A 140,661-nucleotide genomic window follows, 5' to 3' on the forward strand; every position below is an offset into this window, starting at 1 on the left:
AAAAAGATATGAATTCCAAATAGCAAAATTTGATTTTGCAATTTTCTATAAGGGACACCGTTTTCCTATGCCATTGTATTGAATGGGACTTGAGCATCCATTGATTTTGGTATCCATGGTGGGTCCTGGAACCAAACCCCAGGGGATACTAGGGGCCCACTGCAATAATAGTAATAATAATAATACTCGTTGTATATAAATGGGATTTTTGTATCCATGGGAAGTCCTAGAACCAAACCCCAGTGGATAACAAAGCCTCATTGTAGTAGTAGTAGTAGTAGTAGTAGTAATACTCAATTGTATTTAATGGGACTTGAGCATCCACAGATTTTGGTACCCAAGAGCCCTCTGTGTATATAAAAGCAGTTGTGATATTTTATTTCCAGTTCTTTTCCTAGTTAGCTCCAAGGTGGAATATTTCTTCTTTTTAAAAAAGAAACCTAGGTTGATATTTGCATCATGTTGTGTATGCCTTTGCCCATTTCCCCATATGTGCCACCCACCGCTGATGTCCAGATGAAGCGACTGAGCAATGCAGAGGCCATTTTGTGGATTGTCATTTGTGTGTAAGAGGATGAGTGTCGGTGGCAACAATCCCAACACAAATGACGTCTTCTGCTTTGCAAACTACAGCTGGGATTTGTTTTGTTTCTCCCCCTCTGTCCCATTGAAGTCCCTTTTCCCCTCATCTCACCCGCTCTGCTAGAAAGATGGCTAAAAATCCAATAACCTACACCTGACGTCACTTGCCACTAAAAAAACCCCCAATCCTTTCTGATAATTGTTTGGAAGCAGCAGCACTTGGGGATTATATCTGATGTCAAAACAGCCTGTTAATCTCGCATTTCGGGATCTGCTATCACTGACTCCTTTAATATAAGAGCCACATGGTGTCCTTTGGAGACAAATGAGAAAACACAGAAAAGCCCAGGATGGGATGGATGGTTTAGTCATTGCAGGGAGGCCATTTAATCATCCCGATCCAGCAAAAAGGCCCCATTAGTTTCACCTCCATTGACTTCTTATTCTTTTTGGTGCCCATGCTGTCCTTCACATGGTTTGCCTTTTGGCCTTTGCACTCATCTTCTTAGCATCGTTTCCACATCTTCAGCAAGTTACTTTGGGACTATGCACCAAGGGTCACCAAGCTGCTACAGCCACTGGCCATGTAGTCTGAGGGTTGTGGGCATTGTTGCACAGGTTGAGTCTCTGTTATCCAAAATGCTTGGGACCAAAAGTGTTTGGGATTTTGGATTTATTTATTTGTTTTTGGATTTTGGAATCCAATGAGCCTTTGGTATCCACTGGGGGTTGATTCCAAGACCCCTCATGGATACCAAAATCCATGGATGCTCAAGACCCATTAGATACAACGGCTTAATAAAATGGTGTCCCTTACATAAAATGGCAAAATCAAGGTTCGCTTTTTGGAATTCTTTTGGGGTGAATATTTTCAAACCATGTTCGGTTGAATCCATGGATTCAGAATCCTTGATTGTACTGGGCTGATTGTACCTGTGTTCATGTACATAAACTTGGCAATGGGACTCAACTCTAAACAAAACATTCATTTACGTTTGACGTACGCCTCATGCGCAGCGCTTGATGGTAGCTTTATACAATACGCTAAACAATTTTCATGCCTGAACCAAAGTTTGCTCACTGAACCATCAGAAAACAAAAGTGTCCATATCTCAGCCACCCATGAAAATATACATTTGATTTTTGGATTATTTTGGCATTCCAGGTAGGGAAGCATCAACCTGTAGTCCAAGAAAATGAGTTTTCCATGCTCGCCAATCTCAACTGAAAATATCACCCCTTAAACTTCTTGGGAAAGTAACAAGCATAGTATGAAAGCCACTAGATCAAAATTGCAGCTGTTTAGATGGACAAGGGGTTGGTCCACATGCCCTTGTGGTACCCCCCATTTTAAAAGATAATTTTCTTGCTCTGAAGGGGTGCAACCAGGATATAAGATGGGAAGGCAACCACATACTTTGATCACAGGGTGTCCCTTCGCTTTCAAACAACTGGCCTCCTCCAGGGATGCCATTAAGATAGAAGAAGGTAGCTATGGCTTCCCTTGGGTTCTGCAATGTTTTGTTAGGGGAGATGTTGTGATGGAGACGTGTTCCCCTTGCAAAGCATCTTAATCCTGGAGCTTTGTGTCTCCAAAACCAGAGGCCCTTAGGAGAGATTGGGAGCAGAGGAAAACAAAGGGTGCAGACTCCTTTTTGCTCTCTCTTTCAGCTTATCTCAAGTCTGAACCATTAACCAGAGCACAGAGGGTGCGTTGTGTTTTTTTCATCTCTCTCTCTCTCGCTCGCTCTCATTATCCCTGGTGAATTTTTTTTCCTATTTGAAGGCAGCTGGACAGGCATTACATTAATAGATTACATTCAGGATTTCAGATTGTTAACAGCAACAAGGGCTGCGGCTTGGAGACATCCAAAGAGAAAGCCCTGGCGGTCGACACGTCGCTCTTTGGTGGAGAAAAGCCCAACTTTTCCAAACAGAGGCACAACTTTTCGGGGGTCCAAAGCAACACCTCTTTTTCTACTTCTTCTTCCAAGGTAGGTTCTTGCTATCTTGATTTACTTAATGCAAATATACTGAAACCCAAACTGGGCAGGACCATCTGACTCGATGCAAAACAGGTTTAGAATATTAAAAAAGAAGAAGCTGGCAGTTCATGGGAAGCATCCTGTTCAGTGAATTTTCTAATCACGCCAGTTGCATTATATATATAAAATCGTAAAAGAGTTAAGTCAAATTCTACAATAAATAAAGGGTGGACCGATGACCCCAAATGACTTAGTGAGAGAAACAGGACCAAGGACAGCAGCCTACAGATCTGCAAATACAACCTTGTGACTGCTTTGCGAATTTGCATCTTTGGCCCAAGAAGGTCCCATTTCTGTTAATAGCTGTAAAGGACAAAAATAATTTTAGGATTTGGGCATATGCAAACATAGCAGTGGGATCTTGAGGGATTTAATTTCCAGGAAAATGCCTTCATGCATGTTATAGAAGGGTTTTTCACCCCTTTAGTGAAAGAAAAGAAAAGGGAGGTTATGTAAGAAGTAACTCTTGCAATTTGTCTGTATTTAATTCCCTATGTCTGTGGATCTGAAGATCCACTTTCTGGTGAAAGCTCAGTCAAGAGGTGGCTTTGCTAAATAGAGCTTGCAGCACCTGAGATTCATTGGTGGTCTCCCATCCAAGGACTGCCCAGGGCTGACCCTCCTTAGCCTCCAAGATCAATGTGTGTATGTGTTTGTGTGTCTGCACCTCTATGTTGCCTGTTGACATATGGTGACACCATGATTTCCATAGGGTTTTCTTAGGCAAAGAATCCTCAGAGCTGGTTTGGCCACTTCCTTCCTCTGAAATAGAGCTTATAGCACCTGGGATTCATTGGTGGTCTCCCATCCAAGGACTAACCAGGGCTGACCCAGCTTGGCTTCCAAGATCAGGCAGAATCTAGAGCCCTGCTAGCATCTTGCAAAATCCAGTAACGGATCTTGGAAACTCTTGCTGCACACAGGACAATATAGGAAGCATTCCTTGCAAGAAAGGCACCGTCTTGGGTGCATTTATTGCATTTGTAGATGCTGCTTGTTTTCAGCTATGCTTTTTCTCAGAAGGAAAGTAGGCACAATGAATGAGAGTTGTCTGAGATCTGATTTTCTGAAGTGAGAGATGCATTAGGAGATGCATTGGTCAGTTCTCCTCCTTTTTATTTATATCCTGCCTTATCATGAAACTGGGACTCAGATAGTTTGTGACAGTGGAAGCAAGATTTAAAAATTCACAGCATATAAAAGTTAAAAAGCAGTTGTGTTGTTGATGTGTGCTTTCAAATCACTTCTGAGTTATGGCGACCCTAAGGCAAACCTATCATGGGGTTTTCTTGGCAAGATTTGTTCCGAGGATGCTTGCCATTGCTTTTCCCTGAGGCTGAGAGAGTGTGACTTGCCTAAGGTCACCCAATGGGTTTCATGGCCAAGCTGGGGATCAAACCCTGGTCTCCAGAGTCGTAGTCCAACACTTAAACCGATACACCACACTGGCCTAAAATTTGAAACCAGTTTAAAGAAATCAAAACAATAACGAAAAGTTCATCGCATTATACAAAGCTTGCTTCCTCTGAAAAATTGACTCTCAGAGGCTTGCTGGAATCAAAAGGTTTTTACCTGTTTGCAGAATTGCAGGGCCTGGGACCAAACAGCTTCCTCCTATTTTCCCGACAAATGTGTATCTCTGCTCAGATTTTAGGCAGAGTCTTGTCTTCAGATTGGGAGCAACATCCATCTGCAAAGGATGCCAAGAAACATAGGAATAAGACCATTTCAAAAACATTATGAGAAGATCTGCCTTAGTTTCACCCCATCTCTAGCAACAGAGAGCCAGATCCACCTGGATTTCCTCCAACTTGACCACAAAGGTTCAACCTTGTTGTTTGCTACCCATCCACTGACTTTCAGAGATGGCTCCATTCAGAGCTTGGAATAATGTTGGTTTACTACAGCTCCCACAATCCCCCAGAGAGCATGGCCCCTGGGAGATTTGGGGAGATTTTGTAACTCTTCCAAGCTCTAATGGACCTTGATAGGCATCCTTCATTTCCTCCCCAATGACTTTTGTCCCATGGTCATTGCCAGATTGAGTGGTTCTCAATTTCATAAGCTAATTGTGTATTGCGCAAAGCGACTGTCCTGATAATATGACCCATCAACTTAATTATTAAGTGGCCTCGTTCTGGAGAAGGCAATGAAGCCCAGGGTACCTGGCCCAGAAAAGGATAAAAATTAAGATTGTGGGACGGGAAGAATAGTATGCAGATATAGGAAAGGATATTAGGAAAAGACATGGAAGTTAGTTAGTTTCATATTCTTTGAGCCCAAGTAACTCTAATCAGGTGCAAAAAGCAGCATCCAAAACATTGCCAGTTATGTATGGTGCATGTTAATCATTTTAAATATATAATATAATATAATATAATATAATATAATATAATATAATATAATTAATATATATTTTAATGCAGGGTTGTTGTTGTTCTTGTTGTTGTGTGCCTTCAAGTTGTTTCTGACATGTGGTGACCCTAAGGCAAACCTATCACTATTTATTTATTTATTTATTTATTTATTTATTTATTTATTGGCACTTTCTTTCAGAGGTGGTTTGCTTTTGGCATCCTCTGAAGCTGAGAGAGTGTGACTTGCCCAAGGCCAACCAATAGGTTTACATGACTGAGCCAGGATTTGAACCCAAGTGTGCGTCAGTTAATCATTTTAACTAATATATATATATATATGTGTGTGTGAGTGTGTGTGTGTGTGTATATATATGTATGTATATATATATATATATATATATATATATATATATATATATAATTCATTACACACACACACACACACACACATATATATGCAGGGTAAGTATACTGAAATGGCTTGTACTACTATGCCACACTGACCCTGGGGAAAAAAACTGGATTCTGCCAAAAGTAGTGAAAGCAAAACTTTAATTTTTAAATTGGATGTGTGTGTGTGTGTGTGTGTGTGTGTGTCTGTCTGTCTGTCTGACTGATAAGGCATCCTCAATGTGGCCCCAGGCATCTAGTTTGAAACAAGCTGTGGGTCGATTCCCATTTGTCTCCAATGCAAGAGGGCCATCCAATTCCTGATCCCACTTGCGTCAGTGTTAATCAGGTGTAAGCCCTCGGTGTCTTTATGGATTAATATTGGAAGAACAGCCATTATTGGAAATGGTCAGTTCCGCTAGCCTTTGGGGCAAGAAAGAGCACATTTGGTCTTAAAATGACCCTGAATGGTTCAGAGGTGAGTGGAAGACAGAGCCTGCCCTGAATGGGCCTCGGCTTGTATGGTTTTGTGTTCATCATTAACCATGGTTGTGGCATTGAGGAGGGTTGTTGATGTTGTTGTGTGCCCTCGTTTCTGATTTACGGCTGCTGAAAGGTGAACCTGTCACAGAGTTTCTTTGGCCAGAGTTGTTCAGAGGGGGTTTCCCAAGATAACCCTATGATAGGGTCACCTTAGGGTAGCCCTAAGTTGGAGATGATGTGAAGGCACACAACAACAACAACAACAACAACAACAACAACAACAACAACAAGGTCATCCCTCTGAGGATGAGAGAGCATGGCTTGCCTAAAGTCTCTTTGTGGGTTCCATGGCCATGCAGGAATTTGAACCGTAGTCTCCACGGGATCATAGTCCCATGTTCAAACCACTATGCCACACTGGTTTTCAAGCTGGATCAGCCTCCTCCTAAATGCCCATCCTCATTCTGTCCTAGATTGCACCTTCCCCATAAGCAAATGTTATGCTACACCTCTCTCCACCCAGATAACTTCTTTAACCCCATTCAAATTGAAATCAAATCAGACCCTGATATTGGACAGCCGAAGGCTTGTGTCTGGCATAGATGCAAAAGAGCTCTCTTTCAGAAGAGGGCTGCCCTGTGCTAGGTTTTCCCTAAAGTTGGACAGCTAAGGTAAGTGGTTTATCTCTCTTGCTCCGAAGGGCTCCAAGCCTAGCTAAGGACAGAAACTAGCTGGTAACTAGTTACTTCCAAGCAACTTCCATTTAACTCCTCCGACTGCTCTTCTTAGGTTGTCAGGTTAAAGTCAAGGAAGAGAAGGGCAAGGTTTTGCTGGGCTGAGAACCAGCATGGCATAGCGGGTTGAGTGTTGGATTAGGACTCTGGAGACCAGGGTTCAAATCCCTCCTCAGCCATGGAAACCCCTGGCTGGCTTTGGGTAAGGCACATGCTCTCAGCCTCGGAGGAAGGCAAGGGCAAACCTCCTCTGAACAAACCTTGGTTTGGGACTAGTGCACCAATGGATTGCAATGGCAGCAGGTGGAATTTTGTTGGAAATTTCCACCAGCGACATGTCGCTTCCAGCAAGTTTTGAGTCCAATCTTTTCCCTCAAATATCTTTTACTATACTTGCATCTAAACTTTCCAAAAGCCTGCTTGGTACCATCCCATGAAACTGTTCCAAAGAGTCTTCCCCAAAGTTTGAAAACAAGTAAGAATTTCCCTTGGTAAAGATAATTCTTTCAAAACATGGCAGAAGGAATCCATTGATGCAACTTTAATGTTTTCTTTTTCATAGTCTGTTGTTGTTTGGGGTGCAAAACACTTTTTGTTACTGTAAATTAAAGCATCCCTATTGAATATTAAACTGGCATATTTGTCTATTTACCAAGCCAAGACTCTGTCCAACAGTTGTGCAATGTAAATGTATGCTATAGTTACACTATGCCAGAGTTGTGTTGGATCGCACCATTGTACGCACAACCATTTGCACAATGTTGGCAACGTCTCATGTTCACCTGGTGAGTAGTAGTACTAGAGTACCCCCCTTATGCAGAATCCTACAAAGTGTAACCTCTTAGTTGTTGTTGTTGTTGTGTGTCTTCAAGTTGTTTCCAACTTATGGTGACCGAAAGGCAACCTTATCATGGGGTTTTCTTGGAAGGATTTGTTCAGAGGAGGCTGTGCCTTCAAATTCCTCTAAGGTTGAGAGAGTGTAACTTGCACAGGATAGGTTCACCTTAGGAAGTTGGAAACAACTTGAATGCACACAACAACAACAACAACAATGGTAGTGCACCAACAGCATTGCGGCCTCTAGTTTTGAGAAAGGGAGAGCATTGATGCTTTTGGTGCCTTTCACAGCCACCTGGGCTTCAGCCATGCAACACAATCTTGTCAAAACATCTATTTGCATCCGGATTATATCTTCCATTTCCATCAGGTCAGCAACAGCTGCTGGCTTTCCCTCCCTGCCCAGCGCCCTCCTTCTCTCCCCTGGCATTTAGGAGGATTTGTTAGCCAAATGCTAATGCTGTCAGATCAACTATGCAAACTGTAGGACAAGAGAGAGCATTGCTTGTGCCTAAGCCAAACCATGTGGCCTGTCTGAACCTTTGCAAAAAAAGCAGATTGGACAAAAGGTGCATGCTGAGGTTGGAGGAATGACAGAGGTCCAATAAAATCCATTAAAATACATCATCTCAACAATAATACAGTAATATCAGTTAAGACTAGTTTGTCATAGTACAGGAGTTTTATAATCCATGGCACTTGAGCATCCCTGGATTTTGTTATTTGTGGAGGATCCTGGAACCAGAAACCAAGGACCTAATGTGCATCAAATGGTTTTATTTGGGGGTCCCTTTTTGGGGAGAAAGGTGGCATAGAAATGAAATAATTAAAAATAATGAATTAAAAACATTAACCAAATAGTTTCAAAAGCACTGCATCGCCACGGTTAGAAACATGTTAAAACGTAAGAAAAAAGATAAAAAACACAGAGCATACCTTGTTAAAAAGAACTTTCTGCCCCAGTAACATAAAAACCTATATGGAAAAAGGTCCTTTTTTTTTGCCTGTTGGTGGAAGGGCCAAATAGGAAGGAAAGCCAGAATTTTGGAGCAGCCACCAAAAAGGCTCTGCTCAATAGACACAGCTGTTCCAAGTATATATATAGAGAGACATTCAATGGAGGAGAGATAGAAATGTTAATTCCACATTAACCATCGGCAGCTGATGGTTCCTGGGCTTGTCAAGTGGTAAATCCGTTTTGGGATTTAGTCCAGATTTTAAAGGGTTGATCCAAGCTGGGGTTAAGGCCAAGAAGCCAAATGCTGGCGATCTTTGGCTCTAATGTAGAAATTCCTTGCAATATTTTTATTTGCATTATGCTGTATTTATGTTTGTATCTTTTTTGCAAAAGAGAAAATGGAGAGTAATTGCTTGAATAGACCATGGATAAAGTGAGGGATGACATATAAATCTAATAAACGACACAGGTGGACCTTTAAAAGGATTAACCTTAAGGCGTTAAGCCTCTTTTCGGTCGGCTACGTTCAACAGCCTTTGGCCCTAAGGTGGCAGACAGATGCCAAGCCAACTTTGGAGGAATGGCTGCACAAAAGGCCAAATGGAGACCCAGTTAAAAGATGGTGGCAGCTGTGTGCCTTTTAAGTCATTTACAACTTATGGCGGACCTCTATATTGGGGTTTTCTTGGCAAGATTTCATTGCCTTGCAATTGCCTTCTTCTGAGGCTGAGAGAGTGTGACTTGCCCAATGGATTTGCATGGTGGTAACCACCCGTTTCTTTGGGTTTTCAGCCTAGGTTGACCTCCTCCTTTGCTTGACAAGAAAGCCGCACCAAGAAGTCTCCATGGATGAATGGGATCCTCCGCAGTGGAAGAAAGAAGTTGAAAGCCTTAAGTACCAGCTGGCTTACAAGCGGGAGATGTCCTCCAAAACAATTCCCGAGTGAGTCCACAATGCGAATCCTTCTCCTTCATGGCCGGTGGTATTTCCTTCACCTTTTCCTTTTGACACACCATCAAAACTTGGTGCAATTTTGCAAACTAAGACCCCTCCAGCACAACATGGGTCTTCCTTATCCAAAATCATTGGGATTTTGGATTAGATTTTGGTATACCTGTATTTGCATATATGTACATAATTGAGACATCTTGAAGATTCAACCCAAGTAGAAAGACAACATCCATGTATGTTTCATATGCACCTTATATGCATAGCCTGAAGGTAATTTTAGGCACAATATTTTTAATCACTGAATGCAAAGCAAGTTAAAAATATTTGCAATTGCCATTGGCCAAAATCAATCGATTGATGATAAAGTTAAAAATATGAAATGAAGAAAACACATACAACAGAGATAACAAACAGAAAACCCAGCAGTTTTCTACAGTAAAGCCTATCCCGTCTAAACAATCTACCGTTGGATTTCCAATGGAGTAACTTTCCTTTATATAGGTAAAATTTGCTTCTGGAAGACTGGTACCTTGACTTCAGTATATCTCTATTTAAGGGACCTTGGGAACTGTAGTTCAGGGGAAGGCGCTATAACTCCCTCATCAAAATATATATCCCCGGATTCCACCAAAATGAGCTAAGACACCATCTTTATCAATGACTTGGATGACAGAATTGGGGGCATACTTAATCAAATTTGCAGATGACACCAAATTAAGAGGAGTAGCTAACACACCACAGGACAGGATTAAAATTCAAAATAATAATAATAATAATAATAATAATAATAATAAGTTTTATTTATAGACCGCTATTCTGCAATGATCATATGACCTGAATAGATTAGAAAGCTGGGCCACAGCTAACAAAATGAACTTCAACAGGGAGAAATGTAAGGTACTGCACTTAGGGCAGAAAAATGAAATGCATAGATATAGGATGGGGGACACCTGGCTGAACGAAACTACATGTGAAAGGAATCTGGGAGTCCAAGTAGACCACAAGATGTACATGAGTCAACAGTGCGATGTGGCAGCTAACAAGGCCAATGCGATTTTAGGCTGCATCAAAAGAAGTATAGTGTCTAGATCAAGTAATAGTGCCACTCTATTCTGCTCTGGAATATTGTGTCCAGGACATTTGAGGAACTGGAGCCATGTGTCCAAAGGAAGGTGACTAAAATGGTGAAGGGTCTGGAAACCATGAATCCCTATGAGGAAGGACTTAGGAAGTGGGGATGTTTAGCCTGGAGGAGAGAAGGTTAAGAGGTGATATGATGATAGTCCTGTTTAAGTATTTCAAGGGATGTCATATTGAGGAGGGAGCAAGCTTGTTTTTTGCTGCTCCAGAGACTAGGACCCAGAGCAATGGATGCAAGCTCCAGGAAAAGAGATTCCACCTCAACATTCGGAGGACCTTCCTGAGAGTAAGGGCTGTTCAACAGTGGGGCACACTCCTTCCTTGGAGATTTGAGTGGAGTCTCCTTCCTTAGGCCTTTTAAAGAGGCTGGATGGCCATCTGTCAATGGGGATGCTTTGATTTGGATTTCCTGCATGGCAGAATGGGGTTGGACTGGATGGCCCTTGCGGTCTCTTCCAACTCTATGATTCTATGTGCTATCTAACGGGTATAACTGTGTAGTGCAGACACACACTCCAAGGCAGAGAAATCCCACTGCCTTCAAACATTGTATTTCTGAGGGTGTATCTACACTGTAGAAATAATGCATTTTGACACAGTTTTTCCATTCCAACAGAATGGCATTTGTAGTTTGGTGAACTGGCACTCTTTGGCAAAGGCCTTGCAAAACTACACATCCCAGGATTTCACAGGACGGAGCAACAGCACATAAAGTGGTGTCAAACTGCATTATTTCTTCCCATATAGACGCATCCCTATATTTCCTTGCACACAAGTCTATTTAAAATTATGCACTGGAGAACTAAAGTCCCAAGATATTGAGGCCTCCACTTTTAAAGGTGTTTAGCTTCACAAATGTAGAAATGTGCAACCTTGACTTGATATGGAAGCAAGCACAGACATTTTTGGTTCGTCTTCCCTATTAGGTTTCTGAAGTGGATAGAAGACGGGATCCCAGAAGATCCATTTCTCAACCCAGAGCTGATGAAGAACAACCCATGGGTGGAGAAAGGAAAGTGTGTCATCCTCTAACCCATGGCCAACATCGACCATGGCGGAGAAAATGGCTTCCTTATTCCAAAAAATATTATTTTTGAGCTAATTCCAATAACTCAAAAAAAAAGTTGCATGAGATCAGAACGTATCAAGTTTTTACTAGCTTTCCACTAAGGCTAAATTCACTTCCACGCCCCTCTTTTTCTTAGCGCAGCGGGTTTTCAATAGTGGCTCAATTGGAAACGTTTCCAAATTTTGGGAAGCGCAGGGTCTTTCTCCCTTTGGATGGGCGATAGCATTTCATTCTTGAATGAAGAACAAAACGTGTATGTACATATCTATATATATATATATAGATGAGATAGTCTTGTGCCCTCTAGAGCAGAATTGAGTTTTCTGGGATCCCTCCATATTACCATCTTTGGGAACAATGCCAGCATCTGTATATTTTCCCAAGTGGTGAGAAAATCCACGCTGAACAAGGCATTGCTATTCCCAATTGGCACTTTTCTGGGCACATCTATTGCAGTGGCTTTGTAATTATTTCAAAATGCCCTCTTCCCTTGTAAGATGCTTTTTGCCCTGGTCCACCATTTGGAAATAAAAGGCACAGTGGGATAAATGATCCACTATTTTGGGTAAGAAAATATTAGTAAGAGAATATTTGAGTAAGAGAACCAAGCAGGGAAAGTTACTTGCAAGAGAGGAAGACAAGAAGCAGGAACATTTATTTACAAGGCCTGTAGTTTCTCTTTCCTATAGATATATAACCCTTTGTCTTTTTTCTTCTCTTTTTTTGGACTTGTAAAGGAACATGCGAGTTTTATAAACCAATTTTCAATCATTTTAAATACTTTTCTTTTTTGTATCTTGTAGGCTACAGTTTTGCAGTAAAACACACACACAGACGCATCTAAGCCATGCAAATGTGACAAGGGTTGATAAATGCAATAAAGAAAGCAGCACTGCGTGTGTCTCAAATGTATTTATTTACAAAATCCCTATTCATCCAAAATATAATATCTTGTCTAAATAGTCTGGTGCAGGATCCAAATGCCTTCTCTTTGGTGTGTTCCCTGTCCACAATTCATTTTAAGATGATATTCAGCCCTAGAATAAATCTTTAATATAAATATTTCTCCGGACGGCGTTGGAAACACCTTCGTTGAATCGGAACCAAATATCACTTTGTCCCACGGCTTTCCCAATCTGTTTTTCTATCGTGTTTTTTTCAGGGACCTGATCAGCTGAGTTTAGGGAAGGAAAATAAAAGTATTTTATTTGGATAGATAAATATAAAGAATGAAGGAACTGTCCCAAGTGCAGGTTGTGAACAAATGAATTGGAAGGTGAGAGATGTCTAAAACAAACATTCACAGAGCAGGTTGTGCACAATGGGATTAAAGAACAACAGAGATTTCTTGCAAACTTTTCAAAATGTGTCTAAATGTCTAAGCTCTCAATTTAAACCCATTTTCAAATAAAAGTCTTTGGAAGGAGAGAGCTGTCTAAAACAATCTGCAGCACTTGCAATTCTGCAAAGGGAGTCCAGTGGTATTTTTGGCTGAGAAGGTTGCAAAAACGCCCAGGAAAAAACACCCAGTGGTCATTCATATTAGGCAAATATACTACTATAACTCCCCTTTAAGTGCCATGGCGGTATCCTATGGAATCTTGGGACTTGTAGTTTGCTGAGCCACTAGAACTCTCTGGTTGGAAATCCTAAATGTCCCCCACAAACTGCAAATCCCAAGATTTCATAGTCTTGATTTTTAATATGGAATTATGATACTATAATTGGGAGGTGTGAAAGAAAGGAATCCCAGCCCGATCGATAAGGTTATTTCTTTTTCTCGGTTTATATCTCAAATGGCAGCAAAGCTAAACTTCATTGTTAAAAACTCCCTCCCTCCCAACTAACAGAAGACTTCTTTTCACCCCAACACTTACCTGCTGAAGCAGATACCTTTTTCTTGATGATTATACGGCCAAAGAAATCGGTTTCCGGCTGTGAAAAGGAACATAAGCCATGAAAGAATGATGTCTTCCCTAACTACCTACCCAGAATTTGAGAATATCTGCCCATCCTGGGTCACTCCTAATGCTAATTCCAACTTGGCTCTCTGACTAATCCATAGCAGACCCATTGGCTGTGGATTTAGGCTCCATTTACACTGCAGAATTAATGTAGTTTGACACCACTTTAATGGCCATGGTTTCATCCTATGGGATGCTGAGATTTGTAGCTTGGTGGCGTACCAGAGCTCTCTGGCTAAATCTCACCAAATGACAAGTCCCAGGATTCCATAGCACTGAGTGAAAGCAGTGTCAAACTGCATTCAATCTGCAGTCCAGACACAGCCTGAGTTCTACAAGATCTTCATCAATGAGCCCTGAGGTTGACAGTGGGTGAAATGTGGCCTTTCAGATGTTGTTGGATTACCACTCCCAGCAGCCCCAACAGGGAGGTATGCTGGGAATTGCAATCCAGCAATGTCTGAATGTAGGGTCGCCACAGGAGCTGAGAGCATGTGATCATCCAGTGGGTTTCCATGGCCAAGCTTGGACTTGAACCCTAATCTCCAGAGTCGTAGTCCATTGCTCAAACCACTACACCACTGCATGAGACAGCATGCAGCCAGGAAAATCACAACATTGTGATCCAGGAAACAATGTTGTGGATTTCAACACCAGGGGTGAGGTGAGGGACACCTTCCCAAACTTGCTGGGTTTATTCATCACCTTTTCATTGAACATGGCTCTCTTCACAATCTGGTCCAGCCGCTGCTCATGGTTTTGGACCCTGGATTTGGGCTGGCTGAGCCCAGGGGTTCCTTTCTGGTCTCCATCTTCTTGGAGTGAATTCATCCTTGGGTCCTGATGGAAGAAAAGAAAGACCCCAGAGAGAGGGAAAGGGAAAGAGAGAGGAATGTATTAATGGAAGGGGTGTGGAGAAGGGAAGCCAGAAAAGGCACACATGTATGTATATTTGGGCAGAGGAATATTTATTTGTGATATTTATTTATTTTTATTTATTTCATTTATATCCCACCTTTCTCCCCGGAGTGACGCAAAGCAGCTCACAGTTAAAACATTTAAAATTGCAACAGAATTCAAATAATTAATATTCAGAAGCTTGCATTTCAAAAAACCAGTTGGTCCAGGAGAAGGAACTGCTGTTTGGGTTCTTGTTCCCTTTGGAGATGGAGTTTTGCAAAACCACAACTCTGTTCCCATTGTCTGCAAGCCACTTTAGAGTTCCAACTTGGAAAAAAAGCAGGGTATAAATATAATAATAATAATAATAATAATAATAATAATGCTCTCATGGAACCCACTGAGCCAAGTGTGGATTCAAGAAGGGACTTGGTCTTCAGCAGAGCAACACTGAGCTCTAGTGGACAACAGCTGTTAATACTTTCTCCTCATCTCTTCCAGAGAAGTTTCCCAACTCAGGGTGACCAAACATCTTCCATTTCCAGGGCATGTCCTATATTCCCACCTTCTCTCCAGGTGGAATTCCAAAATGTCATCCATTCTGAGCATGACTAAAAAGCCCATTGAATAGCGACACGGTTGATCTTCCCATCCAAGAGATGCATCAATCCTGTACTTCCTGGGATAGGATGGAGCCTTCTAAATTCTTTTTTCTTAGGAGTAGCAGCAGACAAGATTCAAACCCAGAGCTTTGAGCATCTTTATTTCTAGGAGGGGTTAGGCAGTGGGTTCCCTTGAGGACACAATGCAACTGGAAAGGGTGTCCCAAGCTTAATTTCAACACAATGGACAAACAAAAGGAATAATTTAAAGATAGATTCAGTCAAGGGTTTGTCGCTAGTAAAGTACATTTCCAGCAATATGATTCTAGGAGTCCTTTCATGAGCAAGTGACAATTAGAAAAGCAAGACCCCCACTGCAATTCTTCATGGCACCTTTGATGGCTTTTAGGGTGACATTACTTAGTTACAAAGACATAACTATGTAGTCCATGCAGAATATTGGCAACTGCAAATAAGTTAACAAAAATAATCGGTGGTCAACCTGCTCACCAAATTGCTGTTCCTTGCTTGCAAGGTGGCTTCTGTTCGCCGCATTTTTTCCAGCTCGATTTCTCTTGCGATGAGTTGCTTGGCCTGGTAGGACAGCGGTTTCCGAATCGGGAGATCCGGGAACCTACACACTTCTTCCATATTTCTAGAATGTTTTTAAGGGGATGAAATCAGGGTAGGAGTTACAGAAAAAGAAAAAATGAACTAAAGATTAACCTAATTCTCATGCAATATGAGAGTATGAATACAATATGGTTTTCTTTCCCAAAATGAATGCAAGTGTGTATGTGTCCATCTGCGCAGTCTTGTCTAAACCAAGCTTGATGTTACAAAATATGGCTGAGCTGGCATTGTGGTTTGAGTGTTAAACTATGACTCTGGGGACCAGGGTTTGAATCCCGGCTTGGCCACGAAACGCATTGGGTGAGCTTGGGCAAGGCACACTCTCTCAGCCTCAGAGGAAGGCAATGGCAAACCTCTTGTGAAGAAATCTTGCCAAGCAACCACCATAATCGGTTTACGTTGGTGTCGCCATAATGGAAATGACTTGAAGACACACAAGAGCAACCGGAAATGCCAAAATAAGATACTAGGCTGAGGAAAGCAAAGCAAAAGGATGCTAATCAGTTCATGATTGATTGAATTAACTTACACAGACCAGGCGCTTTGGCTGAACAGGCAGGTTTATTGATCTTCAATAATTTTGAGTAGACATTTGTAAAGCAACCATTTTAAATACAGCAAACAGAAATAATGAGGACACAACTCCTGGGAGGTCATCCCTTCTGGAGCACACTAAACAACCCAGAAGGAAATCTAGTAACAGATCCCATCATCCTGACCTCAATACTTTGCTCAATACTCACGTGACAGGGCTCTGAATATGAAATACTAATATCAGGTATCTGGAAGCATAAGTGGATCTGATCCATATAATACATTCATTTTATAACTTCACTCTTTATATTCTAAATTTAGGATCCCTACAAGACTTCTGTAGCAATGTTTCCAACTCTGACAGACTTAACAGCTTGCTTTGCAATGGATCAAGGTCAAGAAAATTTCTTTAATGTTTTAAAAATTAATACGAAGAGGGAAAAAAAACCAACCAACAGGCCACTATTATACCGTGTGTTGTTGAAGGATTAAAGCATCCAAAGTTACATATATTTTATGTTTCTAGGCAGAAACCTTTCAGGAAATCTACACAAACAAAGACACACAGAAAGAGTCATATACATAACATCTGAATGATGGATGCCAGTGTGGTGTGGTGCTCTGAATGTTGGATAAGACACTGGGAGATCAGAGTTCGAATCCCCATTCAGCCATGGAAACCCACAGCAAGTCATACTCTCTGCCTCAGAGGCATACAAGGGAAGAAAACACTGTGATAAGGTTGCTGTAAGTCACAAATGACTTGAAGGACTTACAACAACAACAAATAACAAGAACACTGGGTAGCTGCACAATGGCTGGAGAGGAACTGTTTGAACATGAAATTCACACGGAATATTGCATTATTTGAATCCATATAAATGAGTGGAAATGCAGCATGCGCAGTCCAAGATGCAGGTTAATGTAAGAAGATGGGTTTATTGGATGGCAGCCTTAGAATGGCCATCTTGGGCAAAAAAGGTTGTAGGGCCTTGTGCCATATCAGCAGCTATCATGCACAGGATGCAAATAGTTCAGGGGTGCCCAGTGGGTCCAGAATGGTGGGGCAGTGCCTCCGCCTTTAGTTTTAATAGCAATCACAGAATCCACAAGGGTCATCCAGTCCAACACTCGCCATGCAAAAATACACATCTAACACACTCCCAAAAGATGCCATCCAACTTGTGTTTAGAGACACCCCCCCCCCCCGCCTCACCAAAAGAGTTCACCATCCTCTGAGGCAGTCTATTCCAAGTTAAACAGCTCCTACAATAAAGAAATTCTTCCCAATGTTTAAGTGAAACCTCTTTTCCTATCATTTGAATTGTGTCCCAGTCTCTGGGACATATTGATCCATCCTCAATACGACATCCCTTCAGGCATTTCAAGAAAGCTACCTTTTCACCTCTCTTCTCTTTACCAAGAGAAGACCCCTCCAATAACCGAACCACTGGTTGCACTTAGAACAAATATTGTCAATTGAAGTTCAGGTTCCTTGAGCCCAAATCCAGCCCATTAAGTCTTTCCATCAGGATCCTGGCATCTCCCCAAGACTCTACAACACTTAGTTCTCCTTCACTTCTAGGCCATTTTTTCTCATTTCTTTCTTTAATTCTTTCTCCTCCCGTATGATCAGTGCCTTCATGAGTCATGACAAAGGAAAGCAAGAGCCTGCACCAGAGGCGCTGGAAAGGAAAGACTTTGCCAGGTTCTGTTCATCCTGGGAGCAATATTTGCAGATTCCTAAACACGCTTATGGGTACCTTTCTATGCTTCCTCAGTTCAAAATGCGCCCCTGGTTAAGTCTTAGCGGCTGGCCAGGGCTGTGCACTCAGGAGCAAGGATGTTTGTTTGGAAAGGAAGGGTTTTCTAGGCTTTAGACTCGCACTCAGAGCCATCCCCACATTACAGTCTTCAGCCACAGACGGCCCTGTCTACTAAGAAATCTGGCAAACCTATAGCTCAGTTTTGGGATCTTCTATCAGCATTGCAGACAACTGCACTAAAGAATTCTTAAAAACTGAGCCAATGGGTTTCCTGCATGTTGCAAATGACAAAAACAGCTACAGTCTGAAGTGACACATCTAATAAACTTAAGTGTGCTTAACTCTGAATTTCATTTCTTTTAAAGAGGGGAAAGCAGGGTCTAAAGAGTTCCATTTCTAATAAGGAAAAAAAAGAAAGCCAACTGTAGTTATATGGGAAACATTTGCCCTAACCGGCGGAGAGCTGACAGACCCACCCAAAACTTACAGCAAACTTTAGTCATAGCTGCACATTGGCAAGACGAAACTTTTTTTAGCTTCAAGGAATATATGCAAAGCACAACTTGCATTCATCTATATAGAGAAATCCCAAGATAGAGTACAAGAGATCTTGCTTTGTTGTCATATGCCTCCCAGAGAAGAGAGAGTCAAATGCTCCTCCAAAGGCTGGTCTTCAGGTTATGATTGGTTCTCACCACAAAACCAACCCAAGTGTGATTGTATCACAGAATAAACTCACAGGACTGTTCCAACAAAGACGTGACACAGGACTAGTCCCATACGGGATCTTCAGGGAAGTAACCAAATGCTGCACTTCCTGAGACAGTTCATTCAGCCTTTTTGTAGGGGTTAAGCTCTCCAAAACAGAACACAGCGAGGCACACAATACCCTCAGCCCTCCATATCCACAGATTCCTTATCCTTGGATTCTATCATCCAGAGTTTAAAAATATTAAAATATATGTATCAATTCCCAACAGCAAACCTTGATTTTTGCCATTTTATATAAGCGGCTCCACTTTACTGTGCCATTGTCTTTAATGGGGCTTGAGCATCCACGGATTTTGGTATCCATGGGGGGGTCCTGGAACCAAACCCCAGCAGATACCAAGGGCTCACAGTGTTGCCCTGAAATCAGCCAACTGGATGAGGCAACTGGAGATCTTCTTCAGCAATGCATTCAAAATGTGTTCGCTCTTCAAAAATGGTGGTCCATGAGCTCCCTCGGACACCATTTCTCTTTCTGAGTTAAAGGTTTCGTGGCTGCCTTTGTGTCCATCTCTCCCATCTTCTCAAAATCAAATGGCACTTGTTGTGCAACGATGGATGCGTTTCTGGTGAAACTCCAGCAATTTCAAGACAAGGGGGGGCAACACCCGGGAGACCCTCACTGTTTGACGAAACCCATGCTGCTGTATCCAAGTTTGTCGGTCAAATTCCTCAAGACGTCGTCGGCAGAGGATTGATGGAGGCTGGCCGGCAGGTAAATGAAGAGATAGATCAAACCCAAGAGAAGAAGGGCGATCACCAGAGGCACCCCCCAGTCAGTAATGAACAAAGTTTCCTGGCAGCGAGCTTGAAACATAGGAGCAGCAAAAGGTTTAGCATGCTAGCTGCTTACTGGTGAAAGGAAAACGGGAGGCATCCAGAAGGCAGCTGTTTCCCTTCCTCTAATCCGATTACGGCCAATGGTCTTGGTCCAGAAATAAGTCGGCTAAAGGAGTCCAGCCTGGCGGAGAGGTTTCTGATGAGACTCACGGTCAGTGACAGGATGAGACAGAGACCCAAAAGTCTTTCCAAAAAATAAAATGAATTCTCACGACACACAGAGGAGGAAATAAGTCTGTCTTATTGACATGCACCCAGAGAGAATAAGAATCAGAAAGGATGGGGATTTCCAAAATTGTAATATATTCCTGGAAAAAGGCAACTCCACAATATCAGACAGATCTGGCTAGAGGAACCAAACTCAAAGAACTGAGACAGAGAGAGAGAGAGACCAATACACACTCATACACACACATGCGTGCAGCAAGCCATTAAGCCCTTTGAATGAATATAAGGGATTTGGAGCAAAATAACATTTCCGGCAGAATGGGTGAGATTTTGCAGAATTGACAACTGTGTTTCTTCCTTTAAAAAGAAAAGAAGATTGTTCCAGGCTGAGCTCAGGCCACCAAAGCCAGACAAACGCCTGGGTTCAAGGGCATATTTGCATCAACCACAGCGGACAAATGAGAATGCCACCGTCTTTGGGAGGGACAGAGAGCGATCAGGAAAATGAAAATAGGGCAAATCCTAGTATTCATTAGGGAACTGGCTTAAGGTCTGTTACACAATGGCAAATAAAACACTCCACTGGGCTGGAGACCAAGGGTTCAGAATTACCTTAAAGCAACAAGACTTTTGTACCTAAGAAGGTGGTTGTTGTTGTTTCTGACTTATAGCGACCCTAATGTGAACCAATCCTGGGTTTTTCTGGGGCTGAGAGTGTGTGATTTGCCCACATTCACCCAGAGGGTTTCCATGGCTAAGTGGGGAATTGTACCCTGGCCTTCAGAGTCATAGTCCAACACTTAAACCACTACACTGTGAACAGACTCACAGAACCCATTACTGAATAGGAAGTCAACATAAGCAGAGCCAAAATGGGGCAGTGGCTTGGCTAGGATTCTATGGGATGGAGATACAGAACTTAAAAGTGATGCTAACCTGCATAATTTTTACAGTGCAGATGCACCCTAAAAAGACTCCTTTATCTCCATCACCATACTGTCAGGCCAGCTTCATGAATGGGCCTGCAAAAGTTGCTAGTCCCCAAATCATGTTATCATCACTGTTGTTATTTATCCACTGATATCCCATGTTTTCCCCAAATACTTGACTCAAGGTGGTTTACAGAAATTAAAACAAGTACAGGTAACATGCAGGATACAGATGTTTTGCTATGTTCCCTGCACTTCAGTGACTATCAACTGATGTCTGGAAAATAGCTGGCCACACTTCTGCCCAAAGTTGCCTAAAGGCGATTGCCAATATCAGCTACAGCTACATAGTTATACAAGATGAGTCTCTCTTACCTGGAATGCCAAAATATTCCAAAAACCAGAACTTTTTTCATTCAAATGAAAATTTATTCAAATGAATTTTGTGTTTACAGTTGTTTACAGGTACAGTCGGCCCTCCACTTTTGCGGCTTTGACATTCGCAGATTTGATTCTCTCTAGGAATCTCTTACGTTTTGCAGCATGACACTACGGTCAATGGCTGGTGGAAATTGACCACAGGATTGCGCTAGAGAATATAGAGATTTCTAGAGAGGTTCTCTTTCAGGTAAAAAATAATAATGTTTATTTTTTAAACTTGCGTTTTCCCCACTTTCACAGGGATTCTCCACCTGTAACCCCAGCAAAGGTGAAGGGCCCATTGTACACGAAACATAAATTATTTTTTTTTGTTTAGACTTAGGTCCCAACTCCAAGATAACTCATTATCTAACCCCAGAAAATGCAGAGCGTCCACTATTCCAAAATCCAATACACAGTCAGCCCTCCACATTTGCGGCTTTGACTTTTGCGCCGTTGATTAATAGGTTCTCTCCAGGAAACGCTAGATCCTCCAGAGACATTTTGCAGGAAAATGACCATAGAATTGCACTGGAGGACCCTAAGATTCCTAGAGAAGACACTTCTCTAGGTATTTGTAAGTCTTCCAGCATGATTCTATGGTCAAATTCTAGCAGATGTTGACCACAGTGTTCTGCTGGAGGACCTAAAGATTCCTACAGAGATGTTCTCTCTGGTTTAGAAAGTATAGTAGTGTTTTTTCCACTCCCCCCCCCACTATATGTAAAAGGAAGGGCAAAGGATCTTAGGATTCCAACACAGTCCCCCCATAACTACCTCTGAGTTGCATACAAAGAATGAACACCAACACATGTGTGCATTTGCGTGCCAGCATCCTTAGAAAAAGACTAGACATTCAGGGAAAAGTCAAAGAGGATCAAGCCCGATTAAGTGAATGGGGAGGAAGTTATGGGGGCAGGATGACGGGAAAGGGAGAAGTGATGTGTTTAAAGTCGAGGAACTGGAGGGGATATATTTTTTGGCCATCTGCTCAGAGTTGACCAAAAAATAACCACCACCCCCCCCCCCCCCCAAATTCAGCACGTGCTGCATTTCCAGATATTTTGGCCAAGAGATAAGAGAGCTTAGGCTGAAGCCTTGAGAGCCTTGAGTTTCCCTGATGTTATGGTTTATCTCATGTCACATGGGGTGACTAAATGCCAACCGTCCCTAGTGGGGTATTTGATCATTTCTGAAAAGTCAACCTAATAATTAAGAAAAAGTAAAGATAAAAAAAGAGGAAAGACATGAACTCTCAGCATGGGTTCGATCCTTTTTTTTGGTGCTAATTTCAGAGGCATCCAAGGTCAAAAAAGCAGAAGGAGATTAAGTGCTGCATCTCAGCAATTTCTACAAAACCCGCTAATCTCTTAGAATCGGTAATGAGATTTTGGCTTAGAAATACAGCTCCTGCCCATAAAACAGCAGAACATATCTGGCAACTAGCAGCATTATTTGTCACAACTCTACATGAAGGCAGAAAAGGTGAGGAATATAATTCTGAGCACAGAATTCAGCTTTCAGGAACCTTGATAGTCATTACTTTTTAAGAAGTTACTTAGCCCTCATAGCTGATTCCATGAAAAGTACACACACTGAGAGGGAAGAATCATAAGGCCAGCCATGCTATATTTTCCCTTTTGAAATTTTACTCATTCTTGCTGAGTTTTGGTGGCTAGAAAAGATTTGAAGATCTACTGAAAATCAAAGTCTACCAAAAGATCCCAATCGGTCCACTCCTTCCCGTGCCACAAAACTAAACAATAACCACAAAATTCAACTTGAGGACGGAGACATTAAAACCAACTGAGCTCTGATTTGAAAAAATGTCCAACAAAACAAACTGTGGGTTGTTTGCTTTGAACAAGTGGAACATCACACAAGAATACTTGTTTTGGGTATATCTACACTGCACAATTATAACAGTTTGATGGCTCTTTAACTGCCATGGCTCCATCCAATGGAATCCTGGGATTTGTAATATAGTAAGATACTATGCTTATGTATTTTATTTAGTTTGTTTGCATGCTGCCTTTCTCCAAGGACGAGACCCAAGCGGCTTCCACAACAACAAACAGAAGTAGAAGGTTCACCTGTGTTAACAGCAACCTTTTTTCTGAGGGCAGGTATAGCTACCTGGCTGCCACACAGCAGGTGAAATTGCTTTCCAGGACTGTTAAAGGTTTGGCTGACAGGTAGAAGGGAATGAAGTGGTACTCACGGGTCAAGTTTATAGACGTACTGCCCGTCAGGCATCCGCTCCTGGTGGTAGTTCAAGTTGTATGCCAGCATGGTGCTGATAAGCTGTGCCAACTGTTGCTTCTCTTTCTGACTGTACAGCTGGGTGTTCACCTGAAGAACAAACACAATGCAAAGACAACACATATGAATTTTCTCTTTATTAGTCCTTCAAGACCTCAGGGTAACACATCACAGCCACCTGGGAGACCTGGACTTGCCTCTGTGGGCATGAAACCTCTTGGCAAGGTGGCCTTTCTGTATGGTCTCACGATAACAAAATATAATACAGCGCGCCTGAGTCATACAGGGGCGCGAGGAGGAAGGGGTGTTGCGTCCCATAGGGATAAATGGGGCGTGTGCCTGTAGTGCACGCGCGCTGCTGCGTGCACAAGCCCCTTTCATTTAAATGCGGCTCGAGCATATGCATTATTTGTTTTACGCGAGGGAGTCCAGAATGGATCCCCCGCGTAAAGAAAGGGCGCACTGTATAATATAATATAATGGAATAGAATAACTATGAGTGGGCAACTGTCAGAGGCTAACATAAGCATCTGAGGATACCTTTGAAAACCATCCAGCTCTCTGTAAGAAAAGTATCAGCAACTAACCCAGCTAAAGAGTACTGTATGTCAACACCTGAAGAGTTTCAGGTTGTTTTAATAAAGGGGACACAGGGGTGAGAAGGAAAGTATATCTGTGGGCTTATATTTTGAACTCACAAAATCATCCATGGGAAGAGGCATGTAAATAATAATAATAATAATAATAATAATAATAATACCATCTTCCCGCCCTTCCATCGCAGTCTTCCAGGATGCTGCACTCCTGCCAGGGCAGTTTGCATAACTATTCCATTCGTGAACTTCTCATGCAGGAAGGTCGTCCGAGGCAAAGCTCAGACAAAGGGACCAGAATGGGACATGGCCAGCTGTCCAGGGAGGGTGCCATTCCCTCCCAGGGTCAGACAATCCACAAGGGGCAAGCAAAAGCAGATAGACAACTGACATACAAACGAGGGTGCATTTTTGAAGGTTTGCACTCAAAGTCATGGAGGTTTCAGCAACTGTCTGCACTGCACTGAGGAAAAAATACTCACCCTGGGTATCCTGCCCTGCCATTCCCACAATACCTCCATTTTATTCTATGTTCCTTCTCAAAATGGGTGATAGCATGTGGTGCAACGTATACAATTTCCTGCCACCCAATTAGACCTGATGCTGCTCACACAACAAATTCACCCCAGCTGGTCACCCATTGAAATCCCACCCAAGGGAAAAACCTAAGACCTTCATATCCCAACAAGAAAGCTTCCTTACCGGTCTCAGTTTTGGCGAGATGATTTCCAAGAGAAAGCAAAGGGCTTCGAGGACGAGAGACTGGGGCCCAGTGCGGCTGCGTGAATTTGGTGCAATCCCAGATGTCATGGAAGCAACGAGGTTCTGCATCTGGGTCAGTTTTGCCAGGGCCTGGATAAAAAAGAAAAGCAGGCAGAAACCAATGAGCTGTACAGATCTGGAAAATAATCTTATCATCACACTACAGAATGCTAACAGACAATGCAACCTCTGTGAGCAATGTGAGGGGTCAGCTGAGTGAGCAACTCCATGGCTGAAATCCTAGTCCCAGCTAAAGCGGATCCACTGAATTGTTGCAAACTGAGCTAACATCTATGTAAAGCCAACTGATTCAATAGTCAAAACTAATAATGGGATCTAAGCCCACATGACCACAGTTATATGTAAGTCTTCTTACACAACTATAAACTCAATATGGCTGTTGCTCAGTGGCCCAAAAAAGTATAACCAGGTGTGTAAGGGAACTCAGACTGCTGTGTAACATCAACAGGGTTCTAGGCAATGCCTTCAGAAAGCCACTTCAAGCCTCACATGCGGGACCACAAAGGGAGACAACTGATCCTGGACATGGTGCCCCTTCTGATCCATCTTTTCCTCCTAATACCAACCTCTTGTTGGCTGTTGGGATAGACCAGCCTGGGAACATTGGATGCAGCAAAGAGCAGGTGGAAAGAGACTGGGAGGAAAGGCAAATATCGCATGAGTTGGAAGTTCTGGCCATGGAGGACTCCTTGGTTGACCAGATCAGAGAAGCCCAGCCACTCCAAGGCCAGGCAGATGGTGCCCAAGCTGGAGTCCTTCACCTTCATGTTGAGGAAGTTATCATACAAACCCTGCAAAGGAAAGAGCAATCTAGTTTCCATCTGACCTCTTTGGTCCAAATATATCTTCCTACAGCAGCCCTGCTCACAGATGTTCTCAGGGGCTGCCCCACCAGAAGAAGCTTTTGTAAGCTAAGAGGTCTACTAAAGTCCACAAGGAGAGGCTTGCATAGAATGGCCAAAAGGAAACTTGTCCTTGTGGATAGGAGGTGGAAAAGAGGGTGAATATGACCCTAAGATTGATACAATTTAAACCATAGGGGTCATCATATTCATCCTCTTTTTCACCTCTTTCTACCCATGGAGACAAGTCCCCTTTTGGTCTTTCATTTTAATGGATCCTCCTGGCTTTAAAAAACTTTAGCCAGAAATATAACTGATGATGATTTACAGAGTTCAAATCCCCAAAAGAGTCCCTGTCCCCAAGGATCCTACATCGGCCCACCAACTCATTATACCCCAGTAGTTTTTTGTTTGTTTTGTTTAACTCAATACTGAAACAATGACAACATCATCCTAGACTGAGTACCTGGCTGAGTTTTTCATGCTCTCCGGAGGATGTGCTGAGATGCAGGATGTGGTGAAAGCGTTGGGCAACTGCATTCATGACCGTTCTGCCAGATGCCGTCCCAAACAGGTCTTCATTTCCACTAGCAAGGAAGTGGGATGGAAGCGAAGAGTCTGTCCCTATCCTTTGCCTTGGGACAGGAGGAAAAGGAAGTATCTGGATAAGAAGAGGGCATATAATACAGGCCACTGGGCATGGTTAGGACAAGCCCAAGGCAAGACAAAGGGAAAAACCATGATGGGAATTGTTCCAGAAGAAAATGGATATGGTGTGGGTGGGAATGGATTGAGGGATGTAGTTTAAGGGGGAACTCCTTCTAAATCAAATATAAATATTAACTAAGTATATATAGTGCCCCCAGAAAGAGGTTTAGGGTGATTAGCCCCTTCTGAATGCCCCAGGATTCGTAAGGCTAAGAAGTTCTGGAGACTCTTGTGCAATCTCCAGACAGATGACCCTTTGGTACCTTCCGTCGGAAGTATTTTGACACAGAGGCTCTTGGAGGATTTGCTTTGATTAAAGGATGCCCCAAAATGTCACTTGGTCAGAGTCCGCAGGCGATTAATTTCCCTCCGCTTGGAAAGGATTTACTCAGCTAGATTAAAAAACAATGACACACAACCCTCTTTTTCCTCTCACCTCTGCATCCTTGGGAGCTGGAAGATCTCCTGCCAGATGGAAAAAAGCCCTTTGTTCTGGTCTTTTAAGCCAACCTTGGCAGTCTGCACAGTCCTCACAGTCAGCTCTTTCTTGCCTCGGCTGTATAGGAACTTGGAACAAAAGCACAGATAGATTTGAACCCGTGGGAAGGAACAGAAGGTGGTGGGATTCAGAAAGTTACCCCTTATTCCAGGACTGGGGATAGACATCCAAATTCCGTAGCAGGCACAGGGTGCAGAATATTATTTAAATATCCTCTCTTGTGCATAAAATAAATGTCAAAAATGGAGTGCATTTTGGGGCATTAAAAAAAATCCTGCAAAGGGATCAGGAGTGCAATCCTCCAATGTCTCTTAGGGATTTAAGGTGATCTCAAGTCCCCCATAAATGACCACTCCAACATATAGGGTCTCTCTGTGTGTGTTATTTTGTGGGGATCAGTAAAAGTCCCCTTTGTGACATACCTGCAAGGTATTAATGCAAGAACGAATGTCATTCTCTGTCTTTTCACACAGCGCCATCAGCGCCCCCGTGTCAGCTTTCATGCCTTGCCGGATGGTAATCTGCAACCCCCAAAATCTGAAAATTAGTGGCTGTTGCACTGATAGGTTGCAAGTGTGTTAGCAAAAGTTACTAGCCAAGATGCCTCATCACAGAAAGGAGAAAGAAAGAAAAATATCTTCCTAACTGTTCAAGTGAAAGGCGCACAAGATCAGCAGTATTTATACTTGGTGAAATCACCAACTGTGAATGGGCTAAGTCTGAGGTGCCCAAACCTTTCACCTTTGGGAACCTATCTGCACATGGACATCACAACCCTCACACCCGACACAGAATATGTTTAAACATATTTTGTTTATTTAGTGTGTATATTTACATTTGCAAATTCATGTATATTCATATTTTGCTTTTTTAGTGACCTTCCTTCAAGTCCTGTCTCAAGCATCTGGAAGGCTATATGATCCCCACCTCTGGATCTACCTGCTCAAAAGATGGTCGGGCACAGCAGGGGAAAAAGTAACTTTTGGGGCATCTGAGCCTACCTCATGCAGCCTCTGGACAAGTCTTGACTGTGATGTTGTGGGAAAGTTGAGAAGAAAAGCCTGTTGCCTCAGAAGCCTCAGAGAAGGGACGTACCTGGAAAAGAAAAGGTTGAAATATATGTAACAAGGCAACATAGAAGCCCTTCCCTGAAGTGAACAAGAAAAAGTGGTCTGGAAGACAGAAATAATGCAGTTTGACACTACTTTAAGTGCTGAAGCTCCATCCTATGGAATCCTGGGATCTGTAGTTTTGCAAGGCGTTTAGCCTTCCCTGCCAAATAATGTCTCACCAAACAACAAATCCAAGGATATTTTTTTTTAGCATGGAGCCTTGGCACTTGAAATGGTGTCAAACCATATTATTTCCGCAGTGTAGATGCACCCAATGCCAGGCCTCAGATTCATCAGGCATTGTAGTCTCACAAATGCTAAGGCAAGTATCACATTATTTTCTATGGAAGTGAATGTTCTTACTGGTCATTGCAAATGCAGATGATCGGCCGTAGGAGGAGGCCACCCTCCTTCCTCTTCTTTGACCCACTCGCCCTGCCAGTGCTGGGTTCCAATTCCGCCTCCCCGGCCTTACGGTTGATGATGCCCAGCAGCACATTGATTGATGCCTGAAGAGCAGAACAGGGCAGTCAGTACAACAGATAGCAAGGGATGCAACACAAAAACCTCTGAGAAGAAAACTAAGAAGAGACCTACAGGTTGAGTCTCCCTTATTATCCAAAATGCTCAGGACCAGCCTTTTGAATTTCAGAGTATTTCGGATTTTGGAAAATGTGCAAATACATAATGAGATACCTTGGAAATGGGACTCAACTGTTTACATGAAATTCATTTATGTTTCATAGATATTTTATGCATATAGCCTTGTGTGTGTTTATCCACATAGCATTATATAACTTTATATACAATATTTTTCATAATTTTGGGCATGAAATGAAGTTTGCGTACACTAAATGTGCATGTATGCGTGCGTGCACACACACAGAAATAGTTTGAGGTCAAAAACAGAAGACTCATACTGCTGGAGACACAGATCTCTAGTTTTAGTAAATCCCCTCCATAAAAGGAAAATAATTTTTGTATAGTAGAAAGAGTACTGAAAAGCACATATATACAAGCAGAAAATAGAGAGGAGACAAGCTCCACATGCTATTAGATGGCCAACTGTTTATTCTTTTAAAAAGCCCTACAGTTTTCTTATTATATGGAAGCAGGACTTTTTCAGACGCAATAACAAAAACCACTGGAGTTATCAACAAAACGTTTCAAAACGGCTGGACCATAACATATTTTAAAATTAGACACCGTCTTCTAGTCATTTTGAGGGTCTGGTGCAGCCCAAGCAGAGATATAAGGCCAGTAAAATGGCTGCTGGACCACGTAAAAAAGCGGAGAGAGTCCCTTACTGTTGGGGCGCCGTCGATCTCGTCGATGATCAGGCAGTTGGGCTTCTCATTGGCTCCCAGGACGGACTTCATTTGGGTGGCGGCCTCGATCCGCGTTTTGAAGACTTCCGGGCTGCGGTCATCGCTGAAAGAAAAATCCAGGGCTAAGAAGAGGGAGAGTGGGGAAGCTTTCTGGAGCATTGCATTGCGTTTACATCTACACTGTCAAAATGATGCTGTCGTTCCATTCTATGGGATCCTGGGATTTGTTGTTTGGTCTTTAGCTTTCTCTGCCGAAGAGCATTGGACTATGGCTCTGGAGACCAAGGTTCAAATCCCTGCTTGGCCATGGAAAGTCCCATTCTCTCAGCCTCAGAGGAAAGCCTCCGAAGAAATCTTGCCAAAGAAAACGCCATGATAGGGTTGCTTTAAGTCAGAAGTGATTTGAAGGCACACAAAACACCCTCCTGACAGATCACTTAGTGTGTCACATTTACTATATTTCACACACATAACCACAGTTTACCTTAATTTCTCAAATAGAGCGAACAACCTTTCTCCCCCTAAAAGTCCAGCCCTAGGAAAGGAGCAGCTCACCTGGCGTTCATCTCCACAGCATTATAGCCGGCATGCTTCACGATAACATGGGCCAAGGTGGTCTTTCCCAGGCCAGGTGGGCCACACAGAAGGGCAACCTGCAGGCCAGAGAAAGAGGAGAGGGCTGACCAGATAGCCAAAATCCAGGGCACTTCAGAGGCTGCAAAAAGAGGAATGGGGACCACACTTTTCCTACCCCAGTGAAGAAATAAATCCCACAAACTTGAGTATCAGTTTACAGTTGGCCCTCTACATATGCGGCTTTGACTTTTACGGATCTGATTATTTGTGGGGTTTTATTTTATTTTCATTAACGTTTACTGATTAAAAAGACATACAGCATAAAAGACACAACATAAACAAATACATATAAACCCGTATCTATAAACGAGATACATACATTAATATCTAAAAACAAGACACATGTCAAAGTCAGTAACAAAAGCAATAAAACTACACAATCAAATCTCCCGAACATCTTATATTAATACATACCAATCCTTTACCTATCTGTTTTCTATTCTGTCCATTCAACCTTTCACCTTCTCCAATCTCACACCATTACCTTTCCTTACGAACTTTAAAAATATTTTTTTCTTCTCTTGAACCTCATCATTAAACTTTACCTCCTTTACTCATAAACTTTTGATTTGCGGTTTTGATTAATACGTTCTCTCTGGGAATCTCTAGGTCCTCCAGTGCAACTCTGCCAGAAGTTGACCATAGAGCTGTGCAGGAGAACCTAGAAATTCCTAGAGAAAACACTTCTCTAGGCGTTTGTAGGTCCTCCAGCATGATTCTATGACCAGCTTCTGGCAGATGTTGTATTGTTCTTGTAGACTGTAAGTCGCTTGGAGTCCCAGTTTTGGAGGAAAAGCAGAATTACAATAATAATACATTGTGGATAGTAAAAATGTATAACAGCCTTGGTCGTTCTGACCGTCTCTCCCCTCACCTTGTGTTTGGGCCGGTTGTGTTGGTCCAGCTCAGCATCCAGAGCATCCTCCGTCACTTGGGCCTTGGTCTTCCATTTGCTCGGTTGATCTTTGAATTGCCGGAAGGCTGAGTGGCCATCGGCGCTCAGGTTGGCCTTCTTCAGGGGCTTCTCCCTCCCAAAGACAACCACGTCCCACAACTTCAGCCACTTCAAGAGGCAGCGATTCGTGTACTGAAAGTGGAGCGGACATTGATCAGGAGGTTTTTAAAAACACCCACCCATCTGCACAACATCAGATACGGGGATAGAAACCGCTCTATAAAAAGACAAGGGGGATTGCAAGATTTAGACTGGGTTAATAGAACCCTCTTGTTTTTTTTAAGAAGTGCACGCAGGTGTCGAAAACAATGTGGATCATTTCCGAAGGCTGCTGCCACACTGCGTAATTCATGTAGTTTGACACTGGGTTAACTGTCATGGCTCCATCTTATGGAAATGTTTATGAAGCACTTAAAATGACTGTTTGAAGACTAAGGGTGCATCAACACTGTAGAAATAATTTTGTTTGGCACCACTTTTACTGCCATGGCTTCATTCTTCAGAATCCTGGGATCTGTGGTTTTACAAGGTCTTTAGCCTTCTCTGCCAAAGAGTGCTGGTCCCTCAGAAAACTACAAATCCTAGGATTCGATAAAATGGGGCTTCACCAAATTATTATCATTCATATAGTGCCATCAATGTACACTTAAGCTATGGCCATCCGATAAAACCTCATTTTCCTCCATCCCTGCTTTTGAAGTGTCAGAGGTCATGCCAACAAGCTTGAGCTTTTCTTGACCGTCATAAGGACCAGAAACCTTCACTAGAGTTCCCTATAAATGTCTTGTCTTCAATAGCAATGGCTGCTTGTTGTATGACAGGCAGAAAGATGCATCCATCAGCTCCCAGGAGAGATTCTCACATCATCGCTGAGCAATTCCAGGTAGTGCCTGGGAGTGAACCGGTCAACCCAAAGGGAATGCTGAGTTGACCCATCCTCTTCCGATTCACCATTTAGTTCTTCTTCCTCCTTGGAAGCTACAGTCTCCATTGAGGGATCTTCATCATCAAGGCAGCTGCAAGAAGCAAGGTTGAAGAGCTGAGTGTGAATCCTGCCTATTATATTCAGTGGAGAAGCAAACTTTGGTGGAACCAGCACCAGTGGGGCTATGAACCCACTCCAGGCTTTAGCTGAGACTCAAAACTAAGGTGATGAATTTTTTAAAAAATTAAAAATACTTTTATTAAGAAACAATTCTAAAAGCATAACACTACATTTGTGGCTTGTTGCTGTGTGCCTTCAAGTTTTTTCTGACTTACGGCAACGCTAAGGGGAACCTATCAAGGGGTTTTCTTGGCAAGATTTGTTCCAAGGGGAATTTGCCATTGACTTTCCCTGAGGCTGACAGAGCAGAACACAAAAGCCGTTTTATGTTTCGTATACACATAGCCTGAAGGTAATTTTATACACAATATTTTAAAAATAATTTTGTGCATGAAACGAAGTTTGGGTACACTGAACCATCAGGAAGCAAAAGTGTCACTATCTCAGCCACTGAGATGATTTTGGAGTATTTCGGATTTTGGAATCCCAGATAAGGGAGACTCAGGCCTGTTACAGACTGCCAAAATAAAGCTGCTTCGGGTCTCTTTGGAGGTATGCTGTTTAAATGCTGCATGCATCCTAAGAATCCGGAAGCTGCACCAAAGCTGCACTCCAGTGCTTAGGAATGGAGTGTGGCTTTGGCGTGACCTCCGGACTCTTAGGACCCATGCATCATTTAAATTGCATACCTCCAAAGAGACTCGAAGCAGCTTTATTTTCGCAGTCTGTAACAGGCCTCAGTTAAGTATTTAACAAGCTAAGGGGATGAATCTTGTGCCCCAATTTGATCCAGCAGACAGCTCTGAACCTCCTATAGGTTTGATCATATAGGAGTCTTGCCCCAAATCCTAAAAATCCCTCGGAAGACTTGCTGGACCCACCTGTTCAGAATCTCTGTCAGCAGCTTTGTAGATTTGAGCATCTGCTTCCGGCGCTGAAAATAAAATAAAAAGTTAAATCCAAGAGCGATATGGATTCACAAGACATGGTGGCATTTGAGGAGAGAAGGAGACTTAGGCCGGAGGAGAGATGATCGATACCATGGCCATCTTCAAGTGTCACTCCATGTAGAAGAGGAGTGGCTGAATTTTCAGCTGCCCCACCGCAGGACCCAAACCACTGGATTCAAAGGACGAGGAAAGGAGATTCAGTATTTCAACTCTATTTTAACTTTTGTATGATCTGCGTATGTTTTCATGTTCACAAGTGGTCTTGAATCCCAAGGCTGGAAAGAATGCAGGATAAATAATAGTAACAACAACAACACAGGCAAGGCATAATGCAAGGATAGGGTGGGGTGAGAAGACAATACCTCTTCAGCAACTTGTTCCTTTAGATAGGAGAAGGGAACTCCCAGGAGATGAAGGGGTCTTCTTTCATTTTGTCTAATGGACCTGGAAAGCTGGAGAGAAACCAGATGGGTCTTCATATAAATCAGGGGTGGGCAACTATGGAAAGCTAGGGGCCTGAATTAGGCTCCCCTACAGATCTTGGAGGACTGCACCCCCTCATTGCAACCACTTTATTATTATTATTATTATTATTATTATTATTATTATTATTATAGTTTATTCCTATAGCGCTGTAAATGTACACAGCACTTTACATACAAATAATCAAATCAATAAAAATATAAAACCTGCCAATGGCATACAATCCACAAAATATATACAAATAGATAATAATATAAAATAGAATTAGTTTTAAAACGCAGGCAACAATTAGCATCAACATCCACTATCTAATCAAATATTAGATAAATATTCACACAATGTCTGGGAACGCTTCCCTGAACAGGGGGGTCTTCAACTCAGATTTAAAACCACTTTCATGAAAAAAAAATTTTTTTGCCCCAAGATGTCTCCAAACATTCACTAGTTCACTTTCTGTTCCAAATCAAGGCTTTTCCAGGGGCTACATTAGCACAGTTCACTCCCCCTCCCCAAAAAACATGGTGGAAATGTTTTCCCTTCCACTAGAAGTTTTCGAAAACTTTTTAATTTGAAACTCTTGGGTGGGGGGTCCCCAAACATGGTGGGCATCCTTATCATACTTCTTATAGGTCAGTTTTGATGGGTTAGGGATCAGGGCACTGTCCCAAAGTGGAACTAGTTGCAAAGTAGAACCCATTATTATTATTATTATTATTATTATTATTATTATTATTTTGGCTTGCAGATGCAAGACTGAACATTAAATGGCACTGAGTAGACTGAGAGAGACAGAAAAACAACATCAGTGGTTGAAAAAGTAAACAGGGATCGAAAGGGTGGTACATGGCTATAATTTAGATCTGTCGAAACAGTGGAACGTCAAAAACTGAGTTGTCAAAGGGGTGGTTTGACTTCTCTTGCCCCCATCACTGCTTCTGAATCCACCCCCAAATTCCCCAGAATTGCAGGAATTTGGCTGTATTTCAGCTGTTTCCTAGAATCAGAAGTAATGCTAAATCATTTCTAGGTGTATCAAAAAGGGGAGGATGCCTGTAGTTTTGTTTTTTAACCCCAGGGATGGAATGCATGCAACCTGTGAGTTGCATTTTTCTCCTTCGTTACACAAACACATCCAGGTCTTCGTTCCGGTCTTAGTAGAAAATAATAAAATGCTTTTCCCTCCCTAGGAGGTTCAGCAAAAGAGGGAGGACATCGCAAGCTCTTCAAAGAGCTCAGCCTCTTGTTCCAAGCGTCGTACCTCTGTCCCCATACTGTCCTCTTTCACAACCATAAAGACTCGGGTGCCGTTGGTCGAAGTCACGTTGATATAGTCTTCCAGAATGGGCGGGCGCCTCAAAACTTTCTTGGAGTCCCCTTCTTCTGGGGGTGTAATGCGCAAGGGGAACAGTCCCATGACATCTGGGATCTCGGAGCTTGGAGTCCTGCACAACACAACCCAAGAAAGGAGTATAGCTTTCAGTCAAATTAGATAATTTAGTCAAATTAAATATATTAGATAATTGGTAAAGCTTTGACAAGGCACCAACCCAGCCAGAAGCCACCCAATACCTTTTGCAGAATACCTTGGAACAGGGGAGAGAAAAGAACTCCCTTTTATTGTTCTCTCTGGGGTCTTTCCTTCTTTAGTATTTCCAGTACAAGTGAGTCAGATCTCATGGACAGGTATCTACTCTTTCCAAGGGTTTTAATAAAATTTATAATCCTCAAGGTTCCCGTCATGGCAAACTCATTTTGAAGCTTGCACAATATATTGTTTTAGCCCAACAACATCTATCTCCCTCTGGTTTTCCCAGATGGCTCACCTTGCATCCCGTGGGTCTCTGGGAGAAAGAGGTGGAGAGAGCGCACCCTCCAGCGCATCCTTAAACCCCTTTCCGTCCTCTAGTCCGAAGTCCAGCTTCTTCATAGCTTCAAGTCGCCTCCGCCGCTTTGGCTTTGGAGCTTTGGGAAGAAGAAGACAGCTTTGACAATGGTGCAACCAGCTGAGCTTCAATGACCAAAGTAGGCAGACTGAACACTCAAGAATAAACCACTTTATCCTTTTAGCCACTGTGTTACTGCACCCTTTCTTGTTGTAAATCATTCTCAGTTAATAGTAATAACGAAAATAAAATATATATAGGTATAACAAGAACATACAGGTTGAACCTCTTTTGTCCGAAATGCTTGGGACCAGAAGTGTTTTTAAAGAATATGTTTATTTTCACACACACACAATCAGACATTTTGAGAGATGGAAGCGAAGTCTAAACAAAAAATTCATTTATGCTTCATAGACACCTTATGGGCATAGCCTGACGGTCATTTTTATACAATATTATGAACAACTTTTGCCTTTTAGTGCCCAGTTTTGTAATTGGGCAAACTAACATCCACTTCAAGCCAGCCACTGCCACATGTAAGAAAAATAAAATCAACTCACAATACATTATATACAAGCCACAAACTTACTCTGGCCGATGTCAGGCTCCTCGATAAGCGGCTCTGGGAGACCATTTGCTGCTTTTGCAAATGCCGGGAGGCATCCTGGGTTTTCTTGATTTGCCTTGGCATCGTCGAGGGTCTCCTCTGAGGAAATTTGGTCTTGAGGTGCTTTTTCTGGGCACGGCTGGCAACTTACAACAACGGGCTCCTTAGCCAAATCCCCAGCACACAGGGCTTCTTCGAAAGTCCGCTTTCGGCTCCGGAACTCGGAGACTTTGCGGGATGGAGCTTGAGATGCTTCCTCTGCTGGAAAATAAGAAATTGGGTCAAAATTTAAGAGCGTAAATGTCTAGGCAAATGCAAAAATATCATGCGTACTAATGGTATGATGAAAGGAAGTGACCCTGGGGCTGCATACGCACTGCAGAGTTAATGCAGCCTGACACCGCTTTAACTGCAACGGCTCAATGCTATGGGGTTTTGGGACTGGAAGTTTTGCGAGACCTTCTCCATGCCCTTGCCTAAGAAACCCCCCTGAAATTCATGGGTTGATATGAAGTCACTTGTGAGCCTCAATACCCCAAAGGCACCTGATCGTGTCTGATCCTGGAAGCTAGGCAGGGTCAGACCTGTTTAGTCCTTGGATGGGAGACCAACAATGAATATTCAGGTGCTATAGTGTTTCAAAGGAAGAAGCTGGCAAAATCATTTCTGAGTCTCCCTTGCTTAAGAAAACTCTCTGAAATTCATGGGTTCTCCATACCTTGACAGGTGACTTGTAAGCACAGACACACACACACAATACATATATAGAGTGTTTGTGTGTGTATGTGTATATATATATATATATGGATCTTTGAAAGCCCTTCTCTTCCCACTCCTTTTCTATCTGGACATGCTGGATGCAAATAAAGCCAGATGGAACCTCTCCTGTCAAAATGCAAGAGGTCCCCATTTGCAAAGGTTCTTTCTTCCAGGTCCAGCCTTGGAGTCCTCCTCACCTTCCAGCTCAGCCAGGACTTCCAGCTCATCTGCAAACTGCTCCTCAAATTCATCTTCAATGCCATACAGTTCTGCCTCATAATCTTCTTCCATATAAAAGCCAACTTCTGCACTCTCTTTTGCAATGGGAAAGAGAAAGAGAGAAATTGGAAAACCAGCAACAGAGAAAGAAGGGAGTCATGCAACTCTGCAGCCCTTTGGGCTTTATTCTTTGTTGTTTGCTTGCATCAAACCTTTGCAAGTTGCAGTGGGCTGCTACTGTACCCTCAGGAGCAGCACTAAAAAGTAATGGATAACAACAACAACAACAACAACAACAACAACAAATCCCGAATGAACCCAAAATGCACCAAAAACAATGCACTCAAAATAATGCAGGAAAAAGATGCACCAAAAGCAATGGACAAATATACCCAAATGGTAAAGTCCCCCCCCCAATACAAAAGTTTTTACCCCCAAATGCACAAAAAGTTACATCAAACACAAGGCACAAAAAATGCACCCAAAAAGTAATGCACGCCCCCGAAATGCACAAAATGCAACCATAAAGTAAACCCCCCTCCAAAAAATGCACAAAAGTCGCACCAAAAATACCCCCAATACACAAAATGCACCCAAAAAGTGCAATGTAGCCCCCTCCAAAATGCATAAAGCTTGCACCCAAAACAATGCACCAAAAACTGCACCCCCCCAAAATAATGGACTTGAGGAAGCCTTTACCTGCTGAATATGTCTTTATTTTTGCAAACCAGCGCGCGCTTTGCAAAAGGAGGAGGAGGTGCTGGGCTTTGCATTTCCGGGTGAACGGTTTATGCCCCGCCCTAAATGCCCGGGACGAAGGCTCTGATTGGCTGCTGGCCTCCCTTCTTGCACAGGGATCCCTCTCTGCAAAGGCTTGCAGCTTTGCAATGTAGCTCTGCTGGTGCAAGCCCTTGCCCTTCCTCCTTGCTCCTTTGCCAAAGGCTGCCCAGGTCTGTCTGGGGCGAGCATGGGGAGGCCAGGATGGGAGTGTGCATGCATGCATGCCTTGCATGGATTGACTGTTCCAATTTTGACAGCCAGGAGGCTTCCTGACCCCCTTATGGGGCTGGCTACTGTGAGCATGCATTGATGGATTGCAATTTGCATTGCATTGGAAGGCATTTATAGCCCACCTTTCTTCCAAAACTGGAGTTGCCATTTTGACAGCCAGAAATAGGGCTGGCAAGTGTGAGCATGCATTGCTTCATGGCACTGCCGTTACAGCCCACCTTTCCTCCAAGATGGGAGTTGACATTTTGACAGCCAGAAATAGGGCTGGCTAGTGTGAGCATGCATTGATTCACTGCATAGCATTGCATTGGATTTATAGCCCACCTTTCTTCCAAAATGGGAGTTGCCATTTTGACAGCCAGAAGGCTTCCTGACCTCTTATAGGGCTGGCCAGTGTCCCCTGTTATATGGAGTGTCCTTTATCTGAGGGTTGGAAAGCTTTTCCTTTTCTGTAGACTAAAGGATATGCCCCCAAAAACTAATACAGGTTGAGTCGCCCTTGTCTAGAATTCTAAAATATTCCGAAAACCAAAACTGTTTTTCATGAGCGGCTGAATTTTGTGTTTAGACTTGGGTCCCATCTTCAAGATAGCTCATTATGTAGATGCAAATATTCCAAAATCCAAAAATTCTATGACTGATCAGGGATTCGAATCCTGATCTCCAGAGTCTTAGTGGGATGCTCAATCTACTATACTGCGCTTGTTATATGTTTGTCATATTCCTTCAAGTCGTTTCCGACTTAAGGCGAAACTATCCTGGGATTTTCTTGGCAAGATTTGTTCAGAAGAGGTTTGCCTTTGCTTTTCCTCTCAGGCTGAGAGAGTGTGACATGTGGGTTTAATGGCCGACCTGGGAATCGAACCCTGGTCTCCAGAGTCATAGCCAATGCTCAAACCACTACTCTGTTTAAACCACTATACTGCCAATGAGCATGAGAAGAGTGCTTAGGTTTTCCCATTGCAAAACCCAACTTCTTGCATGTTTTTCGGATAAGCTGGAAAAGGTCCTAGGTTTTGGAAGAGCTGTCATTTTTGGAACTAAGAATCGGATGCCTCCATTCTCCCCAAAAGGGTCCCCACCGTGATGGAGCCGGTGAGCATTGACAACCTGTCTATTCTGTACCAAAGCACGGACTTCATTGTGGTCAACAAACACTGGGACGTCCGAATCGACAGCAAGATGTGGTATGAAAAACTGACCCTGCAAAGCCAACTGAAGTACCGGTTCCCTGAACTCGCTGACCCAGACACGTACTATGGCTTTCGGTGAGTGATTTTGGAAAGATTTCTTTGGATAGATGTGTTCATATTTACCATGATTGTTAATTGTGTTTTAACTTCAGTGCAGTATTTTTGTGGTTAGTACTACGGGGTTGAGTCTCCCTTATCCAAAAAGCTTGGGACCAGAAGTGTTTGGGATTTCAGATATTTTTTGGATTTTGGAATTCCAGACTATGGAGAGGATAAACCTTTGGACATGTCTCACACAAGCAACGTCTCTTGATCTCCTAGGTTTTGCCACCAGTTGGATTTTTCCACCAGTGGAGCCCTGTGTGTGGCTCTCAACAAAGCGGCTGCTGGCAGCGCATACAAGTGTTTCAAAGAGCGGATGGTGACCAAAGCCTACCTTGCACTGGTAAGTGTCCATATTTCTTCTTCTTCTTCTCAGACTACAGGGTAAGAGGTTCCATCAAAACATTAGGAAGAACTTCCTGACGGTAAGAGCTGTCCAACAGTGGAATATGCTGCCTTGGATTGTGGTGGAGTCTCCTTTGGAGACATTTCAACAGAGAATGAATGGCCATCTATCATGAGTGCTTTGATTGTGTTTTTCTGCATGGCCGTAGGGGGTTGGATTGGATGTCCCCTTGAGGTCTCTTCCAGCCCTAGGATTCACATGATTGTGGTTTGCTTCTAGTCCTTAATCAGTTTAAAGGCTGTAGACCATTCTGTATGTCAAGAAAGAAGTAGACTGGGGTGAGGAACATCTAGCCCATGCACCACAAGTGGCCCCCATGGTTTTCGTAGTCTTGTCTACCAAAGCATTGCTAGTAAAGTCGGTGAGCCCTGAGTCCATGCCAGGTTTTGACTCTCTTTCAACTACAGTTGACCCTCTTATCCATGGATTCTGTACCCACAGATTCAGACATCCAGGGCTTGAAAATATGTCTTTAAAAAAACTTGAAACAACAAACCTTGATTTTGCTATTTTATATATGGGATACCATATGTGCAGTGGGCCCTTGTCATCTTCTGGGGTTTGATTGTAGGACACAAATACACACCCACCCACACCAACCATGGATAACAAAATCTGTGGATGCTCAAGTCCCCTTCAATCCAATGGCATAGTGTCCCTTATATAAAATGGAAAAATAAAGGTTTGCTATTTGGAATTTATGCTTTATCTGGAAAACTGAGGCTGGTGTTTTTGTACTGCATCACAGAGGAAACTGCTGTGTAATGTGTCCTTTTTTTGGCAGGTGAGGGGCCAAGTTCAAGAGGCAAAGATGACAATCTGCTATGCCATTGGGAAGAACACGACAGAGGGCCTGACACACATGATGTGCATTGAAGGGACAGAAGGTAGGATACCTTTCCCGTTCTTTTGTGATCCTCGCACTGATGCCTGCAAACATAAATGAAACAAAATGCACATGAAATAAAGATGAGATCAGTCCTCTGGGTTCACTTTGTGCCAACTACTGATTTATTTTGTGCCAAACAAGTGTGTCTTAGTGACCTGCATGCAAAATTCTTTGTGTGTGTTGGGGTGGAAATGCTAAATAAACACAGCATGTGGTTATTATACATGATAACTGTTCCTAATTTTTGAACAGGTTGCGAAAACCCCAAACCTTGCCAGTCAGAGCTAATGGTACTGGAGCATGGGCTATATAGTGGCGACCCGGTGACAAAAGTTCTTCTGCAGCCACTTACAGGTAAAGACTCTTCCTCTATATTTACTACTATAATGTTGAGTCTCCTTTATCCAGAATTCCCAAATCCAGAATATTCCAAAAACCAAAAACAATAACAACTAAAGCACCCCTGAAAGACCTGCCACGATAGAGAGTCTGCCACTCTTGGAAGCATCTTATACCACTGTTGAGCAGCTTTTACAGAGAAGAAGTTTTTCCTAATGTTTTGGTGGAATTTCTTTATTTGTAATATGGATGTTTTCTTTTGGTTCTGCTCTCTGTTCCCTTAGGAAGAACCCACCAGCTCCGTGTCCACTGCAGTGCCATTGGGCACCCCATTGTGGGTGACTTTACCTACAGCTTCAAGAAAGACAGCAGCCCTTACCGGATGATGCTTCACGCCTACTACTTGCGGATCCCAACCAGCAGAGAGCTGATCGAGGTGAGCGCGCCGGATCCCTTCGTCGCCACCTTGGACAGCAACTGGGTGCCACAGCAGACCATGCGCCAACTGGATGAGCTGATCCAAGATTTGAAATTGAAGAGCATCCGGACAGCAGAGAAGGGGCAGCAGGAAGATGCCCTCGGTAGCCCAGATCCTGAAATCCCACAGGAGACCAAAAGCCCAGAGATGGAGGAGCGAGAAACCAAGTGCGAGGAGTGGTTGGCAGAGTGGGCATTGGATTAGTGACTGTGAAAACCAACCAACCTTCTGCCCATTTTGACCACCTGGCAGACTCCTCTCTCAAAAGCGCTCAAACCTGTCTTACCTTGGCTCCCGTCATTCCTCAGTAACATCTCTCCGAGGCTGAGGTTTGACTACCTAGGCCAGACAGTTTTTAATGTTGTGTCTTCACCCTGGCATGTTTTAGTCACATAAAGTCCCATGCCATGAGTAGAATCATAGAATCATAGAGTTGGAAGAGACTGCAAGGGCCATCCAGTCCAACCTCCTGCCATGCAGTAGTTGGCACAAAGACGTTGGATTGACCGACCTGGGCGCTATCTGCACTGACATCAAGACAATCTTTGGAGAAATTGGAAGGAAAATGGCAGCCTGGAGTGATCTGCTGAATCTTTTTCCTATTCATTCCTGGGCTACATTTTCCTGTTTGGAAGTTAGAAAAGTCTACAAAGGCTGCATCCATACTGCAGAAAGAACCCAGTTGGACACCACTTCTAACTGCCATGGCGCAGTGCTGTGGGATTCTGAGCATTTTGAGAGATGTTTGGCCTTCTGGGTCAGAGAGCTCTGGTGCCTCAACAAGCTGAATCCCAGGATTCCATAGCATTGAGCCACGGTAGTTAAAGTGATGTCAGCCTGGATTATTTCTGGAGTGCAGATGCAGTCTGTGAGTTGTGTGAAAGATGTGTAAGGGACAAAGGCTGCCTTCTTTTGGTCACTGAAGCAGAGGAGAAATGAAAGAAAGATCTATTTTATTTTATTTTCATGGTCTTTCCCTGACTAACCTTGGCCTTCACTTGCCTTTTGAAAACACTTGCCAATTTTAAATCTATTTTAAATCTGTTTTTTTCACCTTAAAGGGAAGTTTGAAAAGCCCAGCTTTTATCAGTCCTGCAACAGCATCTGCTGCAGATATTGTTGATCATATTGAGATTGTTGTTATTATTAGTGCATTTTTATTGCAGTTCCCCAACATGCTTGGTTCAAAAATATCATCTTCAAAAACTAATATCTATTCATATCATTTTAAAATGATGTGAGGATGCTGTGATTCTCCCAATGGTCTTGGGATTCCAACTCCCATCACTCCCAGCAGACATGAACTATAGCAGTGGCTCCCAAACTGTGGTCCTCCAGATATTTTGGACTTCAGCTCCCAGGATTCCTGACTGTTAGCCAAGCTGGCTGTGGCATCTGGGAGCTGAAGTCCAAAATACCAGGAGGACCAATACCTTGGGAACCACTGCCCTATAGTAATAGATGATGGAAGTTGGAGTCTAAACCCCTGGAAAGCCACAGGTTTCTCATGCCTGTTTCTAAACTGACATGTGCCAAACCAAATATTAAGGCAATCTCCTATTGTTCTGCTGCATTAATTTTAGTTTTGTGTTCTTTGGTTCCTAGAGATCCATAAGAGGTCACAAGATGTATAATTTCCCATTTTGGCATAGAAAACATTATATATTTTGGCATCAAAACCATGGTGCCCCTTTTAGGCTTCATCTATTTATTTTTAAGTAAGAAGCCATGGCGGCCATTGACTTCCACGACAGCGAGGTGATGAATCGGCTTTGAGTTTTAGTCTGAAATATAATGGAGCTATCTAAAAGTGCTGAACTGTATTGCTAGGATGGGTTTTGTACCTTTAACATTTGGACTAAAACTCAGAATGGATTCACCATCCCACTGAAATTGGAACTACCAGCTGCCCTGACAATAAGTATATCTAGTCCTCATGGTTAAAAGAGGGGATTGAAATGTGCCTTAAAGGAGGTTCTGGGACTTGCACATGGGACTCCTGCCTTGCATGCAGATCCTGTCCCCTTGCTTCTGCATGTCTCTTTCTAGTCCTCACCATACCCCTACCCTTGTGGAAACCTCCTGAGTCTTTGCAAAAAAAAAAATTGCACCGAGGTGTAGAGTAGGCCATGAGTACTTTTGCAAACATGTCTTGCACGTAGCCTTCGTGTCGATCACAGAACTTGCAGGTTGCATTTTGTCCGTATTTTCAAAGCAGACCCCGTGCCTAAACTGCACACTACCTTTATAGTTGATGTTGGAGGACTGAATGCCTCTTGCCACTAAGGGGTGCTCTTCACATTGGAAGTGGACCCTATGCGAACACTGCCTTGTTGGAACGTCAAAATAATTGTGTCTTTAAAGGTGTGCAAAGGAAGACTCAGTTTTCTTTTTTCATGTGTTTTGCAAAAACAAAGTTGGGTATCCTTTGTCTGAAATGCTCGGGACCAGAAGTGTTTCGGATTTTGAATTTCTTTTCCAAATTTTGGAATACAGTCAGCCCTCCATGTTTGCAACTTTGAGTATTTGTGGATTTGATTATTCATGGATGTGATTAATGTGTCCTCTCCAGGAATCTTTGGGTCTTCCAGCATGGCTCTATGGCCAAAGGTTGCACTGGAGGACCTAGATATTCCTAGAGAGAGCACTTACACTGGAGGTTTTTTTTTTTAAAGTATTGGAATATTTGTATATACATACTGAGATATCTTAGAAATGGGATCCGAGTCTAAACATGAAATTAATTTATCTTTCGTATACAGCTTATACATAAAGCCTGAAGGTAATTTTAATACACAATATTTTAAATAGTTTTGTGCATGAAACAAAGTTTGTGTACATTGAACCATCAGAAAGCAAAGGCGTCACTCTCTCAGCCACCCATGAAAAAAGTTTTGGATTTTGGGATAACAGATCCTCAGCTTTGTACAACAAAGAAAGAAAAGGACAACTGTGAAAAAGGAGAGGAAAAGGAAATTATAATTGTCAGGTCAGAGTGAGGTTAATAGGAAGCAATCATAAATGAATGTGGTCCCTATGTCCAAACCAAGCATCCAAATGTAAATGATATCTATAGGATGCATGTTCAACACTGTGAGTGATAAGATACTGCATGTTTATCTTTCCAACCTTGAAGTGTTTTGAAACTCTGCAGTTTTGGAGACTCCATTCATGTGGACTGTTAAATTATACTTTTACAAATCAGGGTTTAACAGTGTCCAAACATCTGCAAACATCAAGTATTCTAAAACAAAATTAATACAAACCATGATTTTGGGCCAAAGAGAAACCCCCTTAAGGCATGATCACATTGTATGACTGAAGGTGCATCTGCACTGTAGAAATAATGCACTTTGACACCACTTTTAATTGCTGTAGCTCAATCCTAGGGTGGGACAAATTTAAGAAGAAAAGTTTTATCAGCAGCTGTTTATCGTGATGGACCTATGGACTCTCTCCTATTTGTGCTTAATATATCTCAGTACAGCTTTATGCATTCATCTGTTTGGGTAACAAAATACTGGACTAGACCAAACTTTGGTTCTCATCAGAAGGTCTCTTTGTATGGAGAAGTGCTTGGTTAAACTACAATTCTTTTTTCAGGAATATCGCCAATGAAATCCAAAATGTGTGACTTTGAAGGCACAGACGTTTGGGACTAGAGGTTTGAAGTTGTTGTTTTTAAAATTAAAGGACCAATTTTAGATATGCAGAAATACCTTCTACACAAGCTGCTTGCACTAAATATTTATACTGTGTGACTTTCCTCCGTATGCACTCCTGAGTATTCTTGCCTCATTTAAAATCCCTGAAATGGAAATTTGCTATGTTTCTAATGCAATATATGATGCCATTGTGGTAAAGGAGACGGACCTGTCTGTGATTATTCCAACTTGTAGAAAACGGGCCAACATCTTCCAAAGTTATTTTCTCAGGACGCACGAACTGGACAGCATAATGGACTTAACCTGTGTGTGTTTGCCTTTGGTGCATCGACGCATCAGTTCTTTCCATGCTGTCACAGAAACTTCCAGATAACCATGGAAATTGTTCTCCGTTGTTCAAATATAACAAAATCCACCCATTTCCTCACGTGTGCATTTTGTAAAACTATGGTTTGGGTTACACTGATACTCTGGGAGTAAGATGTTGTTTTCTCTGTTCTTGCAAGAAAACTCAGATGGACATTGTAAAATAATAATAATACTGTGCATGTTTTTATGTACTTATTTTTCATAGCTGTCAAGACACTTGGGTTTACCTTTCCTCCTAATTCTTGCACTTTTGTTTCCAACAGTGGCTTTCGGATTGTGCTTTGGAAATTTTGGAGAGGCTTCCCTAAGAGAAGATCTGTGAATCATAGCTTTGGAAAGGACCACGAAAGCCATATAGTCCAACCTCCTGTCATGCAGGAATCCAAGCTAAAGCTCTTCTCAATGGTGGCCATCCAACCTCTGTTTAAAGATCTCAAAAAGGAGATCTCAAAAAGGAGAGGTAGTAATGTTGATCACAAGCCTCTACACTGTAATAATAATGCACTTTGACACCACTTTTAACTACCATGGCTCCATCTTACAGAATCCTGGGATTTGCAGATATGTGAGGTACAGACACGATTTAGCAGAGAAGGCTAAAGATCCTGTAAAACTGCAAATCCCAGGATCGCATAGGCTGGTGTTACAACACTTAAAAGTGGTGCCAAACTCCGTTATTTCTACAGTCTAGTTGCAGCCTTCATCATCACAATTTGATGTTCATATTACCATTTCCCCTGATTTTTCAATAGTTCATATAAATTTAATGTGGATTTTTAAAAAAGATTGCAAGTTTGGCATCACCAACACAGTCGCAAAAGTGCTTTTGCATTTGTTTAAAAAAAGGAACTTGGAAAGAACAGAATTATTTCAGCCATTTTTGAAAGGATGGACTGAATAATGGTGTCAATAAATTTTTTAATCCAGTAAATTGGGTTATTTTTTAATGTTGAGGCATTCCATCTTGGACAACTCATGGACCAAATAGTAAAAAGGCATGATCCACAGTGTTTTGGCTGTTTCCCCCTCATTGTGCTTTTATTCAATGTTGCAAGGAGAACCAGAAATATATATATATATATACACACACACACACACAGTATATATTTTCCTTACTCTGATATTTTATTAACTGTGAGATGGAGAAATCTATTTTAGGATTAAATGTTCACAATGGTCAATGCCCACATTGAACTGTGGCACGACATTTTGGGTTTTGTTGCCTAATCGTACCCATGCTTTTAATTTGTCTTGTTGTCGATTTGCTGATAATGTAAATTCACTTTTTTTGTATATGTGGCATAGAGTTTTGTGGCATAGAGTTTTGTGTGTTTGTAACACTTTGTAAGGTTTCAGAATACATTTCTAGTTATTTATTGTTTCACGTTTCTGAACGTTACTGAAATAAATGACACGAAGCAAACTCTGCTCTGGGTCAAAGACTTGCTAATTTTGCGCAAATGGAAGCACAATGCATTTTGATGGTATTGTTGGATGAAAAGGAACAAAAATGAGTTGTAAGTGTGAAATGAAATTTTATTTTTACGGTTGATGACCAACATAAGTGTAAGTGTATTATTAGGATTGCAAATTTTGTTAAAATGTTTAATTAGTCAGCTGAAAGCGCTCTATCTTCAGTTTTTTACAACTAAAAATCTGACATTAATTTCCGATGTTAGTGTTGGCGACAAATCTATCACGTTGTCACTGTTAAGCTCAATTTCAAGTTAGGAGCCATCTCATTTAAAATTATGGTGGAAATGTAGAATGGGAATATGTGAGCGGAAAAACCCTATGTTAAAATGTGTTTTTTTAAAAGAATGTTTTCAAAGCACTTAGAATCATTGGCCAAGATGGGTTATAATTATCCCCAAATTGCATCAGAGGCGGAATTGGTCCTGAGGCTGAGAAGAAATGGTTTCCAAAAGGCAGTTGGGTGAGTTCATGGCCAAAAATGTCACAGGCCATTTTCTCAAGTACACTTAACTCTCCCAATGCATTACCTTTGCCTTGGTGCCGCCTAATCCTCCTGATGCATGCAAATTATGCTCTAAACATAGCGTTCTTCCTCTTGCATCAGTCCCCCATCCAGTTGCGTTGCTTCCTATGCAAGGACCCTTGCATCGGACTCCGGGTCAAACCTCCATGGCGAGGCTGTGCTTGAAAACAGACATGCTTCCTCCAGCTCTGCGTTTGGCTTCTGCAACTTTCAACAGGTGAAAGGCCACCTGCGGAAAGGTCCCGAGGCCCAAATCTGGTGGCGTCGCCTCTCTTGCAGCGCCAGGAAGCCAGGGAGGGTGACCCAGAGACTGGCGGGGCATGTTCGGAGAGGCCCCTAAAGAATGAGGCCATACTGGCCAAGCTGGAATGTGCCGGAGCCAAGGCAAACTTGGCCAACCTGCTCCGATAGCCATGAGCGCCTCCGCTATCAGCAAGTGGAGGAAAATTCAACAAAGCTGCGCCAGACGTCAACAGGGCTGACGTGGGAGAAGGCGGCGCGGTGGTTGCTTGTGTGCAGATACAAAATGTGGGCTGTGAGCGCATCCGTGTCTCTAAAGGGATTTTGGACTCTGAAGGCACCGGCCAGTCTAGGATGGGGGATTTGTGGGAATTTCAGGGAATGCATGGAGGGGATTTGAGGATAAAGGAAAGATGGAAAGACAGTTCACCCACCAGGCTCTTGCCTTTCAGAAGGTGTGGGCTTCGCCTTGAACCCAAGTGGTTTACTATTCTGTAATGTCATGGATGGAGGGGGGGTGGCCTCAGAGCATGAGAAAACATGCCATTCCTCTTTGCTTTCCTCCAAAAATGTTTCTAAGCTTTGCTAAGTGAGGACCATCCCAAGCCCTGAGATGTTAGGGCCAAAATTTGAGACCGACCGAGGACATCTTCGGCCCTTGCGACTTCACAGGAAGCCTCTCTTCTCTTAGCATCGGATCTTTACAAGAAGAATGACCCAAAGTCTCCACTTTGTGACTCCCTTCCTCTCTCATGCTTGCCTTCTTCTCCATCTCCTGACAAAGCCAGTGGAAGGGCTGCAGGTTTCCCTCCTGATAACATCATGCCTATGGGATTTCAGAAATATTACCATCTCTCTCCTCCTCTCTTTCAGTCCAGCAGTTGCTTTTACAAGAGGCCACGAAGAACCGCATGCACACCGGGGAAGCCAAAAGTGACAGATTTACATCCTGCTCATAGAGAACCAGTCCGTCCAGTTCCAGGTCCATTCTGGTTTTGGAAAAGAGGAAGCAGAGGAGCTCAAGTCGGGGCGGATGTGTTCTTGAAACAGGCATTAATATTTTCATTTCCTCAAAACAGCAGTAGCAATAGCATTTACCTTTCTATACCCCAGAGCGCTCTCGAAAGTGGTTTACGATGTGTTATGTGCCAATGCAAAACAACAAGAACAAAAACCCTGGATCTAACATCTATCCATCTATCATCATCATCATCATCATTATTATTATCCCACTCTTTTCCCAGAACTGGGACCCAGAGAAGTTCACAACATTAAATGAACAATACAATTATAAACATAGAATCCTTTCCTCTGGAACAAGTTATCTCCCCTTTGCTTTCAGAACGTAACTGATAGCAAGGCAGACTTAGGACAGGCACTTTCTTAGAGCTTTACCAAGTTCACTTTGGGGAGAATAACTTGTTGGGGGATTTGGAGAGAATTGTAGTCCAAATAATAATAACTGCTCCAAGCTGTATGCTTTGCATGCAAGTGGCTCTCCAGGATCAATTCCTATTATATCAATGGAAGAGTTCCAGCTAGCAAGATCAGACAAATCCACTGGTGATCTGCTACAACTATAATCAGTCTAGATGGGACTCAGCTAGACAAAGCAATCTCCTATCTTATGGCCAAGCTACATAGGATGCTGAAGCCAATAGCATGCTTCTCTTCTAGCAATGTGATTCCTTCAGAGCAAGGCCCATGTTTACCTGCCATTGGTAAGCAAGAGCTCATTTGCAAAACCAATGCATGTTAATTTGCAAAATGGGGAAGCGAGGCAGGCTTGTGTCACGGCATTCAGAAGTCTTTTATCATTTCAGAGAGCACTATCTCCAAATGTGGAAATGATCTAATATGTCCCTAAGGCAAACTATGTAGTATCATCTGCAAGGTAGTATCATCCATATTCTGCTAGCTGAGCTCTTCAGTCCTCTACAGCTGCATCCACGTTGCAGAAATAATCCGGTTTGTTGTGGCACCAGAGCTCTCTGACAGAGAAAGCTAACTATCCCACAAAACTACAGTTCCCAGAATTCCATAGCATTGAGCCATGGCAGTTAAAGTGGTGTCAAAACAGATTATTTCTGCAGCGCAGATGCAGCTGAAATCAAAATAAAATAAATGATGAATGCTTGATAATAATACGCATAAGAAAGGAACACTCCAAAAAAAAGACTTATTATGATGGCTGCTCCTTATTTGAGGTCCATAAATCTTGTCCCTTATTGGACTGGTAAATATCCCTTATTATAAAGGACATCTGAGGGCTGTAAATATTTTCCTTTCAGATTGACTGAACAAGATGACAAAAATTCCCGTAGTTCAAGGTGTGGTGTCTTCATAAAAACAGAAATGTGCTCTTCCTGTAATTTATAACAAAATGCTAACTGTACAGGGAAATCCATGGCGAGGTGAATCAAAATCAACACCTTTCGTTTGGTATCGAGGCCGAAAGCAAACATGCCCATAGTTCCTTCCTGATTCTCAATCCGGCACGTCACAAATTTTGACCGCCTCTTCTTGCTATTTTGAAAACATGGCAACACCGCACCGGAGCCACATAAATATCTTGACATTGTGATTTTTTTTTGCCAGCGGTTTTTGAGATTTCCCCCTGAATGTGACAAACTACGTAGAGACTATAAATATCTGGTGTGAGCAAAGTATGGGTCATGCCCTCCCTCCTCCAGTCCTGTCTCTGTCTGAAGCAACTGTGGAAAGTTGACACTTGTCACACCCCTCCGTTGTGACACTCCACACCCTCCAGGGATAAGATCAGGACAGCCTTGCAAAGACCAGTTCTTTTGCATTATTTCCTCAGGGTTACCTGGCTCCTGCGGAAGGTGGGCATTGCAGCCACACAGGTAAGTGGAGACCTGCTCCCATTTGCTCCATTCATAGCTTTTGCCATTCATCCCTGACTCTCCTTGTCCATTCCTCTGCCTCTTCTATTGCCTCCCTTTGTCCTTCTTAGTTGTGTGCCTTCAAGTCATTTCTGACTTATGGCGACCCTTAGATGAAACTATCAGAGGGTCTTCTTGGCAAGATTTGCGCAGAGGAGGATTGCCATTGCCTTCCTCTGAGGCTGAGAGCATGCCCAAGTTCACCCAATGGGTTTCATGGCCAAACTGGGTCCACTCTCAATGTGAGATTGGAAGCTTCTTGGAGGCACAGACCACCTTTCTGAAACTGTACGAAGTGTTGAGTACACTGATATATCTCCAGATGTTCAGAAAGAGCATTGAGATGTGGCCTTCCAGTTGTTGGCATGGGGCTGCAGGGAGTTGCGGTTCAGCAACATCTGGAGGGGGACACAAATTGTGCACCTCTGGCCTAAATCCATTTGCTTTTCATTGGTGGAAGATGACGCCTGACAACACCTGAAGGGGTACAGTGTCCCTCTACCCATTCCCTACATAGACAAGTGATGGATAACATTTATTTATGAATGAATAGAGAAGTTTCCATGGGATGTATGCACCCAGATGTCATGTATGCACCCAGATGTATGTAGCTTAGAGGGTTTAAAGGAAAAGAGAGACACTCGGTAAACTTATCCATAGCTTTTAACCATGATGGATGAATGAAATTTCCATGTTCAAAAGCAGTGTACAGTTCTGACTATTTGGGAGGAACTAAGCTGCAGGAATACTGTTGTCTCCATGCCAGTGATGTAGACTTGAGTTGATCGACTGGGACTCAAGTCTCTTCAATGACTTGAATCCAATAAATGATGGACTGACTTGACTCCACTTGACTCAACTCAAGACTTGAAAGTAGAAACTTGAGACTCGGAGTAAAAGGTTTGAATACATTACTGCTCCGTACTTTCTTTGTGAGTGCCCAAAACACATTTGGGACACATTAGAAGCTGAATAATCCTAAGGATGGGATCCAAGTTTGCGTGGGTTCAGCAATTGCATTTGTATGTTTTTAAAAAAGGATTAGATAAAGTTATGGCAGGGGTCTGCTTGTACCTATTTGCCAAGAATGACACTTCCATATATTTTGTTGTTGTGTGCCTTAAAGTGGTTTCTGACTTTTGGTGACTCTAAGGCTATCATAAGGTTTTCTTGGCAAGATTTGTTCAGAGAAGGTTTGCCATTGCCATCCTCTGAGGCTGAGAGAGTGTGACTTGCCCAATGCCACCCATTGGGTTTCCATGGCCAAGCAAGGAACCGAACACTGGTTTCCAGAGTCATAGTCCAATGCTCAAAGCGCAACACCTCACTGGACCTTGGCTGAATGATAGGAGTGCTTAAATAAATTGATAAATACTGTGTATAAATAAATTGATATATAATAAATAAAAGTTTTGTTCTCAGGTTACGCTCCTCATGGCGTTACTGCGTCATGCTTCCTTCTTGCCGATAGCATTTGGCTTTTACCTGGGTGAGTCACTTGAATATTTCCCCCCTTCCGTGAAAAATCTTCCTTCATTAGGCATTAGCCTACATTCGTGAATGTAAGTGAAATGAAACCATGAATGGAAGTTATGATAACGTTTTGTGTTAATCCCATTTGAAATATATGGGACTGCTCTGGAGCATATGCGTGCAAATTTGGCACAGATTAAGTCCAAAATTGCAAACAGGCTTTGCAAGCAGCATTGTTTTTGAAGACTTTCTCACTGTGGGAAGAAAATGGGTAACAATCGCGGTTGCTTTCTTTGAAAAGAAAATCAGTGAGGAATGAAATGCCTAGGCCTTGCAATACTGGATGTTAAGAAGAAAACTTAGCTCTCTCCCCTTGGCTCTATCCATGAAACACAATTCCCATCCCATGCCATAGAGGATGCTAAACTAGGATGCAGCTACACTGCAGAATTAATGCAGTTTGACACTGCTTTAACTGTCATGGCTCCATGTTATGGAATCATGGGAATGATAGTCTGTTGCGGCCCCAGAGCAATCTGACAGAGAAGGCAAAATATCCTGCAAAACTACAAATCTGAGCATTCCCTAGCATTGCACCGTGGCAGTTAAAGTGATATCAAACTGCGTTATTTCTTGATGATCCAATGATATTGCAATGTAAAGCAGGTGCACCTATCCATGGGAGCATTCTGTTCTCATCTGTTTGGGATGCTCTCCCTAAAAAACGTCCTCCTTGTCTTTTCTGCAGGGCTCTTCCTAACTGCGGTGGACGCTGCGTCCGTAAGTCCCTAATAATAATAATAATAATAATAATAATAATAATCTACAAAAAGCAATTGGGGCGGCTTACAAAGTTAAAATATACAGTCCAAACCCAAACTCATCCTCCCTTCTGACCTCACAAAGGAGCTCACCTTTCAGAAATGCTGGGCCTTCATTAAGAAAGGCATTACCTGCAGCAAAGACGTAGTTTCCACCCGTTTGTCATAAATTAAAATGTCAAAGTGGTATTCTGGTTCCGCCGTGGCTGGGCCTCTCCCTGCATATTTCGGATTTTGAACAATTTTCTTTAGCCTGAAATTCTCTGCAGGGAAGAACGGCGAGGGTTGGCTGGGCTGGCGGGCGCCTCATCGCTAAGGAATCCCATACCCTCCAATATTTGTGGATTTGTGAGCCCAAGGAACAGCCCAGTGGGGTTAAGATGGCAAAAACGAATGGAGAAGAACACACAAGATAGGAGAGGCTGCAGTGGTTTGCTTTGGCTTGAGTCTAGTGGGAAGGACAAGACTCCATCCTCTCCATTCCCTTTGCTGAGTTAAATGGAGTGCAAACTGCTTTTGCACTTTGAATTCAGAGTGTGCAGCAATTGAAGCAAGCAAGGATGAAGGGGAAAGTGGGAGGAAGAGAAAGAAACCGGGACCTTTTAGAAGTTTTGCTGGAAAAGTGGGATGGCAGAGGATTAACTGGACTTTCCCTGGTAAATCATTTGGAGGGCATGGCGTTTGTGCGTATTTCAGCATAAGGTAAATTTAGGTTGAAATCGGAGGTGGGAATAATATGGGTTCTTTGGATGTTGTTAGATTGCAACACCCAGCATGCCTTTTCAGCATAGCCGGTGGTGAAGCATACTGGGAGCTACCGTCCAACAACATCTCGAGTGCAATATGATCCCCACTCCTAACCGAAATCCAAATTATCATTCCAAACCTGAGTAGATCATGGGAATAAATGGTTGAATGACACATCAATACATATGGAAAACTCATGGCTTAGGTGGGCTTCCTTTAGCAGTTGGATTAGCAATTGGAGGGAGTTTGGTGGAGAGGGTTCTTTAGAGAGAGAGCTCCCATTGCCTTCCTCTGAGGCTCAGAGAGTGTGACTTGTGGGTTTCCAGGCTAGGAGAGGATTCAAACCCTGGTCTACCAAAGTCCTAGCCCAAACCGCTACACCGCATTGGCTCTCATTGGATTGTATGCTAAACATAATATTGACAGATTGTACTTTAGCTTTGTAAGCCACTTTGAGTCCCTGTAGTGGGAGGAAGGTGGGGTATACATAAACATAATGATGGTAATAATAATAATAATAATAATAATAATAATAATAATCTATCCTTCTTTTATCTTCCCCTCCATTCTAGTGTCCTGCAACCAGGATTAATGGTAAGTGATCATTACAACTTCTGATAAATTAAAATTTCATATATATATATATATATATATATATATGACCTGTATTGTTTTTATAGAAAAGAACCCACGGCTAAACGTTTCTTTTTCTCTTTGTTTCCAACAGCTTCAGAAGTTTGCGAAGAAGTGGGCAGGTATTTCTATACAAGTATTAGCCGCAACATACGTGTTGTTATTATTTCTGTGTTCGTCGTGTGAACGTCTTCGCCTAAGTCAGAGCAGACATGTTTTGCCACCTAAATCTCTCTTCACTCCTAAGACTTGATCAGCACTTGGCTTGTAGATATTTGAAAATTCAGTGGCAATGTTTAGGATCCGTGTCAGTGGGGTCATGATCCTGTTCCAGGTTTTCATCCGAACTCTAAAGGAATTAGCCAAGATGCCCAGAATGGAATCACCTCTCCATGGAGATGGAAACCATGTCACCAGCATTGTAAAAATGCTTGTCTTCTCCCGTGAAAAGTTTCATCTGTTGGTTTCTGCAGATCAGCAAACTACAGTATGGCCCCCATATCCAAGGGTTCACTTACTCATGGGATACTAGAGGAATAATTTGGGGTGGGACTTATTACTGTCAATATTGCTTTGATCAAGTTTGTGAACTGCACTTTTTGCAATAGAGTATGATCCCCATATCTCTGTGGGATCCATTCCCAGATTTACTGCTATATTCCCAGTGGAGGTTGACCATCAAATCATGTTGGAGGACCTCCAGATGCCTAGAAAGAGCCCCTTTGCACTGGTGGCTTCCATGTCTTTGGGGTGGTGAACCCACCTTGGTTGGACCATCCCAAGCGAGAAAGCTGGACTGAGGGATGGGATAGACCAATGGTTCCCAAACTTTGGTCTTCCAAGTGTTTTGGTCTTCAGCTCCAAGAATTCCTGAATGTTGGCCAAGTTGGCTGGGGCTTCTGAAAGTGGAAATCCAAAACACCCAGAAGACAAACGTTTGGGAATCACTGGGACAGATGCATGGACAGGAAGCCAAAATGAAGCCAATTCCAAAACGCTAAGCAAGGATGAAAAGATAAGGAGGTCAGGAAAAAAGGTGCATCTCTGGAGGGGAGCTTTCATGCAGATGGTAGATAATAACCAAAGTCTGGAAAGTTACCAAAAGGAAGAGAAGAGGCATGTCTAGAAGGAAGTAGATGGAAACCTCTGTGGAAAACGAGAATGTATTTTTGGGGTGGGGAACCTCTTGGGTGGCAAATGAAAACATACACAGGTCACACATATATCACAAGCGACAGAAACTGGCGCACCCCAGTGAAGTGGGATTAAGATGGACTTTGCTGCATTGTCTTGTGTTCCTCGCTTACCTTTGTGTGTCTGTCTTTCTGTCTCCTTGCAGCAACAATGTCAAAATATCTGCAAACCTCAGCTATGTGGTTTGTGACAACGTAAGTAAAATATATATTGTAAATGATATATATCAGAACAAATCTGCATTTCAAAGACCTGGTTATGCACAGGGTTGTTAGTGGGTTGCCAACATACCACCACTGTGCTTGTGGTGTGCCCGCATGCAATCGGCTATTTTTCAGCCTTAAACTCAGGAATGCCCAGCTAGTGAGCAGGTTTTGCGAGTTGTTGCATCATTTGGAGAAGCTGCACATTTAGGCTACCAACTTTGAATGGGGCCCTGGCCATGTTTATTTGTGGAAGGTGTCGAGCGTTGTGGTTTTAAAGCATCACAGCCCACTGGGATTCAATGGGCAAAAGGCTTGTCCAATTTTGTGCCACAACAAATTACAAATCTCAGGCTTCCATAGAGTGGAGCCATGACAGTTAAAGCAGTGCCAAACTGCATTAATTCAGTCTCAGAGAATGGTTGAACTATGAGTTTCTCAAGCATCAGGAAACTCAAGAGGAGGATCCCATTTTTGCAGTTTGGGGCTCTTTGCAAAATTTATGCATGGTTGTATTGTTTTGTTGTTGCTGGAATAAAGAAAATGCTATTTCCTGCACAAAAAGTGTCCAGAAAGATAACTGGTGAATTTTGCACAGAATAAGTCCTGAGTTGCGAATAGACTTCACAAATGGCATGGTTTTTGAAAACAGCAGGAAGAAAATGGCTAAAATGACCCATTGCTTTCTTTGACACCGTTTTCTCTTCAGATGCAGAATCTGAGCCTGGTAAACCGTACTTTTATTGTCCAGGCCTTAGAGTTTTCTCTGAGAAAAAGGGCAAACGTTTCGCTCAATGTCGCCAGAGTCCTGGTCAGCCAAGTGGATGCGGAAGAGCTAGAGGCGGCGCTGGAGGAATTCAATAAGAAGGTAATAATAATAATAATAATAATAATAATAATAATAATAATAATAATTCAAGGAAGTAATTCATGCTGTTTTAGGAAAACATGAAATGCAAAATGCCATATATTTGCACCCCCTCTTTATTTTTATTTTTTTGTTTAGGATTTTGTTCTTTTTGTGTGTGTTTTTAAATTTAAGAGACGTAAGAGAGATTTTTCATCTTTTCTCATATACCGAAGTAAACCCTTTTAAAAAGACAAACTCTACCTCCATTGTTTATAAGTAAAATTGATTTTTAGACATGCATTTACATATGCATAAATATATTTTTATATATCAAGGATGTTTTATACATGAATTTATATAATCACAAAGATTTTTGATGGAAGATAGCATGGTGCAGTGGTTTTAGCATTAGTCTATAACTCTGGAAACCAGGTTTCAAATTCCTGGTTGGTCATAGAAACCCACTGGATGAACTTGAGTCTCAGAGGATGGCCATGGCCAAAAAGAAGTTGGCCAAGAAAACCCCAGGATAGGTTTGCCTTATCATAAATCGGAAATGGCTTGAAGGCACACAATAACAACAACACTGTGTCCTCTGTTTTCTTTCCAGATTGTGAACTCTTCCCTGATCTCTCACAACTGGAAAGAGGTCATACTGAGAGCGTTGTGGGACGAGAGGCTAAGAAATGAGGACCGTTTCAACGAAACAGAGTTTGTAACTGCCTGGTTCCAGAGGAGACTTCGGCTTTTCATCTCTGCCATTTCCACCGATATGCTCCAGTGTCTTCACAATGAAACCATGCAATGCGATCAGTACCAGGCAATGTACGCGGCATTGGCATCCCTGGAAATGGGACTATGGGTTTTTCCAGCCCTTGTTTTATTATTATAGGGGACTCAATACCTCTCTATTCTTCAGCTAGGATGTCTTCAGGCCTTGAAGGTGACCTGCCAAGGTCTTGAAGGCCATCAGAGATGCAAAATGAGGCCAATGCCTTGCAATCATAAATTCCATCCCCCCAAATGAAATATTCTTTCAGTCCCCAAATTTCTAGCATTGCAGCAATGCAAATGAAGGAATGGTTGAACATTTTTTGCTTCTGGAAGAGGCTTAACTTTGCTTTGTCACTGGTCTGCATACCTATTGAAATCATCTTTTGTCTCTCTCTTTCTCTAAATTGCTTCTCTTTCTCAGTGTTAAAGGTCTAGATGCAGAGTTTACGAAGATGAGTCTCTCTGTTCAGACGGACATCTTGCACTCTTTCCAGATTCCCTACTTGAAAGGATTGGATTCGGATGGTAAGGGAGAGCTCTGTTTACAACTTGCAAGGGCTCCGTTGGCAAACTCTTCTACTTAATGCAGCCAGAACAATAGCCTACTCTCCTTAGCTTTAGGTAACATCCTTCCTCCAGCCTTGGACCCCCAACAACCATTGTTAAAACTGAACTTGTCACCTCATCTCCATACCTACAAAATTTTGAATTTGAATTGACATTCTCACACTCAACTGACATATAGGTCTGTCTCCACTCCAAACATGCATCTGAGGAAGTAGGCTCAAGTCTGCAAAAGGTCATGCTACCAACTTCTATCTTTCAGTTAGTCTCAAAGGTGCTACAAGATCTCTTTGCATACTGGTTTTCCATACTAACACTGCTATGTCTTTGAATTCAGCCAGAGTAATAGCTACTTTTTAAAAATTATTGAATAATGGACTCATAGAACCATAGACTCTTAAAGTTGGAGGGAACCATAAGGGCCATCCAACCCAACCTTGTACCATACAGGAATGTATAAGTGCCTTCAAGATGCCTTATGGAGACCCCATGAATTTCATGGCTAGACAAAATACAGCACAGGGAGGTCCAGAGTGTTATCTGAAATGAGTATTATCTGAAATGAGAAGATTAACTTCTGGAGACATACAGGAGTAATAATCTCTCCTCTCTTTTTCTGTTGAATTTTGGGCACATATCAAGGATTAAGTCAAGCCTAACCATTGCATTTTTGCCCTGAAGTTTCAGATGCTGAAATGCCTGACAATTTTCTGACAGTGTAGTGTCGAAACTTCTGAAATGTTGAAGATCTGATTGATCCGAATGTTTATTTCACCTTCTTATCTTTAATCAGTCTATCCATCCAACCCTTTCTTGTCTTTGGGTTCTTCAGACTCCTCTCTCCGATGCTACTCTTCAAACGCCAGCTTTTCCACTTTCTTGGAAGAGAGCCTTCAGAGCTTTGGGGACCTTCTAACTTTGAGAGACCTGGAAACCTTAATCCCCACATCTGAGCTCCACAAGGTACCATGGGCTTTTTTTCCTCCAAAAATTCACACATCCACAGCTTGAAAATATTTTAAAATATCTATAAATGACAAAAAGCAAACCCTGATTTTACCATCTTATATAAGGGATGCCACTTTACTATGCCACTGTGTATAATGGGACTTGAGCATCCATGGATTTTGGTCTCCATGAAGGGTCCTGGAACCAAACCCCAGAGGATACCAGGGGCCCGCTGTACACTAATCCCTTGAGTTTTAATGCTACTTTTATATCCCTTTCCCCTTTTTTCTTTTCCAGATCGTGAACACAATTCCTCCAGATGCTTTGGCCGACTTATTTGCCAGGGAAGGATTCCTCAATGATGACCCTTTCTTGACCGCTCTGTTACAAGCCTATGAGAAAAGTGGCTTATTTATGGACAGCTTTAACCAGAAAAACATGACAGTAAGAAACACCAAAAACAGACGGAGGACTGCTGCTCCTCCCTTGCAAAAAACCCAATGCAAAGAGAAAAGAGCCAGCCATAGAAAACCACAGCTCACATGTTTTTTTAGCAAGCTTCATTCATCATGATTTTGCTTTGTATGCGGAATAGTTTCAACAGTTTTCAACATGTTACAATAGTTGTCTTCTGTCTGTGGGACATATACTCTAAAATAGTGGTTCCTAATCTTTGTTCTTCCAGAAGTTTGGGATGACAGAACCCAAAATCCTTGACCAAGATGGCAAAACATCATGCCACAAAAGATTTAAATGTTTGTGGGGAGTTTGGGGGTTTTGTGTGGGGCTTCAAGGACCATCAAAGTGGGGTCCAAGGGCTTCAGAAGGGTTTTATTTTTGGCCTTTCTTCTGCAGAGCATCCTTCCAAATGGCACCAAGGCGGCGCTCTTGGCTGGCGTGTGGCCCACAGTGGTTTCCAGTGGCAGCAATGGAACTGAAGTGGACCAATGGCTTGGTGGCCGCTTGGCTGACTATTTCATGTTCCTCAATGGAGCTATGCTGAATGCAAGCGAAACCCTGAATGCTAGCTGTGTGACGTTCCATAAAATGTAAGCCCTATTGATAACGCTAATGTGGGACGCAAGGGGGACATAACAGAAAGAGTGTCTCTCTGTGTGTCACCTATTTTTGGCCAATATTTCTGCCAAGATATGGCTCAACTAAGCCACCGCATTGTTTTGCTTTGCAGCGTGAACAAGCTGAATGAAGACGTTGCCGTGTTTCAAGGCAGGGAGGAGGAGATGTACTATTCCATCAAGGCTTACCTGGCAGGTGAGTGTCCAGGCAAAAGTTATAGAAGCAAGAGAGAGACACGCTGTATGTCTGCTGAGCCCGAGTTTGAATCCCGTCTCGGCCATATAAACCTGGGCAAGTCACAGTCTCTCAGCCTCAGAGGATGGCAATGGCCAAAACGTGCCAAGAAAACCCTGTGATAGGTCTGCCTTAGGGTTACCGTTAAGTCAACTTGAACTACAGTCAGCCCTTCTTATACATGGATTTTTTATACACGGATTCAAGCATACGCGGTTTGAAAATGTTCAAAAAAAGTATAAATTTCAAATATCAAACCTTGATTTTCCATTTTTTATTTTTGCTATGCCATTATATTTAATGGGACTTGAGCATACACGGATCTTGTTATACACGGGGGATCTTGGAACCATACCCCAGCGTATAACAAGGGTCCACTGTACTTGAAGGCAACACAACAACAACAAAAATGAATTAAAGGTGCAGCTATGGAGGGCACTGAGGGCGTCATTCCCCCAAATAAGAATTGCTTCCCAGTGAGATTTTTCCTTCGGTCCCCAAATTTCTAGACTTGCAAGTGCAGTGGGCTCTTTGGGTACCCCCTGTGGGTACCAAAATCCAAGGATGTTCAAGTCCCATTAAATACAATGGCATAGTAAAATGGTGCCCCTTATATAAAATGGCAAAATCACGATTTGCTTTTTGGAATTTTCGTATATCTTTTCAATATTGTCAAGCCGTAGATGCTTGAATCCATGGATAAAGAAACCATGGATAGAGAGGGCCAATGCTAACTGAAAACTTCAGCTGAGCATTTAGAAACACACTTTAGGCATCCAAAGGAAAGAGGGAGACAAAGTGACCAAGGGAATGGAAACACGGCAGACAGAGGAGTTTGTGGTGTGGATGATTTTCAATGGGTCGCTCTCTGCATTGCTAGAAGTTGAAAAGTGACCCCCCAAACAAAATTCATTGAAGGAGGAAGAATTTTTATCTGAATATTAGGTTACATCACAGCAGTTTGGCCAAAGGCTTTATGAGCACCAGTTGGTTGGAAGGATTAGAAATTTGTCCATTGTACAAGGCATGCCTGTGATTTGGCTCCATTTTTAAGAATTCCCATTTATTTATGTTGCAGCAACCGATGCCAAGCCTCGCTGCTACAATGTCAGCGACTCACAGACGTCTGACTGGCTGGTCATGTATTTCGGGAGTTACATCCGCTATAGTAGCGCCAGGGACATGAGGTTGCTCACAAACAACAGTGCAAACATAGTACGTACCTCTGCTGAAATGTAGTCTTCTTGAGAAACTGTCGCCCCAATCAATGCCCAAGTTTGTTGCACCAAGAGCCAATGCAACGAATCACAAGGGATGTGGTACCTCAGTAGTTAGGGAACATCTCTTGATTCAGTAGATCTGCCCCAGTTGGGATTAGCAATTCTCAATGAATCACAGGGATGTGATACATCAATAGTTATGCCATCCATTTTTAAGATACAAATTCCTCCAGATGGTAATTCATATAGTGGAAAATGCTTACGTGTCTTTTCTCAGTTCCAAGATCTCGCATTTAGCCGTGACAACCTGGAGCTTTTGCACAGATATCAGGTTCGGGACGACTTGGCAGAGATGTACGCTGATGCTCTTCTTACTGTCGATTCTGATTTCAGCCTTTCCAGGTGAGTGTGAAATCTCTTCCCTCAGGAAATAATGATGAGAAAAGATGAAATTTGCTCCTAGGACCTGTGAATATTTAGGAGAAATGCAGGTATACACACTCAGAGTTAACACTCTTCCCTAACCCTAAATAAAAGCATTGTATTTTTCAAGCAAAAAGGTGGTGGTGGGGGTGGGGGGGGGTTTGCACAGAAAACATTGGGATTTTGAGCAAGATATACTGTTTTTACACAAAAGTGTTTTGTATGAATTATTGTTTCTCATGAAAAATGAAATTTGTTGAGGGGAAATGTCCTAAAATGGGGAAACTCTCTGAAAGATGCACAAGAAAACTTTGATCTTCTCACAGAGAGGGATACAATTTTTTTTTGAAATTCTTCATTCTCTGCTGCAAGAATGAAAGAAAAACCATAAAATTTTGTCTTCATAGGGCTAACATAAACTTTCAAGCATTGGTGCATCTCAGTCTTCATGAAACTGTGGTTTGCTATGTGTGTTATCTGATCAGAGTACACCACAAAATGTGAAGGATATGAGAGGAAACAGGGATATGACAGCCGGTCTGGTGTAGTGGTTTGAGGGTTGGACTATGACTCTGAGGACCAGGTTTCGATTCCCAGGTCGGCCATGAAACCCACTGGGTGACCCTGGTCAATTCATGCTCTCTCAGCCTCAGAGGAAGGCAATAGCAAACCACCTCTGAACAAATCTTGCCAAGGAAACCCATTATAAATGACTCGAAGACACACAACAAATGAGGGGAAACAGTGCGCCCTAACATGCCATGCTCTTCCTTCTAAGTCTTCCAGACCAGCTCCTTTGCTTTGCACAACGCTCCACCTTGATCCCTGGCCTCACCCCTGAAGAAGCCTTGAGCCTTATTGCTCAGGTCAATCTTCATTGCAACTCTTCCAGAGCATCTTCATCCGACCGCCAGGTGAGAATCCCCATTGGTTTTGTGATTGTGCATTGCACACTCCTGGGGTACTTCCAGCTTGAAGGACATCTAGCGCACTGGGCAGGTATTCCAGACCTTGGAAAAGGTAGTCAGAGTGAATGGACTCACCAATGGTAATGGGTGATCCCTGTATCAATGGGAGGGTGAAGCCATTGCAGGGCCAGCTTTAAAGCTTTAAGTCCTTTCAAGTGTAACTTTAAAGTAACACCTGGATATATTGCCCTACTGGCATGGAAACCACCACTGGGACAACCCTTCCCAGAATCCCCAAGTGACCTGGCAAATTCAGGACAGAGAAATTTCCATATACTGTACTGTTTAACCTCTTAGGCTACACATACATTGCAAAGTTAATGCACTTTGACACTGCTTTAATTGCCATGGATCAGTGCTATGCAATTCTGAGATATTTAGCTTTAATTGTCAGGAAGCTCTGGTGCCACAACAAACTACAAATCCCAAGACTCCATTGGATGGAGCCATAACAATTAAAGTGGTGTCAAACTGCATTAATTCTGCAGTTTGGTAACAGCCCTAGGATCAATGTTGCTGCCCTATCGACATTACAGACTTAAACTGAATTCACAGTCCATTCTTCCTGCAATTCTTTGGAGAGAAAGCAGGACGGATATGTCTAACAGATACTTCTCAGCACATTAGTCAAATGGTTTCCAGGGATATCTGAGGAAATCATAAAAGCTAAAGTAGTATAAAACTAATACAAGTTTTCAGTATAGGCATGCCTTCTCTTGACCTCCAATGGACAGATGATGGGAGTTATAGTATAACCTGTCTGGAGGGCATCAGGGCGTTGCTGGTGGAAATTGTGATAGAATAGATCCAGAAAGTGCAGTTTGGGGAATGAAACTGTTAATTCTGGGTCATATACCTGGAAATGTATGGAAAGTATAGAATCCTGGTAGCATGTTGCACAAAATTCGTAAATAATTTCAGAGAGGTTACAAAATTTCTATTCAACTGTTCAATAGAAATCACATAGCTGTTGGACAACTATATAAGAAAACCTAGGCTGAAAAAGCCAAAACTTAGCCAAAAAAGCCAAAAAGCCAAAACAATGACTTAGATGGACATTGCCCCAAATGTTGTTTGGATTCTAGACATTCCCTCCCTTAACATTTTCACTCTCTTTCTCCCTCTCCCTTCGACCAGCTTGCTACAATGCTTGTGGCCCAAGTCAAGACATTTGATCGCCAGACGCTGGTGGCTTTGGGGCAACAGGCCATGGGGCTCACCACTGACCAGATCTCAAATCTGACCACCGAAGTCCTAAGGGATCCCAAGGTCTTGGAATCTCTTGGACAGGTCACCAGCTGGAACCGGGGGCAATCCCAGATGCTGGTCAGTGAGATCCTGCGCAACAACTTCACGGTAAGCATCAGACGCCCATCCCTTGGTTGCTTGCTTTTGGAAAGAGCTTTGTCTAAGAATGCAAGAATCACTATGCTGGGTCATAAGGCCAAAACCTGGCATTGTCCAGCTTCCAGGTTCTAACAGTACACAGACATCTCCACGAATGGGTGCAACAGACACACTTGCTTTAACTGTGCGCATGATGAAAATGTCCTTTGGGTGACAGTTGCCAGTCAAGTCCTGGCTGGTTGAAGTCCATGTCCTCCAAAGGATAGAGCCACAGCAGTTAAAGTGGGACCATAGTGCTAATAACTGGGTGGTGCGAAAGGACCCCAGGTGTATACCCAAAGTGGTTGGGGTGCCAGTGTGAGTGTAACTGGATATTGTGGTTAATACCTTGAAAGGAAAGGAGAAATCACAGTAGACTGGCACTATTGTTGGGGGCACAGAGGGAAGGAATATGTAGCTCAAGGATTTTCCCCACTGCCCCCAAAACCTGGAACTGATGCTACGGGAGAGAGAGTGATGAGACTCACTTTCTGCTTCCTTGCTTTGACTACAGCTGGATACAGCCGAGAAGTTTGAGAGCCTTGGCGCCTTGGCACAAGGCTTGCCCAGCACCAGCTTTGACAGCATTTCTGCAGATCTGGCCACAGAGCTGGCCAAGAATGCCAATTTCGTGAGCGCTTTAAGCCATGGTCCGGAGCATCTGAGGAAAGCTTTTGTTAGCAAGGTAAAAGCTTTGGGCTTTTGGGGCGGCACCCGGGATAATGGTGGCAAGAGACCTGGCCAAGTTTGGACACCCCCCAAAAGGTGCTCCTTGAAGTAGTATTAAAATAGGCAATCACACTCTCTGTTATTTTAATTTGTTGTCTGCTACATTTTATGGCTTGACTTTTAACATGTATTATATTTAATTATTTTTGTGGAATGTACGCCATCGGCAGGTTTGTTTTATCTATTTTCATTGATTGTGTGTACAGCACTGTGTAAATTTACAGTGCTATAAAAATAAAGTTTAATAATGATGATGATGATGATGATGATGATGATAATAATAATAATAATAATAATGGAACCTTCTAGCTGAGCATCTTGGGTTCCTCAGCCCCACAACTTTTACCAAATTCCTTGCTACCATAAAACTGTAGGTAAAGGGGGGATATGTTTCAGCTTTTTTTGGCATAAGTGATAAGAGAAATAATATTTGGGTTGTGTGTCCTTTACCGCATCCTTGCAGATTCTCTCCAACTCCTCTTCGTTGAGTGACATCCTGAATAACATCCCAGATGAACTGGTTGACCAGGTTCCCAACTCACTACTGGTATTTCGAGGAGAGGTTCCAGATCTCCACAAAATCAACGAGAAACAGTGGTCCCCACAGCAGGTAAGGGCTTTGGCTTTGCTCATAGACCTCCATGGGTTCCTCCTGGAGACAACTTGGCCAGAATGTCCCATCCATGGCTTTGGTCTTGCTCCTGTTCTGCATCCAATAAGACTCTCCTCCTCCTTTTTTCCTAGGCAGCTGTCCTTTTCAGAGAGGTGTTTTCCAGGACTGACAATTACACTGAGTAAGTTTGGGGTCTCTAAAGAGGGATGGAGACAGCATGGCTTAGTGGTTGGAGAATAGGATCAGGACTCTGGAGATCGGGGTTTGATTCCCCGTTTGGCCATGGAAACCTTCTGGGTGAACCTGGGTAAGTCACGCTCTCTCAGCCTCAGGGGAAGTCAAAGGCAACCCTCCTCTGAAGAAACATGCCAAGAAAATCCCATGATAGGTTAGCCTTAGGGATGCCATAAGCTGGAAATGACTTGAAGGCACACTATGACAACTCCTGGACCTAAAATGGCCTGGAGACCTAAAACATGTGGAAAACGTCCTCTGACCACCATCACCATTTGGGGGCAATTTCTATTTAGTTTTTGGTGTTGGGGGCATGGTGAGGGTTCAACCCTCCAAGATCTCCTAGGAAGGCTATTACACTCAGCCTCCCCCAGTTGCCTATCTCTGGTCTATGGCTCAGGTGAGGATTGTACAATACTCCACAGGTAGTTGAACCTTAATGTCCAGGAGGTCTCACCATTGGGTATGTTGGGTAGGGCTAATGGGAGTTGCAGTCCAGCAATATCAAGCCATTTGCTCCTTTTGCAAAGGGAATAATTAAATCTGACTCCATTGTCCTGCTAGACATGAAAGATGGACACACTTCTCTTCCAGGCTTTCTGCATTCATCTTGCAAGGCTTCCAGTGCAACGCAGTCAGCAAACTGTCGGCTGGGCAGCTCTCCTCCCTGGTGCAAGAAGTGAAAATTAAAAATGCTAACCTGAGTGAAGGACAGGTGAGGGGCCTTGGAGACACAAGTTCTGCAGCAATTTCGTGATGAACAGACACAGACAACCCAACTTTTTGTTTATGGGGAGGCAGTAACACTGGCATTTGCTATTCTCATCCCATCAGCTCTCCTGCATGGCCAAGCTCCTTGCTAGAAACAACCTGACAACAAACGTCTCCAGTTACCCACCCGATGTGCTTCTTTTCTTCCCGTGAGTAGCTCTTAAAAAATTCTCTTCTGGAAGGAATAAAAAACAGATAGAGGAAGGACTGTACTCGTCTGTTGTGGGAAGCACACCAAAGTGTCTTGTGGCACCTGAAAGACTAACAAGTTTTGTGTGGCATCAGCTTTTGTGGACTCTAGCCCACGTCACCATATTAGATATTTATGCACAGAGAGGAGGATGTGGAGGAATGGAAATGGAATAAAAGTACCAGGAACAAAAATGTTCTCAGCATCCATAATCTAAGGTGTTTATCACATGGAGGTTTTTGCAGCTCAGATCCGGGGTGACTCCTGGTTCAGCTATGCGAATTCATGTTATAACGCACATGTTTTATTACACCTGGTTGCCCTTCCGTTGCCCTTCCAAATCGAGGGGGAATCAAATCCAAGGCAAGTCACGTGATGCGGAGTCATGCAAAGCGGAGTGAGTGCACATTGTATTACCACACCGGTGCATACCATGTGGATTCAATGATTCAAATTGGCACCCTTGTGCATGCTCAGTGGGGGTCTGAATGCATCGAGACCGTGTACGGCTCTGGAGTGAAAAGGGGTGCAAGTTCTTGTTCCCTGTTTCGCGCAATTGCGTGATTGCGTGAATATTTGCCTTGTGAATATTTCTGTGTCTTCTTCATCCCCCTTTTTTATTTTCCCTTCCATTTCAGCAATTTCAACACACACATAGGTAGATAGATATACATACATATCTGTATATTCATATTCACGCACATGCACACACACACACACACACACACATATATATTCCCAAAAAACGAGTTGCCCTGAAAGTTGCCCTGAAAGCGAAAGGACCACCGAAAGGAAATGGGGAAAATGGCAATGCTGCATCATGGGAAATTTGAAACCGGGGGGTTTGCGGTGGTGTCCCAGAGCAGAAGAAAAGTGGCATTCCACACCAGACCAATTTGGAGAGAAATCGAAGGGAGCTTGGAAGCGATTTATGTGAATTCACTTTTTTCCGAATTCATCAAAATGAGGGGTCACTTTGGAATCACTGCGGAAGTGCCACGGAAGGAGCCCCATAGAACGGAATCGCGTCTGATAACACATTCACGTTATAACGTAAATTTGCACCGTTGGACTCGCAGTCACGTCGGATCTGAGCTGCAAAAAGCTGCAAAAACCTCTGTGATAAGGCTCTAAGAGCCATTGACACATGCATGGTCATGAAAAGTCTGTTGAATCTAAGTACCATTCAACCTTATTGAGTACAGTGGTTGAAAGACAGGAATGGGAACGCAAATAGATGGATAGCCAACAAGCTAACTAGATATGTAACAGGCAGAGAAAAATGCTGAAAAGGGAGTCATAAAACAGTCTTCTACAGAACAAACCTGGATCAGGTAACAACAAAAGACCATTATGGTTCTTACATACAGTTCCCAGATGAAACCACTGAAATGCATCATTAGCAATCCTTGCTATTTTTAAATGACAAAGAACATGTTGTTTTCCAGCCTTGATGAAGTAGACAGTGCAAACTGCGAAGTGTTTTACACTCTGGCTTCCCAAGGAGACCTCAGCTTGTTGGCTAATGGATCGACACAGAGGACCAGACTTTTGGAGAACGCATTGAGTTGCTTTGTAAGTAATATTCTTGCACTGAAAGGTTGGGATAAGAGACTGGGTGTGTTACATTACAGTCAAAACTTAATGGTCATGGAATAAAAATCAACGTTTCCTTTGGAGAGTTGCTGAGGAAAAGCCTCTTTGTGTTTGTGGGATGCTGAGCAAGTCATCTCCTATGCCTTGTTTCTGAGATGCAGGAATGGTACCAATGATGGAGGAAACAGAAGACAGAAAATTGGGCAGAAAGTGTGATTTGGGGAATAGTGACAGCTCTGTAGAGACAGAAAGCTACAGCACTAGAAAACAGCTTGAAAAGATTACCTTGGCCCTCAGGAAAGCTGCTTTCTATCTGCAAGAAACAGATATCTCCATAAGGTCTTCTGTGTCAAGGGGGCAATGCATCCACACTGGGTTGTAGTCCAGACTTTAAAGGAGATACGCAAAGTGCTGGACCTATTTAGGGAATAAACTTCAGCAACCTATGCTTTCAAAATTCCAACTAAAATCCAGAGTGGACTCGGAGATCAATCTTCTGCCTTAATCGAAAGATGCTTTTCTTGGACAGCACATAGTAGACAGACCTACAAACAATAAGGGCTTTATATCGACAGAAATAGATATTAAATTTTAATTAGAAGAGTCTGGAAGTAGCTCAACTAAAATCAAGAGAGGGAGCAAGGACAGCGAGGAGAAGGAGGAGAAAGAAGAGGAGTTGCTAGATATCTATAATTCTCTTCCCTATAGTTGAGGTCAAGGAAGATTCACCCATTTCTGAACAAGTTGGTTGTTAATGTTCACACTGGTGTTAACGTCAACAGGTAGCTTTCCAACAGGTAGCTTTCCACCATTGCTATCTCATTCTGCCATTGCTATCCTCTAAATATTAAACCCATTGTCTGTTTTGCAAGGGAGTGGAAGACACCTCGCTCAGCAAGGAGCAGCTGCAACAACTCGGAGGGTTTGTGTGCGACATGGAGGCAGCCACCATCCAAGACTCTGACCCTGGGATTCTGGAGAACCTGAAGCTGTGTCCTGATCTCACAGCTTCCCAGAGAGCTGCCTTCAATGTGCTCCTGAGCAGCGGGAAGACTTCGTATGGGTGAGTGACATTCCTGAGGGTTTAGGAATATCTGAGAACACAACCAAGCAAGGTGGCATCATCTACTGCTGCTTCCGCACTGCAGAAATAATCCAGTTTGACGCCACTTTAACTGCCATGGCTCATTGTGATGGCATCCAGGGATTTGTGGTTTGTTGTGGCCTGAGAGCTCTCTGACAGAGAAGGCTAAATGTCTCACAAATGCTACATCCCAGAATGCCATAGCATTGAGCCATAGCAGTTAAAGTGGTGTCAAACTGAATTAATTCTGCAGTGTGGCTGCAACTCAAATTATGGTTACTGGTTTTGGACTACTAGGAGGAATGCAGTGCATAAAACCTAGCACATTAATTCTTGATATTATTCTCGAACTGTATTTATGGGGGATGTTTTCAAAAAGTCCATCAAACTATATTTCAAAAGTGAAATTTCAAAATTATTTTAAACATCTGAGCTTAAAACGTCACTAAGGCCTAAAACAGGAACAGGAATTGGGCAGCCTTCTGGATGTGGTTGGACTGTAACTCCCAGCAGCCACAGACAACATAGGTAATGGTGAGGAATGCTGGGCGCTGAAGCCCAACAATATCTGGAGAGCCTTATCATTCCCATTTCTGGCCTAAATAAAATGATTTGAATGACTGAACTGGATTTATGTAAGGATTGTACTACTGTTCAGCAATGGATTCAGTGGATCCACCCAAACTGAGAGGAGCAATTGGGACTTAGAGCAATGTACTTAATTCCTACATAACTTTCCACTTTGGTCTATACACTCTGGTCAGGCCCCACCTGGAATATTGTGTCCAGTTCTGGGCACCACAGTTCAAAAAGGACATTAAGAAACTGGAGCGTGTCCAAAGGAGGGTGACTAAAATGGTGAAAGGTCTGGAAACCATGCCCTATGAGGAACGCCTTAAGGAGCTGGGTATGTTTAGCCTGGAGAAGAGAAAGTTAAGAGGTGATATGATAGCCCTGTTTAAATATTTGAAAGGATGTCATATTGAGGAGGGAGCAAGCTTGTTTTCTGCTGCTCCAGAGACTAGGACCCAATGGAGCAATGGATGCAAGCTCCAGGAAAAGAGATTCCAGCTCAACATTAGGAGGAACTTCCTGACAGTAAGGACTGTTTGACAGTGGAATACACTCCTTCCTTGAAGTGTAGTGGAGTCTCCCTCCTTGGAGGTCTTCAAACGGAGGCTGGATGGCCATCTGTCGGGGATGCTTTGATTTGGATTTCCTGCATGGCAGGGCATTGGACTGGATGGCCCTTGCGGTCTCTTCCAACTCTATGATTCTATGATTCTATTATTCTAATAATATTTGGTAACACAAACCATGCACATGTTTCTGTGTGATACAGGGCTCCTGCGTCCTGGAATGATGGAAGTCTTGAAGACCTTGGGCCCTTGGCTTTCTACATAAACCGCACTATCTGGGATCCCATTAACAAGGTAAGTAGAGCAGAAGAGACTGTCTTGCGCATGACCATCTTACTCTCTTGTATTGCACAAATTCAGATTAATATCCTTTTCCTCAGCAAGAGAGAGTCATCTTCTTCAGGAATGTGGCCGATACTTTTGATAGTCAAAGTCCTGAGCAGAAGACGAAAACAATGCTCTTCTTGAAAGCAATTGCTCCAAAACCTGCTTCACCTCCCCGGTCTAAACGGGCAACAGAAGGTAAAACGGGATTGGGTTTATTATACCGATCTGTCATTTTTATTTCTAATAATTTCCAGGAGCGTGACAGTGGATCAAACTTAGCGATGTGCTTAGCACATTTTTAGAAGGAGGACTCCTCCAAGTGATGGAAGGTGTCTGCTTAGGATAGTACATGCTATCACTTTTACCAGGTTGTGCAATAAGATGGTTCAGCATGTTTGTGTCCACATCGCCACCATTTAATAATATGGGTTGATTGATATGCAGTTGGTGAAATTCATGGATCTGGAGCTCACAGATCTGGAGGGCCGATTGTACCGTGCGCTTAATAGAAATGCACAGAGACCGCTTGTGAGATCAACAGAAAAAAAAGCCTACTTGTGTTCATGGTGAAGGACTTCCTTTTTATGCTTTCCTATTTATTATACGAAGACGTTCCTAGCTGTAGCAAGGCTTGGTTGTCCTTGTAACTAGAAGGGTTTTCTGGGTCTGAGGGGGACCAGGATGACCCAGTGATTATGGTGGTGGCTACTCATAATTTTCCAGTTGATTTGTGTCTGATGGCTCTTTCTTTTGTCTCTGGGTTCTGCCACCAGATTGCAAGTCTGGTCCTATCACAGCCAGCACCTTGGAAGACCCACTTTTCATAATCCAATATGACAGCGCCCAGCAGTTTGATGCGTGTCTGAGTAATGAGGTTCTCAAAGCCAACTTGGCCACTTTGCTGGAGCAGCCGCTCCCGAACGACTACTTGGCTGTGATGAAAAGGAGGCTAGATGAGGTACCTGAGGGCATGTCTACATGGGCCATTTACACCAGTTTCCCCCCACCTTTATGTTGCCCTGTCCACACGATGCAGGTCCAGAGCCCCAATTCAACAGCAGACTGTCTTCATGAGGGAAGGCCAGTACCACATCAAATCCAGGCCATCCCTGGCTTAAAGCACATTAAAACAAAACATCACACTTTGCTTTCGATCTTCCAGAAAAATCTGGAGCGCTCAGGAGTGATGCCCAGGTACCTGTTCACACACATGTCCTGCAATGCCGCCTTGTGCATTTTTGCCCTCAAAGGGAGCAACATGTGCCAGTGGCAACAGATGGCATAGCAGGATGAGCATGTAGACAGCAATCTGGCATTGTTCCAGAGTGCCCAGGTAACGGGGGAAATTTTGGGGCAGCCTTGGGGCTACAATACTCCAGCAGTATCCTGGAGTATCCTGGCTAGTGTAGACCTGCCTTGGGTAGGTTTGGGGACCCTTCGAAATTTCATGATTATAACATTATGATTCCACTTTAACAGCCATGGCTGCATCCTATGGGATCTTGCAGTCTGTAGTTTGGTGAGTCCCTGGACCTCACTGGCGGAGAAATCCCTAAACTGCAAATCCCAGGATTGCACAGGATGGAACCATGGTAGTTAAAGTGGAATCAAAGCGTTGTAATTGTGCAGTGTGAAAAGGCCCTTTCACCGAGGACAGTGCATTTGTGGTAAGATGATGTGACATCCGTAGAGCATTTCCAAGAAGGTTTTGTTTCTAGAGAACAAGGTCGTTCATTCTTTCCTGTTAAACCTTTACTTATAACCCTCCTTTGCCTGTTTGGACATTCTAGATCTATCCTGATGGGATCCCAGAGGATCAGCTGAAGCTCTTGGGCTTCCTTTCCCATCAGTACAGCGCAGAGGAGATTAGAAAATGGAAAGTGACCTCCAGTGACACCCTTGCTGCTCTCCTGAGTCCGGATAATGGGGTTTGGGAGGAAGCTCAGGTAAGGTATCCCATCCGTCATGACTCAAAATGCATCTTCCCCCAGTCCCCAAACACCTACCTGGGGCACCACAGACCCATTCCCTTTACTACCCCCTTCATAAACGGTCTGTCCATTTGGAAAAACAGGAGGATTGGTCAGTGTGCTTCTTCCAGGTCCATTGCTTTAAGTACATTGAGTGTTTCTTTTCCTAACAGGGCAATATGGTATATATGTTGGCTAACTCAGAACAAACACATGTCCTTTAGACTAGTGCTTTCCAAGATATTTGATGTGGGGAGACTGGCAATTCATTTGTTTTTCAATGTGCTGGGGACCACTAGGGATGAAATACCTTGAAGCCACCAGATCCTATCTGGTCTTGGAAGCTACACAGGGTCAGCCCTGGTTAGTCTGTGGATGGTTGGCACTAGTTGCACTGGGTGCTGGAGCAAATATGATGTTGCTTGTTGCAAGAAGGCTGGCCTACAGGAGATGCTAATTGGACCATCTGGAAATGGCCCTGTGTGTAAAAATAAATATAAACCCAACTGCCTTTCTTAAAGCTCAGGCAACTGGTTGCAAGATACATGGAATCGGGAGGCACCCTCACCAGTCCATTACTTGATCTGTTGGGAGGCAAATACCTCTGCTATTTGGATGAAGAGCAGCTGAAGCAAATCAACCCAGACTCCATCAGGTAAGGTTTCATGTCTGGCTACTGATTGGTGACAGTGTTCGGAGGATCTGGCACGGCAGGGACCGCATCCTGGTATTGCTCAATGGTGCATGATGCTCTAACTGGCTCATAACCAGAGCATATGAATGCAGACCTCATGCAGTAAGGATGTATGGGACTCCATGAGACGCAGTAGTGCAGATGGGCCGCTGTTTAAAGCAAAAATGTGGCCCCTACAAGCCCACTTTCAAGGTAATGCTGTCACCCAAAGATTCCTCCCCGTCTCCCCAAACAGCGGAAGAAAGGTCCAAGGCCTGACATTCAGACCCTGAGATATGGGAACCCCAAATGAACCACTTGATGGTTTCCAAAAGAGGCAATTCACTCTCTCTTTTTGTCCACACTGCTCTAGATCAGGCATTTTAGAAATACTAATTCTGTATCTGAATGGACATCCAGTCCTGGCTTTTGGACACTCCTTTGGACACAAATCAGCGAAAAGCACGATGCTCACCTCTGTTTTAATGCCCTTTGCAAGTTGCTGGAAACCAAAACATAAAAATAACCCTCAAGTATATATCTTTTGCAATCCCAAACCAATTGCCTTTTTGACCACCCCAATGCTTTAATAAAGGATCCCCCCCTTATTTAAAAAAGGTATTCTCTGCTGGTAGGCAAGAAAAATTGTTAGAATATTGATGAATGTAAATGTATTTGTAGCTTCCATTTTAATGTATCACTTTTGGATATTTTTAATTGTACTGATTTTTTAACTATTGTAAGCCTGAGTCCCAGTTTGGGGAAATGACAGGATATCAATATATATATATATATATATATATATATATATATTAATAACAACTTCATACTTTGAAAGAACACACACTCACATTCAATGCAATCTGGATATCAGGATAGTATGTACTGGAGAAATTTCAAATCATGAACCTTTAGACTTGGAGAAGGAGCATTAAGTAGCAATTTATTTTAAAATACCCAGGTTTGACATTACTTTGACCAGTCATTTGATGCCAGCCTCCATGACTTCCAGAGAGTCTCATCTCTTGCATTTTCTTTTCCCTTTAGGCATGCTGAGAAGTTAGATATTTCCACTTGTTCCCAAAGCAAGAAGAATCTTCTTTATGGAAAAGCATGGACCGCTTTCGCCAGCCAAGAAGGAACGAGTGCTTATTATCCCTTAATTCAGCCATATCTAGGTGGGCAGTTTAATCGCCTTTCATTCCTGAATTCACAACGGCTGCATCTGCATTATCTGCAGAATTAATGCAGGTCGATAATGCTTTAACTGGCATTGCTCTATCTTATGGAATCCTGAGATTTGTAGTTTTCTGTTTGCCATAGCTCTCCGGCAGAGAAGTCGAAATATCTCACCAAACTACACATCCCAGTAGCCTGGAGCCATGGCAGATAAATCAGTGTCAAACTGCATTAAATGCAGTGCAGATGCAGCTTGAGACACCTCACTGAAGAAACATTCAACTGTTTAGATGATGTTTATCTCCTTCTCATAGCTGTTTTCCTGTCTCCTTCTTTTCTTTTTAAAGGTGGTGCAAATGCTGAGGACCTGAAAGAATTGGCTAGGTCTCAGGTGGATATGGATATCAATACATTCGTTCATTTAAATCCAGAAGAGCTTCAGGTTAGTTCCGATGGTTTATGAAAGCATCCTCGGAAAGGTTATGTTATGTCCTGATGCTCTGTTTTGTCTGTTCATGGCTTAGGTGTCCATCAAAATCTGTAAAGATGTCACCTTCGTGTATGTCACCTGCGGAAGTAAATTCAGGTTGTAGTGTCAGCGTTAAAGGAAATATCCAAGGTTCTGAGCATTGGAGTTGTCCAAAGTCCTGAGCTCCAGGACTTTGGACAACTCCATTAAAATTCATATTAAGGCCCCGAGGCAATTCAATATCCTTCTGACATGGAAGCCGTCACTTGCAATGTCTCAACACTGTAGACCTCAACTGCTTTCATAGTCATTTCCACTTTTCAGGGAACCCTAAGAAAAATAATTCTATTAAATGGAGTTAGGGATTGCTAACAATTCTCAGTGTTATTATTCAACTACAATAATGGAAGAAGCTATGGAAGTCTAATACAGAATGTTTGCAGAGTGTTTTGGAAAGACATAAAGCATAATAAAGATCAGTGTTACAGGTTGAGTCTCCCTTATCTGAAATTCCAAAATAGTCTAACATTATCCACATGGATGGCTGAGGCAGTGACACCTTTGCTTTTATGAGGGTTCAATGTACACAAACTTTGTCTCATGCACAACATTATTAAAAACATTGTGTATTAAATTACCTTCAGGCTATGTGTGTAAGGAGCATATGAAACATTTAGACTTGGGTCCCATTTCTCTGAGATATCTGAAAATATTCCCAAATCCGAAAAACTCTGAAATCCAAAACATTTCGTGGCCCAAGCATTTCGGAAACAGGAGACTCAGCCTGTATAAAATCGCCCCAAGTATGTAGAATAGATCGGACCTATGTTTTAAAGTGAGGCAAGGCTGGGATGTAGCAAAGGGTTGTTGTTGGGGTTTTTTTTTTTGGGGGGGGAGAATCATGTTTAAAATTCAGGGTCTGAATGAGCAAAGGTGTTCCAAATGTATTGCAGAAACTGAGCGTCCAGGATGTGAAAGGTTTGCTTGGTGTAAATCTGCCTGACTTGAAAGGAGCTGAGAACGATCCAACGGTAGCCATGTGGATCAAGAGGCAGTTTCAATCTGATCTGGACACTCTTGGGATTGGTCTGAGAGGAGGGATGACATCTCTGTCCCCCACAGCGATGAATGCCTCCATTGCAACCTTGCCCAGCGATGCTCCAACTACTGGGATCCCCATCACAACGTTAGCCATCCTTAGTACAACACAGCTGACCCCAGGGATCCCAACGGATGCAACTCCCTTCTCCGAAATCACCACTGCGGCAGAGGAAATGTCTTCCTCTGTTGTCCCTACAACTAAGACGGTTCCTGCCATTGACGCAATTCCCAAAGTTGATTTCCCCACCGAAAACGCGACTGTTTCCTCTGTCATCACAGCCACATCAAATGATACCCACAGTGTGACACCAGCCCTTCCCACTTCAGGAGATGTTACCAACACAACTACTACTAGCCAACCTGTAGCGGATTCCAACGGCACGACTATTGCTGACATTACTATGGACTCCACTGTTGCATTTCCCACTGAAATCACAGCGACTTCTTTCACCGTCACAGGGACTTCAAACGATACCTCTGGAGGAGCACCAATCCCGGTCACTGCCACAGATGCCGAAACAACCGCATCTGAGGAAAGCGGAATAGATTTCAACACCACCACAGCCAGCATCACAGCCCTTGCACCTTCCACGGTTGACTTCACCACGGAGGCCCCCCTCACCATCAGTTCAAATGATACCCTTGGTGGCATCCCTGTCCTGCCTCCTGGAACAGACATTAATGGGAGCACTTCTGTTGAAACCACAGCATCCTCCAACACCACCGTTGCAACCAACCGAACGAGTCTTCCTCCGACTGTTGGAGATGCCAATGTGACTACTGTCACCAACGCAACCAGTCCCTCCACCTCTGCCATGCCAAACATGACTGTGACCTCTTCTAAAAGGCCTCCAGCACCCCCTGGGCCCATGCCAGACGCCGTCACCCTAGCATCCCTTGGTACCACCTCAAAGATGAAAGACAACACCACAACTGCTTCTCAAGCCACAACTAAGGCTGCTACGACCACAAGGAGAGCCAGCACCAAAGTGCCTCTGAAAACAAGGCCACCACTGCGCCCAGTACCCAATGGTTATATCACCGTGAAACCTATACATGGTAAGTATATGTACCCAGGCACATCTCCAGCATTCCAACCAAGAGAACCATTGACTGGTCCATGGAGTGGGCCGGAAAGTTCCCAACTGCTTGTTCTGCCCCATAGGAACATAGCCAGTATGCCCAATATCCCTGAATTTGAACTTGTATAAATTGGGTACTTTAGGGGACTTAAATCCAAGGGTCTTAAAGGGAAGTCCCATAGGCCATCAGTTTGTCTTTTTCTTCTCTCTCTAGCATTGGCGTCCAGTGCATCTCTCAGCTGGGTTCTTCTGACATTGTCCCTTGCTATTGGAATCTCAGTTCAGAGGAGGCTTCTCTGAAGGCTTGCTCCCTGCCCAAGAGTTACTGGTGATGGCCATCATGGATTGCTTCAATGCTCCACAAAGAAAGCCATGATGTATTACTCTGTGGATCAATACCGTGCTGCCTTCATGGATCAATGTCCTTCTGGACTATAGGTTGCTTCTAACTTTATATGCATAACCAATGTTCTATATGCAGACACCCTTAGAGCCTTGGCCTGATGCTGCTTGGGTTTCCTTTCCCTTAATAATGGTGACATCTGTGGACAAGGTCTCAAGTGGAGATTTCCTCCCACAAATGCAAACCCAGAGATGACGCACTGAGCCACCCAAAACAGGTGTGTCCCTGGATTTCTTTCAGGTCCCATTTCAGTAACGTATGAAGTTGAGGCTTTATTATTATTATTTTCCCTAGCAAAAGAGAAAGGAAAATACTAGGCAGGCTTAGATAAGTTCTGACAAGATATTCTCCAGGCTGCTATGGGTTGTAGGCTTGTGGAGCATTCTTGCTCTGTGATGGATGGTCACATACTCACATTTTATTAATTATTTATGGTCTGAACTTCTCGTCTTGACCTGCTTCTGGGGACGGATGCGCACCTACAATAGCCAGCTAGGATGGCACCATTCAGAACCATTTATAGCTTAGATACTGCATCAGAAGCAGCAATGCATAATTTTACAATGATGTAGCTGTCTCTGACATGGTATTCATCCCTTCTAGTGAGTTACAACAATGTACATTGGACACAAGGCAGTGTCCCATTAGGCAACATGGGCAACTGCTGTGTTATGGGAGCCATAGTACGTACAATGGGACCTTTAGCACAATGTGACTGTTGTGCAATGGCCGCACCGCTTGTGCTGATGTCCCGATGGCATAACTACTTCTCTGCTTGTACATTGTACACTGTATGAACATTGTACAATGGTGCTATTAATTCCTATGCAATCGTACATTATGTTTATGATAATGTAACTTCCCAACAGGTTGCAAGCCATTATGCTTTGGGTTGTGTGTTTATTTCATAACGCATAAATAAAATAGATCGGCTATGTCTTCATGGATGTAAAGCTGAGAAAAGACATCATGGGCCACGATGATGTCTCTCAGCTTTGCATCCATGTGTAAAGTCGAAGGCTTTCATGGCCAGCATCCATAGTTTTTTGTGGGTTTTTTGGGCTATGCGGCCATGTTCTAGAAGAGTTTCTTTCTGATGTTTAGCCAGCATCTGTGGCAGGCATCTTCAGAGAATGCTTTGCCTGGGAAAATTGGGTGTATATATACTGTGTGAGACTGGGAATGCAGGAGTGATTTGCATGTGTATAGGAACATGAGAGGCACTGCAGACTGGGCCAGCCAGAAAAATCAGCAGTAGCAAACATGCCACAAACCATCCTGGGCATAAAATACTGTTTGAAAACACCAAAGTTCTGGACCATGCCAACCACTGCCATGTCAGGATGCACAGGGAAGCCATTGGAAATTCACAAACACCTGGACAATTTCAACCGGAAAGAAGAAACCCTTACAGTGAACAAAATTTGGCTACCAGTCCTGAGGAATAGCAAAATAAGGACTCAGCAAATGCAAATGGGAAACCATTCAGAGTCAGGGGCTTTCCCAGCAGATAATGATCACCAATTAGCAGACATTAATCCTCGTTTGCATTAGCCTCCCAGCCTGAGGCCAGCCATCAGCACAGAACAATACACATGCAAATCACTCCTGCATTCCCAGGCTCACACAGTATATATACACCCACCTTTTCCAGGCAAGCATTCTCTGAAGATGCCAGCCACAGATGCTGGTGAAACATCAGAAAGAAACTCTTCTAGAACATGGCCACATAGCCCGAAAAACCCACAAAAAACTTTGCATCCATGTCTTAGAATAACAGGTCGATCAGATCTATAATTATAGTCACAACTAACAACTGCATAGAATTCACACTGCACTTCATATATAGAAATATTCAGTTGTTGTTTTTTTAGTTTTGGCTGTTGCACTTTGACCAAGCCTTTATTTACTTCATTGGCTGCTTCTGGCTCAACCAAATGCATGGGAGACTTGCAGAGACTAGGAAAACTAATCATTTTAGAAGCTGACTAACAACAGCATCTCTGGCATTCAATAGTTTTGCAGAAATCAATTCTTTTCCTAGCCAGCGCAAGCTTCCCTTGCTTATGATTTTAGGACAAACGTCACCGAAAGCTCACTATTGGTATAATTTTCTGGAACTGGTTTATATATCCCTTCATCTCATTGTTGTTTCCGAGTTATGGCTAAAACCCCATCAAAGGGTTTTCTTGGCAGTCGTCTTCCTTCCTAAATCACTCCTGTACTCAAAGGACAGAGATGCATTTTGTGGACTGTTCATTTCTCATACAAATGTCAGAATTAAATAAAAGTTTTATCTTTGGTTTTTGATGGTTGTGATCCTACAATAGAGGCTGTGATACAGATGCTGTGGCTACACCTCTGAGATGATGTGCAACTGGCATCCCAGAGTCTTGGTCTAACACAGAAATCACTGTACTCCAATGGCATTCTTGGCCAGTTTTATTGAGGTTTACCAATGCCTTCCTTTGAGGATAGCAGAGTGTGACTCACACACGATCCCCAATCAAAAATATAGCCATGTTAGTCTGTGAAGTCAGTACATAGAGAGATCAGTATGTAGCACCTTTGAGACTAACTGAAAGAAAGAAGTTGGCAGCATGAGCTTTCATAGACTATTTCCTCAAATGCACCTGAGGAAGTAGACTGAAGTCTACAAAAGTTCATGCTGCCAATTTCTTTCTTTCAGTTAGTCTCAAAGGTGCTACAAGATAGTCTACATACTAAGGTCACCAAGTGGATCTCCGTGGCTGGGAGACATTCAAACCCTGTTCTCCAGAGTCCTAGTCTGGCGATCAAACCATAACACCACACTGAAGTTGCAAAGCAATTTGCACTTGTAGGAACTGAAGTATGCAATCCAATTTCCCAGAATAAAGGGTTCCTGTCTTCTGTTGATTCTTCCACTGGCGCTCAAATCCTCCCGAAAGTGAATGCCTCCCGTTTCTTACGGTAAGAAATGCGCGGGAGAACCATGTAGCCATCAGGGAGCCCCCCCTTGAGCCCAAGGTCCAGGCTGTCCAGGTCGGACTGCTTCTGTCTGTGGATCCAGGCACTTATCACAGGTTGATCCTGATGATCCTTCAGTTCTCTCAGGTTTCTTCCCAGCAAGCCTTTGACCTCATCCACCGTCAGATCCTGGGAAGGAGAGAGCAAGTTATGGGTCATCTGCATCCCTCTATTGTGTTACCTGTGTATTGGCTTTACTAGTTCAGGTCAGAGCTGGAAAGAGAGAAAGATAGAGAAGATGTAATACCCCAACCTGCTTTGCCGGGCATCAGTTACACCAGGAGGAGATCCATGCTGCAGGCAATTGGGGAGAGGCAGATGGTTTCCAGTGAACGATGCTGTGGACACCAGAAGCAAGACTCCTTGTCACTCCTGGAAAATGGTCCATCCGTGCCCCAATTGCTGGCAGAACGAACCTCCTCCCAGTACAGCTGGGAAAAGAAATTTGGGGGCATCAGACCTGAAGATGTTGCTCAGTCAAGCGTACTTAAGATTTAAGCCATGTAGAATTCCAGCCATTATAATAAAAGAATTAAATAACACCACTTCTGCCCCACCAATATATGATGGTGTGGTTTGCCAGAGACTTGGCCCTGTGACATTTGCCCAGCCCAAGGTAGAAAAATCCCATTTCTTCAGTGGGTCACTTCTTCTTGTTGCGATCACTAGTATTCAGGCCAAAACACTAAATAAAACTAGCTCTGGATTCCAGCCTGCCCCACGGACAATATGGGAGCCTCCCTCGCTTACCATCACAGAGTCCTTCCTCAAAGTCATGAAAGTCCCAATGTCCATGTTGACCCTATTTTTGCTCAGAGCTCTGAGATCTTCACCTGGAGCACCACCTGGGAAAAGACGAACGGAAAACGTTTCTCCCTCTTTTTTACTTTCACTTTATCCTTCTTTTCTCCCAGTATTAAGACAATATAATTGACAGCTGGGGGAACTCTTGCATGTAATTTTATTTTGTGTGTGTGTATTTTGTATTTTATGGGGTGTTTTTATGGGCGTGTGTGTGCGTGCGTGCATTATTTTTCATGTACAGTAGTTGCTTTCGTTTTGTTTCCTCTTTTTAAATTATTTGATGCATTTGAAAGTAATTGTTTGAAGAAAAATAATTTTAAAAAACACCAGTTTAAAAAGCATGTTAAAAGAGCATATAAAATCAATACAGGGCTTTAAAGGTAATGGCCAACACTCTGTACCTTGCCTAGAAACTAATTGGCAGCCAGTAGAGTGATTTTAATATTGATATAATGGCCTGTTACAGACAGCCAAAATAAAGCTGCTTCGAGTCACGATGGAGGTATGGTGTTTCAATGATGCATGCATCCTAAGAGTCCAGAAGTCGCACCAAAGCCACGCTCCAGCCCTAAGGATTGGAGTGTGGCTTTGGTGTGGCTTCTGGACTCTTGGGACGCATGCATAATTGAAACACCATACCTCCACTGTGACTCGAAGCAGCTTTATTTTGGCTGTCTGTAACAGGCCAATACGATTGTTGTAATTCTTTTTGATGCATTTCTAAGGAAATCCAAGGAAGCCAGATTTTAAATGGTTTCCCAGTAAAGTGTTATATATTGGCTGGATTCCAGCTCTGTTTCTCCCATATTCAGTGCTTCTCCTTACCCAGGTATGGCTTGATCAGGTTATAATAAGCCGGGAATTCGTTGTGTCGGTCGGAGAAAGCCCGCTTGGCTTTGGGGTACAAGTTGTCTAACATGGCTTGGGAACACTTAGAAGGATCGAAATTGGAGGCCATCCTACCGGAAGAAAAAGCAAAGCAAAAGTTAAGGATGAGTGATGAATTATGACCAGAGGCTGCAGCTGTTCTGCAGAAAGGATGCAGTTTTGACACTGTTTTGAAACTGCTGTGGCTCAATGCTAAGGAATCACAGAATCATAGGAAGTTGTTGTTTTGTGAGATATCGTGCCTTCCCTGTCAGAGCCCTCTGGTGCCACAAGACACTACAAATCCCAGAATTGCATAGCATTGAGCCATGGCGGTTAGAGCAATGTCAAACTGCATTATTTCTGCAGTGCAGGTGCAACCAGAATCTCCATCCATCCAGGGAGGAATACGGAGAGGCACCATATAAAGGTACCTGCACCTTTGATTATATGGGTCTACTGTAACTAGGATTAGTGAACGGATTTAGGCTACAGTTGTCTTCTACTACTTCTTCCTTTTCCTCCTTTCTTCTCTTCTTCTAAAATATCTGTCCCTGAGGACAAGGATCCATTCAGAGTCCTGATTTTGCTAAATGGCAAATGCTCCCCTTTCCTTGCTAGTGGATTAAAAGCATTAAAAGGATGCACTCACTTGATGGCATTTTCATCTATCATGCTGAACTGGTCCTTATCCAGGAGACAAATGTATTTCGGTCCAATGACATCCAGAGCGGTGCTATTGAGTTGCCCCCCAGAATCAAGGTACTGCTTGATAAGCAATTTGGCCTGAAAGAAATAATTTTGAACCACAAACAGTTCAGCATGCAAATGTTACATTTCTGGAAGAATCAATGCTTGAACCCAACATGCCAGCTAAGCTACTATTTTGCCAATTGCGTCTATGTCCCCGGTGCTGAGGCAGGTATAAAAAGATCTTTCACGGTGGTTTTAGCTTAGTTATGGATTACTTTTACTGTGAAGATGTGTTAAATCCTAAGTAAAACTTTCCCTAGATGTCATGAAAACAAAAGATAACATGAAAGAGGGGGAACCTGTAACACCTCTGGAAGCATTTCTGGGTCCTCCAATGTGACTCGATGGTCAACATCTTCTGGAGGACCTAGAAAATGCCTAAGAAAACATATTTTTCAATAACTGTTGGGAAACTGTTGAGGGCTAAAGGGATTCACTGGCACCCAAGAGAAGGTTCTCTTGTCACCCCTGAAAAACATGTTAAAATTGGGCATTTTAGCATCATTACAAAAAATAAAATTGGGCCTCTGTGGATCCTGGGGATACAAATAAATAATAATAATAATAATAATAATAATAATAATAATAATAATTCTGGAGGCTGCATTGAACCCAGACTGTATTCTCACCTCTCTCTGTGTTAAAGTATCCAAGGTGGCCAAACCCTATCCTCCAACTGGAGTCGCACTCTGGGAAGCCCCATTATCGTTTACTAAAACTAGATGCAAATCCCCTAGCATCCTACTATGGAAGCCACTCTATAGACACGCGCATTGTTACAAATATATAAACTTCCCATCTATAAAACGATGAGAACGATAATATCATTCCAGATTAGGAGGAAAAAACCACCCTGCGTCACTATCCCTATTTTGAATTACCATGTCATCTTCAGGCGACACACTCAGCAAAGCAGCAAGTGTCTCCGGCGAGGTGTAATTCCATTTCTTTATGTCGGTTTCATTTGTTGCAGTCAAAAAGACTCCAATGTTTGGGAGCAGCCAAGATGGATATCCATCAGGAAACTCCTGCAGGAAATAACAAGGAGAAGCCAGTGTTTTGTATGGGCAAACTTAGCATCTCCCTATCCCTGTCTCACATCATTGGTCCAGAGGAGAAAAGTCAGAAAGGGACCATAAACCTGAATAGAGAAACGTGCTGAAGAAAATAGCTTGCTCAGATACAGAAAGTGCTGGAAGTTCCTAGCAACCTCAAGTTAAATTGAGCCACATTGCAAAATGTCTTGACATTTTCTGCGGAGGGAGAACTTTGGAATGAGAAACAAAGAACAAGTGGGACATACACTGGCTGCATTCCAGCTAGTTAGTTTAGTTTATTTGGTCATTGACCAGTATAAAATATAATAAAAATATAAATGCTGAGATAATTGTATGATCAAAACACTACAATTATTGGAACAAAAGTCAGAAGGGCAAAATTAGATCAAACTTCACCAACTATCACCAATATTGTGCAGCATATGTCAATGGCTGGGAGCCACTGTATAACCCACACTGTCCAGGAAAAGCACCCCAAAATTTGACCATAAAACTTTGCTATATTTGATATCCAGGAGAAAACCGCACAAAACTCTTGCTGGTCTATTATTTTCCCCAATGGGATTTTCAACCTAGGAACTAAATATTACAAACAGTCTTTCCATCCCTGGATCAAAGCAATACAGAGTTGGCTCAGTTTAATGGGTTTAGAAATCAGATCCTCTTGACTTGTGGCTTACTGCTGGGATTGGGATAAGGTAAAATGGTGGACAAACTTCAACCCTGTTTCCATTTCCCTTTGGGCCAATTACGTAAACAGGAACATCATTCACCTTGTCCAGGTTATCTTTTAACGCCTTCAGCTGGTCGTAAGTGAAAGCGTAAGACGATATTGTAGGGAGACTTTCCACCAGTTTTGGGCCTTTTAGACACAACTGCAAATCCTCGGGTGTGTAATAAATCGGCATTAACTTGTCCTGCAGCACCTCATCGGTTATGGTTTGGTCAGGTGGGCATTCTGTCGAAAGAAAGACTCGAAGGTTATATTATTAAAATATATATATTAGTCAAGGTTTGAGTTTTTCAAATCCAACAGCACACAGTTATAGTGTAAGAATTAAAGACTGCTGGACTGAGATTTGTGAGGTCCAGGCCCTAGTCCCCTGGTTATTGGAGGGACGTTTTGTTAACATGGAGAAGTCTTTGGTTACACTGCCATCCACATCATCACTGTTCAAAGGGCATGTTTCGCACCTGCGTCACGTTTTTGTCGCAAGGGCTGGAGGTTTTCCACAAGCTGCTCTCTTGGCAGATGGGAAAGCTCTCTGTTTCCGTTCAGCGGCGGGACGCGAACATCCTGCAAAAAGCAGAGAAATTCGTGCAATGAAAGGAAAAGAGGAGAAAAGAAGGATAGCTTGATTGTTATCATTATTCATGATTTTATCTACTTGTATCCTCCCAATTATATTCTCCCAGCATAGGGACTCAAGGTTTCTCCTAACTGTCCCGAAGTTCATGGTTTGCTATGGAGATCGTCAATGTTGAACAAATCGCCATTGCACTGCTACAGTCAGCCCTCCGTATCCACAGGATTTCTTTTTAACCCAAGGATTCAAGCACATGAAATACTCAAAATTGTATATATCCCAAATGTAAACCTTGATTTTGTAATGTTATATACAGGACACCATCCTACTATGCCACTGTATTTAATGGGAATTGAGCATCCATAGATTTTGGTATCCACAGAGGATCCTGGAGGCAAACCAAGGGCCCACTGTAGTAATAATAATAATAATACAAGTCATTGTATATAATGGGACTTGAACATATATAGGGTACCAATCCACAAGGGACATATTTCATCACGTCACTGTTTTCGTTTACAGCAACAATTAGCTGGAAAAACAGAACTATGAATCAGAGCAAAGCCTTCTAACCAGAGGAAAAAAGTCTACAGGTGCATCTGGCCTATATGTTATAAATCAAACCTAAGAGATTATCACATTGGGGCTGATTTCGATATTAAAGAGAGATTAAAGCACATTTAAAGCATCCCACAAATAAAGCGGAAATGGCGAATCATCGAGTAAATGATTATCACACGCAATTGCACGAATGAAGGGACATCGGAAATGCATTGTCGCTGAAATCCCGAAAGTAAAAAGATGAGCATTAATGCTTCTTTGTGGCCACTTTAATGGTGGTTTTTGTGCGTTGTTGCGTGAAATCATCACGCATAATTACGCAATTTCCCCTGTGATATTCACGGGATGAACTCTCGATCTCCTTCGTGTGATAAACTGTCTAGGTATTTGTTAAGCTAATGTCAGAAATAAATGAGAAAGAGAAGGGAGGCAGGTTGTCTTTGGCATCGCTACCTGGCTTTGAGAACCATTCCAACAGGTTTTAGGGGCGATAGCCATTACTGATCCTAAAAGGTGTGCTGAACTGTAGCAGCTGATACTTATTGAACCTGAAATATACACAGAGGCTCTGATCTTTGCAGCTTTTCTTTGGCTTAAACATAGCTTAAAACAACTTTTGTGTTCTTTGACGAGCAATACTTTTGCCTTTCTCTCTTTTGTGGTAGCAACTACAGCAGACGTGTTCAAAACATCAAAACCTGGACAGGATTTCTTGCTTTGTTCTATTTTTAAAGGGGTCACAGTCATGAATAGCTGCCTTTGTTTTAAGGCAGATATGGGAATGGTACAGGGGTATAGTTATGGGGCAGAGGAACAAGGATATTATCCTAAGAATAAAAATCCTGTTCCCCTAAATGACGTTTTAGTCCCCAATTTCTGGCATTGCAGAGAGTGAGGTGCATCTACACCAATTGAACGGTGTGCCCTTCCAGACATTGTTGGATTGGAGTCCCCATCTTGTCTAGCCAGCAAAGCCAATGATGAGGAGTGCTGGGATTTGTAGTTTCCATGCAGGAAGACACCAAAGGGTCAGAGGAGAGGCAAAGACTGGATCTGCGTGTACATTGAGTATAAAATGAGGGTCTATGCTCAATGAATACAGAGAAATATAAAGCCCTTTATACCTCATGACTCGAAACGGTGCTCATTGCCCAGCCTGAAAGACAAAGGACAAGATTTCAGTTTAAAGAAATGAATGAAGCCTTCATTGGGCATAATGTAAATTCACACACAGAGGATGCATCTGCACTGCAGAAATAATGCAGTTTGACACCGCTTTAACTGCCAAGGCTCAATGCTATGGAATTCAGGGATTTGTAGTTTTGTGAACTATTAGCCTTCTCTGTCAAAGAGCTACGGTGTTACAGCAAACTACAAATCCCAGGATTCGAAAGGATGGAGCCTTATATAGTAGTGTCAAATTGCACTGTATCTAGATTTTAATGACTGTGTATTGTTTTTAAGTTGTACTATTTTATATCTGTTTTGAGCTGCCTTGACTCCCTATATATATATATATATATATATATATATATATGATATAAATATCTATAATAATAATGATAATAATAAATGTTGTGAGCTGCCTTGATTCCATATATATATATATATATATATATATATGGGATATATTATTATTATTATTATTATTATTATTATTATTATTATTTCCATAGTGCAGATGCACCTGAGTTACATAGATGTAACTAGGCAGTCAATGCAGAATATCAACACAAGTCTTCTGAACATATATTTTTGCTTCCCTGAACATCCGTCACACATTTCATGCGCAGCCGCCTCCAAATTCATTTCAAAATTTGATTGCATTTCATATATACCATCCTTGTTAACAAGCATTTTCAGGAGACTTGTAGGCTAATTTTGTGGATGCTCTCAGAGCATTTGGGCTGTCATAGGAAAGATGGAACGAATGAACGAATGAGTTTGCTGCTGCCTGGAGGACAGGACCCAAACCAATGGGTTCAAATGACAAGAAAGGAGATTCTGATTAAATACTAGGAAGAAATTCCTGGTAGTAAGAGCTGTTGGACTCACCCACTATAAGAACGCAGCTGATGGTTTTCAACGGCCGCAGCATTATTCCCAATGGCTCCCTCCGCATGGTGAAATCTATGCACTCCGGAAAACAAACCAAGACAAGACATTAAATCCTACTGTATTGCCAGTAATAATTCTTTCCAAGTTCCCTGAATCAATTTAAACCCTATAAGATGTCTAGGATGGATGAGTTTTCACCAGATTTTTATCAGAGGGTTAAGCATCTCCTGATTCACAAGCAGATCTATTTTCTTAATGGAGTCATTCATGGGTGGCTATCTTTCCATTTCAAAGTGACATTTAAAATTTGGCTCTCACTTAACATACAAATTAATAAACTCTTTGTTTCTGAAAAGATCTCAGGAGCATGTTCCCGACGTTATCTTTGTTTTCAGATGGACTTATCTTTCTGCTTTAAAAACGTTAAGGCTCAAATGTTACATGGCTAGTTAAGCACCAGCCATTAAACAGGGCTTTGTTGCAAAGGCCAAAATGTAAGGCCAAAATGAGTGTCAAATGCATGATAATTAATAATAGTATCTCAAATGTGTGCAGTTCTTATTTGGTCTTGATCTCATTTGCAAATACACTCGAAACGTATCGAACCATCGAAGGCTATGTCCACATTGCACATGTTTATAGCTGTTTGATGCCACTTTAACTGCTCTGGCTCCATCCTACACAATCCTGGGATTTGTAGCTTGGGATAGTACTTGCACTATTTTGTTACAGTCCCATAAAATGGTGTCCCTTATATAAAATGGCAAAATCAAGGTTTGCACTTTTTTTTTTTGCAATTATTGATTATTGATTTTGAAGGCATAGATGGTTGAATCCACAGATAAACAATCCATGGATGTGAAAGGTGACTGTACGCCACCAAACTATAAATCCTAGGACTCACTGAAATAGAGTCCTGAAAGTTACAAAGGGGATCAAATTGATATAACTAAACAACGTAAACACACCATGAATCTGATTTCGTCCTTCTAAATGTTCTCATTCTAGTTGGAGTTATGTGGGTACATTAAGACCACATAACCTGGTAATATTATCCATCTGGAAAGTACAAGATGGAGATCCAAACTAACCCCTGGCTTTTTACCTTGGATCCCATTAGAAATATACCATCCTCTCTTTTGGGTTGAATAACAACCCACAAAATACTAGGGGAAAGGGAAATGACTAACATGAACATAGCAAAATCTTATATAGCTATATATAAGAAGATGAATTAGAAGTTTTACATTAATGCTGACAATATTGTAGTCACAACACTTGCTCTTATAGACAAGGCGGCTCATGACTCTCAGAATCTGCTTCTGTTTAGGAAACAAAGATTTGTATATCTGAGTTCAACTGAGAGTAATAATATTGATTATTGAAAGCTAGGCTGATCTAGGGAACAAGTTGCTTCCTCCAGAAATTTCTGGGAGGGATTGCCCAAAATGTCCCCCGACTCAACCAAAGCCTACTTCGATTTTGATAAAAACTAGATTGTTTTGAAAGGGTGAGCACTGCAGCCTAAGTCAAAAATGAATTTGTGGTCCTGAAGGCTTTCAGGAGTGGCAATGCACCTTATTTTGTGTTAGCAAAAGGGTAAATTGACCACATCTGGAGGGGCTGTGGCCCCCATAAACAGCCTTGGGGCCACATGTGGGCTTACTGTTACCCGCCTTGAGATAGTTTCAAATATCTAAACAATGCAGGTGGGTAGAAAACTCCGATTTAAATGAGGCTAGGAAAGAAAGCGGGGCATTGCATGCAATGAAAGCAACCAAAGACCACAGAGCAAAGAAGCAAAAGAAAGATCCATCTCATCTGGAGATAGTACCTACCACGATCTTCTCCTCCTTGTGTAGGGCTGGAGTAAGGTGCTCCAAGGAGGCTGCTTTTCACCAAGGAAAACAGGGTGTGACCCACCTTTGAAGCAACAGGACAAATTGTCAAGTGTGTCAGCCACACCTAGCGGCTTGTGGGATCCTGACAAAGAAAGGTTTCGGTCGTGACACAATGCGATGTTGTCTTTATTCTTCTTGCACCCAACAAAGCAGAAACTCACCAGGAAAGCACACTGAATCCACATGCTTGGCTGTAGCTAAGGTGGGGCGAAAGAGATCTCAGGGGTGTAGCTGCTCTGGGGACAGAATGAGAGCTTTGTCACCCCTCCAGTAAAAAGCCTGACCTCACCTCCATGAAAATTTTCCATCGGTCCCAAAGATTCTAGAAGTGCAGAGACTGAGGGTGCATCTACACTGCAGAAATAATGCAGTTTGACACCACTTTAACTACCATAGCTCCATCCTACAGAATCCTGAGGTTTGCAATTTGGTGAAGCACTCACACTCTTTGGCAGAGAAGGTTAAAGACCTCATTAAATACCAATCCCAAGATTCCATAGGATGGCACTACAGCACTTAAAACTCTTGTCAAACTGCATTATTTCTACAGTGTAAATGCATCCCTGGACTGAAAATCCACATGACACACCCCCTCCCAATGCTGTTGAACCTCAGCTCCCAGCATTGGCCCATGATGGCTATGGGTTCCTAGGAGTTTCAGCCCCAAAACATGCCATGGGGTTGGACTGGATGGCCCTTGGGGTCTCTTCCAACTCTATGAGTCTACAACCCATTCAGCAGCCATTTCACCAAGCAACCTTGGATGGAGAAAACGGCTACACTGCCTTTTGGCTCTTACTCTTCCAAGTTCTTCAGTTTTATGAAGAAAAACAGGAGCAATCGGTTTCTTTCTTGATGGCAGAATAGTGGGGCCATATTCTGTATCAACACCATCATAAAAGATAGTACTGTATATACTCATGTATAAGCCTAGAAATTTAGGCCCAAAAACTGATCCCAAAAACCTGAGTTGACTTATCCAGGGGTCAATGTAAGTACACTGTATCTTAACTCTTATTTAAAAGAAGGAACCATTTGTTGGAGAAAAGCAAGAGTATAATCTGTCTTGGAAGCACTGACCCTCCTCTACTGTCATCCATCCAGTCTTAAGATTGAACACAAAGAGTTATGTCTGCTGAAATTTTGTAAGCTCTTTGACACTGTTTTGCATTGCTTCATCCTTTAGGTCCTTTGCTGTATGCCCCTAAGTTTTGCCCTCGACTTATCCAGGGGTCCTATCAAAATCCATAATTTTGGCCCCAAAACCTGTCCTCAACTTAAGTATATATGGTATTTTCTTATGCATTTCAAAAATCTCAGGTGTATTATTTATCTATTTTATTTAGAGTATGTATACTCGGCTTACAAATGTTTAGACAGTTCCCTGCCCTGAGGCTTACAATCTAAAAAGGACATGACACAAAAGGAGAATGGAATGGCAATGGGGAAGGGTCAAGTCCAGCGGTTTCTCTCTCTCTCTGAGGCCAGAATGATGGCAGGTGGACTGGAGGAAGGGCCTTCTTCTTACCCTGGCTTAGTTCTTCACATTCCCCCACAGGTAGAAGAGAACTCATGGTACACCTGTGCATCTGCAATAAAAAACAAGGACCAGATTTAAATGTAAGTTTACATCTAAAAATGCAGGTCACAAATGTTTAGGATTTACGATCCTATATGTGATGGTGCACTTGTAAATTATTTCTGGAAAGGATTCTATGAAGAGAGGGGCATAATCACAACCCAAGATAGTATAGTTTTCCGTAAGTAGAACGAGGACCACTTGGGGGTTTAGTGAATGGCGAAGGGAAAACCTTAGCGTCCGTGGGTCGAAAGGAAAATCTAAATTCTCCAGCATGGCAACTGCTTCTAACTGGTTTGTTTGGGCAGAGACTGGGGTGGAGAAGTTGGTTTTGGCTTAATCTAGACTGTTTTGCTTTTATGTGTTCGCACCTGTACATTTGCCCTGCCTTTTAGACAGGAGCATGAAGGGACAAAGAGTGGATAATCCTCCCCTTTTGTCTCAACAAGGAAGAAGTCCTGCCTGAACAACATGGAGTCCCCAACTAGGTTTAGAGATATGTATTGTCATGAAAATGCAGGAGAAATCTTGACAAAGGAGCGTTCCACTCTGAAGCTTTTGAAGGAGGTTCTGCTGGCGATGGTGTCCTAACCCACCTTGATGGACCTTCCTCTTGAGAACGTAAAACAAGAAAGTGGTGTCAAACGGCATCGTTTCTGCAGTGCGAACACAGGGCATAGATTACAGCCACTGATGGTTTATTTCCTCTACAAAACTCCACTTTATTGTTTGCTTCTTGGTCCAACAGCTTGTGCCGAGGCTTGTTCCATAGGAACTAATTGCAGAAACCCAAGCAGGTGAAGTACTTCCCCATGTTAGCTTTTTGGGGGCAAGTGTTTTGCTTCATTTCCGCTCCAAATAATGGAAACAGACTTATCTGAACTTATCCAAACAAAGGCCTCCAGCCGCACTTGTCAAGGTTTACTAACCCAGAGAGTTCAGCAAGAGGTTTGTTTGCCCAGCACTTATTTTAAAGCAGGGACAAAGGAACCACTCACACCTTTCAGCCAATGCTTCCTAAAGAGAATATAGAGACGAAGGAGGAGGAGCAGCAATACCCGGAGAGCTTGGACAATGCTGCCATTGAGTGCAGTTCTGTGCTGCAGCCAAACCTTGGACAGTGACTGGTTTCGGGGTGGAGTTTGTGGGTGACACACTATGGATTAGTCCCGACTAAGATGTGAAAGTAGAATAAGGAAGGTCAATACAACTGTGAAGTCGAAGGCTTTCAGGACTGTTATCCATAGCTTTTTGTGGATCTTTCCGGCTATGAGGCCGTGTTTTAGAAGGGTTTATTCCTGATGTTTTGCTAGTATCTGTGGCTGGCATCTTCAGAGAATGAGGGCATGGAAGAGAGTGGAGTGTATACATATATATATAGATAGATATATACACATTGTGTGGCCCTTGGTTGAGAGGAAGCAATTTGCATGTTAATCTGTGTATTGTTCTGTTGTTGAATGGCAAGGTCTCAGGGTGTCTGCTGGGAAAGCCCCCCTGGCCCTGGGTGGTTTTCATTTGCATTTGCTGGGTCTTGATTTTGGGGTTTTCCAAGACTGGGAGCCGAACTTTCTTTACTTTAAGGGTTTCTTCTTTCCTCTTGAGGTTGTCCAGGCGTTTATGGATTTCAATGGCTTCCCCTGGCTCATTATTTGAAGGGGAATCATATTGAGGATGGAGCAAGCTTCTTTTCTGCTGATCCAGAGACTAGAACACAGAACAATGGATGCAAGCTCCAGGGAAAGAGATTCCAGCTCAACATTAGGAGGAACCTCCTGAGAGTAAGGGCTGTTTGACAGTGGGACACACTCCTTCCTCGGAGTGTAGTGGAGTCTCCTTCTTCGGAGGCTGTTTTTAAACAGAGGCTGGGTGGCTATTTGTCCCAGGGATGCTTCGGTTGTGAGTTCCTGCATGGCAGAATGGGCTCAGACTGGGTGGCCCCTTTTGGGGTCTCTTCCAACTTATGATGAATGAAATAGACCCCTGAGGCCTTGCCATTCGACAACAGAACAATACACAGATCGACATGGAAACTGCTTCCCCTCAACAGACAGTGTATGTGTGTGTGTGTGTGTGTATATATACACACACCACTCTCTTCCATGCCAGCATTCTCTGAAGACATCAAATGTCAGGAATAAACCCTTCCAGAACACGGTTTCAGAGCCTGAAAAACCCACAGAGACTATGCGCTCGTCCCTCCACACTTGCGGCTTTGACTTTGGCAGCTCTGATCATTCAAGGATTGTATTAATATGTCCTCTCTAGGAATCCCTAAGTCCTCCAGGGCAACTCCATGGTCGACTTTAACCAAAGGTTGCTCTGAAGGAACCACTGAGGCTCCTAGAGAGGACACTCCGCTAGGAATCTCTAGGTCCTCCAGTCCAACTCTATGGTCAATGTCTGACCATAGAGATGCTGACCATAGAGTTGCGCTGGAGGACCTAGAGATTCCTAGAGAGGTGTCATCCCAGGTTACTTGCAACAACCACCCTTCTCCACAATGTACCACAACGGAGGCCCTTCCCACTGCAGAGGTGGCTTCTTATCCGTCTGCCATCCTCTCTCTTCTCATGAAACAAACTCTTCTCTTCGTCCATCTTTCACTTCCATTCCAGGGCTGGGGCGCCACTGCGCATGCGCGGTTTTTAGGCGAGGCGGGAGGCTGACGACAACCAAATAATAGGAGACAAAAAAACCACCCGACCAATCCAGGGCCTCAAAGCGGAGGCGCTACTAAACAAGCGTCCTTTTCCACTCAGAGGCGAAAGCGAAGGCAAAGGTGTGAACAACAAAAAAAGGCAACGGCAAAAGAGGCCGCCTGTAGAGACGAAAGTCTGCGCATGCGCACCGGCGTTGCTCTTCCTCGTGCCACTCCGGGGCCTGCGGCGAAAGGGGCGGGCTTTAAAAAAGGCGAAGTGAATATCCGCGCATGCGCAGTGTTACTGTCTCGCTGAGGGCCGACTTGAGAAAGAGCCGGGCAAGTCCGCGCATGCGCTGTGTTGACGTTCGAGAGGCGAAAAGAGGGAGGAAAAAGGTGAAAATCTACGCATGCGCGGTGTTGGTATGTAGTCCTCCAAGCAAAAAAAGGCAGGAAAGCCTGCGCATGCGCAGTGTCATTTCCCCTCACACTTCCGTCGCGGCCGGCGGTGTTTTCCTTCCGCTGAGGCGACCTTTGCCCCCGTCAGAGTCCCCTGGCGATGCGGAAGAAGTAGCTCCTGAGGGTCCTCCTGGCGGGGAAGATGGAGGCCTCTTCCGGCGGAGGCAGCACTGGAGGCCGAGGCTGCCTGAGGGAAGGGTAGAGGCCCGGCAGGAAGGGCCCCGCGGCGGCGGCGGCGGCGCTGGTGCTGCTGTCGGTGCCGGCGGCGCTGGTGCCCGAGGCGGCGTTGGGAGCCCTTCTTCCTCGGAGCAGCAGCGGAGGGAGCTCCACGGCGGCCCGGTCCCTGGCGGCGGCGGCGGCCCTCCTCCTCCTCCGCCTGGTTCCCCTGTCGCTGCTCCATCCCCGGCTGGCTTCCTCGGCTGCTCCGGCCAAGGGAGGGAGGAAGACCCGGGCTTCGGCGGGGCTGAAGTGCCTGCGGTGCGTCTCCGCCGCCTTCCGCGCCTGGATGGCGGAGCGGCAGGCCTGGGCTTGGGCGGCGGCGCGGGGGCCCAGGGCCCACAAGGGGCGCCGGGCGCCGGCAGGAGGCGGAGGCGGCTCCGTCGCTCCGTCGGCGCTGGGGACGCTTCCTCCGCCGAGGCTCCCCCGAGGACGGCTGGCTCTCTCCCCGGACAGCGTCATGCGCGGCGGCTGGCGGAGGACCAAGACCCGGCGCCCAGAGCCCTTCTCCATCGCTCGCTCGCTCCCAGAGACCTGGCAGGTAGGCGCTGGGCGGGCGAGGAATGGGGCCGAGGAGGAGGAGGAGGAGGAGGAGGCCCTTGTGACGCCCGGCGGGGAGCATTGTGACGCCGAGGGAGGCTGTGTCCTGAGGGGAAGGCTATGGGAGGAGGAGAGGGGCGTCTGGGTGGAAGAAGGTAGGATGGAGGGGGAAGGGGGGCCCTTGCATCGGGGGACATTGTGGGGAGAAGCGGGATGCATTGGAGGAAGGCATATGATGAGACGTTAGGAGAGATTGGGCATTGGATGGGAAGGAAGATGGGGATCTGTACTGGGCAGAGAAGGGGGAAGAAAGGGGGTATGTGTTGGACAAGGGGAGCAAGGGGGAATGGGGACATTGCGTTGGAGGAATGGGGGGAGAAGTGGGGCATATTGAAGGACTGTATGTTGGACAGAGTAGGGGGCAATGGGGATACTGTGGGGAGAAAGGGGGGAATAGATGCTAGACAGGGATCCGGAGGGAGATGGGAATGTTGCCCAGGGGAGGAATACTGTGGGGAGAAGTGGAGGGGAAGTCACTCCAGTTTCTAGCCCTCAGGGGGATTTTTGTAACCAGTTTAGATTAGATTCTGCCATTAGAGAAACCCACATTAGAGAAACGTTCTTGTGTTCATGCCTTTTAAAGTGGCCAGATTTGTTCAGAAGGGCTTTACCATTGCCGCCTTCTGAGGCTGAGAGAGTGTGCCTTGCCCAAGGTGGGTCTCCCTGGAGTCATAGTCCGTCGCTCAAACCACTACGCCGCCCTGGCCTTTTAATACAACCAAAGCAAAAGTCCACCAGATTGTATAAGTGGCCATTATTTGCCCCTGGGCTTTCCTTTTCCTTCTGGCAGGTTGCTCCCATGAGCTTCAGATCCCCGCAGCATGAAGGTCAAAGTGATCTCGATCCTGGAAGATAACTACATGTACCTGATCATCGAGGAAGACACCCGGCAGGCCGTTGCAGTGGATGCGGCTGTTCCCAAACGGGTAACTGAGGCTCCAAATTCTGCCCCATCTCAGAGCAGTTTAAATTCACTCCCAAGGAACTGCAGGAGCTTTGCAAACTGGAGCCAGAAAATGTAGTTGATGGGAATGGAAATGTTTTCAGTTCAAAAGAGCAACAAAGGCAAGCGCTAGGAGCCTGGGAGTACATTTTCTTACCCCCAGGAACCTTAGGGACCACACCAACCCCTTCAAAATGAGGGTTAGAGGGTTGGAAGGGATTCAGAGGTACACTTAGTCCAACCTAAAGCACACCTGAAACATGTCCACCCAACCGCCGTTGAAAGATACCCCTATCCCCCCAAAAAGAGTCCTCTGAGGCAGTCCACTCTACTCTCAAATAGCTGTTATGGTAAATACATTTTCCCAATGTTTAGGTGGAATCTCTTTTTCATTGTCATTTGAATCCATTGGTTCATGTTCTAGTCTCTGGAGCAGCAGAAAACGATCTGGCTCCACCTTCTATGTGACACCCTTTCAGATATTTAAAGATGGCTTTCATACCATCTCTCAGTCTTTTCTAAGTGTATCATAAGTGTCTTCCTTAATTTGAGTCTATTCACCTGTAAGGCAGTCTTCCTTTTCTCCGTCCGCCTTTTTCTTTGCCAAGCATTACTGTCTTTTCTAGTGAGTCACGTCATCTCCTGATATGTCCAAAGTACAACAGCCTCAGTTTAGTCATCTTGGTTCCTAGGGAAAGTGTGAGCCTGATTTGCTGTAAGACCCATTTATTTCTCTTCTCCGGTATCTGCAGACCTCTTCTCCAGCACCACGTCTCAAATGAAGCCTTGGCGTCAGCATGTAGGTTACAGGCAGAAACATCTTTCTTGGACTGCCATCCACTTCATCAGACTTTTTCTTTCTCTGCCTTTTCAGTTATTAGAAATCATTAAGAAGGAAGATGCCAGTCTGAAGGCCATCCTCACAACTCATCACCATTGGTGAGTGAATGCACCGCTGGGTTTTTTATCCAGCGATAGAGATTTTTGTCGGACTGCAGCTCCCAGCGTTCTTCACCTTGCAGTTTATTCACTCCCGTGGGAAGAGGAAATTACTTTATCTTGGGCTCAAATCAGTCTGAGGTGGGAGTTGGGTATCTGTTCTGAGACAATGTAATGATTTCAGGGCAACGATCCACTCAGTTCCCAGAGCAAAGCACTTTTGCTGGTTCCTAGATGGACATCTTTGCAATTCGTTGACAGGGTTTCATTGTTTTTGAAACTTAGTTATGACCATGCAAAGTTATGTGCCATTGAGCTCAGCGTAGCGTAATGTTTGCATAACTTAACATTACAAGCACGGAATCTGAGTCCTCATTATTTGCTAGAAGCCTAAGGGTAAATGCCCAGTTACTACAATCCACATCCCTTAAGGATATGAGACACATGTATAGCATGAACATGAGCTCTCAGGAATCGGTCCTTGCCAGCTCTTCTAGAAGTTGCAAATCTATACAGATGCTTTTGTTCAACCCCTACCCGGGGTATCCAGAATCTTCCAGTCCTAAGAAGCATGCAAGTGGATTCTTCCTCACAAAGACGCATTCCCTCTTCTTATGTTTCTCAAGGGATCATGCCCGAGGTAACGAAGAACTGGCACAGCTATATCCTGGTCTGGCGGTGTACGGTGGGGATGAGCGAGTTGGTGCCTTGACACACCGGGTGACTCACAATGAGGAGTTGAAGGTAAAGGATGGAGAAGAGAGGAGTGCATCTGAGCCGAGGGTGGTCCTGGGATCACATGAAGCACCTGAGGCTGGTTTTGATCCTTCCTGTCTCCCCTTTTTCTGAGAAACCTTGGGTCCCATATTAGGAGAAAGAATACTAAATAAACAAATAAATAGCTAGATACTTAGATAGACAGATAGCTTCCAGGAGCAGTACTCCACCTTTTAAACAGGCTAGATATATAGTACTCTGTACTATATATCTAACATAGAAAAATAACTTCCCTCCCCAACCCCAACTCCCCCATTCCCCTTCTGCATTTTCCCCTCTTCTTTCTTTGGCATTTTTGTAGTCCATGTGGCCCCTGGAGGGTCCTAGAGGCTGCAAATAGATCCCCGGATCTGCCACATTGCATTACATGTAAGCCTCTTTGTTTCTCTCCAACAGTTTGGCAGCATCAACGTGCGCTGCCTCTTGACGCCGGGCCACACTGCAGGGCACGTCTGCTATTTCGTGTGGGAAGATGACTCGCCAGATGCTCCTGCAGCCTTCACAGGTCTCTGGAAAGTTTGCGAATGATGCCACCCTGTTGGTTGCACTGATGTCAAGGCTTTGCTACAGAGGACCTCAGGCCCTCCAGAGCTTGAATCTGGCTCTCCTGTGTTTCTGCAGACAGTTGTGTCACCTTATCCCTGACATCACTATTGGCCGGTTTCCCAGCTTTTATACCTACATATTCTAAAATATGGTGGTATTTTTGGTCCTATCCTTTTGACTTTGGCTCCACTAGAAAGCAGCCCCCTCAGAACATCTCTGAAATGGAAACCTATCCTACTTGAAAGAGGTTTCCCACTTTACCCAACCCTTTTTCAGGCTGCACCTCTCATAGGGAGCCCAAACAGAAGAAAATTGGGCAGGATTTTTTGGGGGGAGGATGACCAGTAGTAGGCCACATGCATATAAGGAAGCTTTCTAATTTATTATTTAGGTTTCCATTTGGAATAGAGGTGAAATTCCATTTCAGGGAACCGTGTGGCCGCTAGTTGTTGGAGTACAGTTCCCATCACCCCTCCCTCTTTATGCTGGCTAGGGCTTGTGGGAGTGGAAGCATTCCAACAGTGAGATCCTATGTTTCCCATGTACAGGTGACACCTTATTTGTGGGTGGCTGTGGGAGAATTTTGGAAGGGACACCTGAACAGATGCACAAGAATCTGACAGATGTACTGGGTGCGCTGCCGAAGGAGACGGTGAGTGTGCAGCCTGTCAAAACTGCCTTCAGGCAATGGAGAAAAGGGCTGCCATAATGATTCTGGGAGTGGGGTTCCAAAACAGTAACAGAGAAGAATAATGGTCTAGCTGTGTGAATGTCTCCTTCCCCACTTCCCAGGCACTTGCCCTAGCAGTGGGGAATAACAGTGGGATCTGTCCCCCCCCCCTTGTTTCTTGCTGATTTTTCCCCCCCACTTTCCAGAAAGTATTCTGTGGACATGAGTATACAGCCCGGAATTTGAAATTTGCTCTGAGAGTGGAGCCTGAGAACGAAACTGTGAAGGAGAGACTTGCGTGGGCCAAAGTAAGTTTGTCTGTGAGCCTCCCTCTTCTGACCTCTCTGCTCAAATCTGACTCCAAGGCAAAAGGAAGACAAGGAAATGGATTTGTAACTTTGAGAGTGAATTTGCTTCTCCTGGGAGCCTTCAGTAACAGTTAACTTTTTAAGTAGTTCACAGGGCTGAATCCTGCACTCTTTAGAAGGTGGCCTTTATGGGCATACCTCGGTTAACAAAGTCTCTAGCAATGAAGCTCCCTTTTAAAAAGGGGTTTTCACTCCTATATCCTGCTCATCCTTTGTTTAATTGTAGGGTGTTTGGTGTGTGCGTGCGTGCGTGTTTGCAACATCAGCATTGGGAGGAGGATGAAAGATGACTGGAGACTTCCAGTGTTGGGTTGTAGCAATGTGTCTGCAATAAACAATGCAAAACCCCCCCTTAAGCTGGCAAAGACCTGGATTCTACTCCAGGTTTAGCCGTGAGTGCTCACCTACAACAGGAAAGGTAAAAAGCAGAAGAATCACTGAGGACTTTATCACACAGGGGAAAATAAGCAGCGGGGAGGGGGGGGGTTAAAAAGGCATTTTCCCGGGACAGCCTTCCTCATATCTTCTCTACAGTTACGGGACGATGAAGACTTGCCCACGGTGCCTTCTACATTGGGAGAGGAATTCCTCTACAACCCTTTCCTTCGCGTCCTGTGAGTACATGCTTGAACGTAAACAAACTTAGATATGTTAACAAACTTAGTAACAAATTCACAACATACAAAAATTAAAAAGCATGAACCATCATAAAATTTAAAGCCAATTAAAAATATAAACCATTAAAAAGGCAACATATAAAATTGCAACACATTATCCAAGTCCTATTTCCCCCTGAAAAACCAATTCTCAAAGGTGTGCTGGAATAAAAAGGCTTTTCTTTTATTGTAGAAAGATAGCAAGAAGGGTATTAGTCTAGCTTCCAGAGCCTGGGAGCAGCCACCAAAAAGGCCTGTTCCACCAGATCTACCAAGGCTGCAACTTGGCTACTTGTTCTCACGCCCCTCCATTTTGTTTACTGTTCTAGGGAAGACTCTGTCCAGAAGTTCACTGGCAAAACTGACCCCATTGAGGTCTTTGCCGCCCTCTGCAAGGCCAGAGACAGCTTCCGGAAGCCAAAAGAAATGCTGAACCCTCAAGCCATGCTGGCCTTTGAGTGGGGGCTCTTTGATCCACTCCTGGAGAAGAAGTGAGCCCCCTCTCACTCTCCTTGTACAGCTGATGGACAGAAAGGCATGCCTGGATCACTTCTCTAGTCTTACTACCACCTTTTCTGTGCTTCTGTGAAAGAGACTTTGGAGCAAAGACACATAGAGTCAAGAGATCTCTAAAAACCAGATGCTGACTCTGCCGGGGTTTCGAGTGAACATTAAAGGTGCCAAGCAAGGTGCAAAATCTTTTTAGGGATTAGAGTTCAGCCGACTTATCACCTCACTGATGTGGCAGCCACTGCTTGTAACCAGCAGCCAGAATATGCCCATCTCCATTTGAAGAGCCTTCACAACACCAGGCTGGTCCTGTTTGGAAGGTGCCTCTCCCACACTTCCTCCACATCTGCAGCTACTAAAGATGACATCCAACAAACACTAAGGCACCAACCTTTGGCTACATCAAACTCTACGTAAGAGTGCACACAAGATAAGCTAATGCAACACAACCTCACTGCTGCTTCCTGTGTGCTCACAAGGCCTGTGTGTCCCTCCTGCTTCTTTTGCAGGTCAGGAGGTTGAGGGTAGCTGGAAAGGGAAAACACAAAGAGGGGCCAAATGTTTTGTCCCCAGATTTCTGACTGGATTTCTGAGTGTGGCATTGAGTCTCACTGTTAACATCTTGCTCCTGTGCCGGACAAGCTGTTAGAATGACAAGGCTGCGCATGTCAGATGTAAATACAGATGAGTAAAATTGGGGAAGAAAGGGGACACCGTCTTAAATTGGTGCCTTTGAATCAGTAACAGCCATTCCTTTCTGTCACTTCTGAATAAAGGGGCTTTTTAAAATGATATAATATGTCGAAGTGTAATGCACAGGTGGGCAATAGCAGTGAGGCCAGGGTTCAATTCTCCCCTGAAATTCCCCTCCATTATACCCTCTGCCCCCCTTGGATTCTGTTACTGGCATATGCAGGTGTAAGTCCACCTTATGCCTGTGTATGTCATTTTTTGGTTTGTTGCAGAGGTCAGTATATTTCCTCCCTCCCTCTGCAGTGACAAAAATGGTTCCATTTACCATTGATCAGCTGCAGCACCCCGTGACATCTGTTCCATGGCTAATGGAGAGCATGGGGGTGGATTGGAACCAAGGATTTGTTTGCAGTATTATCCCATAACAATGAAGAGGCACTTTCTAGTTGGAAATGTCTCACAAATGCATGTGTATCATCTCCTGTTTACTACTTGAATTGGATGACAAGTTTGGGTGCAGACTCCAGGCAAGGTGGAATTACTGAGAGCAAAAAGCTATTTCTAGCCCATTCTCTGATGTGGCAAAAGAGGCTGGTGGAAAATTAATGTTGCCCATTTGAAATCACAGTTAGCTTTATTCAGCTCTTCTCCAGAGCTTTAGCACTCATAGGTATTTGCTATAGATTTGCCCATTTTTAAAAAAAAGTATGTCCTTTGTCACCAGCTCTTTCTGAGAAGTGAAATGGATTCTGAAGGCCACGGTTTGACTCACAATACTCCTAGGCCTTCCAGAGGGTTGCGCCTGTGTCCATTGTCACCACTTGATATTGAACCCTGTATTTGCCTTCTCCACCGCATGGTACTGTGTGTGGAGGGTCTCTTGAGTCCGTTCTGAAGCAAGGCCACCCAGCCACTGCTCATAGAGGTCTGTCACAGCTCTGTTTGTCTCGGGGGCTTCAGGTTGGACTGATTCATATGCCCTCTCCACTTGCTGGAGCAGATCCTTGCTAGTTTCCCCTTCTCCTTTGATCTGGCCTCCTCCATTCAAACACCCTGGAAAATGAATAGGAGCAGAAAATGAAAAAAGTGCTTGTTAAACACCAACGCTTTGATACAAGAAGGCAGGTCCTTTTCAGCTAGTTAATCATGCCTCAAAAGGGTAGGCTTTTTTCCTTTAAGATATCACTTAAGACATCAAGTATTTTCTCAGTGGGTAGCAGTTCAAGCCCTTACCTGACGGACAGGCCATCACCTCGATGTAGTGATAGGGAGACTTTCCCCGCTTGAGCTTCTGCACAACATTTTGGATGTTCCGAAATCCGTACGCCAGGGCAAAATGCAAGAGGGTTTCCCCATTCTTCTCTAGTGTCACCTCTTGAAAATCCTTGTTTCTGGGGTGGGGAAATAATTTAAAGGTGGGGAATATGACAGAATCTTTAATACAAAACAACAACCTTAGGTGTGTGTAGGGTGGGTAGTACATCCCTCAAATGCAAAAAAAATTAATCTGAGGGAGCTACTGGCCATTTGAGAATGGGACTGGGGGAAATGAGACTGAAACTGGGAGGAGTGAAAATGCAGGATGGGAATGGGAAGCAATCTACTGCTATACAGAGTGATTTGCCTTTACTCAGGCAGTGGTTTTAATTCCTTCCTTACCTCAGTGTTTTATACTGAATCTCTTCCACATGGACCCCAAAAAGTTCCTTTGCTGCATACTTGTAGATGTGCTCCAGGTAGCCCCCAGAACCACCTCCAGAATGACCCAGAAGGAACTGATCCTCGGACAGACTGCTAAACCTATGGGGAGACGGAAAGAAGGCATTAAGTTACGCAGCTAAAACAGATGTGAAATAAGACAAGCTGCTAGATATCACAGAAGTGCGAATATCCATGGGGAGAGGCAGTTTGTCTGACTGCAGCAAACAAATTTGAACAGAGCAGAGGAGGTTCCACTTACACTGTCCATTCCAAAGCACCAACTTTATACTTGTAAATAAATTTTGATTATATCAAGCAGTATAGAAGTACTATAAAATGCAGCCACCAGGCTATGTGTAGCACCCAGACCACCCATTACTACTATTGCTGTCTTTCTTCTAAACCAGCCAGACTGTATCCCCAGGATCTGTGATTTTTCACTAAAATAAGGCATGGGAGCTGTGTTTTGTTTCAGCCAAAAATCCTCCCCAGCCCAATCAGTATTTTACACCAGGAATGACTCCATGCACTTCCAGTTTCACATGAAAGGACTGGTACATGTGAAACAGTCCCCAGATCCAGGGAGCTTGATATCAACAGATAAAGGAGAAGCCAGAGCGGAGGTACACAAATCAGGCCTCTGGATCTTACATGCTATCCAAAGGGGCAGGATCCACTTCTGAAAGGGGTGTCCCCTCCTGCTCCAATAACTTTAAGACTTCTCCTGAAAGACAGGAAACAGGCAATGAGTTGACTTCATGAATCTGAAAAGCCCAAAGAATCTGAAATCAGCTGGACAAGAGGAAGGAAGCACTGATCCACTACAGGCCAGTGATTCAATCCTGTCCTGAGTGGCAAGCAAGCAGGAACACCACCCACCTGTTGTAATAACGCAGTCTACCTCCCGGGTCTGGTGCTCATGGATAAAGAAGTCTGGCCGGGAAGCTTCTAGCTTTTTGTCATAACAAGGCATCACTGTCACGTGGTAGATCTGGTCAGGGGTCATGTTCTGTAACAGGGAAGAGAAGGATCAGAACTGGACAAAAATGATCTGATCCCCATTCCTGTTCCCAACAGCAGCCAGCTCACTGCCTCCAGAGGTACTTGTGAAATAGCTGAGCACAAAAGGGATGAACCTGCAGCTTGGCAAAGTGATTCTTCACAAGGGAGCCCATGACTTGCTGTGGCGATTTGGCCGTACTGATGTACGGGATGATAAAACTCCCATGAGTTTTTTCAGCATAGCAGATCCAGCCTGAAAGAGATGAAAAGAAAACGGAAATCTATCTTCCCAGCTTCAAAGGCAGTCCTGTCATTTCATGGTGGATGCTGTCTCAAGGAGTTTGGCTTGCTATATTGTCCTTTGCTTACAGATGAATGCAGTCACCCAGATCAATGTGGCCTGTGAACCCAGCTATGGTAGCCAACAACAGGCTGGATGGACCTCGTGTTGATCTCTGGTACTCAATCAAAACCTGCACAACTGCTCGTAGCAGGAGAAACATTTTCTGAATCACCACTGATCCATCTAGCTCAGTGTTAATACTGGCAGCCGTGCTATCAGGCAGGAGTCTACCTGGAGATGCCATAGATTGAACCCAGGACCTCGTGCATACAAGGCATCTGCTCCACCGCTATATCCCTTCAACTGGAACAGAGAAAACTACTTTCTACCCAGTCAGACTCTTAGTCCAACTGACTCAGTATCAGCTATTTCCCCTAAGAGTAGGCAACTCTGTGGGTTCATGGGCTAATTTTGAAGGCTCTTCTGCACCCCTGGACCCAAAAGAAGCCACCTGCCCCAACACTAGCAGCAACCCAGAATAAATGTTTTTAAAAACCCTTCAAGTAAGTATGTAGAGGATCTGCTTGCTTTAATTTTTGTCTGTTTGCTGCTGAAACAGAGCGGCAGAAACGACAAGTCACTGAAAGCATAAAAATATGTGTGCTTTAAATGTTTGTTTTTCCAGGCAAATGATAGACAATTTTATATACAATTTATACAATCGTATAGAATATACAACCAGGAGAAGAGGCATCTGGTCCACAGGACATGTTTCTCCTCTAACCTACAAAGACTGTAAATGGCTATCCAAGGCCCCAGGCAGAAGAGTCATATCCAAGGGACCTGGAGATGGCAAGGGCCAAAAGAGAGACCTTCGGCACCCAAAGTAGGAGCCCTCCTATTGTAATAGAGTCCTTTGTCAGAAGAGGACAGGGACACTTTAAATGTCACATTAATACATCAGTCATTTCTTTGCTCTCTTCCCCATCCTTTCATGGTGGTAACCTTACCTGGGCAGGCAGCAGCTAACATTGGCAAAGCTTTTTTGTCTTCCATTCGCCTCCGGAAGCGCTGGACAAACTCTCGCTGGCTCTCCAACAGGCTGAAGTTTCTGGAGAAAGTTGTGTCAAAGACGAAATTCACCCCTGGGGAAGAACAGAAAGAGAGGCATGGATTCAGGCAAGCAAGCATACCTTGCCAGTTCTGTAGGAAAACTTAGTCATGCGTAAAAGCTCTGTGAGGCCTCCTACTTACTCCTTCCCTGACACCAATGTGATGACATGCTCCTATCCTGCCTCTATGTGGGGACCTTCTAGACAGCCTCGTGATTCCTGTGCAAGATGTTACTTGTTTAATCTCACCACTGGACCCCACCACCCTTGAGTAACTGCTGCCACCGCAGACAATGTGTGTCTCAGTTCAAGCATTTCAATAACCCTTCTGTACTATTCTCAGAGGCACACAAGTGTAATACAAAACTACAAAGTACAATAATATCTGTGAGCCGCCTTGGGCTCCTCTGGGGAGAAAGGCGGGATATAAATGAAATAAATAAATAAAACAAAAGTTTAATAGAAAAGGTCAACATAAAGTTAAAGATTATGGGCTGAGTCTTCCTTACCCAAAATGCTTGGGACCAGAAGTATTTTGGATTTTTAAAATGTTTTATTTAATTTTATTTTTGATTTTGGCACATTTGCATCTATATAATCAGATATCTTGGAAATGGGACCCCAGTTTAAACATGAAATTCATTATGTTTCATATACACCTTATATACATAGCTTGAAGCTACCATTTAAGGCACACTGTATTTTCAGTATAACGATGTTGCACCACTTACCTAATCTTTTAAAGAAGGCAGTCAGTTTTCTGGCTGTGTCTAAAGGAGTCAGTTGAAATCTTGCAGCCAGAGAAGCTCTGGATTGCGGAGATACAGAAACTACCACCAGCTTCTGGGAAGCAGGACCGGATGTCTTAAAAATAATTGAAACAAAAATATGTTTAAAATACCATCAACATTAGCACTAGAAAGAGGAAGAGATGAAGAGGAAGAGACACTGGTTGTTGCTCTCCTGATATCATGTACAGATGTTTTTTTGTTCCATGATCCATTTAATGAACCTGTCCTTTCTATCAGGATGAGGTCCGAGGCAGTTTATGGCAATTTAATACTGTTAAATAAGTCAAAATCTTATTTTACAAAAGTTAAAAAAAATTAACAGCATTATTTTGTAGAAAGCCAGCATGGAGTTTGAGCTTTGGACTATGACTTTGGAGACCAGGCTGGGTCCAGCAGCCACGCCTGCACCTTCCACACCGCGGTTTAGACCCTGGGCACCATGACTCTGTAGCCCTCTGCCCAGGACTTCTGTCCCATTATCCACCACTCACCTTATTGGCATTCAAGACTTTCAAGAGCTCTTCCTGGCTCTGCTGGGTGATCAAGACGCTTTCGGCGGAGGTGATGCAGCCGCTGCAAGCCAAACAGTCGTTGAGGGTGATTTTGGCCTTTTCGAGTTTGTGCGACTGGCCATCCTAGCAGGGAGGAACAAAAGTGGACTGAGAGATCAGCTTTTCAGCACCTGGAGAAGTTACTTCCACTTTTTGCTCTTGTTAATTTGACATCAAGCCAACTTCGACGAATGGCAGCTCTCCAAATGGGAGACCTCTGGAACTGCTCAGGTCTTGCAAACTTCAGGGCAGCAATGGTTTCCCTGAGAAAGCCTATCCACCTGCAATGTGGTCTTCATTTCTTCCTACTACCTTCTGCCTTCAGCTTTGTTTCCGACTTATGGCAACCCTAAGGTGAATCAATTATGGGGTATTCTTGCCAAGGTTTGTTCAGAGGTGGGTCTGAGGATGAGAGAGTGGGACCTGACTGAAGTCACCCAATTGTTTTTTCACGGCCGAGCCAGGATTTGAATCCCGGTCTCCAAAGGTCTAATGATTAATCTGTACTGCAGAAATAATGCAGTTTGACGCTGCTTTAACTGCCATGGACACATGCTATGGAATTGTGGGACTGACATTTTGTTGTGGCACCAGAGCTTTCTGACGGAGAAGGCTAAATATCTCACAGCTATATAAGTATCTCAAGAGTATTTCCCACATTTATTCTGATTCAACATTAGAAACTCTGGCCACAGAAAGAGAGAAGCAGAAGAACCAGCCCTTGAAAAAGGGGTCTTCCCGAAACGCATCAGCGGGAGAAATAAAAGCCTTTCTAGGAAGAATGCAGCTTAGCAGTGTCTTGTCGACAACAACGCTGGAGTACATCATTTCTTGTTTTCCAGCCATTCCCGGGGTTTTCTTCCACCCCAAACTCTTCCTCAAATATCTCACAGAACGACAATCCCCGGGACTTCGTGGCCCTGAGCCATTGTGGTTAAAGCAGTGTCAAAGTGCGTTCTTTCTGCAGTGTGGATTAGATTGTAGTTTGCAAGACTTGGAGGTCTCTCATTCATAGGGTCACTATAAGCGGAGTCAACCCTTGTTAGCAATGGCTCAATGGGTCTCCTTGGGGCGGTTCTGTGCCAGAGTTTGGAAGGGCTCCAAAACCAGAGTCTGGGCTCCTCGGCTGTTTGCGGATCCCTGAGGGATCTGCCACTGCTGATCAACAAACCCTGGTTTGTGTATCTGCAACGTGATTCGATGTAGAAAAGGGGGGAAAGGATTACCGGATCCACTTGGACGTAGGTCCCGTCGTCTTCGATGCGGATCCTAGCCGTGGCTTTTCCGGGCTTCTTGTCAACTTTGATGGGTTTTATACAGTCCTGAAAGAGAAACCGAATTCCCGAAAAGGGCATAACACACGAATGCTAAGAAGGCGTTGCGGCTGTGTGCCTTGAAGTCCTTTCTGACTCAAGGTGACCCTATCCTGGTAATACCTCTGTGGCTTTCCATTTATTCATTTATTTTGGCTAACTACTTTATCATTAGCTCCAGAGGCAGGCCTTTTAAGGCACATCTTTCCCCAAACTGGCCTACCTTGCAGGGCTGTTTGTAAGGGTTTTTAAATAAAATGGATGCCAAGGCCTCCAGAGGCAAGCCTGGGGGAGTCTGGGGGGCCAGCATGGCCGCCCTGGGGTGAAAAATCCCCCCAAAGCCCCCTTCCCCACCTGCGAGGGTCCAATGTAGTCGTCCAGGTCGGTCAGCTGCAAAACTCCACTGAAGGGCGACGCCATCTTGGGGAGGTCGGCTTCCCTGGCCGCTCCTGCCGTAAAGCGACCCCGCGTTCTGACACACTGCCGCAAAATGGCGCCTTTACGACGGTGCGCCGCTGCAAACGCGGCAGCCCCGGGATAAACATAGATATAATATCCTTTAGAACGGTTCATCTCCTCAGGACATTTATAACTTCACAAATAGCTGGGAAATACACACTATCGCTAAAGCCTCAGCCCGTTTTAGTCTAAATATGGATATCTAGGTGTTATATCTATTGATTTGGGGGAGATTCGCCTTTATTTCAGGCCCTGGGCAGGAAGGGAAACAGACCCGGAAGTTAGAGCTCAGAAGCAGTCTATTAGAGAAAGGGGCGTGGTCTATATGCCAAAGAGGTTTGCACAATCGACACTTCTGGCTCCCTTTCGCCTCCACTCAAAGTACGGAAGGAATCCAGCTTACAAAAGTTACTTCCCCCCCCCCAAATTGTAACTTTTCCACATTCTGTGCAAGATTCAAAGCCTCCTAGCCTTTTTCTTCGAAATAATTGCTCTGCTGTATTATTATTATTGGCTACTTTTCTCTCTGTTGGTTTTCAACCCAAAGTAACGCACAGTCGTTACTTGCCAAAGTAACTCGGACGTTTGTGTTATTATTTGAGAGAGGGAGGAACAGCTTAGGACTGATAAGAAAATGTCCCCCAACTTGGGAAAAGACTCATCTCCATCATGCCTCCCAAAGGAACTTTTTAAATCCAACTAGAAAAGGCAACTTTTTGCAAGATAGAAGGAACTCGTTGCATACTTTGGAAAAGTAACTTTTATAGTTACATCTCTCCTTGGGTGACTGCGTTCCTGATGCAGGGCTATGGCATGCCTCCCAATATTAGCAACAGTGGCAAGATTTCAATACTAGCAATATATCAGTATTAGCAATATTTCAATATCAGCAATATATCAATATATATGTGTGTGTGTGTATAATTTATTTATATTTATATATGTGAAGTTTATATATCTATATCGATATATATGTAATTTATTTATTTATATTTATATTTATATATGTATATGTAATCTCTCTCTCTCTCTCTCTTTATCTATCTATCTCCCTATCTCCCTATCTCTCTCTCTCGTCTCTCTCTCTCTCTCTCTCTCTCTCTGTCTCTCTATCTATCTATCTATCTATCTATCTATCTATCTATCTATCTATCTATCTATCTCCCTATCTCTCTCTCTCTCTCTCTCTATCTATCTATCTATCTCTCTCTCTCTCTCTCTCTCTCTCTCTCCCTATCTCCCTATCTCCCTATCTCTCTCTCTCTCTCCCTATCTCTCTCTCTCTCTATCTCCCTATCTCTCTCTCTCTCTATCTCCCTATCTCCCTATCTCTCTCTCTCTCTCTATCTCCCTATCTCTCTCTCTCTCTATCTCCCTCTCTCTCTCTCTCTCTCTCTCTCTCTCCCTATCTCTCTCTCTCTCTATCTCCCTATCTCTCTCTCTCCCTATCTCCCTATCTCCCTATCTCTCTCTCTCTCTCTCTCTCTCTCTATCTCCCTATCTCTCTCTCTCCCTATCTCTCTCTCTCCCTATCTCTCTATCTCTATCTCTATCTCTATCTCTATCTCTATCTATCTCTATCTCCCTATCTCTCTCTCTCTCTCTCTCTCTCCCTATCTCTCTCTCTCTCTCTCTCTCCCTATCTCTCTCTCTCTCTATCTCCCTATCTCTCTCTCTCTCTATCTCCCTATCTCCCTATCTCTCTCTCTCTCTATCTCCCTATCTCCCTATCTCTCTATCTCCCTATCTCCCTATCTCTCTCTCTCTATCTCACTATCTCCCTATCTCTCTCTCTCTCTATCTCCCTATCTCTCTCTCTATCTCCCTATCTCCCTATTTCTCTCTCTCTCTCTCTATTTATCTATCTCCCTATCTATCTATCTATCTATCTATCTATCTATCTATCTATCTATCTATCTATCTATCTCCCCCCCCTCTCTCTCTCTATCTATCTATCTCCCTATCTCTCTCTCTATCTATCTCCCTATCTCTCTCTCTCTCTCTCCCTATCTCTCTCTCTCTCTATTTATCTATCTCCCTATCTCTCTCTCTCTCTCCCTATCTCTCTCTCTCTACTTATCTATCTCCCTATCTCTCTCTCTCTATCTCCCTATCTCCTTTTCTATCTATCTATCTATCGATCTCTCATCTGACAAACTGGGACGAGGCAGAATTAACTAAGACTATCTGTACCAAACCCGAACCCTTGGAATCAGGGCTGCCATATATTATTCCCTGCAGAGTTAATTCGGTTTGGCGCCGCTTTCAACGCCGTTCGGGAATTGCCTGGCTCTGTCGCTCTTTCACCCGTTCCGTTGCTTTCACACACAGGCATTTTTCCCGCTGGGGCTGATTTCAGCATTAAAGAGAGATTCAAGCGCATTTAAAGCATCCCACAAACAAAGCGGAAATGGCGAGAAATCGCGCAAATGATTATCGCACGCAATTGCGCAAATAAAGTGATATCGGAAATGCATTGTCCCTGAAATCTCGGGGGTAAAAAGATGCGCATTAGTGCTTCTTTGCGGATACTTTAATGGCTGGTTTTGTGTGTGTGAAATGGTGTCGTGTGAGATACGCGTCGTGTGTTATGCGTAATTACGTGATTTTTATAGGACATTCACGGGATAAACCCCCGATCGCCTTTGTGTGATAAACTCCTACGGCTGCATCTGCACTGCAGAAACAACGCAGTTTGACACCGCTTTAAGTGTTGTGGCTCAATGCTATTGGATTGTGGGATCTGTAGTTTTGTGAGAGATCCAGCCTCCTTCCGCTGGAGCCGCAACGAAATTCAAAATCCCAAGATCTCATTGTGACAGTTAAAAAGTGATGCCAAACTGCATTATTTCTGCAATGCAGATGCAACCTTAAGCAACAAAACGGTTTAAAGAGCGATAAATCGAGACAATTTCCAAATGGAGTCAAATGGTGTCAAACTGCATTAATTCTGCTGCATTTCTCCAAACAACAGCTTGCAGTCTTATTTTGTGCAAAACATTTGCGTTGCCGCAAAGGCTTCTAGACGAAAAATGGCCTCTTAATTTTGAGTTTTCTATTATATCAATAATCGATCTCATGTAATATTTGAAGGGGTTTCACCCTATATAGTTACTTGAATTTATAGCCTCCAAGCTGTATCCCTATTGTGTTTGTACTGTGCCATTTGCATTGCTTTGTTTTCCCCTATTGGGCATTGTATAATATTGTACTCCTTTATATTGTTTTACGCTGGTCATTGGCTGTAATAACAACATTTCATTTCATTTCAATCGAGTTGACCAGGATCTTGGGGGACTTCCAAATATACGTAGGGACTGATGAACAAGCTGCTAAAGATGCTTTCAAAGAATCCTAGAATCCTAGAGTTGGAAGAGACCCCAAAAAGGGCCCTGATCCAGTCCGGCCTCATTCTTCTCCCATGCAGGAACTCTCAATCAAAGCATCCCCATTGACAGATGGCCATCCAGCCTCTGTTTAAAGACCTCAAACTGGAAGGAGACCCCATTACTCTCTGAAGGAGTTTGTTCCACCGTCAAACAGCCCTTACTCTCAGGAAGATCCTGCGAATGTTGAGCTGGAATCTCTTTTCCTGGAGCATGCATCCATTGCTCTATTGCAGTGGTTCCCAACCTGTGGGTCGGGACCCCTTTGGAGGTCGAATGATCCTTTCATGGGGGTCGCCTGAGAGCATTGGAAGACACCTATTTAATTACAGTTAATGAAGCAGCAATGAAAATAATTTCAAGGGTTTGGGTCACCACAACATGAGGAACTGTATGAAAGGGTTGCGGCAGTAGAAAGGTTGGGAACCACTGCTCTATTGGGTCCTGTTCTCTGGAGCAGCAGAAAACAAGCTTGTTCCCTCCTCAATATGACATCCGTTCAAATATTTAAACAGGGCTCTCATATCACCTCTTAACCTTCTCTTCTCCAGACTAAACATCCCCAGCTCCCTGAGTCTCTCCTCATAGGGATTCATGGTTTCTAGACCCTTCACCATTTTAGTCGCCTTCCTTTGGACACATGGCTCCAGTTTCTCAGTGTCCTGGACACAATATTCCAGAGCAGAATATAGTGGCACTATGACTTCCCTTGATCTAGACACTATACTTCTATTGATACAGCCTAAAATCGCATTGGTCTTTTTAGCTGCTGCATCATACTGTTGACTCATGTTCAATTTGTGGTCTACTTGGACTCCCAGATCCCTTTCACACGGATAAGTCTCTCGTTCTGCCAGGTGTCCTCCATAATCCTATATCTGTTCATTCATTTGTTATACCTAAGTGCAGTACCTTACATTTCTCCCTGTTGAAGTTCATTTTGTTAGCCTTGGCCCAGCTTTCCAATATATCAAGGCCATTCTGAATCTTGATCCTGTCCTCTGGGGTATTTGCTATTCCTCCTAATTTGGTGTCATCTGCAAATTTGGTAAGTATGCCCCCAATTTTGTCATCCAAGTCACTGATAAAGAAAAATGCTGTCACTCCTTTGGAAACCCACACAGCTATGCAACATGGTTTTGCCTGATGTCAAACAGTTGTGTTTTTTATTAAGGCGGACTACAGTGATAAGAACATGACCATAACCCCAGAGAGAAGAGTGTGATGGAACACCAGCAGTGGATCCCGTCTTGCAAAAGCTGTGGCCTCTCCAGGGATGGAAGCAGCAGCATTTCCAGGGATGTGAGCGCCACCTGCGCCAGCTGTGCCATTAGGGATGCCATGGCTTGTGCCTGGAGAGAGGTGAGTGGTGGCATCTCCTGGAGCTTCGCCTCGAGCATCATCTCCTGGAGGCTGAATGCTTGCATTTGCACCAATGCGGCCAGTTGGCTTTTCTGGGCTGTTGCTAGTGGCGCTTCCAGGGATGTTGTTTGTGGTACCTCCAGGAGTGGTACTTCCAGGAATTTCCCTGGTGTCACCTGCAGGGATCATATAATAATAATAATAATAATAATAATAATAATAATAATAATATACCACATTTCCGAAAAGATCAAAGCGGTTTGCAAAATTTCATAAAAATACATAACGCCTAAACGATTTACATAACTGAATAAATAAAATACCTTAAACAGTACACAATGTATACAAACTAAAATGTCGTCCCTCGTCCCTTAACTAAAATATACCCATCGTTAAACGTTAAACGAAAATTACAAAAAGCAATATTAAATAAATTCAAATTACAAACCTAACATAGTACCAAGATAAAAATAAAAGAAAAAAAATATGAATAATACAAAATACAGTACAAGGCATAATAATAACATATAATCAACGAACAATAATCAATTCTACCCCAGGGAGAAGAAAAAATGTTAACAAGTACATAAAATGCATAAACAATTTACATAAGCAAATGCATAACAGTAGATAACCTATAGAGTTGCAAGAGACCCATTTCTGCCATGCAGGAACTCACAATCAAAGCATCCCCATTGACAGATGGCTATCCAGCCTCTGCTTAAAGACGTCCAAAGAAGGGGATTCTTAATATATCTTGGTCATTTCTATCTCAATTCTTACAATTTTAACAGCTATACAGATTGGCCCAAAGGGGTGGCGAGACGTCGCCCCTTTTCGCCACAGATCGGGGCCGCAGCAACCGCATGCCACGGTCCTGATCCGGCCTTCGGAGGATGCAAAAAGGAGCAGCAAAACACAGCTCCATCTTGCACTCTCTAAAGGGTGCTGTATCTGCCATGGTGCAGTGTGAGGACACTCCTTTGGTGCTGCATCATTTGGGCACTGTGTCAGAGGTGTGTCATCATGGCACACGCTGTGGACTAGCGCACACCAAAATGGCAGTGGCGTCAGGACGTCAAGCATCAAGACGCTCAGTCCTGACTCTGCCCACAGGCCAGTGCTTTTTGCCAGTCTGTACAGGACCCCTGTAAGTTTTTTAAAGTTTTCCTTCTTACAATACAGCAATATTGGGGGTTCCAGTCCTGTTCTGCTTTTTTATGTTTTGTCTTTTTAATCTAGCAGTCAATATGTCCATGCTCATCCTATCTAGTAATATCATAGAATCATAGAATTGGAAGAGACCCCAAGATGCCAACCAGTCCAATCCCATTTCTGCCGTGCAGGAACTCTCCATCCAAGCATCCCCATTGGCAGATGGCCATCCAGCTCTGCTTAAAGACACCCAAAGAAGGAGACTCCATTAAACTCCAAGGGAACTTGTTCCACTTTCAAACAGCTCTTACTGTCAGGAAGCTCTTCCTAAGGTAGAGGTGGATTCACTTTTCCTGTAGCTTGCATCCATTGCTCCTTTTCATACCTTCTGGAGCAGCAGAAAACAAGCTTTCTCCCTCCTCAATATGACCTCCCTTCAAATACTTAAACAGGGCTCTCATATCACCTCTTAACCTTCTCTTCTCCAGGCTAAACATCCCCAGCTCCCTAAGTCACTCCTCCTAGGGCTTCATGGTTTTTAATCCCTTCATCATTTTGGCCTCCTTCCTCTGTGACATTTCCAGGAATGCTACCTGTGGAGGTCACAACTCCAGAGAGATGGCTTGTGGCACTTCAAGACACATGGCTTGTGCCTCTGGAGAAAAGCATTGTGATGCCTCCTGTCCAATGACTTGAAGAACATCTAGAGATGTTTCTTGAGTTGTGACCATGAGTTGCGGCATGTGCTGCGGGGAGCCTTGGGACTTTTCCAGGATGCTCACCTGTGGCAGTGCCAAGGGTTCGAGAAGCAGCGCCTCCAGAAAGAGACGGTGTGGGACCTGCAGGGATGACATCTCTGGAACTGCCATGGATGTCGCACGAAGCATCTTCTGGGCTGCATTCAGTGGTGCCTTTTGGGATCTGAGTTGTCACTGATGATGAGAATGGAGGAGGGAATACTCAGTTTGGGAATGCTAAAAGAAATAAATGACTGATATTTCAGATTTTGGAATAAATCCTGCTTGTCTATGTATTTGCATTGACATAATGCGGCGTAATGAGGCTGGAGGGAGGCTGAGGATCTATAAAATGATGGGAATCTAAGCATAGTGTTCATCACAGATCCATGCTTCCCACCATTTCACATATCCTCCTGTCTCTCTCTAGCCTTGCAAATACAGGATGGATATGTAGCTCAAATGGTTTTGGATTTTGGAGTATTTCAGATTTTGGAACTCCAGGTAAAGGATGCTCAACCTGTTCCTCTTTCTTGGGTTCTATGCGGCTGATTGGAGTTGAATGTTGCAAATGCAATCACAATATTAAATCTGACACAACTGTATTGCCCCAAAATGAAAAATCCATTTAAAAAAAATCTAAATGTCTCACAAAAGTACAATCCCCAGAATCCCATAGCATTGATTCATGGCAGTTAAAGTGGTGTTGAATTGGATCATTTTTGCAGTGCAGATGCAGCTGTCTCAAATTTAATTTGTTTTCGGATACATATATTCCCATGGAGATGGGGCTGGTGGATGTTACCTGCTGTGAGATTGGATCGAGGATCACCCAGGAGACAAAGTCTTTTGACCTCAGGAAGTTCCTCCTGCCTTTGACTAAGAACGGGGTGAAGAGCTGTGATCTCTTTCATCCTGGGGTTTAAAAGAAATGAAGATTTGGAGCATTGGTAAAAAACCCTTCCTTTTGGGATCTTTGGAGCTAGATAAACTTATCGGGGGTCTTGTGTCAAGATGCAAACCTCCAGCGTTTCACAAATGAAAACTGGGATGCAAGATTAATAAGGAAAAGCACACAAGCGAGGAGAGGCTGCAGTTGTCTGCTTTTGCATGAACATACTGGGAAGAGGAAGACTGTCCTCTCCTCGCTTATCCCTTCTGCTGAGTTACTACGAGTTTTGCACTTTACACTCATTTTTCAGCAATTGAAGTAAGGGGAAAAGTAGGAGGACGAGAGAGAAACCGGGACGTTTTAAAAACAGCGGGAAAAGTGGGGCAGCAGAGGAATAAAATTGCAAAACTGGAACTGTTGGAAGGCATGGAAATGTGTCTATGGTGCCTAGAACTGAGGCAAGATGTTGCTTGTGGTTATATATTTGCTCCCTCTCATCTGCCCCAAATGCTCTCAAACACATTTAATTAACACCAAATGCCTTTCATTGATGTGTTTTAACTGATATCGTTGGTCTGTTGGTTGTGGTTCCCGGCCTCGATCCATGGGCAAGCGGGTAAGAAATAAATATTATTGTACAACAACAACAACAACAACGACTTAGTGGACGTGGGGGCCTTTAACCACATCTTCCGTCACCACCACCAATCCTCTCTATCCTCTAATTCTAGGTTGCCTTACCTGTCGCAGAAGATTTCGCAGGTCTCATTGGGAAGGTGGGACATGCCAATCGCTGGCAAAAAGCCGGACAGCAGAAGCTGGTAGACTTCAGTCCACTGAGAGGAGTCCATTGAGTTTCCTTCTTTCTTGAGGAAGAAAAGTACGCTGTCCAAGATCTTTTGCTGCGTTTCGGGAACCAATGCAGCCAAAGGAGACGGTCCCTTGCACTTAGACAGAATTTCAGCCGACAAGCTGCTCTGGATGGAAGACATCGGGATGGCAATTATCTATCTATCTATCTATCTATCTATCTATCTATCTATCTATCTATCTATCATTTGGGGGGCTATCCACAGGAGTTCAGCTATTTCAAAATTGGCATTCAGGGTCCCCTTTTTCCTCCCCAACTAGAGATTTCCATCCTGAGCTTACCTGGCAGGCTTGTCCTCCGATCCTGGACAAATATTCTCGGACAAAGTCGTATCCCTCGAAACCTTTGGCCAGCGCAAGAGCCAGGCTGGAAAGTGTAGAGTTGTGCATCATGTGGGCCACCAGAGTCAGGTCAACGGCTTGGGCTGGGCTGAGGGAAGCCAGGCTCCCCATCTGCAAATTCATCGCAAAGGATTATTCCGTCTTGCTTTTATGCGCTGCAAAGGATTCTTTACAGAGAGGAAAAGATTGCGCCCACCTCCATACAACAAGATAGGCTCTGATGGCCTGCAGGGTCGCATCGTGCCTTCATTTTTGCTGCTGAAGAGTGTTGCACCAAACTATGACTTTCATGCTTAAGCGTAGATTGGAAGAGGGAAACTTTGCCCTGCAAAAGGTGCAGGAATACCCCTCCAAAAATGCCATTTCTTCACCCCGAAATCTCATCCATGGAATGGAGAGATTCCTCTATGCCTCCGTCTTGCATTCCCAATTGGGAAGTCGCATTGAGCACATGGAGTATGTTGCTCTTATCTCTGATCACTGTGGGATTCCCTCATAGCCACTGGGAAGGCCAACAGGGTGATCCAATCTAACTTTTATCTCCTATCTCTGCTCAAAGATTTATTTTATTTACTGTATACATTCGACTACAAGTTAACCTCATGTACAAACTGAGAGTGGGTTTGGGGGCCCCAGATTATGGACATTGATATGAGCTATGGATAAGTCAAGAGTAAAACCTAGTGGCATGTATCCAAGGATGCAAAGGACGAAGCAAAGGGAAATGACGCCAAAGAACTTGCGAAATTCCAGAAACATAACTGTTTGTCCTCACTCTAAATGTTGGATGGATGTGAAGATATGGATGGATGTGCTTCCAGGACAGATTACATCAGGGTTTGGTTCCTTTGTTTATAAGAGTTAAAGTATGGGACTTAGTTTTTTGTGGGGTTTTTGGGCTATCTATATAGCCATGTTCCCGAAGAGTTTATTCCTGACGTTTTGCCAGCATCTGTGGATGGTGTCTTCAGGGAATGCTGGTATGGAAAACAGTAGGGTATATATATACACACACTGTGTGACCCTCTTCCATGCCAGCATTCTCTGAAGTTGCCAGCCAGAGATGCTGACGAAACTTCAGGAATAAACTCTTCTAGAACCGGGCCACAGAGCCTGGAAAACCCGCAGAAGACTATAGATGCTGGCCATGAAAGCCTTCAGCTTCACTACGGTCCTTACATTAACCAGTGGATATGTCAGCCTAGGTTTTTGAGGTCAATTTTTGGACCTAAGTTTCCAGATTTGTACATGAGTGTATACAGTATTTCAGTTCAGTTCCACATTCACTGGGGTTAGGGACAATGGACCCCTGTGGATGTGGAAAAGCTGCAAGTTAAAAGGAAAAAAGAGCAATTCTTTTTACTTAAGGGAACATCTCTTTAGGAATCTCTGGGTCCTCCAGTGCAACTCTGCGGTCAACATCTGCCAGAGGTCAATCATAGAAACATGCTGGAGGACCTCTAAGTTCTCCAGCAAAACTCTATGGTCAACTCCCAGCAGAGTTGCACTGGAGGACCTAGAGATTCGTAGAGAGAGGATATATTAATCAAACCCGCAAGTAATGAAGTCTGCAAAAATCAAAGTTACAAATGTTTTTCTCCTCATCCCATTCACTGATGGGGCAGGGAAGTAATAATAATAATAATAATAATAATAATAATAATAAGCTGGTTCTTATCTCCGATCAATGATCAAAGGTGATGGCTGGGCATCCTATGAGTGACAGACACAGAAGTCACAGATGTTCTGGAAGATGCTGGTATTGTTGTTGCGTGTTGGTTGTAGTGACATAGGGAGATGCTTCTATTAAAGTGGTCACAAAGAAGCATTAACGCACATCTTTTTACTTTGCATTTCTGATATCGCTTCATTTGCTCAATTACTCGCCATTTCCACTTTATTTGCGGGATGCTTTAAATGCGCTTTAATCTCTCTTTAATGCCAAAATTAGCCCCAGTGGGATAAACTCCATAGAAATATAAATTCATGCTTCTTCATCATGCTCAAAATGCAAGACACTTCGTAATTCCTCCTGGACAGAAGGCTGAGATGTAGGAAGGTCTTGGAATAGAAGGACGTCTGGTCACCCTGTCCCTGTGTGCAGGGGAAACTTGGAAAAGTATAGCCTCTCTATGCGCAGACTTAAAATGGCTTCCCTTAGGCGGCAGGGCTATGTGACGTCACACGTGGGAGTCACATCTACAGAAGTGGACTTGTGTCTGTGCAAAATGGAGCCAGACAGTTTTGCAATGTCCATATTGTTGTGATGTTACTACACAGAGGAGCTGGCAAAGGGACTATTGCATAATCGGACCAATATGCACAAGGTGCCGAGGCACATTGGGTCACTCCTGGTGCAGATCAAGATACTAGGTTATTGTTGTGTGCCTTCAAAGTTGTTTCTAGGTTAAGGTGCCCCTAAGGCAAAGCTGTCACGGGGTTCTCGAGTGTGTGTCCTTTGGCTAAGGTCAGAGGGACACTCTTGTCAATGCCCTGATATGCATCTTCCCAACTGACTATGGATCCAATTGTTGCTATCTAACCAAGTATGTGTAAAGTGACACAATCTAGACTACAATGTAATGCAATACAATGCAATACAAGAATTGCAGCCACACTGTTAAATCCTTGCTTGCATTTTTAGCAACCGTTTCAATTATTCCCCGCTATTTGGAGTTACTTGCATTGAATACTCCAAAGGCCTCAATACCCTCAAAGGCTAAATATTCCCGTTTGGTCATGGAAGCTAAGCAGGGTCAGCTGTGGTTAGTCCTTGAATGGGAGACTGGCCAATGAATCCCAGGTGCTGTAGGTTATATTTCAGAGGAAGGACCTGGCAAAACCATCTCTGGGTATTCCTTGCCTAAGAAAACCCTAGGAAAGTTAATGGGGTTAATTCAGACAAACTGAAGGCACACGAAGAGCTGGAGCAGGTCATCATTTTGAGCTTACATGTTTTGCATTGTTTACTGTCCCCAAATCCCTGGGGTCTATTTTGAAATGGCTGGAAAATGTTGGGTTTTTGAGCAGGTTAACAGAATCGAGGCTGGCCTGATGTTAACCAATGCTTATCTGGCTGAACTAGGATCTGAATCCAGCTCTTAGGTCTCGCTTTTACTCATCATCAAAATATGTGAATGGCAGGGAAAAGTAACTCCATCAATTTGAAGCAGACCATTAAAACTTGCATTCCTCTTGAAGAAACGTGGACAACCGAAGTGGGCAAAATGCAGCCATCTGGTCATTTTGGAGTGGCAGTTCCCAGCATTCCTCTGATAGGCTGATGGGAGTTGCAGTCCAGACGTTTCTTTTGCTCAATTGGGCTTTACGGTTTAGTTCAACCAGTAGCAACGTATCTGTGTTTGCATGCAATGTACGTAACTGCTTTGGCTTTGTTCACTTGTCAGTCTGTGCATGTGTTTTTAAAGGAAACGCCGCCATGAAACATCCCAATTCAGCCACTTTGGAAAACTATTTTTTATTAATGAATACAATCAGAGTCAAAGTGCAGAGACAGATATTCCAAGGAAAGGCCGCACCGGTTTACAGAAGGAGGCAGATCGGATTTAATCGGGGAAAGAATTTACATTGCTAAGCGCCATGTTCTTGAAACACAATGAAGTCGATGCAACAACCTTCTCATTCCACATAAAAATATTGACAGAGTTCGTCTTTTCTTTGGCATTTCCTTTGGCATGAGATACGGCATTGGGACACCTGTGCCCCAAATTGTGTTTGCTTTAGAAACAAATGCATGGCCCATTTTTGTTACTATTTCTTTCTTTATTCATTTAAAATAAAAATAAAAAAGCACAACTTCCAGGGAAGACATTTGCTACTGATTCAACTAAACTTCTCATGTTTTCCTGTGAAGAGTAATTTGGGTGCCAATCGGATTGAATTTGTGAGCAGAGGAGTATTTCGCTATTTATTTTCTAAAGCAAGCAACTTGACATTGACACTCTGAAAGCAACTTTAAATAAGGACTGAATTAAATCCGATGCTTGAAGACAAAGAAAACCATTGTGTGCCTGCAAACAATCACAAAGATGCAAAAGGAAAGCAAACAGCATCCTTCCCTGCTTGTAAAATGGATAAAGCTCCTTTCATTTTCCAGCATGGGGAGTCCATTTTTGTGGACTACAGCTCCCAGAATCCACCAAGTATGGGCCCTTTTGCTGACTATGCTCCCATAAACCTCCAGCCACAATCCTCCTGATTTGGGGGTTGCAAAAGAATAAAAAAAAGGTCCCTTTCCCAAACTTTGGCCTGTTACAGACTGCCAAAATAAAGCTGCTTCGGGTCTCTTTGGAGGTATGCTGTTTAAATGATGCATGCATCCTAAGAATCTGGAAGCTGCACCAAAGCTGCACTCCAGTGCTTAGGAATGGATTGTGGCTTTGGTGTGAACTCCGGACTCTTGGGACCCATGCATCATTTAAATAGCATACCTCCAAAGAGACCTGAAGCAGCTTTATTTTGGCAGTCTGTAACAGGCCTTTGTTCCGAAGAAAACACACATTTTAGTTTAGGATAGTGACCCCATTGAAAGTTTTAAAAGGAACTATCTGAGGTGCTGAACTTATCTAGAGGCTTTGGAAATCAGCATCTTGGATAATTCCTTTAACATTCAAACTACAGGACTGAGCAGATTCACATAGAGGATAGGAAAGATTATGTTCGAACAGTGGAATAGCACCTCCTTGGAGGAAAAACCGCACCTCCAAATCAGGTGAAACCATAGTGCAAAGTCAGGCAAAACATGGCCCTCCATTTCTTGTGGGACTGCAGCCCTGGCCGTCGTCACACAATGCTGAGAGCTGCAGTCCTGCAAGTCTGCAATTACACTGGCATGTTGCATAAAGCCCTGCAAATCCCAGCAGTCTTTGCCATCATAGCGCAGCGCTGAGAGTTGCAGTCCTGCAATTCACATAATGCTCTGCAATTGTATAATGCAGAGTTGCATAATGACAGCTCACACCTGACAAGGAACGTAGAACGGAATCTTTTCCCTTGTGCCCAAATTGCATTAGGAAAAATAATAACTAAAGTGGATGACTTTATGAATGCTCTTGTTACTAGAAGGGAGGGAAGGAAGGGTATGGAAAGCCCTGCTCAGGAACACTGCCTTGAAAAACTTACTCCATCAAGATCTGGGTAAAAAGCTTGCAGTTCATTTAGTGTGGCCACTGAACAAAACTCCCCCAAATTCTTCATCAGCCGCTCTCGGATGCCGGTGGCCCCACCATCGCATGCTGACCCTGCAAAGAGATGGCAAAAAGAAGTAAAGCCCGGGGAAAGCATTTTGGAAAAATGGCCATTGCAAAAAAGAATGTGAACTTTCACGAACTTCAGGAGAATGCCACATACTTCTAATGCTTTAAACAGTTTGGATAATCAGTTCCCATCTGAGTTTCACAAAACATAGAGCATGGAGGGGAAATCAAGTTAAAATCAAATCAAAATCAAACCAAATCAAGTAGGTTTCTAGTTCTCATGGTAACTAGGAACAATTTGGACCCATGTGGCAAATGGCAGCTAAAACATTTACAAAATTATAGGGTCTGAGTGATGGATGGATGGATGGATTGAATTTCTAATTCTTCTTTCTTCCATTATGCAACCGAAGACGGAAACTATGGGGGTTTCTGCATGGCTGGCATCCCATCCAGGCATTGTCCTGACCCAGAGTAGCTTAGCATGAGCAAACTGGCAAATAAAGAGCTTATAAAAATGATTGTAGCAAAAGGAGAAATTGAGTGTGGTTGGAAAACTACAAATGATTTCAGTATTTGTAAATGGCTGCGTCAAGTTTGGCACGTCCTGGGATTTGTCGTTGGTTATAGCACCAGAGCGCTCTGACGGAGGAGGTTAAATGTGTCAGAAAACTACAAATCCCAGGATTCCATAAGGATGGAGCCATGGCAGTTAAAGCAGTATCAAACCGCGTTCATCCTGCAGTGTGGTTGCAGCCCTTGACGCAATTCTGGGCGCAATGTCTTTGCAAACTCCCCACCATGCGCCTGCTCCTCACCTGAGTCAGCAAACTGAGCAGCCAGGTAAGTCTTCTGAAATCCGTACACATCTTGCCTCTTCCTGGCTGACAGCGTTGAGTGGATGCTGCTGAGTGCTTTCACACTGAAAAGACAAAACAGAGGCCAACCAGCTCTGAAGAATGCCCTGACCATAGAAGCCAGAGACTGGCATATTTGGCTGAGGCCTCAGAGCATCTCCCATGTACCTTTATAGGGATGGGACATGCATGCACTTCCCATCCCTATAACGGCACAAACGAAATGCATACTCTTTGTGGAGACATTATTTTAATAATGCGCTGCATCGCCCAAGTTTATCACTTCTTAATGGACAGCCTAAGTCTCAGAAAAACGTTGGATGATGCTACCAACAACAAGTATATTTTTGTTAAAATATGTATAAATGTTGTACAGTGGGCTCTTCTTATCCTTGGGCTTGCCATCTGTAGATCTGAGCTTCCACGGATGGCAAGCCACATTGTTTTTAATGAAGGCCAGTGATTGCGCACACATTGCGCTGCCATAGGAAACAATGGGACTTTAGGTCCCAATTCTTTTGTTATCCATGGAGGGGTCCTGAAGAGATCCCCTGTGGATACAAAGGGATGGTTGTACATATTTTCAGTGATATATAAAATGTTGGTATGGATTCTCAAACCTGCACCATGTAATGTCAAAACAGACTGGTGTATTAAAACGAGCAAACTGGACATGGGATGCAGACTGACCACCATCCTCTGGAGGGTAAATGATGTGACGGGATTAAAAAATGGTGATCGGGGAGGAATGTCCCTCAGGTACTTACATTGCCTGGTAATACGGACAGGGCATATTAAGAGGCAGCAGCTCAAGCATTGTTCCATTTATTCCCGGAAGCAGGAGGTTGAGTTTGCGGAGCCAGTTCTCCACATCTTCCAAGGAAACAGCAGCAATTTGGGGGAAAATGATTTCCGCCGATGACATCAAGACAGCGTCTCGCACTTTGGGGTTGCTCAGCAAACCATGATTCTGGAGGAAGAAGCAGCAAAGATATAGGAGGAGGAGGGTAAGTTTGTTGAAAAGGTGGAGTTATAGGTTGGGATTAAAGGAACCAACCCAAGTGATCAATGGAATAATTAAAAACACATAGTTCTTTGTGGGTTTTTCGGACTATGCGGCCATGCCTCTGTGGCTGGCATCTTCAGAGAATGCTGGCATGGAAGTGAGTGGTGTGTGTGTGTGTGTGTGTGTGTGTGTGTGTGTTTTCACAACCTAGAACTGAGTATGATTGCTTTGCACTGGACAAAAATGGCCAAACTATGGGGAATATGATCTCATCCATGAGACACCAACACGCTTCCAGCCTGCATCCAGTCTCAGTGTGTGCCCTTGTGCCAAACACGATGGCATTTACCTTCAGCACAAGGCCGTTGAATTCATCCAAATAGGCACTGAGGAACTGGTCTGGCCCTGGCTTCTCTCGAATGGCTTGGAGGACATGTGCCATGGCTGTGCTGCTGTAGATGCTGTGGCTCTGTGTGGACAACTGAGCCAAGGCCCTGGCCGAGAAGAGGTCCAGAGAATCCATCTGCATTTGGAGACATGGGACACAAGAGTTGGAAACCAGAGAGGGCTCAGTTGCAGAAGCCAGGACATTTTAAAAGTAGCTGGAAAAGTGGGATGACAGTGGGTTAATAATGGAAGGGCAAGGAACCTCTGGAATGCTCACCCCACGGAAGTCACTCTTCAGGTCGGTGAAATCTGAGTATGAGCCATAAGTTGTGAGGGGTCCAAAGAATTCAAGCAGCCACGCTCTGTCTGTGGAGATGCCCTGAGTGCAAGCAGAGCCTATTTGCAAAGAGAAAGAGCAAGCAGATATGGAGAAACTGGGAACTGAATGCAGTTTTCAGGCCATACTTTGCTATATATGGTGACTAGAGACATCTGTTCTCTCATATATTTAAAGACCAAGATGTAAATCATAGAATCCTAGAGTTGGAGGGGTTCCCACGGGCCATCCAGTCCAACCCTATTCTGCCATACAGGAAGACACCATCTAGGCTCTCCCTGTGGCAGATGGACATCCACCCTCTGCTTGGAAACCTCCAAAGAAAGAGACTCCCCCACATCATCATCATCATCATCATCATCATCATCATCATCATCATCATCATTATTAGTCTTCCACTGTCCAAAAGCTCTTACCGTCAGGAGGTCCTTCCTAATGTTTAGGCAGAATCTCCTTTGGAATCATTGGAACTAGTTTACGTATGTGCGTATTTCCTTTTTTTACCTGAATTCTGTTGCTGGAAACGGAGAATCCTCTTTATAAAGGACAAAATGTCTTCTGGGTTCTCAAAGGTGCCGTTGGCATGATGGTCAGTTAAAGCCTTCACTCTGCAAAGTTATGGCAATGGTTATAATTAAGACAGTTCTATTATGAAACAAGGACAAAGTAAAATGGTGGGATTGCTTTTCAGTTCAGCACTCAGTCCCTTCTGCTCAAAGATGGGCTTTCCAACCTTTCCTGGGCCCAAAGGGAAACCAGAGAACATGCTTGCGCTGCGATGGGTAACGGAGTGGGAACGTACATGGCGGCAAGGGAATCGCATGTCATGTCATCAGGTAAGAAGCCCAGGTTCTGGGCATCCAGGCTGCTCAGGAAGAGGTCCAGCCGTGGTCCAAACCAGACAGAATAATCCTCCGGTGTGAAAAGTTTGACAGTGCCGCTCAAGTGGCAGAAGATTTCCCCAAGGATGGATCGCCTCGTCTCCAAGTGCGGCAGCTGAGAAAGAGCGTGCTTCGAGGGAAAGAGAGAAAGGAGGCAGATCAAACCATCCCTTTAGGAGAACAGCAATCCCTGCCTGGTTGGATGCCCTACAAAATATCGATTTGGTATCAGAAACACTCTTAGCCTTTCTAGGTGCACACACTTCTTTATCCCTCCAAGGTGGAATCTGTAAACGTTAGTGTGGTGTAGTGGTTTGAGTGTTGCTTTAGGACATTGGGAGACCAGGGTTCACATCCCTGTTTGGCCATGGAAACCCACTTGGTGACTTTGGGTCACTCACACTTTCTCAGCCTTAGGAGAAGTCAATGGCCCACCTCCACAGGATAAACCTTGCCAAGAAAACCAATATTCAAAATGCTATTTAAGTAGAGGTGGCCCTCTAACCCCTAGCTGTTGCCTATACCTGATTTAACTAAAAGATACTAAGGATTGATACAAATAGGGTAGGAGAGAGACAGAAGGAAGTGAGGATGAAGACTTTTGCAAACCTGTTCAGCTGCAGCATTGAAAGCATCCAGAAACTCTCCAATGTTGTTCGAATTGAGGGAGCCCAAGACCTTCCCAGCTTTTTCGCTGTCACGCAGGACATCACTTGCTAGTGTGTAATCGGCCAGTTGCGCAGGTGTGAGGCCTGCAACTGCATCCATCTATGAAATAAGCAGAACTGGTTCATAGTAGACAAAATGGCCAATGAAGCCAAACCGATGAAGGACATCCATCCACCGTGAGTTTACTCACCGCACTGAACTCTGGATTAATGCTGACCAGGTCTCTGTAACTAGCCAAGGACCCAAAGGATCCAAAGTTGGTGCCTAACCAGCCCCAACTTCCTCGGGTGTTTCCGGCACAGGGATCGCCTGGAAGGAAAAGTTGGGGAAACTGGTTGTTGATTGTCCTAATAATTTCTTTTAATGCACCTTATGTTGCATTATGTTGCCCTATGAGAGCTGTTTGATATTATTGTCCAGAGTACTATATCCAGTTCATGTTTGCAACAATGGAGTTGTGAGCATGGAGCATGTTGCATGCATGCTCAATGTACAAGGCTATGCATTGTCCGTGGATGTGCATTTGGGGTGCATTCAGATCGTGTGTTCCACACAGTTGTGTTACCTCCTTGAGTCGACTTGGTACTCAGATAATTTTTGGCAAAGTTGTAGACATCTTGGCAGCTCTCTGGAGACATATGTTGAAAACTGCTATCCAAACCAGCCATTCTGAGGAGAAGAATAAAAGGAAAGAGGGGGAAAGAAGAGAGCAACCATTAGGACTCTGGACATATTGAGCATGTCAGAAGATTAAAATGCAAACAACAACAATTAGCACAACAGGGCAAGCACTGAGCTACAACATTTGTTCCCAAATGCTAGTTCTCTGCTTGCAGGGTTTCTGATGTGCGGAAGCATTTAAAATAGGATTTCCCCCATCATCAGCATGAAAAGATACAGGAACATCTTGCAATTCAGGATTCATCCTATGCAAAAATTTTCATTTGTGGATTTTTTGCACCGAAAAAACGTTTTCTGTGCAAAAATGTGCATTTCTGAACAGAATTATTGTTGTTTTCTGCAGGGGAAAATTGTGAATTTTGCACAGAATAAGTCGCAAACTGCAAAGATTCCCATCAGTCCAGGATTCCTCTCATCAGAGTTTCCTGATTCTTGAGAGACATATTTTGGACCTCTTTTTAAAACAGTATTTTCAAATATTCTTTCTTCTCCTGCCACAGGTTGGGTCAAAGGTGGCATGTTTCCTCCATCCTCCACTATAAGTACATTCAGACTGCATCCACACTGCAGAAATAATCCAGTTTGGTGACACTTTAACTATCATGGCTCAATGCTATGGAAATCTGGAAGTTGTAGTTTGTCATGGCACCAGAGCTCTCTGATAGAGAAGGCTAAATGTCTCACAAAACTACAGTTCCCAGAATTCCACAGCATTGTGCCACGGCAGTTAAAGTGGTGTCAAAGTGGATTATTTCTGCAGTTGCTTCAGTTTATCTTCTCCCTCCCCTCTTCTGCCCACCTTCCTCCGTCTCTCTGCTCATTGGCAAAGATATAGACAAAACACTCACATGGTTTGGAAAATGCCACATGGCACGGTTTTTGGGATTGCCGCAAGAGCTGAGGCATTGATGCTAGGAAGCCATAAAGTCAGCTTGTCCTGGAACCAGTCTTGGTACTGGGAGAGACTGGCTGTGGCGAAGAGACTTTGCACTTTGCTGAAGATGGCCTCAAACATGGTGTTCCTCACCTCTGGGTTTGCCAGGAAGGTTATGCCATTCTGCCAACCCAAAAATGGAAAAAGAGACCCAGTCTCAAATGCTGCCTGAGTAATAGAGACACAGAGCGCATAGGACCAAAGGTTTGCCATGCCACATTGCAGGACCAGCCATTACAATGGTTCAGGTCTGGTCCCAGATATTTAGCTACTTCAAGTAACTGATCCACTAGATATGAGAAGTGCATGCTTGCAGACGTCTTACAGCCAAGATGGGAGATATTTTTGGACCATGAGATGATTTCTAATTTATGAAGCATTTGAGGGGCAGCTTTGCAGCAGCAGTCAAAACTTAGGTGCAAAAGATGGCACCAAGCGGACAATAAGAGAGGTCAACCTAGGCAGGACCAAATGTGATCCTTGCACATCTGGATACCCCCATTCATTCTATGCCATGTCTACACCAAAGTTTAAATACCCAGTCTGAAGGTATTTGAAGAATAAATGCACAGAAATACACTCTTATCTCCAATCACTTTTAGTTTCCCCCCCTTCCCTCCTTGTTTTCCCATCTCTTTCTACCATCCCTTTAGAATAACTGGAGATAGTCACCAACTGGAGATAAGAGCAATGTTTCCCTGTACAAAGTTGAAGTTGGGCTCTTCAACCTGAAATGAGAAAGCTAAGCTCTTATCTCCAGTCAGTGATTAGAGCTAGAAAGGGGCTGGCTGAAACAGTTTGCAAAAGACATGGAGACCCTCTTCCTTTGGCCAGATGTGGCATCGCTGTCTAAGGATGCCAAGGATACAATTGCATGCAGACCTTGTACCGTCACATTGTATGCAATGCTGCAATGTTGTCAGGAATTCTGGCCTGCATCCCTGACATCCTTTAAAATAATGAGTGACTATATGTGGTTTGCCTTTTCAGTGACATTTCACTCCATTTTGCATTATGGTCCTTTTGCTAAGGGTCTCTCAGTTACTGCTCAGATGTAGGGACACGGAGCAAGGACTGGTTCTTGGGGATTTCCAGTCAGAAGACGGTAACCCTGGTGCAAATAAGAGAACCACAGCTGATGGAAGACAACTTACCTGTGAGGCCGTATTTGCAAATTCTGTCATGAATGCAACTGTGTCTGCAACAGGCCTGTCCTCCAGGGGCCTTAGGAGGACGCTGACCTTCTCTGGAGAATCCAGGACATCAGAGCCAAAAAAGACATGCGCAAGTTGGGTGGAGGTGAGATTCTCCCTGACATCAAACTGCAAAGACATATCAGAGCATCAAGAGACGGCGGAGGTCATTCTCGGGAAATTCAATTCCTATTGTCAAGCATGGGACAGAGTTTCTCAGTTTGGCAAACATGAAGGATTTGGCCTTCAGAAGAGCCAGCATTTTTGGTGGAGGGGGAAATACATTTTCTCCCTGGCTCCACTCTCCATTCCCTAAAAACTGAGCAAGAATATTTGCAGGCGTGGATCAGTAGATTAGTAGAAGTCCAGTCAAAGAATAAGAGAAGGAAACACCTCTGTTTCTCTTTTCTGTAGCATAAGATCTCACTGGAGTCTACTGAGGCTGAATGTTGTCAGATTCAGGGCAGTGAAGCCCTTCTTCATAATACGCATGGTTTGACTGTGGAACTCACTGCCACAAGATGTAGCGGCCAAATCAGACAGTGTCAAAAGGGGATTCAATAGATTCATGGAGAAAAAGGCCATCAGTGGGTACTAAATCATTGCAATGTATTGTGCAGTACATACTCCATTGAAACTGGCCATCAGTTTGGCAAAATCTTCATAGGCTGCATTGGCCACAAAGGCGCCAAAGTTGTCCTGTAGCCAAGCCTCTGTACTCCCGGTGGTAGACATGCATGCTGACCCTGCAGTGCCAGATGGCAATAAATAATAATAATAATAATAATAATAATAATAATAACAACAGCAACAACTTAGCATGCTTTCACAGGGAATGCATTTGCATGTGCACTTCCCTGGAATCACTGAAGGAAAGGTCAGAGATAAAAGCAATAAATAAATTAAGGAACTAACGACTTGAAACCACACCAGAGTTACCTGTTGTCTTGCACTGCTTTTCAAGGAAGGCAAATAAAGAGGAATAGACGCTTTCTCGGTTGGCGGATGGCATTGCAGGATAAGCCTGGCTCAGAGAAGACACCCTGAACAAAAAGGATTGTGTCAAAAATCTTGGCCTGATAGAGAAGCCTGTTTGCACTGGATAAATAAGGCTGCCCCCAAGGAAAGACCCCGATAATTCAATTCAGTGGCCAGCATGTTTATCCAGTCTGGGGAGAAAAATCTCTTTTCAGGATTTTCTTAGCATTCCTGAAAGACAAGCTAGACATTGCATGCAATGACTTGGGATGCATCCGCACTGCAGAGATAATCCAGTTTGACACCACTTTAACTGCCATGGCTCATTGCTATGGAATCCTGGAGATTGTAGTTTTTTGTGAGACATTTAGCCTTCTCTGTAAGAGAGCTCTGGGGCCACAAAAAACTACAAATCCCAGAAATCCACACCATTGAGCCTTGACAATTAAAATGGTGTCAAACTGGATTATTTCTGCATTGTGGATGCAGCCTTGATGGGGGCTTGATAACCAGCCATGAAAATGCAAGACCAGACATAGAACACTGGGTTAAACAAGGGGCACTTTGGAGTATTTAGGCCAATATGCATATGGAAAGCTCTGTTCTTACATACAAAGATTCTCATAATACTTTGCATCTCCATATGAACAGGAATGTTTGCAGAAATCAGTCTTTGTGACTTCTGATGCATTCAGTCCTTTAAATAAATAAGTTAGGATACCCAAGGTCCATTCACTGAAGTCAGGTGCAAAATAGGGTCTGAGAGAGTTAGATGCAAAATAAAAGTGGATGGAGCCAAGTGCATCCTGAAAGCCTTGCATTGGGACTTACATATATAAGTATGTCACAGCAGAGATTTCAAGTACCCCATTTGCAGGGAAGGCAGGAGATCTGCTGTTGCTGGCATTGATCAGTGACTGGAAGTCAGAAGCCCCTGCCAAACTGTTCCAAATGATACAGTAATCCCAGAGCAGATCCCAACTGATCTTCTTCCCATCCATGTCAATATACCCAACTTTCCCCCTTTGCTGTATTTATACTCACACGCCTCTGAAGCTGTCGCAACCAGCAACGTGGGAGAGGATCCTTTGGGTTTCCTTTCCGCTGGCACTGGGCAGAAAGAGATCTAGTCTGGTGGAGAGCAAGTGAGTCCAGTTTGCAGGGCTGAAGGTCAAGAACCCAGATTCTGCCTCCGTGAGGAACTGAGAGAGCATCCTCTTTCTTATGCCTTCGTCTTTCAGGGATGTTATTTGAAGCTGCATATTTAAAAGTGGGTCGGGGTGGGACAACAGAATGGCTTCACTGTTTGGATTTTTCTTTATATAACATTGCATCAGTTGCAAGCTAGTCAATGATAGTGGTGGCTCAAGTTCCCATGTTTGCTCCGAGTTTAAGTATGAACTATAAAGGTGTTATCCCATGGCACCAAAGCTATTTTGGAGAACTCCCAAAGCACATTTGCTGGACCACTGACATGGGATCCACTAGCCACAAATGGCTCCTGATGAATTCTCTGCTTCTCTTCCCAGACTTAACTAAAAAATGCACACAGTTTAACTCTTTGGCGAGAAGTGCCAGCAAAAAACCTGCATCGATAATGTAGATCCTCTGCAGGAACTGAAAATCCGGGGGACAATAAGTGGCCTTTATTAGTTCTTTAAAACTTCATACCTTCTGGGCCTCTGTGTTGAACTGGTCCAGATACTGATAAGTATCCTCCAAAGGTTTGTTTTCCAGTCTTGCCAGAATCTGACACATCTTCTCCTCCTCGTTGATGGCGTCAGATGCAAGAGTTAGGGATGCAAGTTGCGAAGGAGATAAATATTCTAATACAGCCATCTGCAAAGAAAAGGCAGAGGGACACAGAGTGAATCATGGCGATGTTTCCCCCGCAGGGCTTCAGGTTCAGAGTCCTTTCTTAGTAGACCATGAAAAGCACAGGACAGAATCTCGACAAAAGGACCACTCAAGGGAAAACAGACAGCAATCGGATGTGCGCAAACCACAATGATGAGGCAAACAGAGGATGTTATAGCACAACATTATAAAATACATTAAAAAAATAACTCACGCCATCAAAATGCAGGTTCCAGTTGAGCAGCTCCTGGTATTGGGCATATCTGCTGAAGTTGCCCAGGTTAATCTCTAGCCAGTCCTGGATCGCCAAGGTGGGCTGACCACATGCAGTGCCTGGAAAGGGAGAAAAGTCCAGTCCTCCTTAGCCATTTGCAGTCCTTCTGTCCACTGGGTTGCCTGATGACCTCTCCAAAATGGTGGAGGCTCAGGTAACATCACCACAAAAGCGGGCAAAATTAAAATAAGGATTCTGTCCCTCCAGGAAATTTTCCTTCCATCCCCAAATTTCAAACATTGCAGTAACTTAAAAACTGCTAGTTTGAACTATGAGGCTGCGTCTGCACTGCTGAATTAATGCAATTTGGCACCGCTTTAGTTGCCATGGCCGAATGCTACGGAATCCTGGGATTTGAAATGAGTTAAAGTCTTGCCTTCGTTTGGGTCCCGCGGACCCCAAAAGATTTCCGCTTTTCCACGCAGCTTCTCTTACCAGATTTGACTTTGGATGTGAGGAAAGCTTGGCTGAAGCTAAAAATGCGGTGAGCGTTTTCGGCAGGGATGTCGGCATAGACGTTGTTGAAACTTTTCAGTCTGGGGGAGGAGAAGAGGCGGTCAATGCGCGGGACCTTCAAGGACCCAGTGGGCGTCCTTTTGGGGAAGGCCAAAGAGGGCCAAACTCTTTGACACGGGGACCCCCAAGCAAAATATGTGGGGAAATATTGGAGGAGCACCAAAACCAGAACTTGGAAGGAAACTACATTTTTGGTGAGAGGCACAGAAACCAGAGCTTGAGGGGAGGGTTTATTTATTTATATATTTATTTAATTTTATTTATTGAGGGTGATGTTTGGACTACAGCTCCTAGCATCCCCTGGCCACCATGGCTGTTGGACATGGTGGCTAGAACATCTGGGAGTTGTAGTACAAAAAAAGTGAAGCAAATATACCTCCCTTCCTCTCCCTCAAATGGGAATGATGTCCCTATAATCCGATTCCTGATTCAATTTATAGTCCAGTGGGAATGGGGACCCAGTTTCCTTCCTTCCTTCCTTCCTTCCTTCCTTCCTTCCTTCCTTCCTTCCTTCCTTCCTCTAGTGAATCTCTTGTCAGCAGGATGCTGATGTGATTCTATGATTCTATGAATCCACCCTGATTTTTAGCCCAAACTTTTAAGACACTTTCCAAAGCCCTGAACCCTATCCTCCCCATCAGATAGGCCAGTACTTTAGGTCTCTCCTTTAAAGTTCACCCTAAAATCCAGAGCAGACCCACTGCTTCGCCACCCCATGATTTACTAGCTGATTAAACCGACACTGTGACGTTGGACCCATCACCTGGAAAATTCAACCACCAGGCTGTGTACGCATTCTCAAAGCACCAAGTGTTTCATGAATCCTAAACTCAACACTTAGTTCAAATTAGACTAGGCAACTTGGTTTCGGTGACTCTACGCCGGTTGGGCCTAATCAAAAGAAGGACACAGGCTTCTATTATGTTAGAATGGAGATGGGCATTAAGTGGAATGCGCATTGCCAGTTTGGAGAGCAGGGTTCAGCACATTGGACAGTTCCTTTAAAGTTCAAACTAAAACCCAAAGTGGTTTCACTAGCCCTCTGACATGGAAGCTATCCCTGCCACTTGGTGGAGCCTGTATGTCTGCCAATATTCCTCCAATAGTTTATCTGACAGGTGGATCCAGGTTTGAAGACATTTGAAGATAACAGCCATGACAAACAGATTTCATTTCAATGCCATACATGAGAGAGAGCAAGAGAGAGGGAAGGCTCACATTTGCTGGTAGGAATCACATGATATCCTGAGTGGGATTTCTGCCAAAAGAGTCTCATTCACGGCATGCAGAAGATTTTGGAGTGCACCTTGGAACCAATAAGTGAAATCTCTGGCTTTAAACCTTGGGAAGTCTGCTGCAATCTTTTGGAAGGCGATGCTTAAAATGAAACAGGCGTATTCGCTGCTCTGCAAGTCTGCCTGCAGGGAGGAAATGCCATCCAGTTATATCCACTGAGTTCTTCCTTGCAGCCTTGCAAAATCTACATGGTGTGTTTTAAAGTTCCTTCTCAGTTCCTACCTCGATCCTCCAATTTTTTTGCTTTCAGTTCCTCATCCATATTGCCCAGCTATTAGGAAGCTTAAGTGCATGGAACAAAATGTGTTCACATGAGTTCCCTGTTAATCTTAGCTCTCTGTCTCCACCTCACAGTTTTATCCACTGATTTGAAATGACCAGTCAGGTCTATGATCATGAGCTTCTGATGGGAAACCATTTTATTCCTTCTTCCAAACATCTTTTTCTAACCCTAACCCTTAAAGTGTGTGTGTGGGGGGGGGTTGTACTAGAAGATAGTCCTTGGAGTCCTTTATATATAACTGTGATTCTGCGCATGATCTCCCAGCATATAGTCCCATACCGCAGCAATGCTGTTCAGCTTGTCCAGGAATTCGGCAAGGTCTCCCAAGGTCTCCAAGTGGCTCATGGTCTCCATGATGATGTTCCCATCTGTCAATGTTTCTGGTTCCCATGCAAGCTCAGCCAACTGGCTTGCGGACAGCTCATCTATCGCTGAAATCTGAACATGCACATTTCACTTGTTATTTATATAGAGTAAATCTCTATTCTTTATTTGCTAGATTCTTTATCGATGTAAATGCCTGCTTCTAATCATTTATGGAATCTATTTCAGTTTTATGACATCCCTCTGGGATCCAGGTGCCACCTGAAAACAGTGCTATTCAGTTGATTTATTCAACAAATATATACGACATGACCCTCTTATCTATGAAACCAGTACATGGGGTTTGCATTTACCCACATTTGAAAAAAATATGTTCTCTCTAGGTCTTCTGACATGATTTTATGATATGCTTCTGGCAGAAGTTGACCACAGAGTTGCACTGGAGGACCTAGAGGTTCCTAGAGAGGTGTTATCTGATGAATTTGGCAAACTAAGATGGTTTCGATGGCTCAAAGGTCACCCAATGGGTTTCCATGGATGGGCGGGGATTTGAACACAGGTTTCCAGAGTCACAGTCTAATGCTCAAACCACTACATCATGCTGGAGGACCTAGAAAATATCCCTGGTTGCAAAGATTCACTCACCCCATTAAAATTCTCGTTCACCGACAAGAACTCGGCAATTGTAGCAAAGCCCCCAAAACGGCCATAGTTGCTGCGTAGCCACTGGCTGCTGTTGGCATTTGGAGGACATGGGACACCTAGAAGAGGACAGAGTTTTGCTTACAGGAAAAGCATGCCAAAAATTGCCTTTAGCAACACAAGAATAATGCCCTTTTCTAATGAAGTGACATGGGATTGTGGGCTCATTCACACTATGCAATTGTATCTCTATAATTCCACTTTAACTGCCATGGTCCAGTCCTCGGAATCCCATCTAGTTGACCACTCTGGGAAGTGCAGTATTGGGGCAGGTGGGCTTTATTGTGTTCCAGCTGAGCTTTCCCTTATGTTACACAGTCAAGAACCAAAAACACGTATGGGTCCCTTCCCACACCTTGTTCCATCTGATACGATTCCAAGAAGCTCAATATTCGCCCATGGATGGCCTTCTTCTGCTCTTCTGTGAAACGATCATACACTTGGTCCATTGCAGCCACCCTGAGGAAGACAAAAAGAGAGAAAGGAAGATGTGAAACTGGACTCCCAAATCCTGATATCGTCCATTATCTTTGACATGGAGAGAGAAAGAGAGAGGTGGGTTGTGCTGAAGGAGAAAGCCATTCAGACAGAATAAAGGGGAACGGGGCAGTGATCCCACTCCAGGCATTAGCCTACATGCTAAAGAAACTGTCCATGGTACTAAACATGTCTCCCAATATACATTCAGCATCATGGATAGCTCTTTTCAAACCACCCAAGATGAGAGTGGATTCACTATCCCCTAACACAGGATCCTCCAGGATCCGTTGCCTGCACTCCTTCCCTGGAGATCTCTGGTCTTCCCTCCTGGTGGTCTCCCATCCAATGACCAGCCAGGTCCAACCCTGCTTAACTTCCAAAACCAGAGGGCATCTGTTGCATTTTTTGGTGTCCAATGATGGTAGAAGCTGAAGGGGTCTCCCAGACTTACAGGTTTTGGTGGGACTGGCAGTTGATATCAAGAGGGATCCACTGCAGGTCCTTCGGGGAGAGAGACGGCAGGAGGAGCTGGAGCTGATCTCCAAACCAGAAGGCATATTGCTCAGCAGAGAAGGTGTCCAACCTGAGTGTCCTGAAGACTGTCTCAAAGATTAAGTCTCGGATCCGGGGGTTAGAGAGGGTTGTCAGCCGTTTCTGCAACAGGAATGGAAAGATGCCGTTCTCATGGCTTGTAGAAACATAAACAACATAATTTCTCCAGCGACATCCAAAATGGTTGTCCAATGGGGGTTGTCCAGTGGTAGAGGAAGACTGGAGGTATTGCTGGACTTCATCTCCCAGAAGCTCCAGCCAGCATGGCCAGTGGTCTTGAATTCTTGGAGATGAAGTCCAACTATATCCCTAGAACCTGGCTAGTGGAGAACCACCGCTCTCATGCTTAAAGAAGAAATTGGGAGGTGACATTTCCTTGAAAAATGGTCTGATATCTACTCTGTTTGATCTGTAGCGACATGAGTGTCACTTTACAACAAGCAAGCATGACGTAGGATCTCGGCCCAGGCGAGAGGAAAGGTCAGGAAGAGTAGGGATATTACCTGTTTTGCAAAGGCATTGAACTCCATCATGAAGTCCTGCAACTTCTCCACGGGACGTTTCTCCAATTCCACCAAAATCTGGACAGCCAAGAGTTCATCTTTGAAGGCCTTGGTAAGAACCATCATCTCCCCCATTTGTTTCGGGGAAAGGAAGGGAAGAACTTCATACTGAGGGAGGAAAAGCAGAGAAAAATGGGTTCCACAGATCTCAAACCAAATGCATGGAATAGACAAGGAGGAGAAGAAGAAGAGAGGGCAGATAGTCCATCTGCATTTATACTCACAGAGACACACACATCTAATTCTAGTTCGCTATTGATATCAAAAGCTGTAAGAGAATCTGGTGAATCAATCAACCATTACTTAGCAAACAACTAAAGGTTATCTTAAAAAATCATAAGAGAGAGGGACCTTTAAACAGAACTTAGGAGAGTCATTTCAGATGACAACTCCCAGAATCCCCCGCTTGTGGTTTCTGGGAGTTGTAATTTAAAAAAGAGACAAAACTTTTCCAAGCTTTGCTTTTAAAGAAATCAAACAATCCTGGGCTTAGAAGTGGCAAGCTACTACTCACTTCTAGAGATGTGTGAAATATTTCCTGAAAAATGCTTATATTCACTTACCCCATTAAAATCCTTGTATAACATGAGGAGGTCGGCGTAAGGAGCAAAATGTACAAATCTGTAAAGGATTTGCTCCAAGAAGCTCTGGCTGTTGTCATATGCATCAGGAAAGGCTGTTCCTAAAAACAAAAGAGAGAGACCATTTCCCAGAAATATATATTTATATTTATATTTATATTTGACAGCAAGTTCACTGTTCCCAGCAGACAACACAGTTCTGATGGAGTCCTGGTTCTGGTTTTACTTTATTTAACTGATACGTTGCCTTTCTCTCAGAGTGGGACAGTTCACCAATAAAACCGGTTAAAGTTTTAGTTGTCGTTGTGGACCTTTCAAGTCATTTCCAACTTATGGAGATCCTAAAGTGACCACATCACTGGGTTTTCTGGGGCTGAAATGTGTGACTCGCCCAAAGTCATCCAATGGGTTTTCATAGATGAATGGGTTTCAATGGCAAGAGAGGGTTCAAAATACCGGAATTTGTGGCCTCCTCATGAGAGCTATTAGCCATTTTTGGGGTTGGCGATACAGTGTGGGAATGGGGTGTGCACTTGTTCACCCCTATTCCAAACCAGTATCTGGCCAAACAAAGGATCATTTTGATTGCTATAGATTACTGGCCCTCATCTGCTCCAGCGGATGTGCCAAGTTGCAGAAAATAGGCTTGTTGGTTTCTGTTGGCCATGCTGCTGGAAAGGATTCCGAAGCCCATCTGCCTGGTGGGAGAGGTGGCCCACCTCGCTGCATTTTCCAAGGAAACATAGGAATTATAGACCCATGTTGCTGCCTTGACTTTCATGAAACTCTGACCTGAGGCATTGAGTTGGACTTCCATGATGGTCTTCATCAAACTGTAGATTTGGAGAGAGGTCTCTTCAGGTAATTCTGGGTAGATTTGGTCCAAGCCTCCAAAGCTGCAAACAGGGGAAAGGAGATGTAAAACGGCACAAATGGCAAAAAACAACGGTCTTTATGGGACCATGAGAACCAGCTACGGGAAGATAAGATGCTGGACGTCTTAGCAGGGATAACTACACAAACCATGATGGATCTGTTTGAAGACCCCCCTTTTTTTTAATCTGATGGCCTTCACCCACATCTGTTCTGAATTTTTAAATTGTTAAAGGTGCTCTCCAAGGTCATGAAATCTAGTTGCAAACTAGGCTGAGCACCTTGGAAAGCTCTGGGGCTAAAACCTGGGGTAGATTCACCATTTCACCAACAAGGAAGCCACCAGCTGATAAACCATGACCAGCCAAATGGGACTGAAAACAAGGGGCCTATTTGAAGCCTAAATATCCTAAAGGCAACACTTGGATGGGAACCCACCAATGAGTCCCAGGCGCTGTAGGCTCTTTTTGAGAAGAAGAAACTGGCAAAACCATCTTCCTTGCCTAAGAAAACCCTGTGAAATTCCTGGGGTGGCCATAAGTCAATAGGGGGCTTGAAGGCACAGAGGTGTGAATGGAAGCTCCCACTTACATGGCCTTGTAGGTGGGAAAGCTGATGTCGAGGGGTATCAGCCACAGTAGATCCTGGTTGATGCTGGGCAAAAGGAATCTCAGCTTCTCTGAGAACCAGGTTTGGTAATCCGAGGCGGTGAATTTATAGAAATAGCGCGCCAGGTTTGTAAACATGGTGGTCAGCATTTCCAATCTCACCTTGGCGTTTCTGAAACCGGGGATATATTCCTGCCGACAGAGGTTCAGAAGAAAAATCAAAATACGATTATTATTAGGCTGTGGGCCTAAATGCACACATATACAGGCAATGCACAGACTAAGCAAATCCGCTTAGACTGGAGACTGTGGGTCAACATGCAGAGGACTGGGCTGCCCGACCCTTGGAGCAAAACCCCATGGTTTTGTGCAGTTCTGTGGATGTTGCTCTCCTTTGATGAAGGTGGCAAGTCTGGGGTGAAGTTTTCTGCGCACCCGACTTTGAGGGAGCTCTATTTCCTGCCAAAACTACACCCCATTTTTTAAAAAAGGAATAATGGAAGTGGCCAGATCCTGTGATTTGTTTGTTTGTTGTGGCACCGGAACTTTCTGATAGAAGATGCTAAAATATCTCACAAAACTACCGATCCCAGAATTCCATAGCCTTGAGCCATTGCAGTTAAAGCAGTGTCAGACCACATTATTTCTGCAGTACAGACACAGCCTGGCTGTGTTGCCGGGTTCAGTGGAGTCTTTTGCTCAATCTCAAGGGACCGGATGGAAAGAAGACCCCATCCCCATCTGCTGCTTTATAAATTACCTTTTCAATCAGCAAATTGAACTCCGTCAGGAATTCATCCATTTTAGAGAGTGGGATTTCGGAGGGTCCCATCTCCAAGCTGGATAGGACACGATTCATTGTGGTGACATTGACCAGCGCATCAGACATGGTGACCACCTCTACCAGCTGGCTGATGCTTAGAGAGCTTAAAACATGAAGCTAGGAAAAATGGAGAATGATCAGCCAAGGTTTATATCATTCCCATTGCCTTTAAAAATAGACATACAGTGCTACCTCGGGTTACGAAATTAATTCGTTCCGCGGCGCCGTTCGTAACCCGATACATTTCGCAACCCGAAAAGGCTTTCCGTTAGCGCTGGAAAGCCGCTAGCCACGCTTCGAATTTGAATTTCGCGCCGAAACGCGCCGAAATGATTTTCGTAACCCGAAAAATCTTTCGTTACCCGGAACAGTTTTTTCCAATCTAACTTTTTCGTACCCCGGAAATTTCGTAACGCGATCAATTCGTATCCCGGGGTACCACTGTACAATAATTCCTTGGCCAATTCACACTCTCTCAGAGGAAAGCAATGGCAAACCTCCTCTGTAGAAAT

At 43.7% G+C, this 140,661-nt stretch overlaps 8 protein-coding genes across 13 annotated transcripts in view; 4 read left to right on the forward strand and 4 right to left on the reverse strand.

The window, feature by feature from the left end:
- The first annotated feature begins 2,275 nt into the window (after nt 1–2,275).
- LOC149306210 (guanine nucleotide-binding protein G(I)/G(S)/G(O) subunit gamma-13) lies at nt 2,276–11,602 on the forward strand. Its single transcript, XM_089539530.1, has 3 exons — nt 2,276–2,576; nt 9,179–9,329; nt 11,405–11,602. Exons 2-3 carry the CDS (start codon nt 9,232–9,234, stop codon nt 11,508–11,510), a joined length of 204 nt encoding a protein of 67 aa, XP_089395656.1. The 5' UTR covers nt 2,276–2,576; nt 9,179–9,231; the 3' UTR covers nt 11,511–11,602.
- Nucleotides 11,603–12,443: 841 nt separating this feature from the next.
- Nucleotides 12,444–37,542, reverse strand: LOC149306211 (chromosome transmission fidelity protein 18 homolog). 3 transcript variants are annotated; one of them, XM_089539532.1, is made up of 23 exons: nt 37,435–37,542; nt 36,714–36,830; nt 35,740–36,015; nt 35,091–35,229; nt 34,526–34,709; nt 33,147–33,236; nt 32,716–32,768; nt 31,652–31,805; nt 30,709–30,921; nt 29,754–29,851; nt 29,178–29,301; nt 28,234–28,379; nt 27,760–27,853; nt 27,181–27,279; nt 26,696–26,826; nt 26,018–26,186; nt 25,276–25,500; nt 24,629–24,778; nt 23,293–23,423; nt 15,524–15,668; nt 14,217–14,351; nt 13,425–13,482; nt 12,444–12,721 (listed from the first exon to the last, which is right to left on the reverse strand). In XM_089539532.1, exons 2-23 carry the CDS (start codon nt 36,805–36,807, stop codon nt 12,585–12,587), a joined length of 3,045 nt encoding a protein of 1,014 aa, XP_089395658.1. In that variant the 5' UTR covers nt 36,808–36,830; nt 37,435–37,542; the 3' UTR covers nt 12,444–12,584. The 3 variants fall into 3 exon arrangements, with proteins under 3 accessions (XP_089395658.1, XP_089395657.1, XP_089395659.1); XM_089539531.1 differs by having other exon boundaries at nt 35,740–36,018; XM_089539533.1 differs by lacking the exon at nt 27,181–27,279 and having other exon boundaries at nt 35,740–36,018.
- A 52-nt stretch (nt 37,543–37,594) lies between these two features.
- On the forward strand, nt 37,595–46,537 carry LOC149306212 (pseudouridylate synthase RPUSD1-like). Of its 2 annotated transcripts, XM_089539535.1 has the most exons (6): nt 37,595–37,685; nt 38,820–39,014; nt 39,261–39,384; nt 40,232–40,334; nt 40,589–40,690; nt 40,960–46,537. In XM_089539535.1, the coding sequence occupies exons 2-6, from the start codon at nt 38,833–38,835 to the stop codon at nt 41,355–41,357; spliced, it is 909 nt and encodes a 302-aa protein (XP_089395661.1). In that variant the 5' UTR covers nt 37,595–37,685; nt 38,820–38,832; the 3' UTR covers nt 41,358–46,537. The 2 variants fall into 2 exon arrangements, with proteins under 2 accessions (XP_089395661.1, XP_089395662.1); XM_089539536.1 differs by lacking the exon at nt 37,595–37,685 and having other exon boundaries at nt 38,626–39,014.
- Nucleotides 46,538–56,977: 10,440 nt separating this feature from the next.
- On the forward strand, nt 56,978–78,494 carry LOC149306213 (uncharacterized). Its single transcript, XM_089540566.1, has 26 exons — nt 56,978–57,078; nt 57,449–57,552; nt 58,424–58,554; nt 58,837–58,983; nt 59,395–59,588; nt 59,729–59,811; nt 60,929–61,065; nt 61,348–61,472; nt 62,272–62,407; nt 63,599–63,817; nt 64,362–64,532; nt 65,040–65,186; nt 65,321–65,370; nt 66,018–66,138; nt 66,258–66,343; nt 67,833–67,959; nt 68,853–69,043; nt 70,407–70,497; nt 70,584–70,725; nt 71,304–71,488; nt 72,321–72,476; nt 73,022–73,155; nt 74,221–74,351; nt 74,700–74,794; nt 75,775–76,981; nt 77,219–78,494. Exons 1-26 carry the CDS (start codon nt 57,026–57,028, stop codon nt 77,302–77,304), a joined length of 4,449 nt encoding a protein of 1,482 aa, XP_089396692.1. The 5' UTR covers nt 56,978–57,025; the 3' UTR covers nt 77,305–78,494.
- A 1,612-nt stretch (nt 78,495–80,106) lies between these two features.
- Nucleotides 80,107–84,839, reverse strand: LOC149306214 (mesothelin-like). Its single transcript, XM_089476978.1, has 6 exons — nt 84,672–84,839; nt 83,722–83,868; nt 82,740–82,873; nt 82,046–82,179; nt 81,167–81,261; nt 80,107–80,545 (listed from the first exon to the last, which is right to left on the reverse strand). The coding sequence occupies exons 1-6, from the start codon at nt 84,804–84,806 to the stop codon at nt 80,321–80,323; spliced, it is 870 nt and encodes a 289-aa protein (XP_089333104.1). The 5' UTR covers nt 84,807–84,839; the 3' UTR covers nt 80,107–80,320.
- A 9,428-nt stretch (nt 84,840–94,267) lies between these two features.
- LOC149306215 (hydroxyacylglutathione hydrolase-like protein) lies at nt 94,268–103,039 on the forward strand. Of its 3 annotated transcripts, none has more exons than XM_089477037.1 (9): nt 94,268–94,368; nt 96,011–96,146; nt 97,038–97,102; nt 97,729–97,846; nt 98,276–98,384; nt 98,974–99,077; nt 99,302–99,403; nt 99,998–100,077; nt 100,449–101,426. In XM_089477037.1, exons 2-9 carry the CDS (start codon nt 96,042–96,044, stop codon nt 100,612–100,614), a joined length of 849 nt encoding a protein of 282 aa, XP_089333163.1. In that variant the 5' UTR covers nt 94,268–94,368; nt 96,011–96,041; the 3' UTR covers nt 100,615–101,426. The 3 variants fall into 3 exon arrangements, with proteins under 3 accessions (XP_089333163.1, XP_089333164.1, XP_089333165.1); XM_089477038.1 differs by lacking the exon at nt 94,268–94,368 and adding an exon at nt 95,025–95,161; XM_089477039.1 differs by lacking the exons at nt 94,268–94,368; nt 100,449–101,426 and adding an exon at nt 102,987–103,039 and having other exon boundaries at nt 95,879–96,146.
- LOC149306216 (cytosolic Fe-S cluster assembly factor narfl-like) lies at nt 101,499–108,533 on the reverse strand. Its single transcript, XM_089477036.1, has 11 exons — nt 108,430–108,533; nt 107,989–108,084; nt 106,703–106,846; nt 106,152–106,284; nt 105,319–105,453; nt 104,160–104,278; nt 103,903–104,032; nt 103,675–103,747; nt 102,982–103,122; nt 102,556–102,713; nt 101,499–102,375 (listed from the first exon to the last, which is right to left on the reverse strand). Exons 1-11 carry the CDS (start codon nt 108,493–108,495, stop codon nt 102,137–102,139), a joined length of 1,434 nt encoding a protein of 477 aa, XP_089333162.1. The 5' UTR covers nt 108,496–108,533; the 3' UTR covers nt 101,499–102,136.
- A 5,280-nt stretch (nt 108,534–113,813) lies between these two features.
- LOC149306217 (uncharacterized) overlaps nt 113,814–140,661 on the reverse strand; it is a 43,642-nt gene continuing 16,794 nt past the window's right edge. Inside the window, exons 10-31 of the mRNA XM_089540865.1 lie at nt 132,489–132,607; nt 132,089–132,256; nt 131,462–131,673; nt 130,379–130,482; nt 130,067–130,185; nt 129,401–129,568; nt 128,161–128,369; nt 127,197–127,300; nt 126,822–126,940; nt 126,572–126,730; nt 125,884–126,092; nt 125,586–125,689; nt 125,022–125,140; nt 124,707–124,880; nt 124,119–124,321; nt 123,313–123,416; nt 122,421–122,539; nt 117,219–117,389; nt 116,808–116,968; nt 115,980–116,089; nt 115,220–115,369; nt 113,814–113,833 (exon numbers count right to left, since the gene is read on the reverse strand). Of these exons, the coding sequence (XP_089396991.1) occupies nt 113,814–113,833; nt 115,220–115,369; nt 115,980–116,089; nt 116,808–116,968; nt 117,219–117,389; nt 122,421–122,539; nt 123,313–123,416; nt 124,119–124,321; nt 124,707–124,880; nt 125,022–125,140; nt 125,586–125,689; nt 125,884–126,092; nt 126,572–126,730; nt 126,822–126,940; nt 127,197–127,300; nt 128,161–128,369; nt 129,401–129,568; nt 130,067–130,185; nt 130,379–130,482; nt 131,462–131,673; nt 132,089–132,256; nt 132,489–132,607 (3,125 nt within the window). The remainder of the gene's footprint in view (nt 113,834–115,219; nt 115,370–115,979; nt 116,090–116,807; nt 116,969–117,218; nt 117,390–122,420; nt 122,540–123,312; nt 123,417–124,118; nt 124,322–124,706; nt 124,881–125,021; nt 125,141–125,585; nt 125,690–125,883; nt 126,093–126,571; nt 126,731–126,821; nt 126,941–127,196; nt 127,301–128,160; nt 128,370–129,400; nt 129,569–130,066; nt 130,186–130,378; nt 130,483–131,461; nt 131,674–132,088; nt 132,257–132,488; nt 132,608–140,661) is intronic.

This window comes from Sceloporus occidentalis, unplaced genomic scaffold (assembly GCF_023333645.1).
Source record: "Sceloporus occidentalis isolate IW3139 unplaced genomic scaffold, rSceOcc1.0.p SCAF_10, whole genome shotgun sequence".
NCBI classification, from domain to species: Eukaryota; Metazoa; Chordata; class Lepidosauria; order Squamata; family Phrynosomatidae; genus Sceloporus; species Sceloporus occidentalis.

Bases quoted from the DNA above. Each gene is read 5' to 3' on its own strand.
- LOC149306210 (XM_089539530.1), top strand. From the start codon at position 9,232: ATGGATGAATGGGATCCTCCGCAGTGGAAGAAAGAAGTTGAAAGCCTT. The intron at 9,330-11,404 runs GTGAGTCCACAA...CTTCCCTATTAG, and splicing joins TCCTCCAAAACAATTCCCGA to GTTTCTGAAGTGGATAGAAG.
- LOC149306211 (XM_089539531.1), bottom strand. From the start codon at position 36,807: ATGGAAGAAGATTATGAGGCAGAACTGTATGGCATTGAAGATGAATTT. The intron at 28,380-29,177 runs GTAAGGGACTCT...TCTGCTCTTCAG, and splicing joins AGATCGACGGCGCCCCAACA to GCATCAATCAATGTGCTGCT. The intron at 26,187-26,695 runs GTGAGAGGAAAA...TCCTGTCCCAAG, and splicing joins CAGCTCCCAAGGATGCAGAG to GCAAAGGATAGGGACAGACT.
- LOC149306212 (XM_089539535.1), top strand. From the start codon at position 38,833: ATGGAGCCGGTGAGCATTGACAACCTGTCTATTCTGTACCAAAGCACG. The intron at 40,335-40,588 runs GTAGGATACCTT...ATTTTTGAACAG, and splicing joins GTGCATTGAAGGGACAGAAG to GTTGCGAAAACCCCAAACCT. The intron at 40,691-40,959 runs GTAAAGACTCTT...CTGTTCCCTTAG, and splicing joins TCTTCTGCAGCCACTTACAG to GAAGAACCCACCAGCTCCGT.
- LOC149306213 (XM_089540566.1), top strand. From the start codon at position 57,026: ATGCTCCAGTGTCTTCACAATGAAACCATGCAATGCGATCAGTACCAG. The intron at 59,589-59,728 runs GTAAGCCCTATT...TTTGCTTTGCAG, and splicing joins TGTGTGACGTTCCATAAAAT to CGTGAACAAGCTGAATGAAG. The intron at 62,408-63,598 runs GTGAGAATCCCC...CCCTTCGACCAG, and splicing joins CATCTTCATCCGACCGCCAG to CTTGCTACAATGCTTGTGGC.
- LOC149306214 (XM_089476978.1), bottom strand. From the start codon at position 84,806: ATGCCGATTTATTACACACCCGAGGATTTGCAGTTGTGTCTAAAAGGC. The intron at 83,869-84,671 runs GTGAATGATGTT...TATTTCCTGCAG, and splicing joins TAAAAGATAACCTGGACAAG to GAGTTTCCTGATGGATATCC. The intron at 82,874-83,721 runs GTAATTCAAAAT...TATTTCTTTCAG, and splicing joins TGTCGCCTGAAGATGACATG to GCCAAATTGCTTATCAAGCA.
- LOC149306215 (XM_089477037.1), top strand. From the start codon at position 96,042: ATGAAGGTCAAAGTGATCTCGATCCTGGAAGATAACTACATGTACCTG. The intron at 96,147-97,037 runs GTAACTGAGGCT...CTGCCTTTTCAG, and splicing joins ATGCGGCTGTTCCCAAACGG to TTATTAGAAATCATTAAGAA. The intron at 100,078-100,448 runs GTGAGTACATGC...TTACTGTTCTAG, and splicing joins AACCCTTTCCTTCGCGTCCT to GGAAGACTCTGTCCAGAAGT.
- LOC149306216 (XM_089477036.1), bottom strand. From the start codon at position 108,495: ATGGCGTCGCCCTTCAGTGGAGTTTTGCAGCTGACCGACCTGGACGAC. The intron at 106,847-107,988 runs GTAATCCTTTCC...CCTCCCTGCTAG, and splicing joins CCTACGTCCAAGTGGATCCG to GATGGCCAGTCGCACAAACT. The intron at 104,279-105,318 runs GTAAGGTTACCA...CATCTCTTTCAG, and splicing joins GTTAGCTGCTGCCTGCCCAG to GCTGGATCTGCTATGCTGAA.